Source organism: Falco rusticolus, chromosome 9 (assembly GCF_015220075.1).
Source record: "Falco rusticolus isolate bFalRus1 chromosome 9, bFalRus1.pri, whole genome shotgun sequence".
Lineage (NCBI taxonomy): Eukaryota > Metazoa > Chordata > Aves > Falconiformes > Falconidae > Falco > Falco rusticolus.
The window spans coordinates 46256302-46389277 of NC_051195.1; the positions used below are offsets into that span (position 1 = coordinate 46256302).

A 132976-nucleotide genomic window follows, 5' to 3' on the forward strand; every position below is an offset into this window, starting at 1 on the left:
CCTCATGCAAGGAGCGCAGCAATCCTGCCCTTTGAGAAATTTGGCTTCACCCTATTTCTGTTGCTCCTGTAAGGTCATAACAAGTTTTTCCCTGGCTTACCAAGGCCCAGGGTGGGAATTTGCTTCTTTCCCTCCAGCAGCGAACGCGAAAAGGCTATTGAAACTTGGGTTTTAGCAGGACACAAAAGTAATGTGGTAACTGAAAAGGTGCTTTTGGAGGAGACCTGCTCTGTGAGCAGCCACAGGCTCCTGGAGGTGCTGTGGGGCCAGACAAACACCTGGGCTGCAGCAAGCCCAGGCCAGGCCAGGCAGAGCTGAAGGGAGGGCAGCGAGCAGGCAGGTGACTGGGCTGGGGACAAGATGTCTAATGTGTGTGTGCTGCCTGCAGCTTCCCTGCAGTCAAGGGTCTTGCTTCTTGGAGAGGCCGTAGTGCTTGCCTGTCCTTCTGGGATGCCCGTGAGCTTGCAAATGAGTGATTCTGGGGAAATCCCGCAGTAGGATGGGCTTAGGGACCAGTTGCTGTAACCTAGCAACAGTCTCAATCATGGCATAATGTAATTAATCCAGTGTTGGCTCTGTCTGCTGCTTAAAAATACCAGGGCAAGTAGTTGAGCCTTTTTAACTTGTGGGTTTGCCTCCAAAACAAGTCTTCAGCATCTCAGGCATGTCATGTGAGCATGGGGTGGCTCACGGTGAGCATCCAGTCTTCAACTTTCAACCACTTCACAGGGAAGTTGCTGAGCAAAGGGAAATAATCCCCTGACACCTTCCGAGAGATGTGGTGGCCGAAGCCCGGGGGTCCCGTAGGTTCAGGCAGACCTTGGTCAGGTGAAATGTGGCGTAGCTGGCTGAAGCTGCAGGTTCAGGCACAGAGCAGCCTGTGGAAAGCCAGAGCACCGTTATGAGTTAAAGCAGGAGGTGTTACCTATACACATGTGTGCTCTGCTCGGAGCTGTGTGCAGGATGCTGCCGTGGGGCAGCCAGCCAGCCTGGGAACCCAGAAAGCTCCTGGTTATCTCCAAACTGTTGGCAGGTTCTGCTTTACGGTGGGAACAAGGAGGGGAAGCAGTAGTGTGGCTTTCCATCACCACAGAGGTGAGATGAGAGGATGAGGAGGGGGAAGCTGTGTCTCCTGGTGACAGGGGACACCTGAGAGATGCCAGTCTCCCCTCTTCAGCATGCTTCTCCCTGCTCCAGGATAGCATGTGTCGGCATGGTGGAAGCTCTGCCTGCGCCTGAGGTCTGGCCTGAGTGGCAGCTGCAGACGGAGACTGCTGGCGCCTGCAGACTGTCTGCAGGAAGGAGCCAGCAGGCTGGGAAAAGAGCAGGCTTTTCCCCGGAGCTGGTAGGAGAAACACCCCTTGTGCCATTGGCAGGAAACAGCTCCCTGGAAGGGTGCAGGGCGGTGGGCACTGCCCGGTGGGGGTGGGGGGGGGCTGTCAGCCCAGCACCGAGGAGGTCAGTTTGTGCGTCACCGCAGGGGCTGATGATTTCGGGGGAACATGAGCGACTGGTGCTGGCGTGTGGCATCGCTGGGGCAGGCTGGCGTGATGCCTGGCAGCCCTGCCTGGTGCTGGTGCTGCCTGCCCTGCCCGGGCTGCTGGGCACGGCTCCCACCGCACGCTGCATTCTGCTGGCAGGGCAGCACTGCAGCCACCGGGGGGGTGAGGGCCCCCCAAATGGGGCATCTTCCTGCCTCTGGCACTGCTGTGGGTCAGCAGGTGGGTGCCCTGTGCTTAAGCTCAGGACTCCCTGCCTGCTGGCCTTTGGGGATCGACCTGTCATTCCCCGGGAGGCAGACAGGAGTGTGGGGTTTGCCATCCTCCTTACAGGCAGGGACCCTCAAGGCAGCAGCTGCTTTACAGGCTTCATGCTCATCCCCTTCTGCTACCAAAGCTGTTGGGGGCTGCAGGGCAGGCTCCAGCTCCCTCCCGAGCCCCTGAAGCAGGCAGCAGGGCCTGGCTTCTCCCTTGTTTCAGAGCTGGAGGAAGGGAGGTGATGTGAGGGGAAGAGGAGAAGCTGGAAGGAGGGGAGAGCCCCCCACACCCAGCGTGGGCGTCACGCTGACGCCAGCCAGCTCGGCTGCTCCTTGCTCAGGGAAAATGAGAGCATCTCTCCCAGTCAGGAGCTGCGGGGTACCCAACGGGCAGCAGCCAGGGGCAAGTGAGCAGGCAGGCAGGCAGGGAAGCAGTGAGCATCTCATCCCATCTCATGGCTCTGCCTGCTCCCAGCTGTGGGATCCCCACGTTGCCTTGGAAACGGGGAATTTTGCAGCAGCTTGCAGTGGTGCTGCCTGCGGTGGGGGGGTGGGTAGCGGGAGAGGTCTTCCCCATGCCCATGCCACTGTCCTGCCCCGTTCCCCCAGGCCTGCCTGTGCTGCTCCCCACCTCAATCCCTTGTCCACGGGCAGGGGAGGGGGCATGACAGGTGCCAGCCGCTGGCTCTGGCCACCCCAAAGCTGCTCCGCTGGCCCTGCGGTGGCTGCTCAGTTCCCCAACAGGCTGCAGTGTGCCGCCTGCCTCGGGCGGTGAGGACAGCAACTGGGGAGTGATGAGCCTGGGGCGAAGGGAAGGGATCAAATATTAATGCCTGTGTAAATTCAGCAGCGCGGGAGGGAGCAGGGCAATGTGCCACATCCCCAGCACCTTCCCCGTGCCATCCGTGTTGCACACAGGTCCCCAGAAGGGCTCTCTCCCAGGCTGCTGGGGGCATGGCAGGGCACTGGGCGCCCAGCACCCCTGTTTCCCACAGGATGGCCATAGGTGGGTGCCACAGCCCCTGCTGCCTCCCCCTCCTGCAGTGTGGCGGGCGCAGGTGGCACAGCATGGGTCCCGTGTTGCCTCCCAATGCTCGGTGCAGCAGCCCGACCCGCTCCCACAGCCTGCACGCTGCAGTCGTGCACGTTTCTGCAGCGTTTGGGAAGCCAAGCGAGACCCAGCAGCCACCTCCCCACCTGCCTCACCGGAGCTGCTCACGCTCGACACAAGTTGCACCCCAGCCCCGTTTCTTGCTGAGCCGTCACCCCACGAGTGCAATCGCCCTGACTCCAGGCTCGGTCTCACGGGTGGCCCCGAGGACATGCTGGTGGCTGCTGGCGCTGTGCTGTCACTTCCCATCACGATGCCGGTGCTGAGCTGCCCAGCTCAGCCTCCCTCTCAATGCACTGCTCTGCCATGGGGCTGCCTGGCCCTTCACCAGCAAACCCAGTATGGGAATCTCTGTGCTGAGTGGCAGCAGATCCCGAGCTGCCAGTGGGGATCTGCTGCCCCAGACAGCTGGAGCACCCATCGGGCAGGATTAGTCTGCCCTGTCCCCTGAGCTTGCCAGGGCACCTGCGGGAGGGCAGGTTGGCCCCCATCTCCCCAGGCTGGGTCTTTTCGGGACCTGCTGGCCACTTGGCATCTGCCAGCCTGTCACATCCCACTGAGCAGGTCCCAGCGTGTGACTGATGCCGGCCTGCCTGCCGGTCCGTCGGGATGAGCCAGCAGGTTTGGAGCTTCAGCACAAGGTGCAGCCATCTGGGCGAGGATGCTCCACCTTGCCGTCTCAATAATTAGCCCAGCACACACAGCAGAGGTGGACATCATTTCTTTGTGCTCGATGTCCTTTGAATTATTTTTCCTCGGTTGCTTTCTGAGCTTCTCTGAGGAATTGGCTCCTTTTGCTCTCTTGGAGTGGGCCACACTGGGTTCCGCTGACACCACCACACCAGTGCCCCAGTCCTGCTGCAAGTCTGGGGCTGGGGGAGTCCTGTGAAAACCCCTTTATTGGAGACCTTCCCTCCCTGCCCCCCTTGTCCTGCCTGGACCTGCTTCCCTGGTGAGGGTCTGGCCCTCCTGGCAGAGTGATCAAGCATTTTGCAAATGCCCAGAAATGTCTTTCTGTCTTCCAAACTGCCCCGTGCTGGCACGCTCAGAGCTGTCCTCCTCCACCCGTGCCCATGTGGTGCCCATCAGCAGCGCCTGTCCCTTGTCACATTGCTCTGGCTCGGCAAGTCCCCACTCTCAGCGTGGCACAGGTTTGGAGACTGGCCCCTGTGGCCATGCCCAGCCCCACCGGGGTCAGCATCCCCGGGGCACACGTGGGGGAACCCTGCTTTGGGCACCCCCTTCCTGCTCCGAGCTGCAGCAAAGGGCACCGGGGCTGGTGCCCAGGAGATCTGATACCCTGAGCCAGGTGGGTATTGAATCTCACGAGCAAGCGGGGAGTGAGCAGGGCTTTGGGCCAGGCAGGCGGCTGGTGGAACCAGCCAGCCCTGAAACCTGGAGGGTTTATTTCCATTTTCCTACCGCGCAGCGCTGGGGCTGGCTCTGCCGGGTCACCCTGCAGCCACTCCCTGGCACCCATGGGGACGTGCTGGTCGGAGGGAGGCACTGGTGACATTGTGTGGGAGAGCCAGGGGTGCAGCAGAGCTGGTGACCCTGGCACCAGGACCGGCAGGACAGCAGCAAGGAGGCACCCGGCTCCACCGTAGCCATAGTGGGATGGGTGGCCTTTGAGGACAAGGGTGGTGGGTGGCCCCCAGGCATTGCCTGTCTGCATCGTCCTCCAGCCCTGCGTTCCCAGCTTTCTGCATGGTCCTGGTGGGCTGGTTGTTGGGGAGGACACCCCTCCCAGCCTTGCGGGCTGTGTAGGACAGGTGTGAGCCCCCCACATGTCCCCCAAGCCGAGTTCTGTCCTGTGCTAGGGGGTGGCCAAGTGCCCAGCGTCACCACAGACCCGCAGTGTGACCTGTGGGCATGTTGTTCCTCTGTGCCTCAGTTTCCCCCTTGGCCAGGGCACAGCAGAACTGAGTCTGTCACATGCAGACACAACGACGGGCACACTTCGTGTGGTGACAGGGTGACAAACCAAGCCCTCGGCCCCAGCCGGTGCCGGCCAGGGCAGAGCCAGGACATGCCGCAGCACCGCGTGTGCCAGCAGTCGGTCAGCGGTTACCATGAACGGCTACAGCTGCTATCGTGGAGCAAGGGTCTGTCACCGGAGACCGGGGCAGGAGCATGTGGGGAAACTGAGTCACGGGGACGCGGTCATCGCTTGGCTCCACTCCCCGTTGGGTCTGGGGCAGGACCCAGCACCGAGCAGACAGAAGCCCCAGCAGAAGATGGGGCTTGCCCCCGCACCAGCCCACCCTGGCTGCTCCTGGCCCTGATGGCGAGCCACAGTGGGGCTGCGCACCCCAGGCACAGGGACAGAGGCTGCTCCTCCCTGGGGACAGGTGCTGGGCCAGCCTTTATCTTGCAGGATTGCCGGAATGAACTCCAGCTCGTGTCATCCCTCTGGCCGCTCACATGTGCCCCATCGGCAGCGCAGGGGCCCCCGGCAGCTCGGCCAGGGACAAGCCTGGACCTGCGCAGCCATGGCGGGCACCCAATGCTGTGTGCAGGGGTAGGGGACAGCCCTGTCCCTCCCCGCAGAGCCCTGCTGCCCACATGGGGCTGATGTGGGGGGCTGTGCCAAGGGGGTCCCCTCCATCTGAGGGGCTGCCGCCCCTGCAGACAGCGGGCAGAGGGCCAGGGGCAGCCCCCTACCCCTGCCCAAGGGCCACGCTGGGGTGTCCCGGCACCCGTGGGGCTGGGCTGGTGCTGCCCCCCCTCCCTGAGTGCCCCAGACTGGGTGCCTGGGGCTGTCACAGCCCAAAGCAGCAGCGTGCCATGGTGCTCAGGGGAAGGTGCCAGCTGCTGCCAGAGCCCCTCTGCCCAGCTCCCAGCGAGCCCTAACAGCCAGCATGGCCACAGCCTCCCTGCTCCTGTGGGATCTTCCCTTCTCTCCCTGCCGGCTGCCCCTGGCTGGAGGAGGAGGAGGTGTCCACAGCCCCAGCCACCTCAGCGCATGCCATGCCACTGCCCTCTCCAGTGGAGTGAAGACGTGCCCATGGTTCACTTGGATCCCTCAGCACTTCCCAGCTGCACAGGGGGAGCAGGTGGTCCCACTGCCCCGTGTCACGAGGTGGGGGGACACAGTCCAGCCCACTTGTCCCCTGCCACAGCTGCAGGGACAGAGGTGGTACCGCAGGGGATGCCCTCAGGGCAGGCATTTAAAGGTTGGACTAGATGATCTCAACCTAAATGATTCTGTGATCTGAGTGCCCACCTGGCAGCAGCATCCTCCACGCTGGGTCTCTAGGCATTCCCATAGGATTTGGGCTCCTGCATCATCAGGGTGACTGCACCCACGGGGGATGCTGAGCCCTGGCACCCCTGTGAGCAGCGAGCTGGCCTGACCCACGCTCCCACATGCATCAGCAGCCGTGCCACAAGCCTCGCTGGTGCTCAGCGCAGGCACAGGGCTGGCTGGCGTGGGCCAGCAGTAGGCAGGGAGCAGATGGAGCATCACAATGGGGGCCGTGGGGGCCGCAGAGGCAGGAAGCCGGGGGCAGCAGGAGCTGCTGAGCCGGCAGCCCAAGCGCTGCATCCTGCAGGGAGGAAAATGGAAGCTCTTGGGGGGGACGACAGCAGGGGGACCCCAGGGCCCTGGGGAGCCGCTCGGCCCTGTCTGTGCAGCAGGGAGGGGCTGACCCTGCTTCCCAGCTCCCAACCCCCCCCAGCTGTTGCACCCCACTCACCTGTGCCATGAGCTCCTGGGGCTCAGCCCAGTCCCAGGCAGGGTACGTGCTGCTGGCCCCAGTGAGCTCAGCCGTGCCCACAGCATCCCCGGGAGCACAGGGAGCATTTCGGGACAAAATGCATCAGCCCGGGCTGCGTTCCTGCAGGAGTCATGGCAACACCAGCGTGCTGCAGCCCCTGTGCTCACACTGCTGCTCCTCTGCCCGGTGCAGGCATAGGGGGTGGCGGAAGGATGCTCCCAGTGCCACAGCGGAGGGGTAGGAGGGTCCTGGCTTCGGAGGATTTTGAAATCAAGCGGATCCCAGTACACACCCACCACGCCGCGACGTGGCGAGTGGCAGCCCTTGGCACTGGGCTCAGAGCCACGTGAGCTCCCGGTGGGTCCCCAGTGCCGAGGCCCCTTTGCCAGGGCACCCGCAGGTGCTGAGCCAGCGGTGCGTTCGGGGCGGTGGGCAGCAGATGCTGGCTCAGGGAGGTGGGAGATGGGGAAACTGAGGCAGAGCTCGGGCACTGGAGCTGTCGTATGCCGAAAGCCACCAGACGCCTCCTTGGCCACCTGGGCACGCTGCCCATCGCACGGCTGAGCATCCCCCCGCGGGGCTCCGGCTGCCCTGGTCCCTGCGGGAAAACCAGGCCACTCCGCGGAGGAGCTTAGCGGGGATTTTGCTGCCCAGTTGGCTGCGGCCGGGCAGGGCCGCCGTGATGTGCCAAGGTCAGGCGGGATGCGGTGCTGCCGGGGGTGGGGACAGGGGGGCTGTTGGCTGGCACCGGGGGCTGCCAGCGCGAGGGCAGGTGCCCGTGAGGGCACAGCTTCCCACGGGGGCGGTGGGCTCGTGGTGCGCGACGTGGGGCTGAGCCCCCCCGGCATCTCTCCAGGAGATGCCTGTGCCTTGTCGGGGGGCACTGGGGGTCCTGCGGGTGCCCAAACCCCGGCTGCGGGGGGACCCTCCCGGGGGATGGCACCGGGTGAGGCGCCCGGGGCGCCGGAGCCCCTCCAGACGCTGCCCCGGCGGGGGGCCGCAGTGGGCGGGGGATGCTGCAGGGGGCGGGGATGGGGATGGGGCCGGGGCCGAGCGGAGCCGGACCGGGACCGGGGACCGGTGATGGGGACCGGGGCCGGGGGCGGCGCCGGTGGGTGGCTCCCGGTCCCGGCCCCGGCCGGTAACTCCGCCTGCCGTATTTATGGGAAAACAAGCGGCGGCGGAGCCGGGCGGCCGCGGCGGAGCGTCGGGCCGTGCCGAGCCGTGCCCAGCCGTGCCCTACCGGGCCGTGCCGTGCCGGGTAGGAGGGCGGAGCCGGGCCGGGCCATGGCCACCGGAACGGCGGCAGCCCCAGCCTAGCGCGGCGGCGGGGATGCGACGGGGGGGCCGCCGGTGCGGTGGGCGCGGAGCAGGTAAGGGGGGCCGGGGAGGGGGCTGGGCCCTGTCGTGCTCCCGGGGGACTCCGACCGAGCCAGCCCCCCCGCGACCTCCTCGGACCGTCGCATCACCTCCCATGCCCCCCTCCCCGAGCCCTCATCTCATCCTGCCGCGTTCCACATCCCCATCCCATCCCCCCGAGACCCCCCCGGACTATGCCATCCCATCCCCCCATACTCCCCCCGTTCCCCCCATCCCCCCATTCCCCATATCCTCCGGGCCATCTCCATCCCGCGCCCCCGGGCCGAGTCATCCCAGTCCCCCACACCGCAGCCCCCCGTGTGCCCCATCCCCATCCTCATCCCCCTCCTCATCTTCGTCCCCATCCTCATCCCGTCCCGCCGCAGTGCCCGGGCAGGGCCATCTCGCCCCGGTACCCGGCGATGCCGGCCCGTGCTCAGCGCCCTGCGCGGCCCAGCGGGCCCGGTGCCACCCGGTGCCGGTGCGCAGCAGCGGGGGGTGCCCGGGGCCACCGCCCTGGGGGCTGTGGGGGGCGGCGGCAGCAGCACACGGGACAGACCCGCTGCCCCCACCACCACCCCGGGGACCGCCCCCGGCACCCCCGACCCTGGCTGGGCACTGGGAACCCACCCGGGGTGCCCCAGGGTGCCCCCAGCCCCCCTGCCCCTGGCCTGACCCGTTTGTGGGTGCCCCCTCCAGGGTGGGGTGCCAGGGCCTGACCGGGGGCAGGCTGGGGTTGGGGTGTCCCTTGCTGCCGCTGGGGTGCTGGTCACCCCTCACTTGGGTGCCAGCACTGGGGGTACCCTCCTGGGCTGGGGCTAGGGGTGCTGCTGCCCCTGGCAGGATGAGCCTCTCTGGGAGTGCAGGCAGGGCAGGGGGTGCTGAGGCACCCAGGGGGGCTGTGGCCACTCAGCCGTGCACGCAGGAAGCCAGGGGGGCTCAGAGAATGGGCTGGGGGACATATGGGGGGTGCCAGGGGCACACGGGATAGGGGCATGGGCAGGAGCACAGGGCTGCATGGGTCAGGGCTGGGGGGCATGGGGAGGGGGGTGGAGGGGCAGTGCGGTGTGCATGGGGAAGCAATGCCACAGGGGCACAGGGCGCTGTATGTGTTGGGGGGTGCCCCAGGGGTGGCTCAGAGGAGGGGGTGTCTATTTGCCACATACCCAGGGCAGGGCTGGGGGGGCAGCAGGTTCCCTCGCTGTGGGCAGTGCTGGGTGCCAGCCCCCCGTGTGGGCAGTGCCCAGGCAGCGTGTGCACCGGCAGCATCACAGCAGCGCCCTCCTGGCATGCACACGGAGTGCACAGGCCTGTGGCCAGCGGGGCTGTGTGCTGGCAGTGCCCGTGGCGCAGCGTGCACGGGCACTGCACCCATGGCAGCGTGCCGGCGGTACCCCCAGCATCATCTCCACGAGCATGGCGGTTGCAGAGCACACAAGATGCTGCCTGGGCTGTGTTTCCAGATGTGGGCACCGCTGGTGTGCTCAGGGCAGCGTGGTGCTGCTGGCAGGGCCCATGGGGCTGCACGCAGGCAGTGAGCTCAGTGCAATGCAGCGTGTGCTGCCAGTGCGCTCGGGCTGCCTGCGGAGTGGTGCAGTGGCAGTGTGCTCAGTGCACTGCATGTGTAGGCAGCGTGCTGGCAGCGTATCCACTGCAGTGTGCCCAGGCAGCGTGCAGGCAGCGCTGCCTGCCAGCTCGGTGCTCAGTGGGATGTGGTGCAGGCAGCATGTGGGCAGGGTGTGCAGCAGTGCCCAGGCAGCGTGCATGGGGCAGTGCACTGGCAGCATGCTCGGCGCAGTGTGTGCAGGTAGCACCCTTGCTGTGCGCATGGGGTGGGCAGCAAGGTGGCAGTGCCCTGGTGGTGCTGAGCACAGCAGGGGCAGGCTGTGGGGTGGTGCGTGCAGGCAGCTTGGGGCAATGCACGGGCCATGTGGGCACAGCAGGCTGCCAGCACGTGAGGCAGGGTCCTGGCAGCCTACGCTGTACAGTGCACAGGCAGCATCAGGGCAGCATGCTGGCAGTGGGGACAGTGCCCTGGCAGTGCTCGGTGCAGTGTGTGCAGTGTATGGGCAGCACCCGTGCAGTGCGTTTGGTGCAGCGTGTGCAGGCAGCGTGGGGGCAGGCTGCAGGCAGAGCACTGGCGGAGAGTGCTGAGTGCAGAGCAGGCAGGCAGCGCGCTCACCGCGGGCATGGGGCAGGCAGCGAGGGGCACAGTGCCCGGGCAGGGTGCTGCGGTGCCTGGGTGGCGTGCTGTGCTCCGGCAGGGCACTGCACAGCCCCACTGCACAGCCGGCACGTGCCACATGCAGGCAGTGACCCAGTTCCCGGCAGCCTCCCACGGGCCTCTCCGGCAGCCCGTGGTCACTCCCGGTCCCCAGAACCCTCCGGTGGGCTGGAGCTGCCGGAGGCCGGGTGCTCACGTGTGGCATGGTGCGAGCTGCGTGCTGGGCAGCGTGGGGTGCTGGGCTGGGGGTGAGGGCAGCCCCCAGCTGCGGGCAGCAACCGGTACAGGGTTGGGTGGGTGGCACTGGGCTCTGCAGCAGTGCTGGGTTGAGCTGTGGGGTGGCCCTGTGGACTGGCACGGGGTGGGTCCTACTGGGTGCCACTCGGTGACACCATGGGTGTGCTGGAGAGGAGCTGCTGTGCTGGGGACGGGCTGGGCTGGTGTCCATGTGTCCTGCCCAGCAGCGGGATGATGGGGGGCTCTGCAATAAACCACCTGGGCCCTCCCTGGGGTGGGGATGTGGGCATGGGGGCTGGCTGTGTCCCCAGGGGCCACGTGCCCCGAGGGGTGGCTCCTGCGCAGGGAGCTCGTGGACATCAGCAGCTCTGCAAGCGTTGCCAGCTGGTGTCAGCACCCCCAGGGTGACACAACATGGAGACCCTGGGCAGGGAGCCTGGTGTCCACCGAGAGCCAGCAGGGCTGGGAGTGAAGCAGGGCACCTGGTGCCCTCCAGCCAGGGGGTAGGAGAGCAGAGGGGATGCAAAACCCACTGTCTGTGGACGGGACTCAGCGCAGGGGACAGAGTGTGGGAGCACGGTGGCACGGGGCACTGGCAGTGCTGGTGGGGCTGTCCCAGCTCTGCCCCCACAATGGGTAGAGGATGCTCGTGGCTTTGTGGGTGCCCTGCTCTCCCTGTGGTGCCACAAAGCCCGGCTCCCCCCGGCCCCCTGCAGCGCTGCCGCCCCAGCAGCCTCCCCACACACCCGCAACCCACGCTGCCCTCGCAGAGGAGGAATAATTTGGAGGAATAATTTGGAGAAACCATGGCAACCCCGTGCAGCTCTGCAGGCGGTGAGGTGCTGCTGGGGTGTGGGGTGGGATGTGACAGTGCCCGTGGGATGCCGGTGCCCGTGGGATGTGGTGCCTGTGGGATGCGGTGCCTGTGGGATGTGGTGCCCACGTCCCCCGGGCACAGGGTTGCGCACGGGGGCTTTACTGGGCTACAGTTCAGTCAGGCTCAGCAGGACTGTGGCTGCAGGGGTCTCTCAGAGCGCTTGATGTCCCCCCAAGGCATCCCATGGCCCAGGCAGCCGCCCCTCTGCCATGGCTGGGGGGTCCCCAGCACCTGACATGCCTCTTTTATTTTTCAGTGCTGGGATGGAGCCGCCGCGGGGTCCTCAGCCAGCTCAGCCCTCCCACTCCCTCCCTGCTGCTGCCGGACCAGGTAGGACCCTGGGCTGTGGTTCCCTGCCCACCAGCCACCCCGATACCATGGGGATGGGCGTCCCAATGCTGCTGTCAGCATCATGGCAGCACGGGGTGCTGTCTTCCTGGATCTGGCCCAGCTCCTGAGCATTTTAATGCAGCAGGGCCAATGCTGAGCCACTGCTATGGGGGCAAACCTGCTCCCCCAGCCCCGGAGGCACTGGGATTCCCGTCTCCCTCTGGCATCGAGCTCTCCCCACCACACGGACAGACACCCCCAACCCCACTGGCTTCACCTCACTCTGGCATCTGTTCTCCCTGGCCTTGGGGCAAGACAGGGCTTTATCTGGGTAACAAAGGGGGACCCAAGCCCCCCTCCCTATCTTTGCATAGTCAATACTTCTTCTTGCCAAATAAAATTTGTTCCTTTCCTCCCAGAAATACCTTCCCTGTGGTCCTCTGCTGCTGTTTAAAGCCAAATGCATTTTGCTGGCCTTTTCCACACAACTTTAGTGCATTGTGGAGCAGCTGGTGCCCACCTGCACTCCCCGGTGGCCAGGTGGCCAAAAAAGCAAAGATTCATGGGATGTGATGAGCATTAAAGCCAGCCAGGTATCCCTGCCGTGAGCAAAGCTGGGTGTACGTCTGCTCAGTGCCAATGGCAGCCTGCAGCCGGCTCTCAATGGGCTGTTGGTGAAGGTCAGTGCCACAACCCACCAGGTCCTGCGGGCAAACCACCTTGTCTGCTCTCCTGGTCATGCTGGGGAGCTTGTGCTGACGTCTCCCCTTGCCACACAGCTGTGTCACGCATGTGGCTTGGGTCTCTGCCCATCCCAGCCACCCATGCAGCATCGGCCTGGAGCAGGTGGGATGCATGGTGCTGGTGCATGGTGGGTGCCAGAACCCATGTCCCGTGGGAGCTGCAGCTGCCATCCCACTCACTCTCCAGCCCAGGAGATGTGTCACGGTTACAGACATGGGAGAGGACAAAGGTAGTGGGTGCTCAGCCAGCACAGCCCCTCCAACACAGGGTTGTTGCAGAGGGACCCTGATCTGTCCTGCTCAGAGCTGTGGGAAGCAATGGAGCAGTCGCTGCTGGCACACAGTGTTGGGGTACCCAGCACAGCACCCCTCTGCCAGCACCCAGTGGCAGCTGTGAGCAGCCAGGACTGTTGGCACCCCACAGAGGTGTTTGTGGGCCATGGTGGGTGCAGCTGCCATGGCGGGAGGTTGTTGTTCCTGGCCCCCCTCAGAGCCCCAGAGCTGCGTGGGTTTCCCAGCCCCCACAGTGGGTGCTTATGGTACCCACCCCTGGGTGAAGCTCCTGCCTGCCCTGCCTACAACGCTGGCACTGGACACAGCGTATGCTAGGATGTGGGCATGCGTGGTCCCAGGAGACTCCACAGCCACTTGGATGTTCACAGCAGGGGGCCAGGCATGTTCCCCATCCGCTATGGAAAACCCTGTTGTTGGGTCCCCCCAGCCCCATTTCCATGATGCTGCAAGAGGCTCCCCATGTCCTGCACCCCAGGAACGTAGGCACGGCGGTCGGTGGCCTCCTCTCGCTACGGTGAGCTGGCACCCCTCCCCGGCTGCCCCGTGGCAGCCATCTGCTCTGTTATTTGCACTCCGGATTTGGGGCCTTTTTCCAGCTTCTTCCCCCAGTTGGGATCCAACTATTAACAGCAGCAGTGGAGGCTGGGACGCCCCCGAACCCTCATTTCTGAAGAAGTGGCCAAAAGCCCACCCCGAGCCAGGAGCTGTGGGGATTTACCCAGTGCCATCGTGGCTCCCCGAGGTCCCCGCCAGGATTTAGGCGCCTCGTCTGTTCTCTTGCAGGGCCGGCTGCCTTCCTCTGAGGCCGTCTGAAGGGGAGCTGGCGGGAGAAGAGTCGCTTTTAAGATGACACGAACAGACCCACCTGACATCCTGGTGTCTACGGTGTACCAAGACATAAAGGTGGCCACCACAGCCCCTGGGGATTCGATCGTCTGCCAGCCCCTGGCACAATGTGACGCCTCCATGTCTTCGTCCTTGCCCCGCGAGCCGCAGCCCTTCAACAAGCGCCACTGCAGGAGCTTTGACTTCCTTGAGTCGCTGGACGAGCAGCTGGGCGCTCCTCCTCAGGCTATGGAGCGCCCCTGCCCGCGCCCCGGCACCCCCGAGCCCACGCCAGGACCACCGGGCAGGCGGGCGCCGCCGAAGCCGGACCCTTATGCCTGCAGACCCCCTGCACCAAGGAGCGAGCCCAAGCGACGCGCCCGCTCAAAGAGCGCGCCGCGGGTGAAGTCCACCTTCACCCCCGTGCCCATCGCTGTCTCATCGTCACCGCCGCCAGCCCGGCGCGGGCGGGAGGCGCTGCGGGTGGCGCGGGAGCCCTCCCGCACTGAGCCGTCCCCACGTCGCGAGGGCCAGGTCCCCCTGCGGGCGCTGGCTAACGAGGTGCACCCCATCAAGCTGCAGCCACAGCGCAGCAGCGTCAGCCGCATCTCCCCGCTCTGCCTGGGCAGCAACTGCTTCGAGGAGGGGCCAGGTGCCAAGGTGGGTGCCAGCCCCCACGTCAAGTGCCGGGTGGACATCAAGCCGGACGAGGCGGTGCTGGTGCATGCGGCGCGCAGCCTGCGGGCAGCCCAGAACCGGCAGGAACCGCCACGCTGGCCCCGCGCGCCCGGGGCTGCCCGCAGCCTGGCGGTGCCGGGGAGCAGGCAGGCATCCACGTCCCGCACGCCCACCCCCAGCGACTCCTACAGTGGGGACCCCCCGCTCCTGCCCTATCCCGGTGAGTACTACGAGGCAGACCCTCGGGCACTGGCGTACCAAACAGTGCCGGTGCCAGCCTCGCGGGAGTTCAGGGAGTACCCTGAGAGGGGCTGCATGACCTTCTCGGCTGCCGGCGGCCCCGCCAAGTTCTTCTATGCAGAGGATGCGGTGCGGTGCCCCAGCCCCGCTGTGCCCCTCCGCAGCTCTGGCTACGCCAGCTACCCCTACCCCGGCCGCCACGCCATCCCCCCGCACTTCTACACCGAGGACCCAGCCAAAGCTGCTGTCCACACGGCGCCACCCCGGACGTTGTACGTGGACGAGGCACGGGGCTACCCCGTTCAAGAGGCACCCACCCGTGCCTTCTACGGGGATGAGCCCCGCTTTTACGCCCCCCGCGGCACCCCTGTCAAAACCCTCTACGCCGAGGATGCCCGGACGTACCCGGCTCTCGGCTCCTCTGCCCGGGTCTTCTATGCCGAGGACTACGGGAAGTACCGGGAGCGGGAGATGCTGTCGCGGACGTGTCCCCCGCCCCGCAGCGCCCAGCCCTTGCACTTCAGTGACTGGTACTGCCCCGAGCGGAGCACGATGCCCTACCAGACCTTGCAAGTGTCACGCTTCACCCCACAGCCGGCCGGGCGTGAGGCCATGGTCTCCTCCTGGCACGCCAGCTACGGTGTAACCCCCCCACGGCTGGGCCGGGAGACCCAGCACTACTCCAAATCCTGGGATAACATCCTGGCGCCAGCGGTGCGCAGGGAGGAGGTCCTGCAGCGCGGGCGCAGCTACGAGAACCTGCTCGCCCAGGAGCACCACCGTGCCTTATCCCCCGAGGAGCGCCGGCAGCCGGTGGTGATCAACCTGTCGAGCTCACCCAAGCGCTACGCAGCCTTGTCCCTCTCTGAGAGCTCCATCCTCGAGAGGGTGCACGCGGACGGTGGCCGTGGCCCCCCGAGTCGCTCCTGGTATGTCACACCAGAGATCACCATCACCGACAACGACATCCGAGCAGACGGGCTGGGCAGGAGCGAGAGGCGCTCGGCCAGCTGGGATGTGCTGGATGCGGGGCGGGAGCGCGGTCCCTACGCCGTGCCCTGTGCCCCGCAGCCCGTCCCCAGGGAGAGCAGCTCAGGGCGCCAGCGCAGCCTGGAGCAGCTTGACGAGCTCATCACTGACCTTGTCATCGACTACAAACCGGCACCAGGCCACCGCGCCGGGGACAGGGACAGCCTCGCTGAGCAGCTCAAGCAGCTTCTGAGCACCAGCGCCCCAGGGCCCCCGCGGCGGGGCGAGGGCAGGAGGGTCCCCCCCGCTGTGCCCGAGGGACCCCGACCCACGAAGGAGCAGCCAGGTCCCAGCTCCCGCGCCAGCGCCCCCCGCCCCCCACCTGCCCCGCTGTCCGTTGGCCCCTTCGAGAAGTCCCCGGAGAACTGCTCGCCCGACCTGAGCGCAGAGGAGGACGACATGATGATGTGCTCCAACGCCAAGTGCCGGCGGACGGAGACCATGTTCAACGCCTGCCTCTACTTCAAGTCATGCCACAGCTGCTACACCTACTACTGCTCCCGGCACTGCCGCCGCGAGGACTGGGACACACACAAGGAGAGCTGCGTCTATGGCCGGGTGGGCAGCGTCTGCCGCCACGTCCTGCAGTTCTGCCGGGAGAACGCCGAGGTGCACAAGGCCTTCTCGCGCATCGCCAAGGTGGGCTACCTCTCCCGCGGCCGCGGTGTCCTCTTCCTGGGCTTCCCCAATGCCGGCTCGGCTGAGAACTTCCTCCAGTTCGGGCTGGAGAGCCTGCTGATGTCTCCCACCTACCTGTCCCTGCGGGAGTTGGAGAGCTACTCGGACAACCTGGGGGAGTATGCCCGGGAGCTGCGGGAGACGGGCAACCAGTATGACCCTGACGAATGTTTCCTCCTGAATGTAACCGTGGCCGTCACCCAAAAAGTGCCAGAGAGGCCATCACCGAAGACACAGGTGCCGACGGTCAGGAAATATGCCAAGGTGGCCTTAGCCTCCTCCAGCCCTGAGAAGAAGATCCTGAAGAAGGAGCGGGACATGGAGACGTTGATCCTGACCCCACCGCCTGGCACAGCAGACATCGACAAGGAGGGGGAGGAGGGCCGCAAGGCACGGGAGGTCTGCTTCATCAACATCCAGCGGGAGCTGCGCATCCGTGGAGTCTTCCTACGGCATGAGTTCCCTGCCGTCTACGAGCAGCTCTGCGACTTCGTGGAGAGCAACAAGCGCTTCACCCCCACCACCATCTACCCCATCGACAAGAGGACGGGCAAACAGTTCATGTGCATGATCATGGCAGCCTCTGAGCCCCGCACCCTCGACTGGGTGGCAAGCCCCAACCTCCTGGACGACATCATGTGAACGTGGGGTGGGGACCCCTCTGGCACCCCCACGTCACCCCCCCCACCCCCCCCTTTGTAGATAGGTGTTGCCCTGTCAGTGCGGTGGGACGGGGACCCCCTCTTGGATGTGGCATTGGGGGAAGGAGGCGGTGACAGGCTGCAGGCAGCCGGAGCTGGCTGGGGGTGGGGGGCTGGAGCCAGAGCAGCGGGCAGGGGGCCGACTGGGCTGGGGGGTGCTGTGGGGTGACAGGAGCATGGGCCATGGAGCACAGGTCCCAGCCAGCATCCTGGCAAGACCCCACAGAGCCTTCTCGGGATGAGCGGTGCTTGACCAGAGTGGGGGTACCCCCCAGAGCTCTGCCCACCTGCACACCCCCAGAGCCCCCCACATAGGCCCGGGGCCCTGCCCAGCCCCCACAGGGGCCCCATGGAGCACCCGGCCCACGGGTGCTGCTGGCAGCCCTGCGGTGTCGGTGGCAGCGGCCCCTCCGTGGTGGGAGCACGCTGCTGTACGACCTTTAGGTGCAGCGGGGACCCTATAGGGGGTGGCTGCCAGGCACCCTTGGGTGCCCCCCGTAAGGTCTCTGGTGGGGTACGGCCCCCGCACGTGGGACAGGGCTGGGGGGAACCTGGGTACTGCTGCAGCTCTGGTTGTGCCCAGTGCCGGGGGGGCCGAGCCCGGGGGTGCCGGGAGGCGGCAGCCGGGGGAGGACAGCCGGCGGGGGGCTGTGCGCAGCAGTGGGGCCGGCCGCCGCAGAGGGGCAGCGGGGGGGACTCGCGGGTGAGGGGGGGCGGCATGCCAGGCGGGGACGGCTTCGGGGCTGCCCGAGAGGGTGTCAGGGAAGATGGGGGGGTGGGGTGGGGAGGGGCGTGTTAAGCCGGGGTCAAGGCAAAGCTGGCACCGCGCCGGCTCTCCGCCACCCCCCGCTCACGCAGGGATGCCTCACGGCCCCGCACTCCCGGCCGCCCTACCCGCGGGCAGCCCACTCCCCCTTCCCTGCGGCGGGGGCCGGTGCCCCGGGACGCCCCCCCCCAAGCACGCCCTGGTGCTGCCGCAGCGCGCTCCCCCCGCGCACGGCTCCCCGCCACCGCCGGGGGGCGGGGCCTGAGGGCTGTGGGCGGGGCGCAGGGCGGGGCCTGGCGCTGGTTGGCCGGCGGGGCGGAAGGGGCGGAGTGAGGCGGCGGGGCGGGGCGATGATGGCGGCGGCGGCGGCGGCGGCGGCGGCGGCGGCGGCGGCGGGGCTCGAGGGGGTGGCGGACGTGGAGATCGACGGCGACGGCGTCTTCAAGTACGTGCTGCTGCGCGTGCGCGCGGCCGGCGGGCCCGGGAAGGATGTCGTGCGCGGCCACGGCTGGGCCGAGTACCACGGTGAGGGGCGCGGGGCACCGGTGGCCGCGCTCGGGTGAGGGGATGCGCGGGCCGGGACACCGGGGGGGTCGGCATCCCCGGTGGGGCGGGCGGGCGGGATCCCTGGTGGGGCTCCATCCCGCGGGTCCGGGGGGACTGGGCGGGGCTGCCCCGGGGACCCCCGTGGGCGGTGGATCAGCCGGTGGGTTCCTGCGCCCCACCTCCCCCTCCCCCCGCCGTTCGACCCCCGCCCCACGCGTGCATCGCCCCACGGCTCCCTCCCCCGCAGCCGACCTCTACGAGCGGACGGCGGAGGAGCTGAAGCAGCAGGGCCTGGGCTGCGAGTGCCTGGGGGGCGGCCGCCTCTCCCACCGCCCCCAGGAGAGGAAGATCCACGTCTACGGGTACTCGGTGGTAAGCGGGGTGCGGCAGGGCGGGGGACACCCACCCGGGGACGCAGCTCGTCCTTCCCGACGGCAGCCCAGGTGACTGTGCCAGCCCCCGGGGCACCGCATCCCCTCGGGAGCAGGGAGCCGGCAGTGCCCACATCCCCCCGGGAGGGTATCGTGATACTGGTGCCACGTTTCCCGTTCCAGGGTGGCACTGTCCCCCTGCCTGGGCGCTGTGCAGTGGCGGGACCCGGCTGAGCTGCCCACGAGCTGCTGCCACCCAGGGATCGGAGCCGATGGGGCTGGCACAGGCACAGGCTGCGCTGCCGGGGGTCTGCCGAGCTCTGCCAGGGGTGGTAACTGCGCCAGCTCAACTTCAAGACCCTCTCCTCCACCAGGGCTTTGGGCGAGCGGACCACTCGGTGACTACGGAGAAGCTGAAAGCCAAGTATCCGGACTATGAGGTCACCTGGGCAGATGAAGGCTACTGACCTGCTCTGGCCGGGCAGCGGCACCAGCCTGGAGCTGGTGTGGCCAGACCCGGCGTCGGGGTGGTGGCAGCAGGCTCGCTGCGCTTAGCCGCGCTCAGGGCTCTCCTGGTTTTAATTTGTATTGAACTCGCCCGTTCTCCACCATCACCGGACTTCCCCCACACCGTGGGTGCCCCCCGCTTCCCCAGCGCAGCAAAGCCTTGGTGAAGCCGGTGGGTGCTCTGCCCCAGCCTCCCTGGTGATGAGGGGGTTTGTCCCACACGTGTATGTGAGAATTAAACACGTTAGGGAGCGCAGCTGCTCGCGTGGTCACACGTTCATGTCATGGCTTGGTCTGCTCCTTCCCCCAGGTCAGTGGGAGTGACCCCCTTGGGGTTCCAGCCTCTTGGGGGGCGGGGGGATGCTGAGCCTGGAGCTGGCAGGGTCTGGGGTGGGGACAGCAGAAGGTGTGTCAGGATTAGTGTGGGGAAGGGCTGAAGAGAAAGCGATGGGTTGCATGCCTGGCAGAAGGAAGGGCAGGGTGGTCCCAGGGGAAGGACCACCCTCTTCTCCTGCTGCGAGGGAGCTGAGCTGCCTGGGCGTGTGGTTTGGAAGAACATGCCTGTTCCCAGCCTGGCACGTGGTTATGCCTTGAGGTCAAGCATCCTCCTTGACTTCAGCCCTCCGAACAGCCAAGTCTCGCTCCTGCTCCCTCAGCATTTCCCGGGGGGACCCTGCTTGCACTCCCAGTGAGACTGGGGAAAGGTGCTGGGGCCTTCGGTGGCAGGAGAGCTCGAGGGAGATGTGCAGGTCAGGTTGGCGGGGTGGACCGCTCAGTTGCTGTGCCATACAGGGCTGGGGCTGGAGGAACCACACTGTTCTCACCTCATAGAACAGTGCTACAATTCTGTGTGCTCCCAGCTCCTGTCTGGATGCTTTGCCTGCTGCTACCTTCCTGCCTTCCCCTCTTGCCGTCGGGGATGTGGGCTACCTAGACAGGAGACTGTTCCTCTGTGCCCGGAGCCATGCAGGGTTAGCGTGACCTGCTGAAGCTCAGCCCCTGTGCCTGATGTCCAGCCCTAAACTCAAGAGGTAGATCGTGCTGGGTGAGGATGAGCTCCATGCGCTAGGCTGGGGGTGCAGGACCCGCTGCCCAGCTGATAGCTTGGGGCTAGAGCTGTGTCTCTTGCGGAGGATGGCGCCCACCAGCCTTGTGAGGTGGCGGAGGGGGAAGAAAAGGGGCTAAACCCAGGTGCCCAGGACATGCACAATGTTGCACTGGGCCCACTCTAGAAAAATAACTGCTGTGCCGAGACCTGCAAGGTGAGTGTCACCCAACAGCCGTGTGTGCACTGAGTGCTGGGGGCCGTTCGGTGGGGTCTGGGTGCCTTGGTGTTGGTCACAGGGAGGAGCACAGCTTCCCTTCAAGTCACTGAATCACCAACTGTGGAGGCACCTCTGGATGTGTCCAGTCCATCCCCTGGCCACAGCAGGTTGCTCAGGGCTGTGGCCAGGTAGTGTTTGAGCATCTGCGCAGATGTGGACCCCACTGCAGCCTGGGTAACCTCTGATTTTGATGATCCTCACAGGAAAAAGGTTTTTCTTAAGATTAAGGAGCATTTTTTGTTCTTGCTTCATTGTTTTCTCTTGCCCGTTCGGGGCACTTGCTGCTCAGAAGATGCTTGGCTCCTCTCCGCTCCCACCTGTCAGGTCTTTATACACATGGGGGACATCCCCCTGCACCTTCTCTTCTCCAGACTGAGCCACCCCGGCTCTCTCAACCTCTCTCATGGGAAGACCAGTCTCTTCGCAATCATCACAGCTGCTAGCTAGATCTCCAGCGTGCCCACGTCTCTAGCAGGGGGGGTCAGCATCCCCCTGTGTCTCCCCAGTGCAGAGGGGAGGGATCAGACCTGGAGATGCTCTGCCTACGGCATGCAGGAGCCTGGAGGCTGCTTTGCTGGAGACCATGGCTCTGGGTCAGCTTGGTGCCTGCCAGGTGTCCAGGCAGCAGGGGAAGGGCAGGGCTCCTGCCTGGGGGTGCTGCTGGCCCCAGGGCGCCCAGCCTGGGAGGGCACAGGGTTGCTGGGTTCCACCTGTCCTGGCTTATGCTGGGGGAAGGAGCTGAACCCTGTGTTTTACTGCGCCTGATGCAATCGTGCTGCAGTCTGTGGTCCAAGGCCATCAGCGAGGAGGGGAGAAACCTCCAGGCTCACCCTTCAGCAGCAGGGGCCCGTCTCCAGGCACAGGTCCTGCCGGCTGGCAGCGAAGACAACAGGGCAATGCCAGCCCCACACAAGCCCTGGCAGCAGCACCCCCTGCCCAGGTGGGGAAACTGAGGCAGGGCAGCGGTTGCCATCACCAGGCAATTCCTGTGGTGCTGTGCAGGGATCTGGCTGCCGAGTGATGGCTCCTTCTAGGCTGGACAACCCTTCCTGGGCCTCCTCCGGGTTGTTCTGCCCCAGGAGGGAGTCGGAGCTGTGCCCCTTCACCCTGTGGCAGTCATAAGGTGGGTGGCCCCGATGCTCCTGGAGGACAGGGCAATGCAAGTGGGGGTGAGGGAAGGCTCCTGCTGGTGGCACCTCTGGGTCCCCAGGGCTGGAGGCTGCTGGCTGGGAAGAGGGGAAGGGCTGGAGGGAGGCTGCTGGCAGCCTGCCAGGCTCTGCGCTGACCTGGGCACTCGGGGCTGCCAGGGTGGGCAGGCTGAGACCCTGCTCCTGCCTGCCATCGGTCCCTGAGGCTGGGCTGTGCAAGGCCAGTTCAGCTGGGTGCTGCGATGGGTTGGGACACTCCTCCTGCCTGTCCCTGCCTCCTCTCTCAGCCGGTCCCAAGTCTCCAGACAAAGTTTTGTTCTGAATTCAAAGCCCCAGCATTTTTATGGATAAACCTCCTTAGTCCCTGCCTGCTGCGCCTCACCATGGGTGCACCACGAGCCATTTACACCTTTCCTGCCTTGGGGTCGGTCTTTGCACCCCGTTCCCACTGCCCTCCCTGGCCAGGGTGCACCCTGCTGCCAGCCTGTGACTTGCTCCTTATGCTTGGGGGCTGTTTCGTCCTGTGCTTAGCCATGGTGCAGCCCAGACGGCTGGCAGCATTGCCAGCTCGGCAAGAAGACTTTTCACTTGCAGAGCCGGTGTGTGCCACCAGACTGTGCCATCTGGCCCCGTCCCGGTCAAAGCAGCACCCAGCAGCTTGTCCTGCCTGGAAAAGGGAGGCTGAAGAACAGGGGTTCAGTGGGGGAAAAAGAGCCAAAGGTCTCCCGGGGACACGCAGCTGCCAGCTGGCCACCTGCGATACTGGCAGCAGTGCTGGGAAGGGGGGATGGTGGGTGACTGGGTAACGTCCCAGCCTGGCGAACTGCCTGGCCATAAAGCCCGCTGCCGACGCTGGGGAGCAGATAACGGCGGGGCTAAGTCCAGCACGGAGCAGCTCCTGGGGAGCAGATTCCAGCTCCGCGCTGACGGTGTGGCCTCCCACGCCGGCCCCGTGCCTCCGATTTTACTGCCGCCGTGGCCCTGAAGCTGAGATGGCGGGACAGGCAGTGCTCGCCCTCCTGCTGCTGCTGGGTGAGCTCTGCCAAGGCGGGGGTCCGTCATGCGGTGGGCAGGGAAGGGGCCGTGGGGCCGGCTGCTCTGCTCCATCCCTCCCTGGTGTGGGCTCCCGTGGGGATCGCTGCTTCCCCCAGCTCCGGGGGGGGGGGCTGTGCTGCGCTGCTTTGGGGGGGCTGGAGCAGATAGAGCCCAACAAAACCTGCCCTGCGCTCCGCTGGTGAAGGTCAGCACAGGGTTCCCCAGGCCAGGCGAGCGCCGGAGCAGGCAGCAGTGGGGTGGATATTGCCAACGGCTTTGCTCGGCGTGGGAAGGAAAACGCACGGATTTTCCTGTTTCTCCCAAAATGGGGGGGGCTGAGGCTTGGAGCAGGGGTGTCAGATCCCAGGCTGGAGGGTCAGTGCCCCAGCCCCAGCGGGCTCTGGCACCCCAGGGGTGTGTGGGAGTGGGGAGATGGCAAGTGGGAGGTGTGGGGGGCTGGCACGGTGCCACAGGGTCCTGTCCAAGGAAGGATGCCACTAAGAGTTCAGCACTCCCCCAGCAGGCTCCCAAACTGGGGAGCCCCGACAAATGTCACCTGCAGGTCACGTGTCCTCTGTCACCTGCTCTGGGCACACACCATGCCTGGATCCTTGCGGGGTTTTCAGCCCCATTGTCTCTCTGGTAGCCAGGACCATCCTCCCCAGAGGGTCTGTGGTCACCAGCAGCTGCAGCAGCTCGGCCAGGCAGCTCTGTGACTTCGTCTGCAACTGCAGCAACTGCTCCGACGAGAATCAGTGTGGTGGGTGCCCGGCCGCCTCAGCCCCCAGCCCCACTCCCTGACCCTGCTCCTGCTCCTGGGGTGAGAGCAGGCGATGGAGCTGGGGGCACTGTGGGTGAAGGTCCCTGGGGTGGCTGCTGGTGTCCAGGGTGGGTGCAGATCCCCAGTGTGGGAGCGGGGGTCCCTGAGGCAGGTGCAGGTCTCCAGGGGGGACTCAACCCTGCCCTGATGCCCCCTCCACCTGCCCTCAGGGTACCTGCGGGGCTCAGCAGTGCTGGGCACCCCCTTCACCTGTGATTTCGAGGAAGGCAACTGTGGCTGGCAGGACGTGAGCACCTCGACTTACAGATGGGCGCGGGGCCGGGCCAGCCTGGCCCTGTGGGGCAGGGGACCCCACTCAGACCATACCCTGGGCACTGACTTGGGTAAGCAGAAGGTGCTCGGCTGGTGAGCAGGCTCTAGGCGCCCACAGCATCACACTTCTGGCCCATGGGTGCCCTGAAACTGGGTTGCCAGGGCACCCATCCTTGTAGGGCACAGGGGATGGAGCAGACCCATGGTGGGGCAGGAGCCGTGCCGGCCACGGCTCCAGTGCCATTCCATGGGGCTGCAGCCCCTGCTCTGCCCTCTGCCCTCCCCAGGGTGGTTCATGCTGACTGTGTCCCCCACGGCAAAGACTACAGCCACGGCCTGGCTCAGGTCACCAGTGATGCGGGAAGCAGCTGCCACGTGTGAGATCAGGGCCTGGTACCACCTCTCAGGAAGCGGTGAGGGCACCCATGGTGGGAATGGGTGGGTCTTGAGGTGCCAGGCATGAGCAAGCGACGATGGGGGGCAATGGAGGAGGGACAGGGCCACTGGCACCACGAGATGGGTCCTTGCCATCCTGCTTGGTTTTCCATGCTCCACAAGCAGAGCTGGTAGGACCCAGGGGTCCCGGCCCTGGTCCCCAGAGCTGGCAAGGCTCGGTTCACCCCTGTGGGTACCTCGGGATGCCCAGTGCCAAGGGCCACGTTTTGGGGCTCCCTGCAGGGCTCAGCCAGACAGAGTGGCCAGTGCTGCGTCTGACCATGGCATATGGGGACGAGGTGGTGGGGCTGTGGCAGAGCCCTGAGCGCGGAGGCGAGGGCTGGCACCAGCTGGTCGCCTACCCGGGCCGGATTGTACAGCAGTTCCAGGTGAGACAGGGAAGTGTTGGTACCTGGGCGCTGTCCCTGTGAGCCAGGGCCAGAGGAGCCAGGTGATGTGCTGGGAGCCAAGGATGCCCAGGAAGGTCAGGCAGATGCTCAGCTCATGCCATCCCCATCCTCTCATCGGCAGCTTTTCTTCTCCCTGACACAACCACCCTCACGCGAGGCAGAGCTGGTGCTTGACGACATCGTCTTCAGGAACTGTGGCTTGCAGGGTGAGTCCCACACCCACTGGGATGAGATATGAGCTGGGGTCCTCGGGGAGGGGGGAATCAGTTTGGGCTTTGCACCCCAGGAAAGCTCTTCTGCCACCAGCTGTGTCTGGGGCACCTTGCCCTGGCCAGGGCATGGGGCAGACAGTGAAAGCCTGTCCCCTTGAGCAACCCCATGGAGGGATGGGGGGGGGGAGGGCAGGGCAGGCAGCATGTGCTCGGGTCCTTGTGGGGCCAGCCATTTGCTGATGGGATGTCCCACTACCCCAGAGCCTCGGCAGCAGGTCTGCAGGCCGGAGGAGAGCCGCTGTGACCGGGGGTCCTGCCTGGCCCAGCACCGCTTCTGTGATGGCACCGACGACTGCGGGGACGGCTCAGACGAGAATGCGACACTGTGCAGTGAGCACCCCTGGCCCCAGGGAGGGGGTCCTGCCCACCAGCCCCCTGGCTGCACAAACAAGCTGAGGGTCTGCCCTGGTGGAGCACAGCCAGGCTGTGGGGCTGGCAGGGGTCACCCCAGCTCTGCCCCACAGCTGTGCAGCCAGAGGGGCAGATTCACCCCTAGGGGTTTGCAGAGGGGTGGCATCAGCCCAGCCCATTGCAGGGACCTCTCTGTCGGGAGGTGGGCCAGCACCCCCAGTTCCTGGGTCACTCTGCCCTCCCTCCCACAGAGTCCTTCACTTTCTGCTCCTTTGAGCAAAATCTCTGCAGCTGGGAGGCTGAGGTCGGGCAGCCAGCATGGGAGAGGAACACAAGCCTGAACCTGGGGACCGCGTACGGCATCCCCACCCGGGACCACAGTAATAACAGCAGGGCAGGTACGTGGCTGGGCACCAGCACCCCAGGGGAGCCCCCTCGCAGGTCCCTGGGGCATCACTGGCCCCGGGGCAGATGTGCCTTCCAGCCCCTGGGGTAATACGTGCCTGGGCTCAGCTTAAGGCTGTACTGGGAAAACAGTCTTGCACCCACATGCCCAGCCCAGCACCACTCAGCCCCTTCCCGGTGTCTCCTGCAGGTTTTTTTCTCCACGTGCGCAGCACCTCAGCCGCGGGGGCCAGCGGCACGGCACGGCTCAGCAGCCCCGCTTTCCAGGCCACCAACTCCTGCTCGGTGAGTCACGGCTGGGACCCCATGCCGCGGTGGCAGGGGATGGGGCTGTGGTTGGCCCTTTGCTGGGGATGGGCAGCAGGTTTGGGGAGGTGGTTTGGTGGTACCTCTGGTGCCCATTGGGAGCTCTGAGCTCCTCCAGCCCCACCTTTGTGAGCACCCCATGGGGTGGCAGCCATGCCATGGGGTGTTGGGGGCTGCATGCCCCGCCCTGGGGCTTCAGGGCTTGCTCAGCCCCTTTCTCATCCTCAGCTTGTGCTATACTACCACCTGCACGGCTCAGCCACCAGCAGCCTCAACATCTCCTACGTGACCGGCTCCACCAAGCACTTGGTGAGGGAGAGGATGGGGGACCTGGGCAGCTGCTGGGTCCGGGAGAGAGTGGACTTCAACGTGACAGGGATCTTCAAGGTGGGCTGGCGCCATGCTGGGACAAGCGGGGCTGCCTGTGGGGTGAGGGGCACAGGGCCACCCCCCGTATGCACCCATAGGACTGGGGTTGAACTGGGAACCAGACACCAGAGTTGAGCCTCTGGTGCTGGCGTGTACCGCCCTCATGTCCCTGTGCCCACACCCCTAAATCCCCCTACCAGCCCCCACGACTCTGGGACCACCCCACTTGGAAGGGAGTGGCACTGGGGTGTCTTCATCCATCCCATGTCACCCCATGCCTTTGCACCGTCCCGTCCGCTGTCTCCCATGGCCAACAACACAACCCAGTCCCCTCCCAGCTGGCCCTGGAGGGCACCCTGATGGCACCCCAACACCACCCCTGGGCAGCCGCAGGCTGTGACTGTGTGCAGGGGCAGCACCATCACCCCAAGCCCCCCATGGCCGTGCCAACCCACCCTGGCATCACCTTCCAGCTGCAGCATCGCCCCTGCTCCCAGCAAGTCCCTTCCTGGGGGAAGCACGCGTCAGCCGATCACAGGAGCTGAATTCCCCTGTGCCCAGCACCATTGCCCAGCCCCTCCATACTGTGCAAGACCCCATGCTGACGTGGCTGGCATGGTGCTTCCTTGCAGGTGCTGATCGAGGGGGCGGCCGGCAGTGCAGGGACCGTGGCCATCGATGACTTGATCTTGTCTCCGGGCTGCGTGCGGGCACAGGGTGAGCCAGAGGATGGCTGTCCCCATCCCTGCTTGGGTGCAGGCAGTGGTCCCCAGGTGTCTTATGCCCATGACACCATCCCCAAAGGACACACCGCAGGGTCTGCCTGTCCATCTGCTCATCATGGTGACCATCCTGGGCACAGCATGGCAAGCGCTCACCTGGGGCTCACAGACTGGGTTGCTGGCTATCCTCGTCCTGCAGCTGTGACAGTCCAGCCCTTGTGCTAAAACCTCCTGCCCGAGCCATGTCACACATGCAGCTCTCACTGACACTTTTGGTCCCCTTTGTTTGGTGGCAGCAGGCAGGGCAGGAGCTGGAGGAAATGGCGAGCCAGGGAGATGCTCAGGGACAGGGGACCACAGCTTGAAGGGGTGATGATGATGATGATGCCAGGCCCTCTCACCGTTGCTGTCCATCTCGGGCTGTTTTGTCATCAGAGAAGCTTTCAACCACGCTGCCGAGTCGGGCAGGTGCTGGCCCCTGCACAGCTGGGGAGGTGGCCTGCGACAGCGGGGACTGCATCAGCGCAGAGCTGGTCTGTGACTTCGCTGAGACGTGCGCCGACGGCTCTGATGAGAAGCGCTGTGGTGAGAGCCACGGATGGGCTACAGGCTTCCTGGGGGTGGAGTGGCACAGGCAGCAGAGGGGACCCGGGCACCCCTTGGCTGGCACAGCTGGGGGACACGGGTGCCCGCACAGCCCCTGGGAAGCCTGGTGTCCTGGTGGGGCTGAGCCTGGGCTTTTGCAGGAGCAACCACCTTCGAGATGGGGGCCGGGGGCTGGCACGACGTCAGCGTGGGGCAGCTGCGCTGGGGCTTGCAGCGTGGCACCGAGCCCACCGACAACAGCCTCACAGGTGAGGCTGCTCCTACCGCCAAGATGGTGCTTTCTGGTCCCCAGCACCGCGGAACATCCAGGGTGCAGGGTCCCCCTGCTCACACCTGGACTGGGTGGATGGGTGGGGGCGATGCCTGGGCAGGGTGTTGGGCTGGGGGTGCTGCCAGGGATGCAGGACCCCTGCCCCGACCTCTCAGTGTTTCTGTGCCCAGGAGCTTTCCTGGCCGTCCAGGCAGGAGAAGGACAAATGGTGGCTGCTGCGAAGGCACGCACGCCTGTGCTGGGTCCTTCCAGCCCCGCCTGTGCCATGGAGATGAGCTACCGCATGCGCAGCAGCCCCCAAGGTAAGCCCCCTGCTCATCCTGGGGTGCCCTGCCTGCTCCGTGTCCCCTCTGCTCACCCCGGGGTGCCCTGCCCGCTCCCTACTCCACCATGGCATGGGGCAGAGCCCCCCACACCTGCCTTTGCTGCCCCCCAGCCTCACTCTGCCCCCTCACACCATCCTGGAGCCAGAGTGTCCCCATCCCTGTCCTCTGTGACTGTGGGTGGGTTCTGGGCCCTGGGGCAGCTCCCAGGGGGTGGCCCGGGGGTGCCAGTGCCCACGGACTCTGCACCACCTCTCGTCCCAGGCTTCCTTGCCGTCAGTGTCATGGATCACACCACTGGTACTACCCACCTGGCCTGGCACATGCAGGGGCACGATGGCACAGCCAAGGGACGTGTCCGTGTCCCACTGGGAGAGAGGACCCGACCCTTCCAGGTGCAGCCAGGGGCATGGGGACCAGCTCGGCTGGCTGCTGGCAGGGCAGTGCCAGCGCTGCCTGGGCTCACCGCCACCGCCATGCTGCCCCCAGGTCGAGCTGCTGGCGCTGGTGAATCTGCAGGACTCTGAGAGTGCTGCCATCGACAACGTGACGTTCTTGCAGTGCCACCCCAGTGTGGTGCCACCGGGAGCCATGGGTACGGCTAGGGGCATGAGGGCAGGGAGGGTGGCTGCAGGCAGGAGGGGATATTGGCCCCCTCATCAGCAGAAATGGATGATGCTCCCATGGGAGCTGTCTGATGGCTGTCACCCTGTCCCCAGCCCAGGGACAGGACTGTGGTGCAGAAGCTCTGGGGCTGGGGCCAAGCATGCATCCTGCCCTGGGACCCCGCATGGGGTGAACTTGGGGAGTGCGGTGTGGAACCAGAGGGAAAGGGGAGTTTGGGGGACCTATTTGCTTTTGGGGTGCCTTGTCCCCACTCCCTCGCCACCATCACCTCTCTCCGGCCAGAGCTGTCCTGCAACTTTGAGAGGGGCATGTGTGGCTGGTACCAGGATCGGTCCAGTGACTTCGGATGGGTCCGCAGCACGGGGCAGGGGCAGGGCTCCGACCACACCACTGGCTCAGGTAAGGAGCTGGCTCATCTCCTGGGGAGACAGCCCAGGGCACCCCACAGCCTCCTGTCCCCAGGGCTGGGACGTGCCACACGCACTCCAGGCAGCCCCATGCCCATGGGTCGAGCTTGGCCGGGGCAGCCGGGGGACACCCAGATCCAGGACCAGGGTGCAGGGGAGGCAGGTGCAGCTCAGAGCACCCCTGTCCATGTCTCCTCCACCCTGGCTGTCCCTGACACGCAGGCTACTTCTTGGCTGCGGACCCCTCTGCGCCAGGGAGCCGCGGGCAGCGGGCACAGCTTGTCACCTACCCCCAGGAGCCCGCCACCACCCCACGCTGCCTCTCCTTCTGGTACCGCCTGGCCGGCCCGCAGATTGGTATGTAGCCCTGTGGTATCCTCCAGGGGATGCCTCAGCCAGGCTCTCCTCCCCTGGGGACAGCAGGGTCCCCGAGGCGTGCAGGATGGCTGCCTGATGCTTCCCTTGCCCAGGCACCCTGAACCTGAAACTGCGGCTGGAGGGAGCAGAGGAGATGGTGCTATGGACTCAGCGGGGGACCCACGGCAGCATCTGGCACCGAGGACGGGCGACGCTGCCTGCCACAGGCCAGCAGCGGTACCGGGTGAGAACCGGGTGTCCCCGTGTCCCCCCCATGCGCCCAGGTATGGGGCATGGGGCCGGCTGACACCGCTGCCTCGGTGGCAGGTGGCCTTCGAGGCACTGCGGGATGGGTTCCTGGGGGACATGGCGCTGGATGACCTGGCGCTGACAGTGGGGCCCTGTGGGGCTGAGCTCTCCTGCTCCTTTGAGGCGGATGCCTGCGGGCTGGTGGCCATCGGGCAGCGCACCTGGCTGCGGCAGAGCAATGGCACCGGCACCACTGCCGGCCCCCCGGCTGACCACAGCACTGGCACTGCCACAGGTACCGGGGCCACGGCTTCCTGGGGCTCTGGGGGAGCCCTGCTGCCTGCCCTGCCTGCCCTGAGTGCCCTTCTGGCCCCCACACCAGCCCTCCCTGCCTCCCCTGTGCCCTCTCTGCCCTCCCTGCCTGCCCTGAGTGCCCTTCTGGCCTCCACAGCAGCCCTGCCTACCTGCCCTGCCTGCCCTGCCTACCTGCCCTGCCTGCCCTCCCTGCCTGCCCTGCCCAGGACGTGCAGAGGGCACTGCTCTACAGGGCTGCCTAGACCCAGAGTTTCCAAGACCCAGGGATCCCCAACAGGGGTGGGATCCCCAGCCCCAGTGGTCCCCTGGTGCCCACCCTGGGGCACCGTGGCACAGAAGCTCATGGCACAGGGGCTTCTCTCTCCCAGGCCATTACATGGTGGTGAGCACGGACAGGGGCTCCCTGCCTGCAGGGGACATGGCTGCCCTCATCTCCCAGCCCTACCAGTCCTCCATGCCCGCCCAGTGCCTGGCCTTCTGGTACCAGCTGAGTGCCGGGACCCCAGGTGAGCACCAGGACCTCCCTGAGGCTGGCCCTGGGGGCACCTCCAGATGGGTGGGGGTCCTGCATGGCATGGCTCTGGACCCCCCCCCTCCACGGTGGGTGCCCTGGACAGGCTCCCTCGGGGTCTCCGTGGAGCAGAGTGGGGTGCGGAGGAAGGTGATGAGCGTGAGCGCCGGGGAGGGGTACGCCTGGCACCGCAGCCATGTCACCGTCCTGCCGGATGGGGACTGGCAGGTGAGATGGGGCAGGGTGCTGGGGACCTTGCAGCAGGGGGGTACAGGCTAGGGATGACAAGGGGGATGTGGCAGCTGCCAGCCTCAGCATACCCCCCTGCCCACCCCTCCGGCAGGTGATATTTGAGGTGGTGGGAGCTGGGGGTGACCATGGGTACATTGCACTGGATGACCTGCATGTGTCGGACGGAGCCTGCCCTGAGCCAGGTGAGAGCCCACGTCGCGGGGGCACAGTGGGCTGGACGGGGTGGGCTGGAGCACCCCATGGGGGCACGCAGCTATGGGAATGGGGACAGCCTGTCCCATCCATCATGGCTCTGTCCTGAGCCTGGCCTGGCCCAAAGCTGGGGGCGGTGGGGAAGGGGGCCGGGGTCTCCCAGCGCAGAGCAGTGGGTGCTTGCAGCGCTGGGTGCGTCACAGCCCTCTCTTTACTCCCAGCATCCTGTGACTTCGAGCGGGATATGTGTGGCTGGACCAGCCCCTCGGACCCCCGCCTGCACAGCTTCGCCTGGGGTTGGAAAAGCGGGGGCCCCCTCACCAAGTACCCTGGCCCCGAGCAGGATCACACCCTGGGCACAAGGAATGGTAGGAGGCACCCATCCATCCCAGGTCACCCTGACATGGCTGGAGTGAGCAAGAGGACCTGGGGGTCACCTGTGAATATCCCCCCCAGCACGTCCTGGGGGGCCTGGCTTCACAGCAGCCCCTACCCCTCCTTGCCCGAGCTGGACAGCTCGGTCCCAAAGGCCGTGAGGAGTGTGGCTGGGGGGATGCATTCCTCCAGCCATTGCTCTGGGTGTTTTGGGGAGCAGGGTGGGCTGCAGAACGGGGGAACACCCTGTGCTCTGTCCCTGCCCAGGTCACTACGTGCACTTCGACACCAGTGTGCTGGGCCCCGGGGGCACCAGTGCCTGGCTGGAAAGCCAGCACCTGCCTGCTGCTGCCGACTCCTGCCTGCGGTTCTGGTACCACATGGACATCCCAGAGCACCTCTGTAAGCACTGCCAGGCAGGGAGCAGGTGCTGTCCCCAGGGAGTGTGTCATGAGCCCCAGTAGGTATGGGGGGGCTCAGCCAGGAGCTGCAAACCCCCTCCCCACCCATGGGACCGTAGACACTGGTTCAGCTCCAGCTGGCCGCTGGGGATGTGCCATTCCTGCTGGGTGCTGCCATCCCAGCGGAGGATGGCGCAGCCGGGAGGGCACGGTGGCTCTCAGGGGGGCTCCAGGTGGTCATTGATGCTGTGGCACCTGTGTTCCCCCACACTGCAGCCTGCGGGGAGCTGCGGGTGATGCTGCACAGCGTGGCAGGGCAGCGCACGGTGTGGAGCATGGTGGGGCATCAGAGCCGGGGCTGGCAGGGCGCTGTGGTGCCTGTGCGGAGCCCCAGCGAGTTCCAGGTGAGCACAGGGTGCAGGGTGCCCTCTGGGTGCACAGGGTGTCCTCACCATGCATCAGCCCCCCAGATCCCATCTTCCCCCACAGATCATCTTTGAGATCACTGCACGGAGGTGGCCAATGGAGGGGACAGTGGCACTGGATGACATTGTGTACAGCGCCAGGGAGGGCTGTCATTCCATCCTGGAGGTGCCAATGGAAGGTGCAGGGCTCGTTCTGGCTGTGAAAGGTCAAGCTGGTGCTCAGGGTGCTGGTGCCAAGGTTGGGCTGGAGCCAGCTCTCCTGAGTGGTTGGTCAAGCCTAGCAGCATCCCTTCTCCCTACAGAGAAATCCTCCAGCAGCCTTGTGGTAGAGGTGGCACTCGGTCTTCTCCTGGCCATCATCATCCTGGCGCTGGTGGCTGCTGGAGGCCGGTACTGGCTGAAGCAGCGAGGGCTGGCGAGCAGGACACTGGCAGAGAGCAACACTCCCCAGGGCTTTGACAACATCACTTTTCGAGATGTAAGGGCAGGGGTGAAAGGCTGTCCTGCTTGCCCCCAACTGCGCCAAAACAGCATTTTCCTAGAAGCTCAGCAAATCCCAGAAGGCTCCCTCTGAGCCTGCACTCTGCCAACACATCAGGGAGGTGCAAAGGGCTCTGCCTCTTATCTGGTTGCTGGCAAACGAGTGATCCCCAGCTGTAAGACTGACCTAGAAACGCTGCTGCTGCCATCAGGTAGTTGCTCCAGAAAAAGCTGAGGTTGCGATCCTCCTCCCCTGAGCCCTGCAGGGAGCGAGCCGCACAAACGTTGCTCATCCTCTTCAAGCCCCTAACTCAAAAATGGGAGAGGCAGTTTAAGTTACAGTTTCCTTCAACAAGTTTGGTGCCACATAGTCCGCAGCAGATCCACCAGCCCCAGGACTGACCCCAAAAGAGGCTGTGGAGCCCCCTAAGCATGCTGTGGGGTTTGGTTCCTCTACTGGGGTCACAGTGGGCTGGCACACGGGTTCTCCCATCTGCAGCCTGGAAGAAGTCCTTGCATTCTTCAAATTAGACGCAGCCTATGCTTATTGTAACCGATTCTCATTCACCTTTCTTTACAGGACAAGGTCATTATCTCTTCAGTGCCAAAAGAGGGGGATGAGGATTGAAACCAGCCAGCAGCATTAATTGCCTACTCACGCCCGCAGGGCACACACAAGGCAGGGCACCCCTCCAGCAAGACCTCACACTCTAGCAGCTGCCTCCGGTTCACAGCATCCAACACTGGGGAGCTGCTGCAGGCACTCACCCCCGGGGTGCTGGCCCCACAGAGGGACGTGCCGCTGCCTCCACTACCTCCAAGCACTCGGGAAAAGCTTTTTTTTTTTGTCTTTTGTAACATGAACTTTCTGCACCAAGCCATAGTGACCTGCCTGTGCTTTGACAGGCGCTGTCAGCAGGAGTTGCTTGCAGCGACCATCCTCATCTGAGCAGGGTCCTGGCTGTGGAAGGGGGTGAAGTGCAGAGTCCTGGCCTCCCTCCAGGCTGGGCAGGTCAGTGGGTGCTGCGTGGGGTACGAGCACACCCTTCCCACACTCAGGATTAAGCACAAAAGCTCCCAGTGCACAGAGCCACCGCGGGGAGGAAGCCCAGTGCTTCTGCTGGTTTTGGAGGAGGGGGGCTGGGGAGGGTGGGAGACAGAGCAGGGGGCACCATGCCGCACACCCCAGAGCAGAGAGCAGCCCTGACCCTGCTGCAATTTGCATTTAGTTGTTGTTGGGAAAAAGAAATATGTTCCTAGGCACAGGCTGGGTGGGCTCAGGGCCTGGGCGCCCACAGCTGCACCCAAGCCACCTCCCTTTCCCCACTAGCTTTCAAAACTTAAAATTTAATACTGTGCAACTCCTAAGTAGCCCATGGCCAAACATGCCACCCAAGTGCAACAGCAGACTGACCGGTTCAGCCTGCGTGCAGGTGAGCAGTCCATCAGGGATCCTCCTGTCCTCAACCCCCACAAGCTTGTCCGGAGGGGAGCGGGGTGTCCTGCTTTCCCAGCTTGTGACTGAAACCCGTTTTTCCTCTCACCCTGCTGCAGACAGCTCTCCCTCCAGCTCTGTCCCACTTAAGTTATGCCACAGTCACATCAAACTCCACCACAGCACTGCCCTGGCAGTGCCTGGCTGAGCTCGTGGGAGCTGGGTAAGGGCAGAGGAGAGAGATAAGGAGGGCTCAGGCTTCCTATCAATTGCCCAACTGAGTGTCTCTGCATCTGCCTTGCTCTCTAAAACTCAACAGACTCCACTCACCTCCACACAGGATAAACCCACAATATTGATTTCATCTCTGGGCTACAAGCCAGAGCTGCAGTGCTCACTGACAGGGAAAGGAGCAGAGCAGCCAGGAAGGCTGTGACAGCACGGCCGTTACCCCAGACATTCCGGTTAGTCCCATTAATTATGCTTCCAGAAGGAAGAGGGTGCTGCAGCTCCAGTCATGCCCAACCAAAATTTACTACCAGCTGGTAAACACGCAGCAACTACCCTGTGCAACTGAAGGGTATCAAACTTTATTATAGATCTCTTTAAAACAGGCTGGAAGGAACAAACAAAAATGTCATTGAGATGCAGTGACTGAGTCATCATTTCAAATGCAGACACTGATCAAGCCCCAACTCTCCCAAATTATTTATATATAATATATCCCACCCATCCCCCAAGTTGTTTCAATTAAATGACCACATTTCAGACCACCCCAAGTGTCTTAACATTAGCTGCTTCTAAACACCAAGATGCACATGTTTTCTGGCAAATCAGATGCAGTATTTTTTTGGGTTTAGTTCCTCAATCTCTGGAAAGGAGGAAGGAAAAACAAAATCAGGAAAATCGCTTCTTTAAGGTTGCCTTTTTACAGCAGGTACAGATTCGGCAGATTTCCCCCCCCCAAAGCAAGTCTGAAACCCTCTTGTTCAGCTTGGCAATACGAAGAGAGATTCTGGTGGTTAAGGAGAACCAGCCAGACGAGATCAGTCTGAACAAACTGATTTCGAGGCTTTGTTGTCATTTCCCTTTGGGGCCAGTTTCCAGCGGTTTTCCAATATCCTTCCCACGGAGTTTAAGGCCTGGAATAAGACAAAGGAGATGACCACCATCAGCTGCCACCAGCATTCGATCATTCACCCGATAACTTTATTTCCTCAAATTTTTACTATAAGGAAGAGAACATTAAAAAAAAAAAAAAAGGAAAAAAGAAAAGAAAATAAAAGAGGGCAGGGGAACCAGAGTTAGGCAGGATCCTGCTTTAGTTTCTAGGAGCACCAGCCTTGTTTCAGACAAAGCTGCTCCAATTCTTGCTTGTGCAACAGCTATCTTCCTAGGAAACGGTATCTGAACTGGCCTGGGAGAGGAACATCAATGCTGCTGGCTGCAAGATACTTCCCCAAGTATAATCAGGTCTTCATGGGTCTCGGTATCTCATTGATTCAGGGTGGGAGGGAAGCATGCAGGGGTGGTCCCCAGCGCACGGCCCCATGCATGAAGATGAAGAATGAAAGAGAACAAGAGTTCCGAGTTTTGTTTTCAGTCAGCAGATGTAAGTGTTATCAGAACACAGCTTAATGACACTGCACTCACAATAATCTACAGCCAGCAACTGCTCCCTGACTTACATTTCCCTGAAAATGTAAGTAATTTAAACCAAAATATCCCTCCTAGGCACAAAAATGTTGTCATTATTTTCAAAAGCTCCTTTCTTGACTTACCAATGGCTCTTTCGATCTTGCCCATAACCTGGTTATTGGGGATTGCTCTTCCTGATTCGTAGTCAGCAATAACTTGTGGTTTTTCATTGATTTTCTAAAAAGAGAGGATGCATCTCAAATACTAGCTGCATAGACAGCAAACACTCAGCACCAGCCCCCTAGTACTCACACAGATAAGTAACAGCCTCTAATCATGCCAGGATCAGAAGACAGTGCTACTTCCAGGCCTACTCCCACCACCACTATCGCCTCTCTCCAGTATTTTGAATGTCACAGTGATGGCGATGCCCATCCTGGACAGGCTTCTACTTCCCTCAGCTTCCCAGGAGAAGCAGTAATGGTATGTACTGCTGTTCCTTAAGACAGCAGCGAGCTTCTGAACACTGCATCAGGCCCAGATGGTAGAAAAAACTCACATCAGTGCTGAGTTGATGGGAGGAGAGGGAGGAAAAAAAGGCTCCTACCAGCTTGCCAGCCACAGCAATACCCTGTTTCCAAGCAGGTGTCCAAGGGCTGCATAGATAAGCCCCTGTAACATTTCCTAGATAACCAATGTTGCCTAGAGATCAGACATCAGAGATAGCAATGTTCACCAAACTTCTTGCTCATGATATCATCCCACTGCAGCTGCCCACGAGGAGACAGGAAAAACCTTCACCTTTTCCCTGAGGTGCCTAAACCTGCCTCACGAAGCAGGAGCAGAGGCCAGCAGGCCCCGGGCTGTACTCACTGTAGCCAAGTCCTTCTGCGTCATGCCCTTGCTCTGTCGGCCCTGCTGGATCACTTTGCCCACCTCCAGGGGAACTCTGTCATGGTGCAACTCTTCTGTTTCTCGGTCGAGCTTGGCAGTGTTCTTTGTAATAAAGTGTTGTTTGTTTTGGCCTGCTGCCCCTATCATTCAAAGCAAGAACAAAACAACAAAAAAAAAAATCCAAACAACCCAAGGACAAACAAAACAAGCTCAGAGCTGCGCCAAAAAGTACCAAAATGTTTTTTTCTCATTACTCAGCTGCCCAGGATCCCAGGGAGCTTTCAAGATTTCAACATGTCAACATCAGCACTGACCTCAACCAGATCCTGCCTGTCAGAGAACATGTTATCTTAATCCGGTTAATGCTGAGGTCTAAACACAGCCATGCAGAGTTCTTGCCTTTCTCTGCTTCACATCCAAACTTCACTCCAAGTAGGCAACATCTTGCTGTTGCTTGAGGATACAATATTCCAGCATCATTCCAGACACACATTTGTGCTACAGTGTGTGAGGGTTAATATTTGAACTTGAACCATGTTTGCTTCAGGTATAAGGTAGCATGAATAAGTGGCTTTCAACCAGTTTTCTGATTCTTTTTATAAGTAAACTCTAACCATACTTAGTTTTGCTGGAAGTCTAAGGTTCAAAAGCCATGTTATTTGTTTTGTCGCAGTTACAGCATTTAAGTCACAGTTTGACCCCTTTCTTTCACGTTAGTTTCTGACAGTCTCTTGGTAAAGCTGACTAAATCTCATTCAAGGATCATCTATTTCCAACCATCACAATCTCATCCCTATGGTGAGAGAACCTGAGAATTTCCACTGGGCAGAAACCCAGGAATTTTAAAGAGCAATGCCACAGGAAGAGAAGCAGACGTTGAACTCCTTAAGCCTGTGTTATCAACAGGAGAAACTAGCTGCAAAAATTGGAAGTTTAAGTTTTGCCATCGTGAAAGCTCCTCCGAGATCATTGCAGACACTAGCCAAAGTGCAGCCTCTGGGCAACCAGAAACTCGGAGCTGGCTACTGGGGAGCGCTCCAGGGTGCCTAGTGGTGCTGGGGTTTGTGTGGCCCCAGTTCGGCCGACCTTTGACTTAGCTGGGGGTGCTGCCTTCTGCCCCGCCCCCACCCCGCGCTTGGGGGGACCGGGCCGGGCCCACCTGCCACCCCCCCCCGCCGGCTGCCTGGGGAGCCAGGCCGCGGGATACCCACACTTCTTGGAGGTCTCCACGTCCTCTCCACGCCGCTGGGCCGCTAGGATCGCCTGAGGAGAGTAAACGTGCCTAGGTGAGCGCCGCCCCCCCCCCGCAACCCTCCCTCCACAGCAGCCGGGCCTCGGCCGCAGGCTCGCCCGGGCCTCGGCCCCGCCAGGCCCCGGCCCCCGGCCGCTCCGCCGCCAGCCCCCCGCTGACCTGCTTGGACTTGGCCTGGGCCGCGCTCGGGCCCTTCTTGCGCAGCACCGTGACCGTGTCCCAGTCGCTCTCCGCCATGGCACCGGCTCTGACCCCGCCCGCCGCCGCCCCGGCCGCGCCCGCCGCTCCGGGGCCACAGCCCAACGACCGCGCCCCGGGAGGCGGGGCCAACCGCCGTTGCTCACGCTGATAGGACAGCGCGCACGCCCTTCAGGAAAGGCAGCCTCTCATTAGCGGGGAGAGACGCGACGCAGCGGGCGGGACTTCTGGGTCCTCAAGGGAATTCGGCCTAACAGCAATCCGGGCGCGACGTAGTCGCTCGTAATAGGCACGGAAACCTAGCAGTCAGACTGCTCGCTGTCGGATTGGCTGGTGTGCACGCCAGGCTGGAGGCGGGCGGGTGCCCGCTTGTGCATTCTGAGAGGCTGCTCTCTCTGCCAATAACTCGATGCCCAGAGGGGATTGGCTTATGCCACGACGCTGTCAGTATAGCTGGCCAATAGCCGCGGCCGGCTGAGCAGAGCTGGGCATGCGCAGTGGTGGTCGTTCACGGTGGGCAGGGCCGCAGTGGCCGCCTCCGTCCGCCCGGCCGAGCTCGGCCGCTGCGCCAGCGTCGGTTCAGGGCCGCCCCCGGGAGCTGCGTGCCCGCTCGGGCGGCAGCCGGCGAGGGGAGGGCGGCGCGGGCCCTTCCCGCCTTCCCCCAGCCTCAGCGCAGGGCCCGGGGGTTCCCGCTCCCCTCGTGTGCGTGGCGGCTGTGGCAGGCCCTTCCCGCCGGCTTGCAGCTGCCGCGGCCCGTTGGCCGGCAAAGCCTCCGGTTTGTGTTCAGTTTCGCAGGAAACCTGCGTAAAGCCGTGGGTGGGAGGCAGGCCCTGCCGCCGGAAGGCAGCAGCGTGCCACCGGCAGGGACGTTCGGCAGTAAGGGCAGGAAAGCCCGGACCTCCCGCTCCCTTATTTCTGAAATACGGGGACGGGAGTGAAACCCTGGGCCGTGTTTCCGTAGGGCCTCCCCGCAGCAAAATGCGGGAGGGGCGGCTGCTCTGCGGGCTGCCGGCGGGCTGGGCATCGCTTGGCACCCGGGTGCCGTGAGAGCGTGGGGCTTCCCCTGCGGAGGTGGGCCTGTGACCCTGACACCGCCCGTGCTCCGCCCGCCGCTGTGGGAGGCGGCAGCTTGGGGACTGGAGGTGGAACGTTGAGGAGGTGCGTGACTATGTGTTACTGTCGTGTTACAGGGCGCTCCGGCAGCCGGGGTGCTGCCACGGTGGGTTTGGTGGGAGCAAGGCCCGTGGGTGACACTCGGGTGGGATGGTGCTGGAGCAGGGCCCGTGGGTCCCATCCTACGGGTGGCACGGGGGCAGGACGGTGCTAAAGCAGGGCCCGTGGGCCCATACCATGGGTGGCACTGGGGCGGGACAGTGCTGGAGCAGGGCCTGTGGGTCCTGTCCCACGGGTGGCGCTGGGGTGGAACAGTGCTGGAGCAGGGCCCGTGGCTCCTGTCCCGCGGGTGGGACGGTGCTGCGGGTTTCCTGTGGCTTTGGGAACGGCATGTCCTGCCCCAGTGCTGCTGCTAGGGTCACGGTCCGTTCAGGAAACTGAACGGTTTTTCTTTGCTCGGTTCCCCCAGCCAGCCAGGAACCGGGCGGCGTAGAGGTTTCACTCTCATTCTCCCGGACAAGTGAGGCAGTGCCGGGAAAAGGGACATTGCCGGGGAGCGAGCGAGGCGGTGCTGGCCTGATACACACGTGGGGGATCCCCTCCGGTCCCCGCGGATCCCCGGAGCCACCTGCCCTGGCCTTGCAGGGAGCTCCTTGCCTCGGGGGGGCCCGGTGCCCCCCGAGCTTGCAGCTTTCCCGCTCTGCGCTGCCCTCGCCCCGGGGCTGCCCCGGCTGCCTTACCGGGGTTGTCCCCGGCCTGGTCACCGCCGGTGCTCCCCGGGGAGGGTTTCCCCGGCGCTGGGTGAATTCCCCAGGCGGTGGGAGCGAGACTGCCTGGACCCCGCAGCTCCTGTGGTGTGAGCCCACGTGGGCCGGGGACCCCGAGCAAAACGCCCTGCTGCAGTACCCCCGCACCGGGCCGGTTCCCCTGTGAAAAGCCCCGGGCGGTGACCTCACCGCTGCGTGGCAGGGGGCTGCCCTTTCCCCCGCGGCAGTTGCCTTTTTCTTTGATTAAACTGAAGCCCTGCCCGGTCCCTCCGGGCAGACGGTGACCATGGCACAGGTAAGCGACCTAGAATGGCCCAAAGCGCTTTAAAGAATCCGTCTGGGGCCAGGGGCTGCTCACCCGGGCCGGCCCGGGTCGGTAACGGGGAGCCTTGGCGGGAGGGCGGCTGCCCCCGCGGGGTGGGGGTCGGGGTGCCCTAGGCCGGGCACCGCTGTCCCTCGGGGACCCCCGCCGGGAGGTGTGAGGCTGGGTGAAGGGGTTCCGGGGGCGGCAGCGGCCTGCGGCCGGGACGTGGAGGTGGCCGGGGACGGGGGTGACGCGAGGGAAGTGGGGTGGAGGGGTGCCGGAGGGGGGCGATGTGGGCGTGGCCGGAGCGGGCGGTGACGGCGGGAGGGGCGGGGCGTGCTACACGTGTCCGGTGGGCGGGGCCTGGCCGCGCTTCCGGTGCGGGGCGCGGAGGGAGGCGGCCGGTGAGTGCGGCGCTGTCCCGGGCCGGGCGGATGGGGAGCGGCGGGGCGGGCAGCCGCGGGCCCGTCCCGGGCTTCGCTCCGCCTTGAGCCTGGCCCGGCCGGGCCGCTCCTCCCCAGGGGGCGGCGGGCCCCGTTCCCCGCGGAGCACGGCTCCCCCCAGGGTGGCGGTGCTGTAGGGAGGCTCCGCCACCGCCTGCCAGCCCGGCAGTTACTCCCGGTGAGGGCGGGGGCTGTAACCGGGGCCGGCGGCGGCGGAGTCCCCGCTAGCGGGGCTGGCAGAGCCCTGCGGGAGCCTGTGCGGCTGCAGGCCCGGGCAGTGCCCGGTGTCCCTCGTGGTCCCCGGGACGTGCCGGTGCGTGCAGCAGCAGCTTGGCGAGCGGCAGGCAGTCTTGATGCAACTAAAAAAAGGGCATTTAAAGGCTGGGCGAACCCCCCCTGGGCCCACGCAGGGGCCACCCGCGACCTAAAACACGAGGAGGGGGCGCGGGGGGCGAGGATGCAGCCACAGGACACGCAGGTGGGCGAGGAGGCATCTGCACATCATCCCCTCTGGTCCAAACAAACACATTTTATTCTTTTTCTCCTTTCTGACTCCCTTGTGCCTCTCCAGCCCTTCTTTCCCAGCCCCCCCGGGTGAGACCCTGCTGGGCTTTAGGATGGTTTTTTACCTTGTTTTGGGCCAGAAGCTGTGATTTCTGGGGGTGGGCTGCATTTCGATAAGTTTGGGTGTCTCTTTGTTCTGGATTTAGTTCTAAAATTAGCGGTAAAGTTTCCTTCCCTATTTTTAACAAGGTGAAAGCAAGTTCATGGTTTACATCAGCCCATTTACCTGTGTTGCTGGGTTTTGGGTGCTGGTGTAATATGCTGTGAGTAATGCAGTTTGTGTGGAAAAATTACCCCCATCCAGTTATAATCAAACAGGAAAAATATGTTTATTTTCAGGCTCTGGAGATACAGCCAGTTTTTTTCGTTCACATGGCAGCAGCAAACTCTACTCCACCTGGCTCTTTGGATCTAAACCAGCCTGGGTTTGCAAAGGAGATCCTTGGAACTAAACTGGAGGTCAAATACCTCTGCTCCGATTGCAAGAATATATTGAGGAGGCCGTTTCAAGCTCAGTGTGGACATCGCTACTGTTCCTATTGTCTGAAGAAAATTATAAGGTACCTTTTGTGATTTCAGTCCAAAGACAGAATACTTGAAAAGGTGTTTTCAAGTGAAAAAGGAGAGAAAAGTCTCATTTTCAGGGTCTTCTCAGCAAAGGAGCTGTGTTTTATCGTTGAGATTCAGCATCAGGCCTTCTTTAAGGGCATGTGTAATCTCTGACTTGCTTTTATTGTTCTGAGGGTTGCCTCAGTGTTCCCTTTTCCAGAATCTCCCAGATTGCTTTTGCCGTTCAGGTGGCAATCCGGGTGGATCACCCAACTCCTTCAGTCTTCACCACAGCTACTGAAGGAACTTGCTCCTAAAAGTCATCATATGGACGTCATGCCAAAATATGAGAAATCTAGGCACAAGCTGGCTTCCAGAAAAGTTTCCTTGTGTTTTGTCTCACTCTTGCCTTTAACTGAGGGAAGCTAAATAGAGCTGTTAATCAGGAGAAGAAAAGAAAATTAGCATCAGAAATGGGCATTAAAAATACACATGATCAAAGGCTCAGTGTGGTGTTTTAAAATTAAGAAAATGCTTTCATTTCAGTTACTGAAATGTTAGTTACCAGGAATCACTTTATTGTTAAATCATAGATCGGTCTCTTTGTTTGTTTGATTTATTTTTCTGTCTGATAGTGCTGGACCTCAAAAGTGTGCCAGCTGTATTCAGGAAGGAATATACGAAGAAGGAATTTCTATTCTAGAAACAAGCTCGGTAAGTAAACAATGCATTTTAAAAAATAAAGAAGCTCACAGATGTCATTAGTACCACTTGCAGGTTTTGTTTTAAAACAGATTCTGAGAATCCCTTATTCCTAGGAAATATTTTCATCAGTAGTGAGAATTATGATTAATGTGGTGGACTCCCTGGCTTCTAAAATCCAGGTCATGTTGATATAGTGGTGCCCTACTTAAATGCTGTAATAATGATTTGTTTGCAGTTAGCTCACCTCTGAGGATGTGTGTAGCAACTGGCCTGGGAGAAGTCTTAAGAAAGTCTTAAGGAAGAATTAAGAGACCCAACCAAAACTGCAACCTCTCAGTAATTTTTGTGGTTTGCTTGTTTTTTCCATTTTAGGCTTTCCCGGACAACGCGGCTCGTCGGGAGGTGGAAAGTCTGCCTGCTGTCTGTATTAACAGTGGCTGTACTTGGAAGGGGACTATTAAAGAATACGAGGTAAAGATCAAAGCAAGGCTTTCAAGCTGGAGTCCTTTTTCTTCTCTCTCTGGTGGTTTTCCATGTCCACCGATGGTGGTAGGAGCTGCCAATTCCCTGGACTTTAATGTAAGCTGGAGATTTCCTGGCTGAGCTAGGTTTGTGTGTCCTGCTGAGGGCACAGGCTGAACTGAAACAATTTCAGATTTGCTTTTGATTGCAGGCACTAAGCACATCCCTTGCATGGTGGGAACCACCCACTCTGTGTCTCCAGCTCCTTTCTGCTGTAAAAGACAAGCAAACTGTCAAGAAATTGTGCTGTGCCATAAAATTGTTGTGAAGTTCTCTGCATTACGTGAATCTAAAACCTACTTCAGAGCCCTGAGCTTGGGGAAAGTGGCCTGGCCACCATCTTGTTTCCAGCCAACTGCCCCGACAGCTACCAGGGTGGTAGGACTGGGTGTTGATCCCTGGCTGGCTACCCATGGCTCCGAGCTGTCCTGGGCCATGATACTGCTGGATGGGATGGTTTTTCCACCCCTGCTCTTCTCAAAGAGCCCACCAGCTCTTTAATCCAGGCCTTCATTGTGGCTGTGGGTGTTTGGTCCTTAGCGTGTATACAGCTAACGTGCTTCATAAAAGTGTGTTCTATCCGAGGGTGGCAGTGGACCCCGTGCTTTGCTGTGCTTTCCAACAAGTCAACTCTGTTGTGGCAATTTGCAGTGTTAAAATGCACTGACAGTTAGTAGGGAGTTTATGTTCAACGGTGAAGCTTTGGTGCTCCTGAAGGACAATATTGTCATCCTTCTTGAAATGGAAGAGCCACTGTGTGGGGGGCCTGAGATAAGAGGAATAAGTTTTATTTCCCTCTAACACTTGCCCTAGGTAAAGGTTGTAGCCCTGTGGTTCATGGAGATTTGGTAGTGATTGAGATGTGTGTCAGAAAAGGTTTAACCTGGGTCTGTCTAGGCTAACGTTTGGATTATCTTTGCAATGCCACTGCAAGGTGGCAAGAAGGAACAGCTGTGGATCATGCCTGAGTTTTCTGCCTGGCTTGCTGAGCCTGTTAAGAGAGAGGCTTCCCATGCCATCCTGCTCTCTAGAACCTTTCATTTTTTCATGCTAAAAGTTCAGTCCAAAAGGTGAGGGGATGTAGGCTGTCCTGCTGTGAAACCCTCACTTACAGATCTGTAAGTGGCTTGTGGTGTGGATGTATGATCGAGTAAGTGTCAAGCTGAAAGCTTAACACTGATGCAGCACTAAAAGTTTGGGGGTTACATTTCAGGATATGGTGTGTTTTACTGAGGTTCTAGGTTCAAGCTGTGCTGTTGGTGCCTGCAAATTGTTCGACCTATGCTTTGATTTCTGGTGACCAGTGACTAGAAGTCCGATGCCCACTGCAGTGTTCAAATGGTAATTGTCGTGAGTTCATCTCCATTAGACTAAACCAGATTATAGTCAGTGGCTTCCAATGGTATTGATTGTGCTGTAACTGATGGGATCTGAACTTTTTCCCCTGGATTTAAATAAAAAAATCTTAGAGCTCTGGCAGAGCTAAGCACAAATCATCAGATGCTGAAGGTTCTTCCTGTGTGGTCTTACAAGTGTTTGAACACAGGCTTGAGTCCAGCCAGAACTTGCACTAGAAGTTCAAACGGGCAGTGAGCTGTCCTGGGATAAGTCTGCCTTCTTGCAAGGCTGCAGGTGTGTGTGATGCTCCAGGATGTTACACACAACTGTTTAAGAGCATCTGAGTGGATTAAGGCTGTGCCTCTTTTTTTATCTCCACCCAATCTTCAAAAGGTCCTGTTAGGTGTTTTGCTAAAACAGAGTGTGTTTTGTGGCAGAGCGGCTCTGGAGTGCTTGGCCTGCAGGTCTGCGGCGCTGATCCTGACTGTCATGGGTTTTGTTAGTCTTGGGGCAGCGTGTGCAATCACAGGGGAGCAGTGGGGATTTCGAGCAGTGCTAGCTGGCTCATCTCAGGACTGAGCTCACCTCTCATGCCTACCGTGGGGGGCATTCAGTCTAACTGGGGGTAAGGTTATTTTGTGTCCTCTCGGGAAAGCCGATTCTTTCCAGGGAACTGGTGAGAGAAGGCAAGGTCTGGCTTGTGTTCTCTCTCCTCCCAGCTGCCTGCCAAAGAGCTATGGCATTCAACCAGGCTTGGCTGTAGTCATGCAATCGGAGCTTAGGAGATGTTATGTGTGGCTGAGCGATGAAAGGAGGCATCAACCAGCCATGTTAGCCCCGAGTCTGTCTCGGTACCGTGCACGTTATGCCCTGCTGTACAGGTAGACTTCTTAGTTTAGTGCCACAAAGTAGAGCTTGCCTCATTGGTATGGTTGCATCTGTAGCCAGCAATGTGTGTAACGTCCTGCAGCAGCTCAGCGCTCCCTCTATGGAAAGTCCCTTGCTGCGCTATTTCCGACAGGACATGGAAAGTCCCTAAGAGCGAATTCATTGTTTGCTGATTTAAAAATTATGTTGTTCGTACTGAGAGAGATTTACTCAGCTGCTATCTACTTACAAATCAAGAGATACTGTCACTTCTGGTTTGTTAATTTTACCAGGGCATGATCAAGGCAAAAAAATATTCTGCAGCTGAAAAGCTCTAGCTCTTCAACTTAAAAAATTAATAAAACTGATTTCAGTTTTGCTTTCTATTAGAAACTAAATTTCTAAAATTCAGGTCTCAAAGGGAGATACAAAACTGAAAGTGCAGTCTGCGTGGAGCATGTGAAATATTTAAGTGCTTAGCACATGTCTAGGTTTATAAATGCATTTTTCAGACTTTATAAATATTATAAATATTTAGTGGCATTTGGATAAAGGAATTTGTGGTGGGGCCGGAGGGTTTTTCCTTTTAATCAGTAACCTCTTTTCATGTATAGGTTTCCTGTTGAGTCTGCCTGAATGTGTGCGCAGAAAAGCAGGCTGGGGGCAGGAGTCTTTATATTCAGGTGGAAAGTCTGAGGAGGGTTGCAGAAACTAAAACAAATCCCTTAGAATAAAAGGAAAGACCAGGAAAACTTGCCTTGTGGTATCCAGGTAGAGGGAGTCTGGTCTCTCAGCTCTGGAGCGTTTCCTTACTTGCCTTGCAGTACCTCCAGTTCCCTGTGTCTGTCTTCTGTTTTATCAATGTATCTTCAGTTCTCTTATACTTTTTATTTAATGCTTTTCATACTGCCAGCTCCCTTTCTTTGTCTCCCTGCCCAGGACTGGGATGGGATGAGGGGGCTGCAGAGCGGTGCTCACTTGGTCAGCCTTGGCATTCCATTTGTTAACCCAGACAGACATTTGAATTACGCCCTGTTCATCTTGGGAGATACAGAATTATTGGAGACACAAAAAAGTGGATTTGTCTGTTTTGGAAATAGAACTACATTTTAAACTTAATCCTGACAGTGGTATTTAAACTAAGTTTGATGGGGACGTTTCTAGGAAAACAGATGAGCTCAGCTAATGAGGATGGGTGGCTGTCATCTGTGGTGATAACCTGTCCTAATCCAAACTGTAGGGGCTGCATTTTCCTTGTAGTTCATTGTCACTTTTGACGACTTCATTTTAATTGAAGCCTGGAAGGCTGTGGAAGGTGCAAAACTCAGAACTTATGTGTTGCTACTGCAAAGCCTGTGGTGTCAGAGAGTATGTCTGCAGCCCCTTCTGGGCTACATTGCTTCTTGGGACTAGGAGGACAAGCTAACTGGGCAGTCCCTTCTTGCCCAGTGTTCCTGCTGGGAGATGCTGGAGAAGCCCTGCTACACCTCGTGTAGAGAAAACTGTCCCCTCTTCAAAAAAGTTGCTGAGTGCCCTGGGCCAGGGGGTCCTCCTGCTTCGTGTGGCTTCACTGTTTCATGCCCCCCCTTTCCAGCTGTATCCCAGGAGTGCCCGACAGGTTTTGGTGGTGATTTTCAGCTTAGGCTGAAAACTTAATCTTCAGGCTTTTTGTGCATAGCTTAGAACGGAGCTGCTGGTCTTTGAAGCTACTTCGCCTAGTTGCCTCCAAAGTGTACTTTGGAGTGTTTTATAGCAGCGTTGGCTGCATGGGATGCAGTGTTTTAAGCGCTGTGGCAAGCACACTTGGAGATGCCATGGCAGTGCGACCAGCCTTCCTTTTAAAATCCAGTCCAGCGTTTACTGTCTTTTTCTGGAGGTTTTGGCATCGAGTTATGAATTGGTGTTGAAGTGCAATTTGCAGCTCGCTCCAGCCTGATCCAGCAGTTTGTCCCAGGACCAGATTACTTTCTTATGCAACAATCTCTGCCTTGCATGTGCAGGTGACCAAAAGGACCTCACGCTTTGGAAAAAGTGATCTGATGCGCCTTTACTTTCTGGAGCTGAGGTCCACAAACAAAACCCAGCTTCCCTTGCAGTCCCTGAAGTATAGGTTGTGTAGCTGGCTGCCCAGACACGAGGCAGTTGTTTCCCAGACACGAGGCAGTTTCCCGTCCAAGCCCGTGGTGGGAGGTAAGCCACGGGGAGTGCCAGAGAGCATGTGTGGGAGGGGGTTGGAAAGCCCCAACTACAGAGGGTCTGCTTTTTGCTTCTGAAAACAGCTCAGCCTCCCTGTGGTGGCCCACCTAATTAACAGTCTCGGCATCTGCCCCTTGGAAAATGAAAAGCTGTAAGTCGTGAGCTTTGCAACTGAGGAGAGTGCTGTGTGTCCCTTCCAAGCTGTGATGAAACCCCTCTGTGCGAGCACAGCTTTAGGGGTTGTGGGGCAGCACTTCATGGCCAGGGAGATGTTCCTTGGGCTTCAGGTGTCTGGCAGGAGCCAAAGCCATGGTCACATGCAACTTCTGGAGTACTTCCAACTCTTCGAACAACCTAGAGAAAGCGGGTTTGAAATCAAACCACTCTCCACAGGCTCTCGATTTCTCCAGCATGTGAAAGATACTTATCCTAGTTGTAATATATCTCACTTACCCTTTTCTGGGTGCCAGTGGTGTTGTCAGCCTTGGCCATGCCCACCATCTGCAGCTCACAGAGCCTGGCCGACACCAACACCACCCTTTCTAATGTGAAGGTCAAGTGGACCATTAAGAGGCTTCATCCTAAGGCTGTCCTTTTGGATCTGAAGGATTAAGGTGAAGCTTTGCATGCTGGTGAAAGTACTGCTAGAAGGGAGGGAGCTCTCTCCAGGGGCATTGTCTTGGGACCTGGTCAGCATGGGCAGCGCTTTCAGTGTGCTTAGAGCATCTCCCACGGCTAACGACAGTGGTCTACTGTCAGAAATAACTATGGGAGGCAAATTAGATCATTGCTTCGAATGTGCTGGTGCCTGGCATTGTTAGCATGATGGTATGATTGGAGTCCGCTCCCTGGTGGCAGGTTGTTCTTGAGCAGTGACCTCATTAGATGCAAACAGTACATCTTGGGTATTTTTCACGCAACCATGACTGTAACTGTTAATTGTAGCCTGGAAGACCTGTGGAGTTACCTCTGATCACACATTCCCGGTTCCTTTGAACCTCTGTTATGTGTCAACCAGCTGTTTACAGAGACTTTGTATAATCCAGCACCATAATTTTTAATTTCCTTGGCAAGCAGATTTAGTCTTTTTGGTTTTTCAACACAGCTGGCCACATCTGAGATGGGAAGACAGTTGTGTGCGGGCTCCAGCTGGCAGTGGGGCCAGGTCAGGTTCAAACTCAGGCTTATCTAACGTGCTTTGGGGGTCCAACCCTGCTCCATTTTGGACTGGAGTCTCCCTAGGAAAGTAATTTCTCTGGGATGACGGAGGGATTTGGAAAAAGCATCCTGGAGTGTGCTACTACTTTGTGCTCATGTAGTTCAAAATAAACAGGGAGGGAAAGGCAGAGTCTGTTTTAGGAAATGGTAGAAAACCTGCTGCTTGCCTTCAGGTGCTTCTCGTACCCTCAACCTTCTTCAAAACCTGCTCTTGCTTTCACATCTGTCTTCAATGCATGAAATGCTGCTGTGATGTCTCTCTACCAGTAAACCTCAAATCAAATGTTTGTGTAATCAGCCCTAAAAGGGGATGAACAATACCATCAAATGCTGGTAGTAAAAGTTCCCATACTGGCTCTGAAAAGGCATGAGCGAGGCCCCTGGGAATCCTACCATCTCTTCTGCCAATTTTTGTCCTCAACTCAGATGCCGTGACGTTGGACAGCATTGTAAAGGCTGGTGTGCCATGCCATTGCTGCCATGTGCACGTCCAACTAAAGCCACGAGCAGTTACTTAATCTTTGTTTTTGACACGTTCTTTGGGGTTTAATTATTTGTGATGCCAAGTGAACTTGTTTGGATTTCTGTCATCAGCGTGTCCCAGTGAAGGGAGCAGTTTGTGTCTGGCAGCAGCTGATGTGACAATCTCGGAAAGCTTCCGTTCCTGGTTGGCACTGTGAGTTACAGACTGGCCTCCTGCTTTCCAGCCTCGTCTTGCTGGGCTCCATGCAGTAGTGCAAGGACCATGTGCGTGGTCGCCATGTGCCAGAACCATGCGTGTGGTAGCCCAGCCCACCCATGTTGGGAAAGGTTTGAGCAGGCCTGGCTTAAAACCAGCCTCAGGACTCCCCTGACGAGGAGGAGACACAGCACAGAAGGGCATGTTGACTTCAGAGGAGCAGGACATCCCAAAGTGCCTGCGTTGTGGGCACATTCCCATCTTGGAGGCTCCGGAGCCACTGGGGACCTGGCAGAGGTGCATGAAGCAACTCATGCTTCTTGGCACAAGGGATTCAGGCTCCCTCAAAACCTAGGCAGGCATCTCTTTTGGATGGATGTCTGGACACCCATTTTCAGTGTTTTCTCTACAATTCTGTGGGCCTACCCTTGCAGCTGGGCTAAGATGCCAAAGGAGCCACGTGCCCGACATGGCAGTGCTGGGGCTGGAGATTGCCAAAGCCCTTCCACACTCCGGCGTGCCCTGTGCCGCTTCAGCTGGCTTTCCTCTGCTCTCCTGTTAGCTCGCCTTCCTTTTTGTTGCTCCCTTCCTGCTGCCAAGCCCTTCAGCTTTGTCTGTGCTTACGGCTGCTGTTGCCGCACCTGGAGGGGGCTAACTTTCAATGACGACCCTGCAGGAGGCTGTTTGCAGAAGAGCTGTGGTGTGCAGCTCGCACCGAGCCTGCTGTGCTGCGCCTGGTCTCTCTGCCAGCCCTGCCCTTTGCGATCACCTTCCTGCCGGGCTCTGGCAGAGGCATCTCGCAGCAGCTGGTCCGAAGGTTGCTTTTCTCAGCTGCCTGCCTTCGCTGGAGGAGGGGGCGGTGTGTCACGCTGATGGATTGTCCAGCGCAGTTGCAAGACCTTCATAAAAACAGACTTGATGTTGATAGGGCAGGTTATGAGCAGGGCAGCTGGGCAGCAGGTGCGCCTCCTGCTCTGCCTTCGTGAGATGGGGGTAATAATTTTCAGCAGTGGCCTCTTCTCCCATAGTTCAAGTTTAGCAAAGCCTTGAGAGGCGAAACGGTGATCGGATTAAACTGCAGTTTTCCCTTTTGCCTTACGCTGGCACAGCAGAGCAGGTCATCCTGGCATTCCATAGGGAACAATCATTTTGTCTTCCAGGGATCAGCAGCTGTTATTAAAATCTGATTTTTCCCCTCTCTGTTCCCGTGCTGTTCTGCATGGCTGCACTGAAATGTGCTGCCCTCGCTGTTGCAGGAGCTGCTGTGCCGGGAGCTGCGCGTTCCTGCTGGCTGGGGATGATCCCAGGAGTGCCCCAGGAGAAACCTCCACTGAAAATCCTGCAAATCACTCTTCTACTTTTCCCAGTATCAAGATAGGAGAGTTATGGTGTGCACACAGGCAGCTCTGTTAGCCAGCAGACCCCCAGGCAAGAGGGCTTTACATCTCTGTTGCAGCCCGTTGGTGGTAGATGCTGGAGGGCTGGGTGGCCACAGTGGGTAAGCCGTGAGCGTCTGCACCCCAGGCAAGTGCTCGTGCGCTGCCCTGGTCCTTCCGAAGGCGGTGGAGGTGTCTGGGTTTCTAGTCTGTCAGGTGGCTTCCCAGGGAATTGCCTGTTCTGATGGCGGCATGTGATGTACAGGCTGCCACTGGGTTTTCTCGCTGTTTATTTTTAGGGAGTGGAATTGATGTGCGGATCAATCTGCAGTTTTGGTTTTAATTGAGTGGGAAGAGCAAAGTGTTGCTGTGCAGGCTGTTAGCTCTGCCTGGTTTGATTTTCCTGCTCTTGGATGCTGCTGGCTGGTGTGTGCCTCAGTTTGCAGCTGGTGGGGGAGAAGTCAGCGCTGAGGGTAACTGGAGAGTAGCCCTGAAGATAAGAGCCAGACTGTGGTCTTTCAGCTCTGCTTTAATGTTTTTGTTGCTGTCCACTGTCTCTGACCCCCATCTGACTTATGTCCATGACAGGTTCATTCTGGGAGGGTGACTCTGCTCTCCCCGAGCCCCGTTCACAGTGATGGCTTCCCAAATCCGCCTGAAATGTTCGCAGCAAAGGCCTGGATGTCAGAGGTGCTTGTCCCTGCTGCAGAAGCTCACAGATGTGGGTTTGGGAAAGATGTAAACAGGAGGATTGCCCCATTCCTGGGGGAGTGGAGTGTGGCAGATCAGACCTGAATGCCAGCCTCTTCGGCTCCAGGGTGGGGTGGATTTCTTCCAGCAGCGATACTATCCATCTCTGTTTAAACACCCGTGTAGGGGGGGAAGGAACAGGGGATTCCAGAAGAGCCCAGAACTGTTCATACAGAAACATTGTTCATACAGAAACATTTGTCTAGAGGCTTGGATCTGTGCTGGTTAAAGCTAATGCTTCTGGGTGTCTTTAACATTCACATACCGACTAGTTGCACTTCAGCTTAGCTGTGTAGAGCTGGTTTCCCTTCTCGTGCTGCAAGTTGGGCTCGCTTTGCAGGGCTGCCTGTGTCTTGGATGTTGTATTGCAGTGCAGCATGGAGCCAGGATGAAAGATAAGTGCTGGGAGGCGGGGAGTGCGGAGGGGGTGGTAGTTTCATGCCTAGCACGTTGGCACAAGAGAACATAAGTTTTAAATACTCCTTTTTAAAATAAGTTGTCTCTACAGTGAAGTTTCCTTCCTACAGCCAGACTGTCTGTTCTCATGCCAGCATTTTGTGGGTCGTGAGGAAGATGCTATCTGGTGTTTCTAGAACATGAGAGCAGTAGGTGGGTAGAAGAAAGGGTTCAGCCCCTCTGAGCAAGTGGGATGAAGGCAGGCAGTCTGCCTCCTCCACCTGCTCCACAGGCAGAGGTGTGTTTGTGCAGGCAGCACTGCCCAGCTGAGCTGCACAACCTGGCTGGTCCGGTCACCTTTCCAGGGGCAGTGCAGCGAGGGTGTGAGTCTAGTTACTCATTTAAAGTATAAAAAGGAGAGAGTAACTAAGAAGCCAAAGCTGAGCCGCTAATGGGTTTCACTTTCCAGTTTCTGATGTGGTAACAGTGTTTAAGTTTGTGCATGTTCCCCCATCCCCCCAAGACAGTAACTTCTTTTAATAAAGAATAAATGTGACCAAGTTTTCAAAGCATCTGGTTTCAGATGACTGATTTATAAATGCTTCTGTGTTGTTTTTTTTTGTTGTTTGTTTGTTTTTTCCTGTTACTACCATGGCAGGATACTTCAGTGCACTTATCTTTTAATCTGAATTTTGAGCTGCATATTCATGGCATTTGCAGTGCCTTGTTTCAGCTGGTTGTTGTGTAAAGAGAAAGTTTAAGCAGTGTGGAAATGACACGGAAAGCAGAGGCACTGCTAGCATTCTAGCTTTCCCAATTTAGCTGGTATCACTGGCCCTGGTATCTGCTGAGGAGAGAGTATCATATTGCCCTTACAGTTTGTTCAGCTCCTCTGGCCGCCAAACAAGCTGCGTGTGCTCTTGCTGCAGGGGTAGGGGCTTGTGTGCATATATTAAATAGAACAGTTTTGAAATATTTTTCTTTCTGGTTGAAAAATGGGTTTCTGATTCAAATGTGAAGATACTACTGGACAGCTCAGCCCAGCGTGTGATGAGTAGGCTGTGGGTTCATACTTCAGCTGACTGATAACCATTACTGTGGAAAAATTAAACAAATTATCTTGCTGAGGTAGTGGCTGGCTTCACTCAGCCTGCCTGAATGTGTGTTTTCCTGGCAGAGCTGTAAATGGAGCTTCCTGTTGAGTTACCTTGTCCGTCAATAATTTGGTATTTTTAAAGGTATTATAGCAGCTTTTAAATTGAGGCTGAGACTACACAGGCACCCAAAATTCTGGTAGACTGGAGATTGCACCAGTGAGTCAGCATGCAGAGTTACCAGCACGACCAAGATTTGAGCGTAGCTCTTCTGTGCTAAAGTATAAAACTACCCCTGTTGAATTTACTTACATAACCTCATTGGAGCTTTTGTTTAGAGGACCAAATATTCTCCTGTTGATTCTTTTACAGGCTCATGACGAAGTCTGCCCCGAATTTCCACTAACTTGCGAAGGCTGTGGGAGGAAGATCCCAAGGGAGAAGGTATCCATCCAGCTGTCGGTGACCGTGTGCTGTGGTGGTGTTTGGCATCCTGCTGGGCTGACACAGTGTCGTGGTTTAACCCCAGCTGGCAACTCAGCCCCACGCAGCTGCTCACTCATTCCCCCCACACTGGGATGGGGGAGAGAATCAGAAGGGTTAGAGTGAGAAAACTCATGGTTTGAGAAAAAGACAGTTTAATAGGTAAACAAAAGCTGTGCACACAAGCAAAGGAAAACGAGGAATTAATTTACTACTGTCCATGGGCAGTCTGGTGTTCAGCTGTCCCCAGGACAGCAGGGCTCCATCATGCGTAATGGTGACTTGGGGAAAACAAATGCCGTCACTCTGAACATCCCCCCCCCTTCCTCCTCCTTCCCCCAGCTTTATATTCTGTATGGAATATCCCTTTGGCTGGTTCAGATCAGCTGTCCTGGCTGTGTCCCCTCCCAGTTTCTTGTGCCCCTCCAGCCCTCTCGCTGGCAGGGCCTGGGGAACCGAAAAGTCCTTGACTTAGTATAAGCGTTAATTAACAACAACTGAAAACATCAGTATATTACCAGCTCACACCAAATCCAAAACACAGCACTGCACCCACTGCTAACAAGAAAATTAACTCGGCTGGAAGCAGGGAGGAAAACCAAGACCATTAGAAAGTGGAGCGGGGAAGACAAGTGGCATCCATTAGTAGAGCTGTGACCTTTCCATAAGCCTCAAACTACTGGTCGGGTGTGAGTGAACGTGACTCATCAGCACTTGTAGTTTTGTGTTAGTGCTGCCAACGCCACCTCGCTTTGAGCGCTGTGTTTGCCGTGCTTGTGTGCAGGGCCTCCATGGGAAAAGCATGCTCATGGGTTGAAAGGGTACTGGAAGGGGAGCCCTTCTCCAGTTAAATGAATTTATTTCTAATTAATCATGTAATGGAATCTATGTCTATGGGGTCTCTATGCTGCTGGCTCCTGGATCAAGGCTCAAAAGTCTGAAAATCAAAGTTGTGGGAAACATTTTCAAAAAGCGCATTCATCTGAAACCAGCCTGCCTGCTATGGGCACATACTTTTAGTAGGACTGCACAAGGTCCTTGTAGCAGGGCAGGGGGACAGAAGCATCAAAAAGATGAGCAGAGAGTTCTTCTAAACAAGCAGTGTAATGAAGGACTTTGTGCTGGGGTCTTGGGATACAGATCTGCTTGTCTGCAGGCTGAAGCAGAGGCTGGGTTTGTACAATTGCCATAAGTGATCTACCCTTTGTTTAAATACCAACTCCCTCTTTTATATCTCTCAACTTTTTGTTGATTAGCTGCAGCCCTTGTAGCTCTGAGTAACCTGACTCATTAAGCAAGCCAGATGGATCTAGAAGCTTTTAAAAAAAGTGGTTTAAGAACAGTTTTCATCGACATCTGTTGTAGCAGATGTAGGTGTTCAATGTGGGATATGGTCGTTGTTCAGAACAGACCACTGATATCTGATGATGAGAGGTATATCAAACCCAAGCTGATAACGTGCCAGGGCTTGTTAGCATTAATCATGCACTGTGTGGGAACCCAAACGAAGGCGGCTGGGGGTTTAGTGGCACTTCTCTATAGAAATATCCACTGTAGTGGCCTCAGTTCCTCACGGCAGCCGCCAGACGAGAGGTGGTGGAGGTGTGGCGTCCTTCAGCTCCCAGTGAGGGGCGGCTGGGCCCAGCAGAGCATCTTCCCTTGCACAGGTGGGCCTGCAGTAGTTGCTGTAAAGGCTCAGGCAGGACCACCGGGAAGCTTTTTGTTCCCAAATTTATAATGCTTAGCTGGAAGTAAAAATACCAAGCTGTGGCACGTCCCGACCAGGGGAAGCAGCATCCCTGGAATTAAGTGGCTGGCTGTTTCACAGGGTTGTTCCTTTGCCTCCCCTTCCGCTGCCCTCAGTGTAGCTTCTTGTGCAGCATCCATGATGTGTACCTGTGCTGGCTGCTTTTTCTTTCTTACATACGCAGGTGAGAAGTGAGACCTCGTAGCCATCGAAAGAAAGAGAAATAAAACTTCCTTCCAGGTGTCAGTGCTATATTTATATTGCACCTACCTAATGGTAGGCAGGGTCCAGGTTTAACCGTGCCCTTTGGCAGCTGGGGATCAGCGGTGCCTTGGGTGTTCTTGAGATAGTCTTCAGTTTCATAGACATCAGTGAGATGGAAAGGGAGCTACCCAGGGACGTGTAAGATCTAACGTTGCCTGCCTTCCTTTCCAGTTTCGGGACCATGTGAAGTCTTGTGGGAGATCAAAAGTGCCTTGCAGATTTGAGGTTGTCGGATGTGCTGAGGTGGTAAGGGCTCGTCTGTTGATGTTTCTCGTGGGACTTGTGCTCAGTTCCAGTGTTGGAGTTAACCTGCAAACTGCTGTCACCCAAACTGTTATAGATGTTTGTGTTGGGATATTTGACCAAAGTGGTGCTTCAAACCCTTTGCAAATGGAGCTTTAACATCATCTGCTGTCCAGAGTTTGGGTATCCAGAGAATGAACTTAATGTGGAAGGAAACCTTCTCCGTCTTGAGGAACATGCTGAGTGCTTTGAGGAGCTGGTGGTTATGCTGCCTTCAGCTGTAAGCACAGAACCGGGGCCAGGCCAGATTTCTCCATGTGACTTAAGTTTTCCCAGCTCCTACTGGTGATGTTCGTGTAAATTTCCTCCTTGGGAGGATTGTGAGAGGTTTTGTCCTTTGGTGCTATTAAATACGTCTGACGGAGCCTTTCTGGGAAGTAACGGAGGAAGACAGAGTACAACGCTGTGTGCAGCTGGGGAAGTGTTAAGCATCTTTCATTGTATGTGATTTGCAGCATTTCTAAAACAAAACAAAAACCACCGCCACCACCCCCAAAATGTGTTGTGTTTTGTTTTGTTTTTTTTAACTATCTTTCTTTTGGTTTTTCCCCTTTATAATTTAAAGCCAACATTGTGACCTCAAGAGGAGAAATTTGTTCTGTGGATGGTGACAGCGTAGATTGAGCTTGCTGAATGGGGGATGTATTTCTCTTCCTGCAGGTGGAAAATGCAAAGCTACTAGAACACGAAAGCAAGTGTTTGGCTGAGCATCTCTACATGCTACTGAGTTTTGTGCTGAGCCTCAAGGCTGGATCTGGAGACCTAAAGCCCCTTCCTGCTCTTTCCTCATCACAAAACAGCTCCCCACTACTGGCAGCAAACTCTCTGTGCTCAGAGTCGGAGCTCTCCAGGTCCCTGGAGCTCTTGGGAAGATGTGAGGCCCTTGAGAGGAAAACAGTGACCTTTGAGAACATTGTCTGTGTGCTCAATCGGGAGGTGGAAAGAGTGTCTCTAACAGCCGAAGCCTACAGTCGGCAACATCGCCTAGACCAGGAGAAAATTGAAACACTGAGTAACAAGGTGCGTAGCCACTGACTTGGGCTTTCTAGCGCTCTGAGCAGACTTTTTTTTTTTTTTTTTTTTTTCAGTTTCCTTTCCATGTTATTAGCTTCACCACCTAGCCCTGAAACTCCACAAATCTGAAGGCAGCACTAAAATATTGTTTGTGCCTGTGCCCAACCCTCAAAGCTTCCTGGAAAAGATGGGAATTAAACTGACATGCATTAAGCGTTCGGATCTCTGCTAGTAATCATTACGCAGACACAGAGATGTTGTTCCCTGGTCAAGTTTTCCAACAAGAGACACAGCACCCAGCATTGCACTGGACCCCTCTGAATCTGTGGGGCTGCTCACCTTCCAGACCTTTCAAAAGGAGCATAAGCACTGATGCTGTGCTGCAGCGTTGTGCCAGGCAGGGTCCGGAGGTGTGAAGAAGCTGCCCCCACCAGTATGCTCCAGCGTGGTCTCCGCAGAGTGCTGCCAGTGTGTCGTGGCAGCTGGGAGCTGTGCCGTTTGCAGCGGGTACCTGTGTGCCAAAACTGGCGTGACCCCATGTTAGCTGGCAGCGATTAAGGCTCTGGTTGGTGGGGTGTAGGTTCTGTTTCTCACTTAGTTTTGTCACAATGCTGAGATTGTTTGGGGTTTTTTTTGTCCCCCCATCCTCACTTCTTGTGCTGCTAGTGTAATGGAGCTGCTCACTGGGAGGATTTTTCCATTCACTGTGGGAAAGTTTCCAGCTCAAGCACTGAGTTGTATTGATGTATCTTCTCCAGAATGACAAGGTTCAAAGGGAAGCTTCAATGAATTGGCTTACGATGCTAAATTTCTCCCTGCCATGATCCCCTGTCAATTCTGAAGAAGTCTCTCACTAAAGGGTCGTCCGGGAGGGGATGCTGGTGTCTGCTGGCTTTCTTGGGTCTCACACCAGTACGTGTTTCTAACCAGGCTGCACCGTGTATCCCACTGAGCAGGTCCGGCAGCTGGAAAGGAGCATTGGGCTCAAAGATCTGGCCATGGCTGAGATGGAGGAAAAGATCCGCAACATGGAAGCTTCCACCTACGATGGTGTTTTCATCTGGAAGATAACAGAATTTGCCAGGAAGCGTCAGGAGGCGATAACAGGCCGCTCTCCTGCGATCTTCTCTCCAGGTTATTGCCTGCAAAATTGCAAAAGCCTTTTACATCTCAGTTGGGTGTGGGATTTGTAGCGGTGTCCTTAGGGGAGATGCTGGCCATTCAGATGTACCTCTGTTCTGCCCCCCTTTCTCTGCGGAGCCTGAACCACTTTGGGGTTTTTTTAGCATTGGGCTAAATGAAACTGATGGTGAAAGGGGTGGGTTTATGATTGCAGAAGACCTTTTTTTAATTTCTCATGATGGAGGATGCAGCCCTCTTAGCTTTGGAATACCCCTGCATAACCCTTCAGTTATATACTCAAGAGACCATAAAACCAGCAATGAAGGGGTTAAGGAAGGGAGTAAACGTATATTAGAGCCCCAGAAATACATTTTAGTGCCTAAAGCATGACAGTGCAAGAGACGTCGCCTAAATAAAGCCCGAAACCATGGCTAGGGAAGTGCTTGAATATCTGTTAGAGGAAGGGGCTCTCCTCGCAGAACTGCCCCAGCCCAGCACTGTTCCTCCTGTTCTTAAAAAAGAAAAACTTGGATAGTGAGCAGTAGGTTGTGATCTGGCTTGTTTGCTTACAAATGCGCTTCCCAGGCTTGCAGCTGTAAGGTGAAAACATCTCTTCACGCAATTTCATTGCTCGGTGGGGAGCTTGCCTTGCAACCAAATGGTTGAGGAGGGGAGTCTGTGTTTGCCTGAGCAGGAATCGCTTAGATCTAAGTGTGCTGCAAAGCTTTTTCAAGATGCCCAGAGCTGGATGCAAACATCAAGCATGTACCTTGCACCTGCTTCCTGGTGCTGAGAAAAAGCAGACTGTGGCTGGGCCATGAGATGAAAACAATTGAATTTTTAAAACTACTTTAAATTCCATTTTCTGGATGAAGGCCATTCAGAGTCCTTTTCTCTTGAATATACATAACTGAAAGAAAAAAGGTTCCCCTTCTTGAGAGAAACTAAACTGCTACTGAAACTGCACGTGCAATTAGCATTTCCTTTTAAAAGTCAGCAGGAGCCGTGGAAAACCCCTGCTCTTTATCCGCTTCGGAAAGGGCAGCACTTCCTTCCCTTTCCCAAAGCCAATGAGTCTGCTTCAAATCTACTTTGGTTGAATTAGAGGGCCTTGATTCTTGCATCCTGTCCATCTGCACTGTGCTGGAGGGCTGCTTGGCCTGAACATCTCCAGAGGCTGTGGTTTGGGGGCAGATGCTGGACGGATGCAGCCGTGGGCATCCCGGCTGGCTGTGCCCAGCTCAGGGGTTCCTCGGGTCCCTCCATGAGCTGATGCCACCTGAGGGTCCTCACAGAGGGGCGAGATGTGTGTATCAGAGTCAGCCCAAGGGAGGGAAAGGGATGGAACCTCTCCAAATGCAAGAGGCGTCGTCTGTGCAGATATTTGTTGGCTGTTCTCTGAATGCAGTTCCTCCCAGAACTGCAGCTTGTGGTTGCTGGTGCCTCCTCCTCCTCCTCCTCCATGCTCTGTGCTGGCTGGTCTCCATCCCACACCTGGCAGCAAAGGCAGGGCTCAGGGCTTTTATAAACTGTTTCATCAAAGGAAAAACTCCTTTGTGGGCCACCAGACTGTTCTGTGTTGCTGGTTGGTCTCTGTAATCTGCTAATGAAAATCTCGTATGTGGCTGGATGGATTGGAATATGAGGGTTGCTTCTGCCTAACACCAGGACTGCTTCTGGAAAAGGCAGGACTTTTTTTTTTTGTTGTTTTTTTTCTTCCCTTCCTTCCTTTTTTTCTTTATCTTTCAAGTACAAAGTGCAAGGTCTTGTTTTCTACGGTCGTCGACTGTGTCGTTTAGACAGAGATCCTTATTCCTGGTGCTGCTTTAGCTGAGAAAGTTGGGCTGAGAAACAAATATTTCTCGTGGAGCTGCATGGTTTTTATCTTGGAAAGTGAAGCAAATAGACTGGTGCTGTTCAGTCTGGGAAGGAGACAGCTGAGAGGAGAGGTCTAGGTTGTGAATGGGATGAAAAAGGGAAATGAGTATAATTGTTTTGCATTTAAATATAAAGGCAAGGAAATACCAAATGAAATCACTCTTAAATGAGAAGGAAGTAGAGTTACCACTTGCTTGCGTTGTGAGGACACAAGGATTGCGACAGGATATTGCAAAGGGCAAGATCATAAGAGTTCAAAAAGGCAAATCCGCACAGGGAAGGTTTGTTGGGGCATGAACTGGGACAGTCCGAAGCGAAGCTCCTGCTGGGAAGCCATCTGCTGCTGGGGGGGCAGCTTGCTGGGCTCTTGCTTTGCTTTTGATCTGCTTTGCCTTTGCTTGGGCCAGTGGGAAGCAGGATGCCCGGTTCACTGCTTTGAGCTGGTGGTGCGGTGTGTAAGGTGTTTAGCACTGGCTGCCTGGTTCCTTTTCCTGGGTACTCCTACCACTCTGGGGCCATCCTTCCTCCAGTTCCCTGCCTGGTTTTACATTCACAGGGTTACAGGAGTGCTGAGAATCCTCAGGTGGGCAGGGAGGATATGCTGCTTAGACTAGCAAAGCGTGGCATCTGCCCGGAAAGCCTTTGGGTGAAGCAGGTGGAGGGGAAGGACTAGAGGAAATGAGTTGGGGAGAGCCAGGAGAGAAGCAGTGACCAAGCCCTGATGTCCTCAGCCTGTGGAAGTGCACAGTATCTCTGCTATTGCTGGGTGGCCTGTTCCTAAAAGTGCACTGAGTTCTGCAGTAAAATGCTGTCTCTGATATCCTGCCCTGTGCCCTGAGGCTGCTGAGCCTCACCAGACCTGAGGCACGTAGGGCTGTGCCGCTGTGAGAGGGTGGTTTGCAGCAGGTCCCTTTCCACGATGTATTTCTGTGGCCCCGCGTGGGTCTGGTGTCACAACATGGGCATTCCCGGAATTGCTGGAGGAGAAAGCCTGAGATCCCGGAGCCTGTGCCCACACCGTGGAGTGGCTGGGTTCCTAACAGGAGGCTGAAGCTCACTTGCTTAAACCTCTGCCCCCATCAGAGGCAGCCACTTTACAAAGGGGGTGCAGCGAGTACTAAGGGTGGTCTACCCCCAGTCAGGGTTTTTCTGGGGTGGTTTTGTTCTTGCTCGTCAGCATCATTGCCATGAACTGCCGCTCCTTTAGCAGTCCTGTGCGGTCTGCAGGAGGACGCAGTGGGAATCGCAGAGCTCCGGCTTTGGGCTCCGCCTGCGGTGGCGGCTGGGGAGAGCCCGAGGGGCTGGAGGTGCCCTGCCCCGTGCCACAGCGCTCTGCGGCTCGGCTAGACCAGGGGCTTGTGACTGCCTGACCTTGGGCTGTCTCCAGGCCAGTCCAAGATGGCATCTGACTGTACCTGGTAGCTTTCCAGACCACCTCCACGGTGCAGGTATTTTAAGACCCAGACCTGGCTTCTTCCAGAATCCAAACTTTCTAAGAGTCTTCAGAGTTCAAAGGAACCTGCTGGTGCCAGGCTTTGCTGGGTTTGATACTCACTGTGTCTGTTTTACAACTCTGTGACAGCTTTCTACACAAGCAAGTACGGCTACAAGATGTGTCTGCGCGTTTACCTGAACGGGGATGGCACCGGGCGTGGGACCCATCTGTCCTTGTTCTTTGTGGTGATGAAAGGGCCCAACGATGCGCTTCTGCGGTGGCCCTTCAACCAGAAGGTAGGTTTGGGACAAAGCCCGCTCTGCCCAGCAACCTGCCTCTCTAGTTTTGCACCCACTTGAGCTTCTAGACACCGTTGGTCTGGGCTACTTAGCAAGCAGAAGGAAGGACTTGGATATGTCGTCAGCGCTGGGGATTCCCCAGTCGTGTTGAAAGCACCGAGTGTGCTGCAGGGCAGGGGCGTGAAATGGCAGAGGGTGCAAGCGGGGAGCAGCAGCGTGTTGGGAAGGCGAGCAAAGCCTCTGCATGAATGGTGAGGGAAGGGGGTTGTGGCCTCGGTACCTGGGGTGCAGCTGATGCTCGCTCGGCATCAGAAGCTCAGATTGCCGTTCCTAGACATTGCAGGTTTGCAGGATGCTTCGAGGCTGAGCGGGCGAAGCACTGATGCAGAGGGGCTGCCTTCTTGTGCAGGAGGACCTTGCTACTCTGTGCCGTAGTGAAATACCTGCATGGGGTATTGGCGTTGGAGCAAATGCCACACCGGCCACTTGCAGGTTTTCAGTGTCAGCCTGACAGCCCTGCGCTGCCACACAGAAGTTTCCAGTGACAGGGCAGGATGTGGGAAGGTTTCTGCAGAATGTCACCAAGGTGATGTTGTCTGCTGACCCTGCTTACAGGCATTTCTCAGATTTGTAGGCGTGTGGCATGGCTACGGCTGCATTGGCACTTGCGTGTTTCGTGGGCTTCAGATGAGCAGGGCACCAGGCTGGGTTTCCATGTGCTTCTTATTCAGCCGCTCTCCTGTATTTTCACACTTCCCCACAGGTAACCCTGATGCTCCTGGATCAGAACAACCGGGAGCACATTATCGATGCCTTCCGACCTGACGTGACATCCTCCTCCTTCCAGCGACCCATCACGGAAATGAACATTGCCAGCGGCTGCCCGCTGTTCTGCCCCGTCTCTGTGATGGAAGCCAAGAACTCCTACGTGCGTGATGACGCCATCTTTATTAAAGCCATCGTTGATCTCACGGGCCTCTAACCCTCCTCACCTCCAGGAGCAGTGAACGCAGAGCCAGCCCCGAGTGGGGCACCCCCCTCTTGTGCTGCACTTCAGGCAGGTCTCGGAGCGAGGAGGGGGCAGAAAGGGGAAAGGGAAAAGCCCTTCCCAAAAAGGGACCTTCACTCCGAGTGGAAACGAGGTGTCTGACGGGAACCCTCTTCCCTGGTGTCAGAGAGACCTTCCCTGAGCAGAGGTTTGGGTGGATGATCCCAGTCTGCAGGGTACAAGAAGATCTCCTGCAGGAACTTGGGTGTCTGAACTGCTGCTGTCTGGGCTCCCAGTGGAAACCAGTGCAGCTCTTGCTCTACTTGGCTTAGTGCACATCCACAGTGCTTTGTAGTAAAACAAGGGTTTGGCCTGCTGGAGCACCACCTTGTGTGGATGTTTGGCTCAGTCATCTAGGATTTTCTTCAGAGATCTCCATATTCCTGGAAGTTTTGTGTGCTGCTGGCTGGTCTGTGCCTTGGTGGACAGGAAGGGTGTGTGGCGGACTTGGTGCAAGCCAGGCGAGAATGGTGCTAACTGGTTTGCTGCTGTTTTGATTCTGTCAGTGTCTTCAGTGAGGGGCGCTGAGCTGAGCTGCGTGGCAGGTGGGGGAGCAGTACCTCAAGTCTGGCTCTCGCTGTGTGTTTGATGGGTGCTGGGAGTGCAGGATGGGGCAGGCAGTGCCTGTAAGGGAGTGTGGGACAGCACCGGGGATGCCCGTAGCGAAAGAGAAGCAAATCTCCCCTGGAGACTGCCCGTCCTGTCCCAGGAGAGGAGGGTGACACGGGGCTCCGTGCAGCACAGCAGCCTCCCACACCCTGCGAACCCCAGGTGGATTTTTAGCCAGGCCCTCCCATGCTTGCAGCTGAGCAGCTGTGGGCAGGGTGGTGGCAGCTGGAAGCTGACTTTACTCACACACAGGTGCTCTGAGCTGGCTTTTGTCCCTGTCACAGGGCAGCTGGCACACCAACCTTCCTGGGGTCCTGTACAGCTGCAGCTCCACTGCTGCCATCCCTCCCCACAGGCACTCACGGCTGCGGCACTGATGGATGTGGCACATCTTGTCTGCCCAGGTAGTGGGCAGCTGCTGGCCAGCTCCTGCTGTCACCTACCCGCAGCAGCTTTCTGCTGTCCGCCCCTCAGCTCTGGGGCATGCTCTCTGCTCCTCACTGAGCCTGCAGCCACCGGGGTAGGACCTGAAGTGGGTGGAGAAGTCCCCAAGTGAAGCTTGCCGTCTCCTTTCTGTCCCGGGGTTCCTGGCACCTTTCCCTTCAGACAGCAAGTGTTTGGCACCCAGGAGAAGGTCGTTGTGGAAGAGAAGCCATGGCCACGTCCCTGAGCTGGGGCTGGCTGGTCCCTCTGGGGCTGTTTTGTTGGGGCTGTGAGTAGCTCCGGCTGGGCAGTTAGCCAGGCTGGGCTCTGCAGGCTGTGCTGCCTTCTCTGCCTGTGCTTCCCACCCCTGTGTCAGCATCTGAACGTGCCCCAGGCCGCTGTGTTGGTCACCAGAGCCAGCTGCTGACCTCGCCTTCAATGATAGTGCAGGACCCCTCCCATGCTCCTCCTCTGGGCAGGAGGGCTGGCCACCACTTGCTCGTGGGCACAGGAGACGTGAGGCTGTGGTAGGGGAAAGCCCAAAGCCTGATGGATGCAGAGCCCGTCCTCGTGGTCCGCTTCCACCTCTGCTCTGGCATGGCTGCACGGTGGGGCTGTCGGGGAGATGGCCTGGGCCACCCTGCCAGGTCTGGCTGTCCCCTGCTCCTGGGGTGGTTTGGAGCATCCCTGGTGCCTTGCCTGGCATCCTTCTCCATCCTGGTGCGCGGCTGAGCGGGACCCTGACCCAGGCTACACCTGCACCCCAGGGCTGTGTGTGGGCTGGGGGCGCTCCCTGTGGATGGGTCCCCGTTGGAAGTCTCCCTGTGGATCTTGCCATACCGGTTGTGTGGGAAGGGCAGGGCAGGCTGTGGCATGGGTCAGCGCAGCAGCACAGTGGGCTGTGAAACCTCCTGGCACGGCTGCTGTGACTGAAAAGGTGAGGGCTGTGGTACAGGCAGGGCTGGGCAGCTGCCTGCACCCTGCCCTGCTGCCACTGTCCCCTCAGCTCTTCCCAGAGGTGGGAGAGGGGTGCCAGGACCCTTCCTTTGTGCAAACCCCCTTCCAGCCTGGCCCGAGGGATGGATCAAGCCCCGTCTTGCCCCTCTCACCCCACTCTCACCCTGTTGCCTTAGGAAGGAAAAAGCCCAGCAAAGCCTGAGAGCTGTGCTCCCACCCACAGCAGCTCAGCATGGAAAGGCCTAGAAGGGGGAGGAAAATCAGCTCTGCTCATTTGGGGGCTGGGATTAATGTATTATTTGGGGGGGGGCAGGGAAGCTTGGTCTGAGCTGTGTGAATGTCTTTGCTCTTGGGGTGCTGGACACCAGTGCCTGCAGCAGGTGACTGGCCATGTAGTGCCGGGGATACCTGTGGGGATGTTGGCTCAGCTTGACGGGGGTGGGGGGGGAAGGGTCTGGCCTGCTGTCAGGGGGTGGGTGCTGGTCCTCCTGCCCCCGCAGGTGCCTGCAAGCTCAGTGGGAGGGTCTGTGCTGTGAGCAGAGAGCAGGCTGACCACTTCCAGCTTGTGGATGGACACAGGGGCGTTGGAGAGGGGTACAGCACGGCAGGTTGAGCCCCCCCTGACAGAAGCTTACTTACCGCAGCGTTGCCCTTCCCTCACCATGTGGGTGAAGAGATGCAGGGCTGGTGCTGACAACAATCCTTTTTTCATTTGTTTAGCAGCTCTGGAGCTTGCAGTGGTAACTGTAGTATTTGTCCCTTGCTGCAGGCAGGGGTATGGTACCTTCCTGGGCACAGCTCTGCCAGCCTGGCTGGCACAGGGACAGACACGGCACAAGCCACTGCTGGATTGCTGTGTTTTTTCCTTTCTTTCCACAGCTATCAGAGAACACCCATCTCAGCCTGGCACTGTGAAGTAAGTTTTCCTTGAGGATGTAGTACAGTCAAAACCACTAATAAAAACCTGTTTGAAGAGCATTGTTGTATAATCCTTGGGACACCAGGGCTGCAGCACTGCACGGGGCAGAAGAGGAGCAGTTGCAGGATCACCTTGGGGCAGGGGGTTATTTCTGTACTGGGAGCTTTCCGCAGCTGCTGCCCTCCACCTGCCCACCCCACACCCCCCCACAGTAATGCTGCACGGTCTGACCAGCACTGTGGAAAAACTAGAAATCAAGGAGAGACAGAGAAGCCAGGATGGCCCAGCTCTGGACCATCCTGAAGCCCACAGTGCTCAGCCTTGGCAGCAAAGAGCTTTCCCACAGCCGCTATGAACTGCTGCTCCCCTTCTTCACGGTTGTCCCATCCTCCTCCACAAGGACAAAGGAAATTCAGGCAATTCTTCTGCCTCTTTTCTCTCTCCTCCTGTTGTTTCACAGTGTTCCGCCTGCACTCCATGGCCCAGGGCAGGTAACTACACGTTGGTCAGCTCCTGCCGCAGCGCCCCAGCAGCTGTAGGCACAGTGGTGTGACACTTCGGGCCTCAGCTCTGCCTCAGTAGAACAGCACTGAGAAAAACAAACTCGCACTGCAGAGATGCTTTAGCAGAATATCTATTCAATGCCATAGTGAAGAGCAAAACTCGGTACAAACATAAACCCTCAGTGCCTTGCTCACTACTACACCGAGCCAAGGGAGAAAAGATTTCACAATCTTGGGGGAGGAAGGTGGAAGGTAGAGGCCGTTTGCTGTGTGACAGGACAGAGCGCTGATGTGGATCCTGCATGCACACACACAAAGGACTCCCTTGTTTCTGGAAGTCCTGTGAAGACAGAAAACCTGAGTACAGGGGTTTTGGATAAAGCCATGGGCACCTGCTGGGGCCCAGCAGAACACAGGTACAAACCCTCCCACCAAGGGCCACAGGAGCTGTTAAAGCTGTCAGTGCCTATCGGGACAGTATCTGCTGCCGGCTGTTAAGTCTATTTGCAACCCAAGGCCATGAGTGACACAGACAACTGCCCCCGGTGCTCCCAGGGGAGTCCTGAAGCACCTCCCCCAGGACCCGGCTCCTTTCCAGACACAGCCCAGCTCCCAGGAGTGACTGCGGCTCCTGGGGGACCCACCAAGGCCAAGTCAAGATTAGGAGCTTAAAGAATAGGCTCTTATATTTGGGTACCAGCTGCATGGAGAAGAGCTTCAGGGACAGGTTAAACCCACTGAGTTCACAATTGCTACAAGTGAGGCAGCTCCACCATCAGAGGGGTCCCCAGCAGGACCTGGTCACCAAACCCATGGCAAGACAGCCCACGTGAATGGAAGCTTATTCAGCTGTCACTTCAGGCAGAGGAGGGCTGCGTTCCCCTGTCACCTGTGGTTAAATATCTGCAGCCACCCCTGGGTGCCTACACCTATCACAGAGAACATACCAAGAGAACCTAAAGTGCCACGACTTGAGTAGCATGGGAGGGAGGTGACCACAAGACCCACCAGCCATCCTCACAGCTGCCTCCCTGGGAAGGGGCAGCAGATCCCCTAGAATAAATACATTACCAATGCCATAGCTTATTTAAGTGCTCCTTAGCCGAGGAAGACAGAGGGCAAAGCCAGCACCGTGTTACCACCAGCCCTCCCCCCTCTCAGGTTTGGAAACTGGTGATGCCAACACATAGTTGCTAACAAGGCATTGAGGGGGCACTGGCTGCATCCCTGGGGGGCCACACAAGAGGCCAGCCAGGCCCCTCCAGCCCTGCCTCCCCTGCTGCAGTCTCCCTGCCCTCCAGACAGACACCGTGCGGCAGGAGGCACTCGGCATTACCCAGCAGCCAGGGGAGTTGCCTGTGGAGGTTTGGGACAAATAAATGTTAATAAAACTACTATTAATAGAGTCCTGCAGTAAGGCAGCACAGCACTGTACTGTGGCTTCTGCCAAGTGCTCTGCAGCTAGTAGCTCTCGACGAGGTCAGCCGTGTCCCAGCTCACACAGTACAAACACTGGAGACGTGCCTCAGTCTGTTCTCAGAGACCAAAGCTCACCCAGAGAGAGCTGTGACCAAGTAGCAGCGTTCGTGCAAAGCCGTGGGGAGCCCACCCTGCAGTGACCAGCTCAGGCTGCCGTCTGCTGGGCCCACGAACGAGCCCTCAGCTCTCACGTTCTGTCTTTGAAGCAGACGCTCCAAGGAGGAAGAAATTCCCCCTACCCGTCCCCTCCTTGACTTGGCGGATGGGATTCGCGTGCCCAGAGCTCGTCTCTGTTGTGCAGGGCTCAAAACTCTGCAAGCTCCAGAGGTGGCTGCAGTGAGGAAGCTGCAGGAGCAGTGTACCTGGGTTCAGCTTTTCTGGTTCATGAGCCAGGAGAAGAGCAGTTTCCTGGGCCTGGGCTTCCTGGCCTGCTGGATGCGCACTGTGCGAGGGGAGCGCCACACCTTGATGGTGGTGTCATCGCTGGCCGTCAGGAGCAGCTCCTGCTCCACCGGGCTGAATGCCACGGAGTTGACCACATTGTCGTGCTGCAGTTTGGCCAGGCAGATGTTATAGTGCCGATCCCAGATGTAGCCATGGCGATCCTCTGCCCCGCTGCAGCAGACAAGACACAGGGAAGGAGGTCACCCCAGCAGCCCCGACAGCGTGCCGCTCCCAACCCCCTTCCTCCCGCGCCAATGGGAGGCAGAGGGTGCCCCAGCCTCCCCCTCAGCCCCACCACCCCTGAGCAAGTCGGCTCCCTCCAGGATCTAGAGGCTGTTTGACAAGCCCCTTCCTCTCACCCCGCAGCACCTGCTGCCTGTAGCCCCCAAGAAGGGCATTTGTCACCTGCTGCCAAACACGCCACAGCTCAAAATTTCCCCTTTCCTCACCGATTTCACAACAGGACCAGGGCAAACAGCCTTTAGCAGCACCCTCTGCTCTTTACAAACCTCCCGTTTCCTGCTCCGCTCCCAACACACAGCAGTTGCCAGCACCCAGCCCAGCTCTGCTTGCACAAGCTGCCCACAGCGATGGCCCTGAGGCCGTCCCAGATGAAGGGCAGGATCCTGCCCAGCCCTGTCGCCACACACCTTGCCACAAAGTCCCGGCTGACATCCAGGAAGATGAAGAAGCACTCCTCGTTGGGCGTGTAGGCCCGATGCGCACGGAGGGCTCTTTTCACCTCCTTCATTGTCTTCAGGTCAAACACGTGCAGATCGATCTCCTCAGCGATGGGGGGTGGCTGCATCGGGTCAGAGATGACGCAGTCCCGAGGCCAGGCACGGCTGTTCACGTACAGGTACCTGGGGGAGGGGAGCAGAGGGGTTACCCTGCACCTTGCCACATGCAACAAAGCTCAAGAAACCCCAGCAGCAAATGCGCAGCACTCTGGCAGCGCAGGGCCTGAGCTGTTTCTCTGGTCCTTAGCAAGCCTGCAGCTCAGCTCCCTAAAATCCAGGCTGAAATACGGGAACATGTTGCTGAAACACTTCTCACTGTGTTTGGAAATGGCCAGCACAACGGGGAAGGTGGCCCTGGGAGCTAGGTCAAGCCTCTTTAATACCATTAAAACCAAATGCAAGGATGGTGGTGTACTGGGTCCAGCATGTTGAGGAAGGCAATTCTCCCCCGCTACTCCGCTCTTGTGAGACTCCCACCTGTAGTACTGCATCCAGCTCTGGCACCCCCCCAACATAAGGAGGACATGGACCTGTTGGAGCAAGTCCAGAGGAGGCCATGAAGATGATCACAGGAGAGGTGCTCCAGCCCTAAGAGGACAGGCTGAGAGAGCTGGGGTTGTTCAGCCTGGAGAAGAGAAAGCTCCAGGAGACCGTGGCAGGGGGGTGGAACAAGATTGTCTTTAACGTCCCTTTCAACCCAGACCATTCTGTGATTGATCTGCCTCAGGAACAAGACACATTGCTGTTGGCAGCTCCTTTACTCTTACAAGGCTCCTTGCCTAACCCTATCCTGAACCAGGCTCAGCAGCGCAGAAGGAGAAAAGTATTCCTGCCAAAATTCCTGCTGCTCAGGCAGCAACACAGGCCATCAGCACTGGGACATAAATGGGATGTGAATGACCAGAGCAGCCGATGCAGACACCCTGCTCCATCCACTACAGTCATTTCTTCTCCTGTTCACTCCACAAAACCCCTAAGCAGCTGCCACCCACCCCCTGCAGCATCTGTAGCCAGCAGCTCTGCCGTGCCATGCTCACCTGTGGTGCCATGCTCACCTGTGGTGCCATGCTCACCTGTGGTGCCATGCTCACCTGTGGTGCCATGCTCACCTGTGGTGCCATGCTCACCTGTGGTGCCATGCTCACCTGTGGTGCCATGCTCACCTGTGGTCAGGGGAGAGGCCCATGCCGATGATGTGGCCATGAATGTCAATGACGTGATCCAGTGAGTCAAAGAACTCATCTGAGCGCCTCTCCTCCCCAAGCACTGGCCCAGCAGTCGTCATCTGATGGGGCAGGATCCTTTTAATCCCTTGGGGATAGAAAGCAGAATCAGGCTTCTGCCAGCAGACAGAGGCGCTGGTGGAAGTCCCCAGGCTTCAAGAAGGGGCTTCGCTTAGTGCTGCTAAGAAAGGAGCACTGGCTCACTGGCCAAGGACCAGGACAGGGCTGCCGTCCCTGCCAGGGTCCTTCAAGCTCTTGCAAGTGGTGCCTTTGGCCAGGACACTGCCCATCAGTGATGCGCTGGCACATTCAACCCCAGACAGGGAGATGCCCAGCACCCAGCTGGTACAGCCACACCTTGCTCCAAGCCCAGCGTGCAGCGTGCTCTGAAGCACCAGGAAGCTGCGCTGGCCTGGGAGATGCTCTGGTTGCAGAAAGTTTTTTCTCCTAAATGAATGCTTGCAGGGCTGGGCCCGTTTCCTGCAATATTCAGCCTGGAGAAGGCCCAGCAGATGCACTGGCTGCGTCAGGGTTTTCCCCTGACACTGTCAAGTGCGAGTGGGGGTCATCCTCAGAAAGCTCCAAGAACAGGGGTTTAAACCCAAAGTGGGCTCAAGCGTTCGTAGCTTTTGAGCTTTCTGACTAATGGAGACACATGCTCAGTCCCCTTCCAGCTCTGGAGAGAGGTCCCAAACACAAAACCATCCACAGTCACTTCCTGGAAGACTCCTTTGAGTCTCAGCAGCTCTTGGGCACACATGAGCTTAATCCTCAGCAGGTCCAAGAAGAGCTGGAAGATGGCCCATCCCACCCCACTGCCCTCCCGAGGGAACTGCTGCCAAACACCCCTGATTTTAGCCCGCTCCCACAGACCAACAAGGTAGGGGTGATACCACACTGCACCTCAAATACATCACTGCATCTGAACTTGGGTAGCCCAGGACCTTCAGGACAGGACCTTCGCTCTTCCACCCAAGTGGCACTGCTCACCAGCATCTTCATCCTCGTTTCCACAGCACTACACTCCCACTTCCAAACTCAGCTACACCGTCCACGAACGCACAAGCCAGTGGAACAGACAGCTTTGCCCATGACTCAAGCCTGCCACCAGCACCAGGGAGACAGGAGCTCAAAGGCAACTCTTGCAGAAGTGCTTGCGTGCCACAGATCAGGCAAGATAGCGTCGATGCCCAGCAGCCAGGAGCACGGCTCCCAGCAGCAGCCTGGCGAGAGATGAGCACAACAGCGAGCTCTTTCAAGTACCAGCTCCTTGGGGGCAGACAGCAGATGCACAAAGGCTGGTTTGACACACACACGCCAATGGGCAAACATAACATTTTTCAGTGACTCATGGCTGGGAGAGGAGCCAAGCAGGGTTTGTCCCTCTGAACAGCCAGGCTGCGCCACAGGCACTGGCCACTGGCCAGGGAGTCACTGGAGTTCAAAGGCACCAAAACCCAGGGCCCTGGGAGGCTGCGCTGTAAGTCGGTGGAGTGCAAAGGCGGGCGCCGCCTCTATGCCACGCTTCGCCTTTGCACGCGGCAGGTCCCAGCCTGCGAGGCAGCATTTGCTCAACGCAGCAGATCAAGATGCAGCGCTGCTTGCAGGGCCGAGTCAGGCAGACCACCTGCCACGCATCCAGAGGCAGGCCAAGGTCCACCGCGTCCGTCTGCAGAGCCAGCCACGGACAGGAGCATGGAGCAGTGCTACAGTCAGTGCAGGTCACATGCCTAACTTGGGTGGGCAAAGATCAAGTGACTCTTCTTCAAGTTGCCTATGGTTTTGGAATCTGCCTTTCCCAGCCTTACTGGGCTGTACTGGTGCAGGACCAAGTAACAGGGAGGTTAGAAGAGCCCGCAGCAGGAAAGCACGGCTGTAACCATGCCCACAGCAAAAGGAACTGAAACTATCTGGCTTTACAGTAAAGCCTTCATGCCTAGAAGCAGCTCCTTCCCTCCTCACATTTCTACTGATCTGTGTGGTCTTTCCCACTGAACTTCTCTACCAGCTTTAGGGGCTTTTGGAGATGCAGCCAGACTATCTGCTTCTGCTCGGACTCTGATAGTCCCAGTGCCTCAACAAGAGAGCCCTGGAAGTCCTAACCCAGAAAAGGTCACCAGCAGCACCATTGCCTGGCTTGTGCTGCAGCTACAGTCCCTTGTACCCCACCAAGCAAGGAAGCCGAGTGCCACCAAGCTGGCATCAGTTTGCCATGGAAACATCTGCTGGGGCAGCTAATAACCCACCGTGAAACCTCTTCAGTACCAAAACAGAGGCCGAAAGGCCCTGTGATGCAGGGTGATCACACACCGGGCAGTGGGGCAGGCAGGCAAGGCACAGAGGCAGGCAGGGCTCTGTCACCCAGAGCTGCGAGACACTGTGCAAGCAACACACATCTCAACTCCAAGCTGCTCAAGCCAGTCTTGCCCTGATGCCCTCTCCACCCACACAAGAGAACAGCACCGAGGCCCTTCCACACACCCCTATGAGAGCAACCGCTGCCCTTCACATCCACCCGCTGGTGTGCAACTCATGGCTGATGTCCTTAAGTCAGAAGTTCCTTCTTGATCTTCTGCTCAGCCCTCACCATGACTTTCTTTTCAGGCCACATGTCAAGCGTAGTAGCAACAAAACAACCCTCAGGCAAGCGCGTGCAGGGTGGAACCCCCTTCAGTGACTGGGGGCATATCAAAAGCTTCCTGTATCAAGAGTCCAGCAGCCTGAGCAAAACTGCAACTCACTCACCACAAACAGGCAGCAAATTAACCAGGTCTTTTGCAGATTCAAATTCACAGTGTAGCTGCAGCCCACACCCCCAGGGAGGCTGCTGTGCCCTGGGCTCAGACCACAGCCTTACCTATCTGGTGCGGGGAGTAGGTGAGGCATCCTGTGGTGAAGATTAAGTATTTTGTCTTGCTGTTGCTGTCCGTGGAGAGCAGGTTCAGCTCAGGCGGTTTAGTTCTGTTGCGTACAAACAGCTCAGCCACCTTTGTCTCCAACTCTGTCTCAGTCATGGCAGGCCTCACACGGCCCTCCATGATATCATCAAAGAACTGCTGCAGCCCATCCTCTGCTGTCACACCCCCGTCATCCGGCAATTCCTGTACTGCTGGCTCCAGAGTCTGCTTGGGCTTGGCCTCCTCTTCCTCACTGTCACTGCCAAGATCAAAGACTGGGCAGGTGGAGGTGGAGGAAGCAGCTAGCTGCTCCTCATAGTCCAGGAGCAGGTCTGGGGAATCGTACCGGCTGCAGTCAGCCACCATCACAGTCCGGATAGTGCTGGCATTCAGGTTCTGGATTTTGAACAGTCTCTTCACTACATTCACATTCTCAGACTCTATGCCCTGCAAGCAGAAGGCAGAAGTAAGCAGGAACCACCTCACGTCACTCCTACAGTTCAAACCTGCCCAGACCTTGAGCCGTCACAGCGGACACCAGCCACGCACCAACCTCCCTTCACACTGCTATATGCAGCGCTGACCACCAGAAATGGCCCTAGAGGCTGGCCAGCTTTGTTTCACTCCTTCCCGTCTTGGAGGTGGGCACACAGAGGTAGAAAGTTTCTGCAGGCAGACAGTGCAACAGTGGAGCTAGGAAACACAGAGGCTGGGCAGCCTTGCTGCCACTCCCCCACCTGAGGTTATGTGCTGGTGCTGCTCAGCACTTCAAATGAATTTCAGGAACGGGCCTCTGCAATAAACACAGGTGCAGCGTGAAGCACCATCCCTCTGGCCCACAAGCAGCAGAGGCAGGAGACCTCTGTGCTCCTGTAGTTCACCTGTACCCCTCAGCAGGACCAGCCTGGTGATCTGCTCTGGCAGTCTGTGGCCATGCTTCCAACGCCCCCTGTCAAAGCGCGCAAGGTCTTTCCTTGCCTCTTGGGGATGGAAGAGTTGACACCATAGTGTCACTGCAGCAAACAGATGTGGGCATGGGAAGGGTCCCTGCTACCAGAGAATTTCACTTGGGGCCAGCATCAATTATCCATGTTAAAAACCACAAAACGCCAGGATGTGCAGCTGTCACGTTGAGACAGAGGCAAGACATGGCAGAGGAACACATCTGAGCAGCACAAGTGCTACAGAATGAACAAGCAGCAAAGAAACAAGCAGTCCGAGGCCAGCACACAGGTCTCATCACAGCATCAGACAGCACCAATCCACAGAAATGTCATCAGGGACAGGCAGGGCTGAGCTCAGCCTCTCAGCTGCCTCTGTCTCCTGGGAACAGCACACCGAGCTGCCAAAAGCGGGAGAACGGCCGTTGCTCAAATACATGCCGGACTACAGGCACCCAAGGCCCAGCTTCATATTACCCAGGACCTCAGCAACCTGCTGCGGCTCAACCACTCTCCTGTTGAGCAACACCATGCTCTGGGGCACTGCAGTCAGGTCCTCATCCCAATTAATGGGGCAAGAGTTACTGCAGTCTGAGGGTAGAATTAGAATATTGCAATGGGTACCACAACATCAAGCGTGGAGAAAACTCACACAAGGGTTGCCTCAAGCTCAAGATCCTGAGGGCAAGTCAGAGGAGACAAACAGGGAGGACAGGAGGATTGGGCCATGCTTCCCTGCTCACACCACCTCCGCAGCTTTTCCTCCCCCAGCAGCCAGCAGGAATACACACTGCCTGTGGAGCTGGAACAAAGGCACCTCACCTGGAAAGCATTGTTCAGCCACAGCACAGAACAGGAGGTTATACGCCCAATCCGATGCAGATTGCCAGATATCAAGTTGGTTTCATTCAGCCAGCAGCCAAACACATCATAGGGTTTATTCCTCACTCTGGAAAGCAGCGTGAAGTTCTCTGAAAGGGAGGGGAAAACACAAGTGTCAGGTGTTGGCTGCTGGCAAGGGCCCTGGAGAAACCATGGCAAAAGACATGGCAAGTGGATTCAAGTCTCCACAGGAGAGGCACTGGTGCAGCACCCCCACCACAAGCTGAGCAGACACCGTCTGACCACCCTCCAGCTTCCAGTCACTACTATGAAGACAGGTAATTCCTCTCTTCTGCAGAGATGTGTGAGGAGAGCATGCACAAGGGAAACCAAAATAAAAGGGCAGCCAGACGGAGCCAGACCAGAGAGCAACCTATCCTCACAGCCTTCCTCCAGTGTGGCCCAAAGCAGACACCCTCAAGGACAAGAACAAGTCAAACACGTACAGAACTTCCTCACTCCTGCCCCTGGGGCTCAGGACCTTTCTGAGCAAGACAGTTGTGCATTTAGCAGCACTCCTCGATTTTTGGCACAGTGGGACTGCAGCACAGACAGTGAGAGATAACACGGTGGGGATTAGCGAGTTTTACAGAACTGCAGCCCAAGAGGTGAAGCAGGCCCCGATGAACAGACTCAGAACACCATGTGAGACCTCATTGAGTCAGAAATGGTGGCCTCAAGACAACAGGTAACTTTGATAACTCTTCCCTTGCCCAGGCTGTCACTTAGAATAGAAGTTAATAAATATATGTCACACTGCCTTTAACCAATGACATGGTGACCTGAGCAGAGTTAAAGTTATCTGGAAGGTTTACCCTATGAAACCGATTGGGGCCAATGCAAGATGGTGGAAGGCAGAACAAGCAGAGGTCAAGGCCACCACACAACCTGAAGAGAAAGGGAACCCCAGCACCCACCGTTTCACACCTCCCAGAAAGCCCCAGTGAAGGTGAGGGAGGCATTTACCCATGCTGATTACGGCAATCTCTCCTGATGAGGAGTTGTGAGGCCCCACAAAGACACCTGACACCAGAAGGAGGGAGTCATCAGAGTTGAACTGGGAGAACTGTGTGTAGCTCCAGTTGTACGGCCTCATGTTGGAGCTGTGCTGCAGGGTGATGTCCAACTCATTGCTCCAGATCTACAGACAGACAAACAGTCAGGAAGCTGTTGAGAAGCCTGGGAGAAGTTCCACTTTATCTGTTCTGCCAGCACTCACCAGGACAAGAAAAAAAAAATATCATTGAAGACCCTGTTTAACTGCCTCTCAGTCCCGATTTTCCTGTCAACTACCCTGACAGAAAATGGCCAACAGCTTTGGAGAGCAGCTAAATGCAGGATTGCTTCTCTGCCAGCCAGTGGAGAAGTTGTTCAGGCAGTGAATGGTACTGTCACAGCTGGATTTTTCAGCAGGTTCAGAGAGATTTCTTCCAAGACAACCACTCACGCAAGACATCTTCTGCAGTGGATCATTATCTCCACACCCTCTCTTAGACCCAACAGCATAACAGGGGACTGATCTGCACCTAGAAAGCAGCCAGAGCCAGGCAGGCACCTCGGCCACCTTCACATGGGCTGGAGCTGGAATCCACAACCCTCAAGGCTACATTTGCAAGAGTCATTAGCTCTGTGGCTTTGAGAACAACTCAGCATCTGCAGGAACCAGCCTAAGACCAGGGACACCTCCTCTCCTCAAAGTAGACTTCCTAAAGGCTGCTCTCACAGCTAAACCCCACTAAATCAAAGCTGGAAGGGTCGTGCAGGAGAGACTGATGCTTTACCTTGACGGTACAGTCTTTGGAGCACGATGCAAACAAACAGCCAGAGTGGGAAAAGCTGAGGTGCAAAACCTGGTCATTGTGCTCCTTTAGGGCCTGCACTTCCACACAAGGGATGGTGTCGTAGAGCCTCTGGAACTCATCATACCAGGAGACGGCAGCTGTAACACATCAGCAGGGACACAGGACAGGAATGTAAGCGGAGTGAAGTGACGGACCCGAGCTAAACATGGCAGCTGCAGAACCAAGTCTTTGGGAGCTCTGCTGGGGCCACCATCCCTATGGCTTCAGCTGAGTTAGCAGGGTTTAACATTTTTCTCAGCAGCTTCCCCAATCCCACCCACAGAAAATCTTTGCTTCCACTACACGCCCAATTCCACACCATACCCCTGCTTTCTAAACCAGTACAGCCACTGCAAGAAACATCCAGGGCAGAGCTGTTAGTGTTCTAACAAAAACCTTGCTCAGGACAAAACAGCTGTCAGAACTGCAGGCGTGCTCCAGCACAGCACAAACAAATCATGTGATGAGAGGGAAGCTGCTCCTCAGGGTACCGGCCTCCACTCTGTTTATCTTTATCTCATCTAACACAGAATTAAGAAGATTCCAGAAAGTGTATGAGACCAGGAAAAAAAAACGTCTCCATGTGATAAGAGACGAGGGGTGTGGGGGTGTGTGCATGGAAGAGAGAGAGAGAAAGAAGAATGGGAGCTGGACACAGCATGCCAGGACAGAAGAGGAGCCCTGCAGTGGAGAAGCCCTGCAGCAGAGGAGCCTGGAGCACACTCAGAGGAGTCACACCGACAGCCAATAAAAAGAAAAATAAAGAGGATTTTTAACAAAGTGCCTGGTAAGGCAGCCTACAGACTTCTTGCAGCAGCAAATCCCGAGGAAGCAAAGAGGATTAGACATGTATATGGATAAGGGCCAACTTTCCCAGTTACACTGAACAGGACTGAAGGTTTTATTGAACTTGCTGCAGCCCAGGAGGCACCTGCTCCAGCAGGCAGGGAGCAGCTTGCTGCCAAGACACCCCACCATTGCTCACTAGGCTGGGTGCTTCATCCCCCCCTCTGAAGTTCTCGGTCCTGGCCTGTCTGGCTGGGAAGCAGCCTGGACAAATCCCATCTAGCCAAGCAACCCCAACAGTTCCTCTTACAAGACCCACTGGATACCATTCCTCAAACCACACAGCTGCCCAGGGCAGGCAGGAGATTTCCCTAAACTCCTGTTTCAGCCCCTTCCTGAACCTGCCAGCCACCCTCTGCCCCCACTGCCTCATGAAAGATTTTCACAGCTCCAGAAGCACAGCCTGGGAGGTGCCTGAATATGTTACTGAGTTACACTGACTTCTTAGCCCAAATTAATGCTAAGAAACAGAGCTAGCAGCTTACTAACTAATTTCAGGAGGCTTGAAGAGACTGAGCCTGGTCAAAGAGCCTCAGATAAAAGCCAAAGATAATATCCTCAACTCCACAGAGCTCCCTGGGTCCATGCAAGTGAAGTCACGCAGCCTGAGTCATCCCATCCACATCTCAGAGTCCTTTTGCACTGGTATTCTCTGGTGCAGGGAGATGAGCTCCTGCTGCATGATCCTTGGTAATTCTTCCCATCCTTCTACAGCAACTGCAACTCTAGTCCAAGAAGCCAGTTCCCTCTGCTGTAGCCACTGCTGGGAGCCCCATGCGCACCCTCAGGGTGGAGGACCGAGCACAGCACTCCTGGACCTGTGCAGCATGCCGGGAATGAGCTTTTTGGACTCCACGAGAGACCCACCTTGGCAGGAAGGGCTCCTGTTGGCAGGTCCCCAAGGCCTGCCCAGTGCTCAGCTGCTGCAACAGCACTGGGCTACCCTTTCAGACCACACCAAACTGCTTCCAGCACTTGACACTCAGCTGGGAACAGACCTGTGTCCATATATGACTGCCACCACCAAGACTGCCAACAGCTTTACCCCAGGAAGGCTCCGCCAGGCTCAGTTGATCCCGACTGTTAATAGGTCATTTTCCTACTGTGAGATGAAGCCAAGATCAAGTCCAACCTGCCCCTGCAAAGTGGGTCAGCTACTGCCTTAGCATTTGCCCACTGTACAATTAAATGGCTGCACACCCACCCCCCTCTTTATAGACAGCACTCTCCCTCCACAGCCAGGCTGCAGGTGCTGCCTACGCCTTATGGAAATAGCCTGATCAGCTAATGTGTACTTGCAGCTCTTCCTAGTCCAGATGAGAAAGGGACAGAGCCTGAAGCAGAGGCTTGCTGTGAGGTCCTGATCAGGAAAAGCCAGCAGTGATTATCATAGAATCCAACTGGGCTGTGATGTAGTAGCACGCACTGACTCACTGCGTCTCCTCGGGATCTCCCTCAGCAGCAGTGCCCAGACAAGCTGTGCAGCAGCTACCCAAGAGCACATGCCTAGAAAGAACTCAGAACCCGCTCTTCTGTGAAAGAAAAGGAAACTCAAAACATTTTCAGCCATTTGATGCCTGTCTCTGAAGGGTTTGGGCAGTTCCAGATGCCATCACCACCCAAGCCTGTAGTCTGCTAAGGTGACAGTTTAGTGGCTCAGCCACCCTTGACACCAGAGGACAGAGGGCTGAGCAGCCGAGGGGGGAGAGGATTTTCCTTTCTGGGTTCACGGCAGGGAGGTCTGGGGTGCCACCACCAGGAAACAGCCTCCCGGGGCGGCTGGAGGCCTGGCGCTGAGCAGCCCCCCAGCCCTTGCGGGACTGCCCTGCCTGCTCAGCAGGTTCAGGCCAGCCAGCCCTGCGGGCAGCCATGCCAGCCCCTTCCCCCCGCGCCAGCGCACCTGGGTGCCGGGGCACCTCCCGGGAGATGCGGTAGTAGCGGTAGAAGAGCTCCTTCCACAGGAACTCGTCGCGGGCCACGGCGTGCCACTGCTGGCACACCAGCCCCACCGACAGCACGTCTACGTGGTCCAGGTAGAGGAAGATCTCGTAGAGGACGCTGTCGGGGAGGAGGGGGCCGCCGCCCGCGTCCATCGTGTCATTCTGCCGCCGCGCCTGGAAACAAACGGGGGTGAGGCCTGGCACGGCCCGGCCGCCCGCAGCCCCGCGCCGAGACCCCGCGCCCGCCTCGGGGGGCCCCACAGGCGCCGGCCCGCTCCGGGGACCCGCGGCACCACCAGCCCCGCGCCCGCCCGCCGCCCCGGGCCGCCGCCTCCCCCTCACGGCACCTCGGTGGCTCCGGCGGCTCCGCTGCCCCCACCTTCCCGCTCAGCGCTTCCGGCCTCCCCGCCCCGCGCTTCCGCTACGGCTACCAGGGGCCGCTCTAGCCGCCCCTCTCGGTGGTTCCCCCCGCCGAATCCGCCGCGCCGCTTTCTGCCGCAGGCCGGAGAGCTCGAGCCCAGAGCTCCGCTCAGCGCGCTAGGCGCAGCTAGCCGAGCGCGGCACGATCGCCCCTAAAGCGACAGCTCTGCCCCGCCTCGCCTGATCAGGCCACGCCCCCATCCCATCAGGCCCCGCCCACCAGCCGTGGGGTCGCCCCCCCCCCTCCCCTCCGGATCGGGCCCCCCTGCTCCCCGGTGGCCCTGTCCGGCCCCAGCTATGGGGACCCCCAGTCCCCGGCCTTGACCCCAGCGTGCAGCTCCCCCAGCCCCAGCCTGCCCTGACCTTGACCCCTGCCTACCGCGGCCCTCCCGGCCTGCCCCGGCCTGCAGGCCCCACCGGCCCCGGCCTGGCCCGGCTCCAGCCCGGCCACGGTGCCGCCTGCCCCCGCCGCCCTCCTGCCCCCACCGCTTCCCGGCAGCGGGCCCAGCATGGCGGGCCTGGGCAGCCTCCTGCTGCTCGGCCTGCTTCTCGCTGCCCCGCCGGGGCCGGCGCTGGGGCTGGGGCCCGGGCGGCGGCAGCGGCCACCCCCTCCCCAGAGCCCACTGGAGAAGGTGGCGGCTCAGGAGAATCTCAGCCTCCCCCAGGTGAGGGGCTGGGGCTGGGTGGGGCCCCACATGGGGCCTGGGGGCACAGCACTGCATGTGGGGCTGCAGCATGGCAGCGGGGGCAGCGCTCTGTCCCCCTGTGTGTCCCCAGCCAGGTGTGACCCTGCAGCACTCCCCCGGCCTGCAGGGACCCCCTCCAGACCTGGCCTTGCAGCCTGGCCCCCAGCCCAAGCCCCCCTGTCCGCCCCCACCGCCACAGTCAGGGGTGACAGGAGCATGAGCCCAGCGCTGCCCTGTGAGGCAGGTGCAGGGGCTGAAGCCTCGCCAGGGACCCCCACCCCGGGCGGCTGCCATCCAGCCAGACCCCCTGCTCCCACAGCCACCTCCAGCCTCAGCCCCAGGGCTGGTGCAATGGTTCTCGACCTTGGGTTTGGCACTCGCTTCCCCCTGCGGCGCTGGGCACGGCCTCCAGCTGGGGCTCGGGGGGCCTGGGGGGTCTGAGCTGGGGCCACAGCATCTGGGCACGGCAGCACAGTGCTTGTCCACCACGCACCCAGAGCTGCACTGTGGTGCTCACAGCCTCGCTGGCAGTGAGGCATGGGTGGGTGCCTTGGACAGCCCCTCCGCGCAGCCCCCCCTTCAGCCTGTCCCCATGCCGGGCTCCTATCTGTCCTGCTCTGTGCCACCCACCAGCTCCCAAACAAGGGCAGTCATGCCCCATGGGCACACCAAGGGGACAGCAGAGGTGCCAAGCAAGGGGAGACATCATGGAAGAAGGGTGCTCAGGGTGGTGGGTGCTCAGGGCAGCACGGTAGCGGGACCCTGAGATAGTAGCCTGGCAGACGGGTCACCTCTGTGCCATGCAGCTTGCAGGGAGGTGGTTCCTGGTTGGCATGGCCTCCCGCTGCAGCTACCTGGCAGAGCACAGCCACAGGCTCGAGGCCACGGCAGTGACGGTGACCATCCTGGATGGGCAGAGCCTGGCCATCAGCACCTTCAGGAAGCTGTGAGTGATGCTGGCCAGTGGGGCCGTAGGCAGGGACGGGGATGCTGCAGTCAGGCCAGAACAGAGCTCGTGCCCTGGCTTGGGGACAGGGGATGCTGGATGGGATGGGATGCTGCAGGCAAGTCAGAGCAAGACCTGGGATGGGGACAGGGTATGCTGGATGGGATGGAGAAGCTTCAGGCAAGTCAGAGTGGGATCAGTGCCCTGTGATGGGGACAGGGGATGCTGGGTGGGATGGGGACGCTGGGCAGGATGGAGACGCTGCAGGCAGGTCAGAGCAGGACCAGTGCCCTGGCCACAGGCTTCAAGGAGGAGAGAGCAAAGTGCAGAGGGATGGTCTGTTGCAGAAGTCCTGGCCACAGCAGGCTGGTACCCTGCCACCCACGTAGCCACCCACCCAGCGTGGGCTTGGGCTGCCCAGGCTGGGCAGGCTGGGGGGCAGCCAGGCCTGGGAAACCAAGGCACCGATCAGGCACGTGGTTGCTCCATGACTGCCCAGCCAGAGACTGGATCCTGGGGCCACCACTGCAGCAGCACAGCTGAGGAGGGGGATCTTCAGTGCATCCATGGGCACTTCCCCCTGCCCTGGGGGTGCTGAGGGTCCAAGCCAGGCTGAGAGATGGAGGGGGAAAGACCCCTTTGGGCTCAGCAGGTTTTTGGGCTCTGCATCTCTGCAGCATCTCCCCAGGGAGAAAACAGAGTCCCGGGAAAACAGATACCATGTGTGCCCTGGCAAGTGGGGCAGGCAGGGACCTGGGCTGGATCCTCCCCAGCCTGCTGACTCTCTCTTCTCCTCGTACAGAGACGGGATGTGCTGGGAAATCAGGCAGCGCTATCTCCCTGCCCAGGCCCATGGACGCTTCCTCCTGAAAGGTGAGGGAGGCTGGGCTGGGGTGGCATGAGTGCTGCAGGGACCGTGGGGCTGGAGCCCCCACTTCCTGCTCTCAGCAGGGCTCTGGTACCTGTGTCCACCCTGCTAGTGCCCTCCCAGTATCTCACCTCTGAGGTCTCAACGTGCCCCAGTGCCAGATGCCATCAGGGGCAGTGCTGCAGACTGGTGCCTGCTGGTTGGGAGCAGCACCCTGTGGGGCTGCACCCACTCTGGCCCTGATTTTCACCCCTTGTACACCCTGCTTGTGGTGAAATGAGGCCCCTGGATGGTGCCGGGGCTAACCAGTGTTTACTGGGACTAACCAGGGCTGTTCTCTGTCTTTCCCAGGTCGTGGGTATGGCAGCAAAGTGGACGTAGTGGTGGGTGAGACAGACCACAGCAGCTACGCTATCCTCTATTACCAGAAGGGCCGAAGCATCTCTGTCAAACTCTATGGTGGGTTGGTGTGCTGGGACTTGTGGCAGATGAAGGATGGGAGTGGCAGAGGGGTGGGAAACCCGTGCTGGGCTCAGGGAATGCCTACCAGTGCCCCAGAGGACCCAGACAGGAATGGGGTCTCCCCGAGGGTCTCAGGCCGCAGATGGAGAATTGTCCCCAAATGCTGCAGAAGGGAGCCAGTGAGCGGGGAACGGGGAACTGGTAACCAGTGTCTCTGAGCCGAAAGACCCCTTGGCCCTAAGCATTGCTGCATTGGGCATGGGGGGCTTTGTGGCAGAGACAGGCAGGGCTCAAAGCTGCTGATTCCCTCCCGGCGCAGGACGGACCAGCCTGGTCAGTGACACTGTTGCGGACAAGTTTGAGCAGCATGTCAGAGCTGTGGGCCTGAGCGAAGATGTGACCTACTACTTCCCCACATACGGTGGGTGCCACGTGATATCCCGGGAGCAGGGGGCACCCATGGTGAGGCCTGCACCCCGAAGCAGGGCTCAGCATCAGGGGTTGGCTCAGCATCAGGGGTTGGGGTCTGGCCCCTCTAGCATGGGGAAGGAGAGGCACAAACACACATGGTTTGAGCAGCTTGGGGCCCCAGGTCACCCACAGCAGGGCCACGTGTGGAGTCTGTTCCCATGCTGCAGCCACCCCAGGGACAAAGATGCAAGGACTGGGTGTGCCCCACAGTGTCCCTGGGGCGCAGGGCTGGAGGATCCTGGGTGCTCAAGGAGGGTGACCGTCCCGGGCTCTGTCTCTTGCAGGGTTTTGCGACTCTGCAGACGAGTTTCACACCCTTGATGGTGAGTTGTGAATACCATGCAATATCCTGGGTCCCCTCCGTGTCCCCAGCCTGGCCCCACATTGGGCACCGTGTGGCTTCTCCCTGCCCTGGCTGTGGGCTGGGCACACTGTGCTAGACCCACACTGCAACACAGCTCTGTGGTCCTGCCCTAGGGGACTGATTGGGCACGGGGAGGGGGGTCCATGCCAGACCATCCCACAGGACAGGGTCCCTCTGTGGCCTTATGTGGGATAAGGAGGTGGCAGACCATCACCCAGGATGGGCATCAGATGCACGCTGGCAAAACAAAGCCCCATTCACCCCCAACATGGGTCAGGCTGGGCTTAGTGGGGTCTATATTGGTGTTTCCTGTAGTGAGGGCTGGTTTGGGATGTGGTGTCCAGTGACAGAAGCACCCTGGGTTGAGGGCTGGGGTCCCCAAGGACAGCCCCATAACTTGTTGTTGGTGCTTGAGGGGGCAGAAGGTGGGTCTCCAGCCCTAATGCTGGGCTCAGACATTTCCCCAGCCCCACAGCACTTCTCTTTCCCTTCCAGAAACGAAGCCATAGGTGTAGACGCTGTTGCTAGGAGGTCCCCAGAGCTCAGCCTTCACCTCATCCAGCCATCCATGGTCATGCAGGACTGATCCAGGGTTTGGTCAGACCCTGCAGCTGCTCTACAGCTCTGGAGCCAGCCCTGGGGCTCTCTGGCTCCTCCAGCTGCACTGGCAGCCATGCCTGTCCTTGTCCTGTCCCCCCACAGCTTTGTGCCACCCCTCTGCCCTGCACCCCAGTGCCCTGCAGCAGCCAGCAACACCCCAATAAATGCCTCAGAGAAAAAGATGTGTCCAGGCAAGTCACCCCTTGATCTGCCCCAACAAGGCCAGTGCTGCCCTGGGATTGCCAGTGCCCTGGCACTGTGCTCCTGGCCCACGGGGTGCCGGGAGGGTGCTGGGGGGCTGTGCGTCCCCCTTCATGCAGCCCCGTCATCCTCTCCCTGAGCCTCACCCCAACCATGGGACAATGAGGCAGGAGTCGTGGCAGTTCCTGATTTACTCTTGGGCGCTGCGGTGCACATGAGCCTGGCTGGTTGGTGAGCGAGGGAAAGCGCTGAGCGCCCAGCACAGCGTGGGGAAAAGCACCCCGTGCCTGGTGCTGTGGGGCTGCGTGGGGTTGGGGGGTGCTAGGGACTGGCACAGGATCAGCCTTCCCCCTGCAACAAGCCAGGAAAACTCTCCGGGAGCCCAGAGGAGGAAATCTTGGCCCCACAGTGGTCCTGCTTCCTATCCCCAGGGCCTCCAGGGCACCGAAACACCCCGTTCCCCTGCCCCAGCCCCCCTGCCCCAGCCCTACACACCGCGTTCCCTGCAGGGAACTGCTGCCTGGGCCGGACCCCTGCCTGCGAGGGCTTCCCAAAGCCCACCGGCACAGCCAGCACCCCGCCCGAGAGCCAGGCAGGGGACGTTCTTTGGGTGCTCTGAGCAGGCTGTGGGGGCTACGGGGGCTGCGGGGGCTTGGACCAGGGGTGTAACCAGGGGGGAGGGGCTGCAGCGTTACCCCTTGGGCTGCAGCCCCCTGCAGGACCCCTCTCCCCTGTGTGTGGAGCCTGGCTGAGGCTGTCCTGGCACACGCTTGGGCCAGTGCGTTTTGAGCGAGCTGTGACAATTCCCTGGGACAGGCTGGGTGGTGGGAGGGGGTGGGAGGGGGTGGGGGTAGCCCCCCACCCCCGCAGCTGCAGTGCCCCAGCCACCCCAGAGCTACCCCACAGCCCCGGGCGGGGGAGGGCAGCCCTCTGCCCCCAGCGCTGGTGTTTTGCAATCTTAGCGGAAACTGGTAACACATGTTGTTTATCAGCAACTTATGTAAGGGACCGCTGGCCGCGTGACTCGCCCAAAGCCAGCCCCTGTCCTCGCTGCCCACGTGCGGGGCAGTCAGTCCGGCTGCGCTTGCAGATCCCCCAAGCTGCCTAGTTCAGCCTGGCAGAGTCGGGGTGTTACGGATCTGGCTCGCTTTCTGCCCTGCACCTACCTGCACCCCAGAAGTGGCTGCACTATGGTGGGGCCGTGGCAGGGCGATGAGGGCCGAGGGGGGGGACCCTGCTTTCCTGCTCTGAGGGGAGCTGAGCTGGTCCCCAAGGACCCCCCTGCACCCCAGCTCAGCCCAGCCCGTGTTTATCAGGCATGAACCCATTTCTGCGGTGCAGATGCCCATGTTGTGCGTGATGGTCCGTGTCCCGGCACCCTGGTGATCTACAGCCCAGGTACCTCCATCCTGCCTGTGCCCCCCAGCCCCAGCAGCAGGCTCAGCCTGCCCCACACCATTGCCCCCATGTACCCCAACACTCCTGTGCTTGCACCCAGCTTTGCCACCCAGGTCCTTGGGCTGGCCCCCAGCTGTGCCACCCCCAAAGAGAGCAGACGCCACATGGGCACCCCCTCCTGCTGCCCTGGGCTGGGAGCTAGGGATAAAAGGGCAGCAGGGTGGGGGCTTTGTGCCCCTACCCCAGCGCAGTGCTACAGTGACACCCGTGGGTGCCCGTGCCTCTGACACCTGATGGAGAGAGCTCCTCCCAGCACCCTGAGCCCCAAGGATGGGCTCAGACAGAGGCTGAGCCCCCAGCCCAGCATGTGGGGGGCCCCAGCTGGGTTCTCGTGATGCTCCATCCTGCCCAGCTCAGCTTTTGTTTTGTTTTAATAAATCCGCGTCGCTGGGGCTGGCCTGGCTGCTGGCGCGTGGTGTGCAGGGGCAAGTCGGGCTCACAGCTGGGTGAGGGAAGGGAATGTGCTGGGGCAGGCAGGCAGGGTGGGCTGCCAGAGGAAAAAACCCAGCTGTTGTGAAAACACGCTCCTTACATAAAGAGCCTTGGCCAGGGCTGTGCCGTGGGGAAAGCCACTGAGCTGATGTTCTGCCCAGCACGGCCAGCCCTGCCCAAACCGTGCCAGACCCGTGGGTGCTGCTGCTGACACCCAGTGTTCATCCCCAGCCCTCACCCTGTGGGAGCTCAGGGTGTCCCCAGATTAGGAGGGGGAGCATCTCAGCACCTGCTGGTGACCCCTAACCAAGGGGGAGGACGTCTCCCAGCCCCTCTTGGCAAAGGGTGCAGGGTGGCATGGGGAGGATGAAGCACTGGGGATCCCTCTGTCTGCATGCTGGTCCCCAGAGAGCTGGGCATTGGGGCTGCCCAAGGTGGGGTCTGGCTCCCTGCCCAACACCCCCAGCCCCCCAGCTCGCCGTTGGGGTGCACTGGGGCTGTGCCTTGGTGGGACGCACCCTGACTGGTGGTGGGGCCAGCTGTGAGATGCTTCCTCAGGTGATGCAGAGGCTTGGGCAAGGGCAAGGCAGGGGTGCTGCAGAAACACCTGAAGGTGTCCATGAGTCCCATGGATTGGATTGGACCTGGCAAGCACTTGACACGCCATCCACCTCGCTTGGGCCCCTCTCTGAGCCTGAGTGAGGCCATCCTGGAAGGACAGGGCAGCCAGCAAGCCCTGGACCCCCATTCTGGCCCCTGCCTGTGCCACTGGACCCCGGCTGTGCAGCGCTGGGGGCAGGGACAGCCACCGTGCTGGCTGCAAGCTGTATTTTCGCTGTGGAGCAGTTTGGCACCCCAAAGCAAACATGTCGTATCAACAGGAGGGAAACATTTGCAGGTTCCCCTGCCTGCCCTTTGGCTTCAGCGCTCACCGCTGCTCTTGCTTGCATAACGGCATGGGGGGGAGGCAGGGCTGGTCCCCCTGGGGCCACTGCACAGCCTGCCCATAAATAGGGGCTTGCCTGACTCTCCAGCACTGCAGCGTTCTGCCTGCTCCTCTCGCTCGGCTCAGCTCGGCTCGGCTCAGCAGAAGACATGCACGCCACGCTGCTCAGTGTCCTGGGACTGGCCCTGCTCGGGGTGCTGCATGCGCAGGACAGCGTTCCTGTGCAAACCGACTTCCAGCAGGACAAGGTGACCCAGCCTGGCCGGCATCACCTGCATGGAGGTTTGGGGCATTTGGGGGGATCCTCACCCTGGAAATGTTTAGAAAGGGTGTTGCAGGTAGATTTGGGGCCAGCTGAGCCCCAGCACTGGGAGGGGCAGGGTAGCTGGTGCACCCGCAGCCCCTGTCCCTGGGGAGCCCCTGGTGCCCCGGTTTGGTGGCTCTGGAGGGGATGCAGGATCCAGGCTCCAGCCTGTGGGGCAGGACCGAGTAAGTGTGGGGCTGGGTCATCTGCTGTGCCATGGGGTGGGTGTAGACACACAGGGATTTCATAGCGGGGACTGAGAAAAGCAGTGCCAGTTTGACAGGCAGCACGGAGATGGACCATGGGCCCCCCTCCCCAACAGAGACCCCACTCCCCAGCCCAGGGTCCCAAAACCGGGCTGCTGTGCTGGGGTGTCCACACACCCCTCTGCCCTCCCAGCCCCGAGGTGCTAGTATGCTTGGGGTGCTTGCGCTCCCTTTCTTCCCCCCATGATGGGCAGGACCCAGGGCAGGACAGCCCCAGCCTGGCTGCATGCAGCGGGGGCTGGCACCACAGCCCTGGGGTCCCACCAAGCTGGGGCAGTGGCCATGCTGCCTGCTCCTCCAGGGAGCTCCTGGAGGGGTCCTGGGGGTGAAGGCACCCCAGGGGGGTGATGGGGATGGAGTCATGTCCTGCAAGGATGGGTGTCTAGCATGTCCTGCAAGGATGGGTGTCTAGCATGTCCTGCAAGGGTGCTCCCAGCACAACCCATCTCCCCTTTGGGTGCACCAAGCTGGTAGCCCCAGAGACTGGGCTGGGATAAGCCATGCCGGCCCTGGGGTCTTGACCCCTCCTCACACCCCCAAGCAGATGGAAATAGCATCTTGGAGCTTGGCAGCCCTGTCACCTGCCCCTGAGCAGGGGGCAAAGAGGAAAGAAACACCCCCAGTGTCGGGCAGTGAAAGGCATGTTATAAACCAGGGATTTCCTGGCTGCTGCATTTTGTGGACGCCGAGAGCTGTAGCAGCTCCCTGGGGGACAGGGAGCCCAGGACACCGTCCTGCTGCGGGGTGCAGGCTGGCAGGGGAGGGGCAGGTGGCCTGGGCTGGGGCTGGTGGATGGCCAAGGGGCAAGGCAGGGTCTGCGCCTGGCTGGCAACTGAGCGGAGGTTGTGTGCAGCTCACGGGGAGATGGTACAGCATCGGCCTGGCCTCCAACTCCAATTGGTTCAAGGAGAAGAAGAACCTGATGAAGATGTGCACCACAGTCATCTCCATCACTGCAGATGGGAACCTGGAAGTCACCTCCACCTACCCCAAGTATGGGCATGGGGAGGTGTGGGGGGGCAGGGGGTGCTCCCCCATCCCGGGCTGGGGTGGTGGGCACTGGTGACATGCATGGGGCTCTGTGTGGGCTGGAGCATCACCCTGGCCCCTCTGACATCCTTGTGCTGTGCTCCCCAGGGGTGACCAGTGTGAGAAGAGGAACAGCCTTTACACTAAAACAGAGCAGCCAGGGCGGTACAGCTACACCAGCCCACGTGAGTTGCCAGCTCCCAGCCCATCCCCATCCTGCGGGGCAGCCCCTGATGTGCTCCCAGCCCTGGGGGACAGCCCTGCTGTCACCTGTACCTGCTCCTGCCCTCCTGGAGCACCGCAGGGCTGGCTCGGTGCTGGGGCTGAGCCCTGCCCTCCCTGTCCTCTGCAGGCTGGGGCAGCAAGCACGACATCCGTGTAGTGGAGACCAACTATGAGGAGTACGCCTTGGTGGCCACCCAGATCTCCAAGAGCACCGGCTCCTCCACCATGGTGCTGCTCTACAGTACGTCTGCCCCAGGACCACCATGCCACCCACCCCCCAGGACCCCCTGGGATGTCCTCCGTGGGGCATCTCGCCCATGGGAGAAGGGCAGCAGCATCTCCCAAGCTGGGGTGACCCATGGGATGGTGGGGTCAGGACCCCCTTCCCTGGGAACTTATCCCTTGCTGGGCTGCCCGTGCCCTGGGACAGCATGACCTCGTGCTGGGGGGTCCGGGGGCTGCCTCTCACACTGTTTTTGGCTGCAGGCAGGACAAAGGAGCTCAGTCCTGAGCGCCTGGAAAGGTTCACCCAGTTCTCCAAGGAGCAGGGCCTGACGGACGAAGAGATCCTCATCCTGCCCCAGACGGGTGAGAGCAGCCAGTGGGAGAGCTTGGGGGGACAGGGGAGCAGCAGGGAGTGGGGGTGAGGTATGGGGTACCCTGGTGGGTTGAGAAGGAGGAGACCCTCCTGGCTTGTCTCTACCTCCCTGTGGGGCCAGCATGGGGCCAGCCATGGGGTGCCCCGATATGGAATTCCTCGACGGGCAGTGGTCCCCCAGCCCCCAGAGGAGCTCATAGCTGCTTTTCTTCCTCCTGCAGACAAATGCATGGCAGATGCTGCCTAGGTGAGTTCACTGGGGCTCAGACCAGCCCTGCGGGAGGGTACGGGGGGGTGCTCTGAGCCACTCCACCCTGCAGAGCCCCCAGCCCCTTCCCACCCCCACCAGGATGTTCCTTTTGCTTACCCCTGCTGGGGACCCCCCACCCCATCCCCATGGAGTGGCTCTTTTGTTGTCCCAGGCCCTGGGTGGTGGGTGCCCACCCACTCAACATGGAGCTGGCAGGGCTGATGTCCCCCCCGGTGTGTGTCCCCTTGTTTCCCCCAGCTCAGCTGTGCTTGCCCCCCCATCTCTTCCAGGCAGACCCAGCTGCTGCTGCTGGCCGGAGCCCCGAGAGCAGCACAAGCCAGTGGCTGCCCCGTCCCACCCTGTCCTCAGTGCACCCCCAGCACCTTGGCAGCCCTCGTTCCATGGCTTTGCACCCCACATCTGTACCCCCATCCTTATTAAAGCCCACGTAAAACCAGACACACCCCCTCCTTGTCTGCTGGGTTATCACAGGGGGAGCCCCAGTGGGGCAATGCGGGGGGAGAAGCATGGCTGGTGGCGGTGGGCTGGGCTGGTGCTGGGGGTCAGGGCTGATCCCAGCTCATGGTGGTGGGGCTGCTGGGGTGGGATGCCACGTGCACTCGCAGCACCACGCCACGGTGCTGCCTGGCCACCAAACCTGCCCCATCCAGGGAGAATGGGTCCCCGGGGCTGGCACCCACTGCGGGGTCTGCTGCTGCCTGCCCCTCGGGCACCCTGGGCTACCCCAGTCTCCCTGCCTCAGTTTTGCTGCTGGAGAGCAGGCTGGCAGCATGGGAATGGGGATGGGCAATCACGGGAGGTCTCCAAAGATTTGGGGAAGGATGGACATGAACCAGAGCAACAGCGCTGGATGTGGCTCAGCCCCGGCCACCCGCCTGGTCTCCGTGCCATGACCCTCTCCAGGATCAGGATCTGTGCCTGCTGCCAGCAGCCTAGGAAGCCACAATCCGTTCTGGGGGGCACCGGGCTGTGGCTCAACCCTGGGCTAAAACAGTGGCCCAGCCGTCCTCCTCCTTGAGGCAGGATCCATCCCAGCACTGCCAGTCCCCAGGGCCAGCAGGCAACAGCCAGGTGGGGGGCACTGGGGGCACCCTCATTTCCCTCTCCAGACACAGTGCTGGGCACGGGGCATCACCCAGTCCCCAACGTGCTCTGGGCTGGGTCTCACACAAGGCTTCATTCATCCAGGACTGGGCAGTTAGAGGGTGAAGGGGCCAACACTGTCACCTAACAGGGGTACAAGTTATCCCTGCTCTTGTGTAACCTGTTGCATAAAGTGGGGGCGGGCAGGGGGTGCTGCCAGCAGCGGGGGCTATAAAGCCGGGTGCAGGAAGAAGCAGATCCATGCAGCCTCTCCTGCCCGCATCCAGCCCCCCAAGCCAGGATGATGGTGACGCTGCCCAGCCTGGCGCTGGCCCTGCTCTCCCTGCTGCGGGCAGGGGCCGAGGTCCCTGTGCAGTCGAGCTTCAGCGCTGAGAAGGTAACAGCACAAGGTGCCCACCTGGCTGGTCCTGCCTGGACTGGGGGGCCTGGCGGGGGGAGGGTGCCCATGCTGCATCCCCAGGCATGACTGGGCACCCCCAGCGCACCCTTGTCCCGGCACCAAGCTGGTACCAGGGCAGTGCCCAGGAGGACATGGGCAAAATTGGGGTAGTCCTGGCCAGCTCCTGCGTGCTGTGGCCAGAGCTGGTGGTGGCCACACTGCAGGGGCACAAACACCAGGGGCTGTGATGCCCCCAAGCACGCAGCACTTCCCCAGGTAACATGGGCCAGCTGCTGAGCCCACCCTCCTGGCACAGGGCAGCTCAGGGTGTTCTGCGCACAGGGGGGTGGCAGGTCCCTGTGTTAGGCTGGCGAGTCCCCACAGAGGCTGGCAAGTCTCCACAGAGGGTGACAAGTCCTCAACAGATAGTGGCAGCTCACCCACCACAGGCTGGCAGGTCCCCGCAGAGGGTGGCAGGTCCCCACAGAGGGTGGCAGGTCCCCTACCACAGGCTGACAGGTCCCCATGGCTTTCCCCAACCCCACTGGTGATGTCCTGCGGCAGTTTGCAGGGACGTGGCATATCGCAGCTGCCGCTTCCAACTGCTCCGTGTTCCTGAAGATTAAGGACGGGATGAAGTCAGCCACCATCACCATCAGCCTCACACCAGAGGATGACCTGGATATGAAGCTTGTCTGGCCTATGTGAGTGCCCACCCTGCTCACTGCGTCCCGCTTGGGCCAGGGGACTCCCCTCCCCACCAAGACAGCTGGGTGAGGAGCATCCTCCCACAGACCCACTGCCCCACGGCACCTGGTCCTGCCTGGATCCTGGCATGTCGCACAGGCAGGCTGGGCGGCCTCCTGCCCCCACCACCCCTCTGCCTTCCCCTGTGGCATCCAGCCACCTTTGCCATTTCCATTTTCCCTTTCCAGGCTGGACAAAGGCCAAAAGTTTGAGCTGCTCTTCCAGCGAAGTGGACAGACAGGGCACTACGTGGGTATGTGTGGGCAGGGGGGACTGGAGCCATGGACACCCTGAAACAGAGGGTGGGCATCACTGGTCCCCCATGCCTGGGAGCAGCAGGAGGTGGGTTTGGCCCCTCTGCCTCCATTGCTTGGCAAGGGGTCGTGCTGCGGGTGGGCACCTGCTCTGCTGGATCGTGCAGCATTCCCCTTCTCATACCCCCTCAGGCAAACTTGGGGCTCGGGTCCGGAGCCATGAGCCCCAGCTGGGGCCGTGGGGGTGCTCTGGCTGTGCGGCATTGCCCAACCAGGCACCGTCTGGGGTCCTTTAGCAGCACAAGAGAAGAAGGACATGCATGTGATGGAGACGGACTACAGCCACTACGCCATTGTGCACCAGCTCCAGCAGAATGGGCAGGAACGGCCCAGAACTGCTCTGCAGCTCTTGAGTGGGTGTCGGGAGCGGGGACGGACACCCTCGGCTCCCTGGGGAGGGATACAGGCACCAGCGGGAGGCAGGGGCTGGGGTCCCCTCTGCTACCTGGGGCCGCCAACATCAGCCCCCAGTGTGCTGGCACCCAGGGAATTCATTCTGGGTTGAATGAAACCTTGCACCAAAAATATCCCTGGTTGACTGTGGTTGGAACCGAAGCCCCCGTGCAGTGTGCCAGTCCAGCTGCAGACCCCCAGACCCACTGGCTGCCCCATACCATCCCTGGGGGGGTGGGTCGCTCATCCAAGGGGCTTGTGCCCCTTTCCTGCCAGCTGTGGGTTGCTGGTTGTCCACCCTGCACCTCCATAGCTTCACCTTTGCCCTTCCCTGGGGTCCCATCGCTGCCCTGTGGGAGCCAGACCCCCAGCATGGGGCTCGCTGCCAGGTCCCCCTGCACTCACCAGCCCCCACTCTGGGTGTCTGGCTGCAGCAAGGGAGCAGGATGTGACTCCCCAGCTCCTACAGAGGTTCAAAGAGCTCATCCCCACCGTGGGCCTGACCAAGGACATGCTGGCTGTCCTGCCCAAGTCGGGTGAGTGCCAGGAGGGCACGGGGCGGCACACACAGCCCCCCTGCACAGGGACGCTGTGCAGGGGCTCACGGCACTGCCCATGGCATTCTCATCCCTCTCTTTGCTTTTCAACAGATCACTGCACCGAGGTCATCAGGTGAGTGTGGCTCAGGGAAGCTGGGTCTCCCTCCCAGCATGGCCTGGGCTGAGCAAGGACTTGCAGCCCCCCAGGAAGCCCCTTGCCTGCCTTGCGGCTCTGCGTCACATCGGCTTTCCTCTGCTATAACTACTCGTCCGTCTGTCCTGCCTCCCTGCAGCTAAAGGGGCCAACACCAGGGCCACGTGTCCTCCAGACCTGGTGGAAATTGCGCTCTGCTCCCTCATTCCATGGTGCCCCTTCCCATCCTCCCTGGCCAGGCTCTGCCAGCCCTGCTGCCCCACACCAGGATCACGCCTCGCCCTCCTAAATAAACAGGTGCAGAAGCTGCCCCAGGTCTCAGTGCTTTTGTTGGTGGGAGCAGGTGTGCTGCAGGGTCCTCGGGCACCCTGAGCCCAGCAGTCCTGGATCCAGCCCTTGCTCTCAGCACCCCGGGGGCACTGGAGGGCTCCTTCGCTGCATTGTTTGCTGCACACAGTGTGGGGAGGATGGGGAAGGTGCAGTGGGGCAGCCGCCAGGGCTGCGGGCAGGGGAGAATCGAGCTGGGATGGAGAGGGGTTTGCACAGCCAGCTGGGTGGGGAGGGTTAAGCAATCGGGCTGCCCAGCCCTGCCTGCACAGGATCTGGCTCCTGGAGCTTGTCCCCAGGACAGCCCGTTCCCAGCTCAGTCTCCCGTGGGGCCACCAGGCAGCAGTGGCACTGCACCGTGGCTGCCCAGGGTAAATGCACGGCAGGACTAGGACCTCCGTGCCTGTCTCCCACCCCCTTTGGTCCCCACGTCTGCCCAAAGCAGGACTATGCTGCCATGAGCTCCAAAGGCGGCATCCATCCCCCGCCACCTCCTGCAGAGTGGAGGCAGCCCCTGCTCCCCCCCAACTACCTCCCTGCCCTGGAGTGGGGCTCCCTCAATGTCCAGCCAGGTGCAGGGCTGTGAGGAGGGAACGTGGACCCTGACATCCTGGGAGCCTGCCAGACCCAGGGCACAGTGGAAGGGGACACATGCCCGCAGTGACACAGACCCCTTCTGCCTGCCCTGCTTCGGGTGCACCCCGCTTTGCAGACCCCGAGTGCCCCAGAGGAGGTGGGTGACCCTGCAGGGCACCGTGCTGTCAGCTCCTGCCAGCAGTGTGTGGGTGTCTGGGTGTAGGCACATTCCCGGCAGCAGCCCTGGGGCAGATCCCAGCCTGGCCGGAGGGGTGGGTGACCAAGCCCCTTCATGCCAGGTCGCTGGGTGACAGTGCTGCCCTGGGGCCCATGCCGGGAAGGACCTCCCTGCTCCTCCCGGCAGCTCTCCTGTCAGCCAGCTGGGAAACAAAAGCTCTCTTTGTTCTTTCACAAGCAACTGAAGAAACAGGGAAAATCCTAAATTTCAGCACTGGTGCAACAGCTCCTGCAAGCCTGATTCTCAGCCCTTTCACGGGGCTTGCAGGCACTTCCCTTCTGCCGCAAGACAGGAGGCTGTTTGCCGGGGGTTGACTTCACCCTTCAAAACCACCACCTTGCCCAAGCCAACACCAGCAGCGTGTTGTGCCGCTCGTGTCCGTGCAGCTCGGCACGCAGCGGCCCCGGGGTGGGCAGAGGGGGCGGGAAGCGTGGCACTATAAAGCCACCAGCCCCGGCACCACTCTCCATCCCGCCGGTGAAGCTGGAGGAGGCTGCTGTGAGATGAGGACCGTGGGGCTGAGCCTGGGGCTGGCGCTGCTCTGCCTGCTGTGTGCCAGGGCTGAGAACCTCGGGGTTGCAGGGCTGGACAAGAGCAAGGTGATCCACAGCATCCCAGGGAAGGGAAGGTGGGAGCGTGGCCTCTGGTGACTAGGGTGGAGACTGGAGAGGTGTTTTGGTCCTGGGGACAGCTGGGGACACCACAGCCACCGCTGGCTCCACTGTCACACCCAGGTGAGGGCAGTCACCCAGGTCCAGCGTAGGTGCCCCAGCAGGGATTTTGGTGCCCAGAGGGGCTGTGGGTGTTCCATGGCTTGAGGGTGTCCTGGCTTGGTCCCCAAGGAGGCGAAAGTCCCTGCCTGCTCCTCCGGACTCACAGCCTGCCCTTGCTGCCAGATTGCAGGGAAATGGCACATCATTGCTCTGGCCTCCGACTCTGAGGGCTACCTCCAAAAGAAGGACAAGCTGAAGATGGCAATGGCCAGCGTCACGGTCCTGGGGGACAGTGACCTGAAGGTCTCCTTTGCAATTCCCACGTAAGTGCCAAACGCTTTTCTCTGTGGGCTTCACTGACCTCCCTGGACCTTCACCAGCAGGTCTCCACCTGGGTGCCTCCACCCAGCACCCACCAAAAATCTGGGCAAGGGCTAAGGCAGGACCACCAGCCCCGTGGTTTAAAACAGGGGCTCGGGAAGGCTGCATCGTGGGGACCCCTTCTTCAGGGCAGTCCAGGCAGGCTCAGGGCAGCACCAGCCAGGAACAGTCCCACCACAGAGGGTGACACACTCTACTGCTCCCAGCAGGGATGCAGCAGCGTGATAAAACACCCTACGATTAAAGCTTCCCCAGCAGGACCAGCCCCATCCCAGAAGCTCAGATCATGAGCAAGGGAATAGCTGTGTGACCCCGTGGGACAATCCTCAGATGCTAGCGCTGTCCCCTGCCAAACCAGGTACCCATTGCTCCAAGGGTGGCATCTCTCCCCACCCTGCCCTGGCTGCACCATCCCATCCCTGAAGAGCAGGTCCCACATTTGGGGTAGCGACCCCAGAGCCAGCATCCCCAGGGGAGGGGAAGGGAGGGGTCGCTTTGCCCCAGCTGGAGCATCCTTCACTGTTTTGCAGCCCGGAGGGATGTAAGAAATCAGAGGCGATCTACAAGCCGACAGGCATCCCGGGTGAATACTACAGCTCTGGTGAGTGGGGGGAGCCTGGTCCCCGGGGTGGGGTGGAGGCACTTCCCGTCATCCCTGTCTGAAGCATCTGCTTGTCCCTGGGATGTGGCCCTCAGGGTGCCTGCCTGCCTCTCCTGAGGTCCTGGGTGGGACATCCCTCTGCAGCCAGCTGCCAGCTGCACCCCAGGGCTGGTCCATGCCAGGGCTGGTGTCCTACCGGAGTGGCAGGCACCCCTGCTCCCTCCTTCTGGGATAAGCCCAAGCTTAAACCCTGGGGAAAAGCAGGTTCATCCTGCAAAGGGGTTGTGGATAGATGTTCCCAAGGGATGAAGCAAGAGTGGTTTCCCACCATCTGACACTGGCTGGGTTACTCTGCTGTCTGCAGTGACCACCCCCAGATCCTCCCATGCTCACCCTCCCATCCCTCTGCTCTGCTGTGAGCTGTGGGCTCCCCCAGGCTTACAGAGGAGCCTTAGCAAGAGGGAAAAACAGGAGGGGGAGACACAGGAGAAAGGCTGGTTGGGTGGCCCTGGCCCCTACCATCCTGATTCACTCTTACAGCCCTTTTGCGGTGTGGTTGTTCTCAGAAGGAGGTAATTAATCTTTTGCTTTCCTCCATGTCCTTTTGCAGAGAGAGGCAATAAAACAGTGCAGGTGCTGCATACCGACGGCAAGACATATGCCGTTATCCTTGCCTTCAGAGTGAAGGATGGGAAGACCTACCGCATGCTGAGGCTCTACAGTGCGTAGCCAGTGGTGTTCTGACGGGGGGTGAACAGCTCGGAGGTGCTGGGGTGCTTCGTAGTGTCCTGAGAGCCAGGAGTCAAAAGGGTTGTGGGAGAGACCCCCTCCTCACTATGCCCCCCTGCCCTGGATGGGGTGCAGGAGCGGGGCTGGGGGTGCTGTGTGTCCCCCATGTGGCAGAGGAGGCTGGGGGTCAGGCTCCTGCACTGTGTTGGGAGTCCATGGCCTTGGGTAAATTGCTTGGTGGAACAGGGTAAAGAGCAGGGATCCTACTGCAAGGGGGGCAGAAATGGTGGGGATGGGAACCGAGAGAGGAGGAGACACTGTGCCAGTGCCGGCACCTCCACTTTGTCTTGTCCCCTGGGAGGCATGTGCCTGGCCACTACCACTCTCCAGGACCTCCGCCACTGCCTTCAGCCTTCTCCCAGGGACTATCATCTACCCTGTCCTCGCCTGGGTGCACTCGCCTGGTGCCCAGGAGATGCAGGGACAGGCCAAAGCCTGGAGCTAACTTGTGTCTTTGCCTTTAGGCAGAACCCGGGAGGTGAGACCCAAAATCACAGCGCTGTTCAAGAAGTTTGCAAGGGAGAAGGGCTTCACCGACAAGATGATCACGATGCTGCCCAGCCAGGGTGAGCACTGCCCAGCACCATGTCGGGCTGGCTCAGTCAATACAGGGAGGCAGGACACGCTGGCAGGGACCAGCTCAGCCCATCACTGCCACCACTTTGTGGTCTGAGCTGGCAGGAGAAAGCTCTGGGAGCAAGAGGTGCTCTGGCTCGGCATGTTGTGGCTTTTGCCTTGTTCAAGTTCATTCCTGAGTTGTCTATTTTGGGTGCTAAATAGAACTAGCCAGACCACAGCCCTGAACTCAACCTTTCTCTTTATTTTCACAGAGGAATGCAGCCTCGACGGAGCGTAGGTGAGTTGCTGCAGCACAGCACAGCGTTTGCAATGTCCCCAGCTGGAAATTGTCCCCCTTGGTGCCCCAGCAAGGGCCACCATGAACTCTTCAAATTACTCTGGGGGCTGAGTTGTTTGAACCTGTGCTGGAGCTCCCACCCAGGTTGGACCATTCTCTTTGGAACTGCTCTGCAGGAAGGACCCTCGGGGTGAACTTGAACTGAAACCGCTGGCTCAGTGGCCAAACGGCTACAGAGCTCATCCAGCCATGGGGGCTGGGACACTGGTTGGGTTGGTGGCTCACCATGCAAAACATTTTTTTGTTTGGTTGATTGTTGTTGGCCCACCCTGCCACATGCTTTCCCACCAGATCAATACACATCCAGTCGTAAGGGTTAGCTAGAAACCCAGTGCTGGAGATCACTCACCCTACAAAGCTGCAGGGAACTGGAAGGGGATGCACTGATCCTGATGGAGAGCCCTGCTTGTCCCTCTCCATCGGTCCCTCACTTCAAATACTCAGCCCACCTCTTCTGGCTGTTTTCCAGGAGGTGTGGACTGGCTGATGGATGCTCCTGCCAAGTGATGCAAGACCTACGCTCTGAAGCTCTATGCTGCTGCTCCACCACCCTTCCGAGCTCAGTGGCCAAGGCTCTGACACATCCCCTGCTCCTCCAGTGCACAATCCCTCCTTTTTGCCAATAAACCAACTCATCCCAGAGCTTGGTGTAGCTGTCTGGGGAGAACCTGGGGTGCTCGGGCATGTAGTCCCTTCTGTTGTCCTCATGGGGTCTGTGGATGGTGAGCAGCCAGGGGTGATCCTGGGCTGAGCTTACCCAAGTGAGGACAGTTTTGGAGCCCACCAGGATTTTTGCTCCTGGTGCCTCCCATGGGGCAGGACCATGGCCAGGCAGAGGTGAGGCAAAGGGAGCAGTGAGGCTGGAAATCATGTGGGCATGAGGGGCTGGGTGAAGAAAGGTTGTGGGACTTGGCCACAGAGATTGAGGCTGTGGTTTGAAGGGCTGCAGCCACCACCACCATCCAACTCACCTTCCCTCCACTCGTCCTGCAGCAGCTGTAGCCCTCTGCTCCCCTGGGGCCCCGCTCGTCCACCAGCTCAGGCTTGGGCCAAGACCCCACTTTGGGACCTCCCAGGCCCGCAGTGCTGCAGGGCTGGTACAAGGTAGAATGTGAGGGTCTCAATCCCCCCTACCCAAACCTGGAGGGCTGGTGTGGGGCTGCCTGTGGTCACTGCACAGAGAAAACCCCCACTGGAGTCAGACTATCTGGTGGTGGTGGGTGTCTGCCTCCAGAGACTGCCTTCCTTTAAACTTGTATTTCTGAAATCCCACTCTATCCTTCCCTTCTTGCACTATTCAGCTTCTCAAATCCACCCAGGAGAGACCACAACCCACCCAGGGTAACCTGTTGCCACCTCATCCGTGCTCATCTCCAGGGCTCGGGCAGTGCTCACAGACACTGAGGGCTGGCAGGGTACGAAGAATTTTGTGCCTCTCCTGGAAAAGGAATTTCCTCCAAAATTCTTTGTGCTGGCCTTTCCACCTTGCCCATCCCTGGCCAGTCACCTGGGTTTTCGTATCATCCCAGGATCTGCCTTGCTGCTGCGTGATGGTAACAGGTACCCCTGGAAGGTGTCATCCCAGCAGCTGAGCGCCTCGAGATGTTCCCAGGTTCTCTTTCCTCCTTCCACAGACCAGGAAAATACTTTTGGGAAACTGCCTCTCCTGATCTTGAGGATCACAAGAGCTGGACACATCCCAGTAGCAGCAGGGCAAGGGACCTCACTGGGACTTCCCAGCCTAGCATCATCTCCACCCTCTTTGGAAAGAGCCCAGCATTTCCAGCAGGAATTCTCCCTGGCATTGTGGACTGGAACAGTTCAGCATGTGCTGCGCTCCCAAGAGCCCTGGGCCCACATATGGCTTTGCCTTGAGGCTTGTTTTGGGTACGTGTATTGATGGAGATGAAAACATCCTGCTGCCAGCAATGCTCTTCGCCAAGGGCTTTGTGTGGCGGGGAGTCCCAGTGTCTCCACATCGTGTTCCAGCCACATATTTCCTTCCTGCCGTGTGCAGGCATCACCCTGCCAGACAGTAGTGAGATCATTTCTCTCTGCTGCCCGCATTTTCCACTCCTTTTTCCCGTCTGTTTTCTCCCCATGGCCCAGAGCAGGATGTATATATAAAGGCTACAATTTCAGATCTTTCCTGGCTATGAGCCCCTCCCATGCATGGCAGGCAGGGGGTCCCCACCACAGCCCCCCCATGATCCCTGGGTGATCTTCCTCCCTTTTTCTCTCTCAGTCACTCATTTATCCAAGTGAGGATCTTCCTCCCTAGCCTATGGCAGCTTGTGTCCTTTGGTAAAGAGCCTTCCCAGCTGACCAAGGGGTGTCCAACACCCATATCTTGTTGACTCCTCCAGAAACTGTATTTCTGAGGGGTGATCTTCCTGTGCAAAAGTTGGATTCAGTCTCCCCTGTGACATAATTTGTCCATACGTCAACCAGGTCTGCCACTTACTACTGCTTTTTTGAGTATTTGCCCACCCTGCATAGTAAATCCACTTATCTGAAGTTTCTTTACCTCACACAACCTCTTTAAAAGTCAGCATATTTGCTTCTCCTAGTCTTCTGGTGAAAACTAGAGGTAGCAAAGATGAGTCTAAGCAGAGATGACATGCTGCAGCGAAAAGTTTGAGTTTCATACCTGATCCATTTGGACTGGAAATGTCATCTCCTCTGTCTTACTACTCACTTGCACTTCCGTATTGGTAGGATGGACCTTCTCAAGTGCTTGCAAAGGAGATGGTCCAGCCTGGGGACCCACCAAAGCTCCTCCTCAGGCAAGGTGGATGCATAGTTTCTTCGCTTTATCAGCTTATTTTCTTTGAATACTCACCTTGAATTTGACTGGCTCCTGGTCAAACACTTTCTAATGTTAAATTCCTGCTCCTGGGGCCTTTGAAGAAAGGAATACATGGAAGTGCAGCTGTCGTTCCCCAGAGCAGAGGAGCAAGGGGCCAGATTCTGGTGCCTTTGTTGTTTGTCTTACATCATTGCCAGTCAATTTACCAGGAGTCGTTTCACTTATCTTCATGTGGATGCAGCTTCAGCAAGTTTAAGAACATTTCTCTTATTTCTGATCAGCTTCTTTAAATTGATTTAATCACACTGGCTTCCATGTAGGCTTTCCCTTGGTAATGTTGTTTAGTGTTTGCATTTGCTAATATCAGCTTAAGTGCTCAGAGTGAAGCTAAGCTGGTCTTTCCAGACAATCTCTGTGCCATATGTGATACTTAATCCTCTTGACTTTCCATTTTTTCCCCTTTTAAAAATAAAATGCAACTGTATCAGATCGTCTCTGGTTCTAAAGGTTGCACTGGCTGTCACAGGAATGGCGTTTTGATTTCAGCCCAGGTCCAACCTGCTGCTCAGGAACTGTGGGTGGGCTTTTGGCCATCCCAGAAACCTGAGCCCCCAGGTACCCGTCCAACATGTTAGAGCCTCCTGGATGTCCCTTTGCATGTGACAGGTGCCAGCACCACTGTCCCCAGCAGCGGTACGGTCACCACAGCTGGAGTCACTCCAACGACATGTGGTCATCAGGTCTTGTCCGTCTGTCTTGGATGGTGTGGAGTGAGATCATGGGGTTCTCCAAGCATCACTGGATGTGGGACCTAGCAGATGCCAGCCCAGCTGAGCCTTTCCCCACCCTCCAGCCTCAGGGACAGCCCCTCAACGGGATTTGGGTGACAGACATCAGCTCTCGGCAGCACAGGCATAAACAAGTTGAAGTCCCATGGGTCAGGAGTAAGTCACCTCTAAATTGCCAATTACCGCTTGTAGACCCCTCTGCACTGGTCTGAGCCCCACAGAGGAATACATACTGGTTTTGCTCCCTGGGTTGGGAAGGGGCAAATATAGCTCCTGTCCCCAGGCATTGCGGTGGCACAACAAGCCCTCTGGAGCCTTTTCAGAAGTTAAACATGCAGAAGTTCAGAAACTTTTAAGGATACAACTGAGACCCATTAAAAGTGAGCAAAAAACAGCTTCACAAGGCACTGGTACCTGAAACGCAACCAGTTCCAGATGTTCCTGCTTCCTCCAGGTGTTGAAAGCTGTTGAAAGCACGTGGCTATTTTCACCCTGGATCATCTCGGGACGTGGTTTTATACCCTAGCTCCACAACTGGCTGACCCCAGGCAGCTGATGGGAAGTGTCTGGTGGCCTTAAGGTGGGAAGCTATGTGGCTGGGGACTTCCCAAGCTGCCAGGTCAGCATGTCCTGAAATGTGTGAAGATGCATCAGTCCCAGCAATGCCCAGTATCAATGATGATGGGCAGGCTTTGGAGACAACAAAGCTTTGGGGACAGGTTGTTATGTTGGAGCTGCCATTCAGAAAGGCCACAGCAGCCCCTGGAATGGGGTGGCACAAACCTCCTGACATTCAGCCAAGGCAAATGCAAAGTCCTATCACTGGGCTGGGCTAATCCCATGCAACTGGGCAGACTGGGTCTGCAGGGAGTTGGCAGCATTGCAAGAAAAGCCCTGCACATCCAATGGGCACCAAGCTGAACATCAGTCAGCAGAGCGCCTTTGCAGCAAAGGCGGGCAGATGCATCCTGGTCTGGGTTAGTGAAGGGCAGCCATCAGCCTGAGGGAGCGCTTGGGAGACCACTTTGGGAGACCTGGGTCCAGTTCAGGGCTCCCCAGTACAAGACAAACTCCTGACAAACACAGAAAGTCCAGTGGAGGACTGGAGCACAGCATGTATGGAAAGAGACTGAGAGGTGGGCTGGCGCAGCCTTCAGAAGAGAAGAAGGAGACATCTGGCTGCTGTCTCCTGCTGCCTCAGGGGAGAATCTGGAGAAGATGTGGCCAGACTCTTCCTGGAGTGCTCAGTCACAGGAGGAAGAGAAATGGGCATGGGCTGCAACATGGCAAATTCCAGCAGGACAAAAGGAGAAAGTTCTTCATCATAAGTGGTCCTGTGCCAGAGCACATCTAGAAACATGACCAAGTACCTCCTCATCCTTGGAGGTACCCACACTGAGGCCAACAAGTCCCTGACCAACCTGATCTACCTTTAAAACTAGCCCTGCTCTGAGCAGGGGCAGGATCAGAGGAGACTTCTGAGGTGCCTTCCAGCCCAGGCTTCCCAGGCCACAGGGCTATGTAAACAGGACTGATAACAAGGAACCCAGCTGAGCACCAAACGCTCATAGAAATTATTTATTCTTTATTAACCACCAGTAAACATAATTGTGGCCAATACCAAGGAAGATGCCCCCTCCTAACATGTGGTCTCAGCATGCTTTCAGCCCTCCCTCCCCTGCTCTGGCTGTTCCCTGCGCTGCTGGCTGCTGCCAGACACCCACGGGCAGAGCAGGCAAAGGCTGAGGTGGCTGTGGTAAAACAGAAGGAGGGAAGCTTTAGGCTCCAAAATGCATTTCTGTGTGCTGGAAGTGGGAAGAAGTGCTGAGTTGGAGGGGTGGGGAGAAATGCCGCTTCAGGAAGAGGGGCTCCTGTTTCTGGCCAGCATCTCCATCATTCTCCCCTCCCCAAAGATGTGGATGCTCTCAGGCCCCACCCTGAGCTTTGCAGTTTGGTACATCTAGGGGGAAAACCCGCTTCCAGATTCTCAAATTTCTGAAGGGTAGAAGGTCTCTGAGCAGTGGTTCAGAGAAGCAACACACCTTATGCTTGCTAGAGTCCCTTAACTCACTCTTAAATCTGGATGAGCTCGTCTAGAAGAAACCAGGTTTATCCAGCAAAGCCAGGAGGTGCACTCTTGGGTGCAAAAGTGGGGAAAACAAGCTGGAAAAGGAAAGCACAGCTTCCTGTGCTGAAGAGCCAAACTGATATATTCCTGGACTCGGGATCTTGCTTACAGGTGACTCTGAGCCACTTTGGCTACTCCAGCTCCACCGTAGGACCACCCCTACCAGTGTCTCTGGCTGCTATCGGTGTCTCTAGCTGCTAAGAAGTTTAAAGACAACTTCAGACCTGCCCTCCAGTCCTGGTCCCTGGAGGTTTTGGGCCCTCTTCATTGGGATGCTGCTGGAGCACCCCTCGGGGGTATGTCCACAGCTGGGCACTGAGCACAGGACTCGCCGCACCATATTCCCTGGCAGTGCACTTCCCTGCTCCCACAGCATCGCAAAGCGCCATGCCTGAGGGACTCTGCAGAGCAATTATGGGCTGTGCTGTACAGAGGATCTTTTCCCAGGTGCTTCTCAGGACTGTATTGAAATCATCCTGATGTCCCAAACTGCTGGTGGTGCCAGACACAGGTGGTGTGAAGAGAGAAAGCCTGTTCTCAAGGTAAGTTGTGCAGGTGCTGGACCACTGGTGTCCCCGACACCTGTGTGGGGTGAGTGCTTGAGGGCAGGACAGCTGTGGGATGGAGGAGGGAAGGAGTCAGCCCCATGTCCAGCTCTGCTCTGTGCCCCTCTCCCACAACCAACAGACGTGGGTGTCCTCGCTGCCCCCCTCATGGCCCGGCAGCCAGATGAGTACCTGGTACACATTTCAAAGTTCACAGCACTGCAGCTCACCTGCCGGTGGCACGGCAGGAGCCCTGCCCCTACTGCAAACACTGCCTGGCTGCAATGTGTCCCTCACTCATCTGTGCCACAGCCTGTTTCCCATCAGTGTTCCCGGTCTGCAGCTCTACAAACACAGGGAGACCGTGGTGCTGGCCTCTGCTCTGCGTGGGACAGTGCCCATCACCTGCTCCTGAGCCTACCTTGAGATCACCTGTCTCATGTTAGATTTGATTGCAAATCAAATGCAATTTAATCAGCAGAAAGGCAAACAGATGCTTCCAATGACTGGCTGATCACCCAGCTGATGACTGTCAGATCAGCAGATGTAATTGCAAACCCCTACAGTTACTGGGAAGTGAAATGAAGATGCTGCTTGCATCCCAGTTGCACAACACCTTTGATATCCCCTCCTTCCCTGGCTCGTGGGCTGAGGGCATTGCTGGGAGGGGGACAGTCTGCTATGCCTCATCCCTCCTGTGCCCACCTCCTCCCAATGAGGCCACTGGTGCCGGGGAAGCCAAGCTGGTTTTCTGGTAGCCCAGACTGTGGCAGTGCCCTGGGTACGCTAGGTCCTTGGTATGCCCCCAGTTCTGGGAAAGCCACAGGGCATGGCAGGAGAGCTGGGGGGGTGGTGGGGGTGGTCCTCCCCAGGGGTCTTGCATTGTGTTTGTGTGTCACCTTCCAAGTGAACCAGGCATGTGGTTCTCCACCTCTGCTTCATTAAATCAATGCATGGTTTAATGGACACTTGGACACCTACTTATACTTCAAACAGGTTTATTTTAGGTAAAGAGGAAAGTTTTCAGTGGTGACAGATCTAGGAACCAAAACCACTCCTGCTTTTGCCCCATGGTGTGAGTACTTTGGACCCCAAACCTTCTGAGAAGGCACCAATGTGAGACCTTGGTTCCTTGTCAAAACCCTGGTGCATTAGATCTAAGGAGAAGATCTCTGGGTCAAAGTAATTTTTGAAATCAGGTTTAACCTGCTAGATCTTGCAGGCTTTCCCATGCCAAAGTTGCCTACAGCAGCATGCTCAAGCAAAGGACTCTGCTCCCCAATGCTGCAGCCATCTCCCTGCTTAGCTTTGCTTCTCCAGACTGACCACATCGTGCCGTGTCCTCTCCGATGGACTCTCCTCTCTCCAGGCATCCTGGCAGCCCAGCTCAGCATCCTTCTCCTTGAGTGGGCTCCCCGCTGCCCATGCACCACCCAGCAAGGTCTCACTAAGGTACCACAGCATCAGCATTTTCCCACATGGACTGGAAACCTTTCTGCTATCCCCATGGCCAGTTTGGCGTCCTGGGCCATACTTACAGCTCATGACTACCCTGGGCTGACCGCACCACTGGATGTCCAGCCAAGGACCCTGTAGGCAGGCAGACTGATCCATACTCCAGAGCTTCTGTGCCCACCTAGTTTTCTTTCTTTTTCTTTCCCCTAAAGCCTTGCAAACACCTGGTGCTGGATTTCTCTTCTCCCACCAGACATAGCCCCCGTCACAAAGATGCTTTGTATCCTCATAGCAGGAGAAGCAGCATTCATTCTTCCTGAATTCAGGTACAACCATGCTCCCCTCCCACAGCCCCGCTGACACTCAGCAAACCTCTGAAGACTCTCCTGCCTCCTTCATGCTTCTGTCCCCGTGCACTCATGTTGTCACCAACCACCCTACCTTTGCCACAACTTGTCATTGTCCTCCTGGAAAACTGGGAGTGGGCGATGTCTGACTTCCAGGGCACTGAACCGAGAAGTGCTGCGGGACTGCCTGCCTTCCAAATACGTGGCTGAAGGGCGTATATTAATCTCATAACACTACAAGCAATTTTCACAGTCTACCCACGTTCCTTCATCTTTCAGCGGTAGACCTTGCTTACAGCTTTTCAGGCTCTTTTCTTTCCTTGCAGACTTTCCACTCTTTCCAAATATCCTCCTTGGTGTATATACCTTGCTTGTTTGCTAGGGGAGAAGCCCTGCTTCACCAGCCTCTCCTTTGTGCTTGAAAGAGTTTTTAGCTGGGTTTTGCACTGTGTCTTTCACGAAATCCCAGCTCTCCTCTATGTTTGCATGCTCGACTTTCCAAATCTGCCCAGCTGCAGTAACCAGCTCTCCTCACTTGTCCTGATTTTTGCTTGTTCACAGCCACAGCCACCAATCTGCTCCTATTGATCTTCCCATTTACGCAAAATGGCATTGAGTCATGCCTACTCTAGCTGAAGTTATTTTCTCAGATAGCTCTTCTAAAAACAGCCTGTTTTACAGGAACAGGTACAAAAAAACCTCATCAGCTCATTTCATACTGTGACCTGGTGAAGAGGCATGTGAGATGTCATATCCAAGGATATCTGGAATGACCGTTACAGACAAGCCTGTGAGTTATACCACCACTGCCCCTCCAAAGAGTAACTCTTCTTGGAAGAATTTCTCTCCTGGGGCTTTGTCCTCACCCCAGTCTGGCTGAGGGATCTGTGACAGGCTCCCGGCCCTGTCTGGGCAGATCTTCCTTTCCCTAGTTCCCAAGGCAATTTAGACCCAGGAAGATATTCTGATGGTGCCTTTCAATGTCTTGTGCTGTGCTACCCTTTGTCCTCACCTCCCATTCTTACCCTCTCCTCCTGCGTCCTCTGCTGCCTCTGCTCTCGTCACACCAGCTGTTTCTCTGACCTCTGGGAACACCTGCTGCCATGGACGGCTCCATGTAGGAATTCGAGTTCCTCCATACTAGCTTTGCATGAGGCCACAACCACTTGTGTTTATTTCATATGGACCATCTGCTCTTCCTGAGCCAGAGGAGACACCAGTATTTTGCTACCCATACTGCTCCCCCCCCCCCGCCGCCCCCTGCCCCAGCTGCTTCCATCCCTTCCCTTCCCTCTGCGGTTATGCCCTTCTTTACCAGCTCCTACTCTTCCAGCACAACCCAAACCAGCATGGAGAGTACATGCCCCTCCTTCAACCTCCGATCCCTTCATGATTCAAGCCTGGCATCAGATCCCTGAATGCTTCTCCCACCCCACTGGCATGCCTCCTTGCATTGAGGAGGGTGCTCGTGGAGGCTCCCAGTTGCCCAAGCACCCCAGCCCTGGCCACGGCACCCAGCCTGGGGCTGGCTGCTCCTCCCTCCCTGCTCAAACGCCCACCCCCACTGTTGAGCACCTGGACAAACCCACAGCCCATCCCTGAATCTCTGCATTGTGGAGCACATCCCCAGCATGGTGGGGTTGTCCTTGTTCCCTTTTGGAGGGAGCTTGCAATGTTGAGGGTGGTCAAGCCTTCTCAGCCTGGCACTCACCTCCTCTCTGCTCCTGGCAGATGCTCCCACACTTCTTTCTGGAAGGACATGGTGACAGCTCTGTCTGTACCAACAGCTTCTCACAGGCTTGTGCACATCTCAGATCATTTCCTTACTGTTCTTTCTGTGGATTCAGTAGTCTTAGGTTACATTGAAAACTTCTGTATCTCATCTTTTATCCCTGAGCTCCAGTTTCTTGTTAGATTTGGAGTTTTTCCCTTTTCTTGCAGGCTGGTGTCTCTGCTTTTCCACCCTTGAGCCTGTTTGAACTACAGAGTCACCTTCAGATGCCTTTCTGGTCCTCCTGTGATCTCTCAGACTCTCACAGGTCCCTCCCTTGCATTGTTTTCTAGGTGTGAATGTGAGGCTAACATCTACAGTGCAGTATTTGCAAGCAGGCACCTTCTTTGTCGGTAATATTAGTTTTCTTTTTTTTTTTTTTTTTTTTTTTGAGTTGCCCCGCAATCTGTGATGGGGAGGGGCAGCAGGAGATCTTTCTGTAGCTTCACTAATGGTGTAAACACAATTTGCTCCCATGAAGGGCAGCAACTCTTCAGGCAGTGTCCAACCTGTCATGTTTTGTGGGATCTTTAGACCAGCCTCCAGCTGCAGCCCAGGAAACCTGGAGGGGGTCGAGGAGCTGCTCTCATCCACTCTCATTTATCCTGGGATAAATGTCCCTGGGATCCTTATTGACTGCAGTGGTGAGGTCCCAGCTCTCTCTGGTGTTCTTCAGGTGACACAGAGTTGGGGGTTGCCTTGAGGCTCAAAACCTCCTGGGCTGAGACCCACGACCTGCCCCCATGGATGCATCCCCCACTGAGCCCCTGGAGCGAGGCGAGGAGCATGGGGGCAGTGGCACAGCTTCAGCCCACTGTGCAGCAGTGATGCCCCATGGCAGGGGTGAGCATTCACTCACCTTCTACTTGTCCTTCTCTCCTCCTGCTCTCCTTGTAGATGAGCCCCAAACCCCTGCAGCAGGGAAATCTCAGCAAGCCCACCATGTTCCTTCTCTTGGGATTTTCCAGTGCCTACAGAGCACAGATGAGCCTCTGCCTGTGCTTCTCACTCATTTACCTGGTGACAGTGCTGGGGAACTTGCTCATCGTGACTGTCATCTGGCTGGATGCCCACCTGCGCTCCCCCATGTATTTCTTCCTGGGCCACCTCTCCTTCCTGGACATCTGTTACTCCTCTGTCACCCTCCCTAAGATCCTCAGAGACTCCTTCTCAGCGCAGAAGACGATCTCCTTTGTGGGCTGCATCACACAGATCTACTTCTTCCTTTGCTTTGGGGGGTCTGAGTGCGTGCTCCTGGCTGCCATGGCCTATGATCGGTACCTGGCCATCTGCCAACCCCTCCACTACCCAGCACTCATGAGCAAGAAGATGTGCCATTGCTTAGTGGCCCTTTCGTGGCTGAGCGGCTCCTTCTCGTCTCTGATCCAGGCCTTCCTCACAGCCCGCTTGCCCTTCTGCAGGTCCAACATAATCGACCATTTGTTCTGCGAGATGCCCTTCTTGCTGAAGGCATCCTGCAGCCCCAGCGCTCCCCTCAACAAGGCCGCCTTGTATGCCTTTGCTGGGACTATTGCGATGGGCTCTTTCCTCCTTACTCTCATGTCGTACGCTCACATCATGAGGGCTGTCCTCCAGAAGGGAGCAGGGACATGGAGGGGCCTCACCACCTGCACCTCCCACCTGACCGTGGTGTCCCTGTTCTTCGGTGCTGGTGCCATTGCATACCTGGTGCCTCACTCCAGCAGCTCCAAGGAGATGGACAAAGTCCTCGCCCTGCTGTACGCTGTGCTGACCCCCATGCTCAACCCCATCATCTACAGCTTGAGAAACAGCGAGGTCAAAGGAGCCATCAGGAAAGCCCTGCACAGCGGGCTGTTACAGATGTCCACCAAGGGTTCAGGCGTTGCCACCGAGCAACCTCCACCCTCCCTATGGCAGGGATGAAGGTCTCAGTGACCCAGCACCCAGGTCTGGGGCTCCTGCAGTGCTGGTGGGGGCACAGCCGGCAGTTCCTCGCTCTCCCTCACCGATGCATCAAATGCTCAGACCCATTATTGCCCACTGGGGACCCAGGGGCCGGGTACTTAATTCACAGCACTGTCTCCCTTTGTGTCCCAAAGCCCCTAGCACAGCTGGCTTGAACTTGCAGCACCAGCTTCAGAAAGCCCAGCGCACAGGTACGAGCCCAGGCAGGCGAACTGTGCCTCATCCCATCCCAGGAGCCAGGTACCACCCTTCCAGTGTGGAGCACTGCAGAGGTCTTCACCTCGGACTGGGGCAGAAGGATGGCACACAACATCCCCTGGAGACCTGAATAGACTAGGAGGGGATTTTGTAAAATTCCTAATTGCTTGACCATGGGAGTTCTCCCAGTAAGTAATTCTAGGAACATTTTTCCTAAGAAATAGGTATTGCCTGGGTAGAGAAGCTGTACTGGCTGTCCACACTCTGTCTTTGATGTGATGGTGCCCTTGGTAAGTCTTATTTTTTTTAATCGTTTATCTACACCTGGGCTTTGTCAGGCTTTCTGGAAAGAGCTTTTATTCCTAAGCAGAGACCTTTCTGAGATGAAACACTGCGCAAAACACAGCAGCAATGCTCAGCCGTTTGCATCTCCTGTTAAGTGGTGGATAATCTTGTCTGGGCTGGACTTGCAGACACTGCAGAGCCGGATGTCTTTCCCTTAATGCAATAAAATATGTATAAGTAGGAAAACCATTGTCAGGGGATTGAACTTTGTAGTTTCAGGAGTTAATTCTGGGAACAGAGACCTGCTTCCACATGCAAAATGGTGGCGATAAGGCAGGAGCATGGGTGGGAGAGCAGATTAATCTGGCTCATGACGTGCCTTCAGGAAGGGTCCAGGGGCTCTCAGCAGAGCACAAAGCCGGGACGGTGTTACCTGGTCATCATAAATAATGAGGTGTGAAAGGATGCTGTGACTACAGCTCAGTGTGTGCAAGAAGATACACCTACAGGCACAGCAAAACATATCCTCCTCGGACCTTGGCTGAATGCTGGGTTGAGGTTTCTTTACATGTAAAACTAAGACTCCTACTGAGCAGAAATTATGGGAACTGGTTTTCTGTGATTGGAAACACCCCCATCCCTGATGGAGCCAAGGATTTCCCATGGGAACCCAATGTGCGTTATCCCACTCAGGTGAGACTGCAACAGGTCCTCCCAGAACACACAAACAGGGCAGGGTCAGCTGGGGAACCCAATTTTTAGGACATTTACAAAAACAGCAGCTCCATTGGAAATAAAACAGCAATTACACATCCCTTTCCACTACGGGTCCCCAGGGCAGGGTGAGCCAGAGATATCCATCACCTGCCTGCTTTCCCTACGGACAGGGAAACCATGGCTGCTCCTGCCAGTTGTAGCTACTTCAGTATTTGGCTGGGTGTGCACTTCTGGAGGTAACAGGCAGGGAAAGAGGATGGAGAATCCCTGTGGAAGGGAGCGGTCCGGTACCACAAGTCCTGAGTGTGCTGCGTGCTCAGCCTTCACCAACTTGTGACATCGATGAGCGATGACCACACCACAATATGGACCAGCGGAGCTTGCTGTCACCATCACTAGGGATAAATGAAACATACATCCCTTTCACCAGGCTTGGCTGTCGGGGGAGATCCCTGCTTTCTCTAAAGCAATGGTCTCCAAAGCAGGGTGCATGTGCCCTAGGGGGGTACGCAAGACAAGCCACTGGGGTGCAGGAAGAAAGTATTTTTGGTACCATTAATAAATACAGTAAAATAAAATAAGATGTTAATATTAGTGTTTATTTAATCTTCATCTTGTCCTTTTCAAATGTCTGTTACTGTGTATGTTTTATAATGTACCTGTATATAATTTATGGATAAATATGCATGTATTGGGGGTGCACGCTCAAAAGTTTTTCACTGATAAGTCTCTGCAATCAAGAAAGTTTGGAAAGCACTACTCTACACCACCACATCTGAGCAAAAAAAGTCTGTGAGAGTGAAGCTTTACCCACAGAGAAGGAAGATTTAGCAATGAAATGGGCATCATTTATCTGAAAAGGACATATTCAGCCCCAGGGACCAGGTGGGATGCACCCCAGGGTGCTGAGGAGCTCATTTGGGTCTCTCCATCACTCTGGAGCCTCTTGCTTTGACCCCACAGAAGGCGTTGGTGGGGCTGAAGCTGGCAGGGGAGTTCTTGCCCCCTTCTCTCTGGCCTCCTGCGGAGGACCTGGGGGGAACTGCTCTGCCTCAGACCTCAGAACATACCCTTTGGCTGCAGGCAGGGAGAAACGCAGCTAACGATGTTATCTGTGTGCCAGCACTGGCCATTGCACAGACAGCAATGAGGGAGGGTTTGCTCTGATACCCCTGGGGATCTGTACGCAGTGATAAAAGCTTGGAGGTGCCTACAAAGCTCATCTTTCTGGCAGGTGTGCTGGACATGGGCATTTTCTTGCTCTTGGAGCTGACCCTTCCATTGTTGCTTCAGACCTGGATGAAAATCCCACTGAAACAATGTTTTGATGGAGAGAAGATAATGCCACTGGAGGGAGTTTTTGCGTGGTGGACGGGGAAGGTGATTTGCTTGGACACATTCTCCATGAGGGAGCAGAGGGCAGACAAAGCCCACCTGCCTGTTTTTACAAAGACCCCAGCTCCTGCTTGTAAGTCAAAGTTCCTCCGGGTCCCAGGCTTTTGAGAGCAAAATGTTTGGGTGCTTGAACACTTTAGTGAGGGGGTCGGTGGGCTAGTGAGTGTCACAGAGTACCTGGGTTTGCCCAAGTGGATCTTGCATCTGGTTAGCTCTTTATGGCAGACTGCTGCTCTGCCTGGCAGGAGAGATGCTTGTCCACCCATCAGCCTGGGTAGAGGGAAGAGTGGGGGGTCCTGCGCTATCCCTGACTCTCTCATTGCTCTCCACATTAATCAGTGCAGAGCCACTCTCTCCAGCTAGCTGGGAAGTGGTGTAGCATTGCCATAGCTTCCCACTCCAGCTGAATCAAAGACCTCGAGAAAAATGGGCAGATGTCTGTGAGCACCATATTGCACCATGATGGTGAAATAATCATCAAAACTATTACTGGGTAAGTGTCAGTGCAAATCTTCTCGCTCCCTATGGCTTTCACCCAGGGCTCCTCTCCTTGCTCTTCACCTTGATCAGCTCTTGAGTTCTTTGTAAAACAGAAAGAATTACACGGACCTTCAGGGGGTTGTTGCTTCCCATCCTGGTAGCACACCCGTGCTAATTGTGCACATGGAGCAGAGCTGTTAGGAGCCGGTCTCTTGACTCCAACCTGGAATGATGATCAACCAGCTATAGAACAGTGAACATGGGAGCAGCTGCCATGTGGCTGAAGCCTTCAGGAGGTGAGACAAGAGGGGCTGCAGTGCCCGAGCTCTGCGCTCAGGCAGGTGTCCGGCAGCTGCTCCTGCTGCCAGTCCGGACCTGAGGCACAGCATACTGCAGAGGCAGCGTGACAGCTGTGGGGCACTAGCAAAAGATGTGGGCTCAGCTTGTGTTTTGGGGGGTTGGGAACTGGCAGCTGTTCTACAACAGGCCAGACCCTTGGAGCTGAGGATGGGCTTGTGGCGAGCAGCCAGCTCTGCTCCAGAGAGAGGGAATGGGATCAGGGCATCCCAGGATAACTCAGGCTGGAAGGGACCTTTGGAGCCCTGTAGTCCAGCCCTTCACCACAGCAAGGCCCAGGTTACTCAGGCTTCATCCAGTGGGGTCTTGCAAGCCCTGAGGGTGGGGTTGGCGTGGCTTCAGGGGGTCCATCCCTTCCTCCCCCAGTTAGAGCAGGTTCCCAGCTTGGGGCTGGCCCCTCTCGCCCCCGATGGGTCAGTGCTGGAGGATCCAGCTCAGCTCCCCACTCCACAGCCCTCAGCCCCACTGCACTCAGGGCTGGCTCCCGTTGTCCCTTCCACCTCCCCCACCTACCCTCTTGCTCCCAAATGAAGAGATGGTGACCCTGCCCCGTGGCTGGGTGTGATGCTGGGGAGGGCTGAGATCCTCACAGAGGTTCTTTGGCCTCTCAGACATCCCCTGCCCAGGTAGGCAGCATGGGGCAGGGCTGTCCTCCCTATCTTGCAGGACTCACAGACTCCCCTGGACACAAAGTCAGTGCCCCCGCAGTTTACCTCCCATTTGCTCCCATTGCTCTTATCCGGCTGCATGGCCACAGGCTGGACAGGCACACGGTGGTCACACCACCATCCCCACCTGCCTCTCCCACAGACCCCCCTCACCCACGTACCCCTGCTCAGGGCTGTCCCAGCCCCAGCACCCCTGTACTGGCCCAGTGCTTGCTTGCTTTGCCTCTACACAGACCCATTGCTGGTTCCCAGCCATTTTTCACAGGTGGCTTGTGGTTGCTCCTGGCCACAGCCACACTGTGGACCTGTGGTCCAGGTCAGCTTTGTAAATCCTCACCACTGCAGATCTGGTTGCCATGGTCCTTGTTCCCACCAGGAGCCAGGCCCTGACACTGGGAGGGGGAACCCTCAGCAACTACAGGGCTCTGGAGAGCTTGTGGTGGGGCAGGAGCATTGGCCATCCCATTGAGGGTGCACAGCCCCAGCAGCACCAGGTCAGCTGTGGTGCCCACGGATCTGCCCCAGCCCTGTGGGTGAGGGGTCCTGGCCAGATCCTGCCCTGGAGGTGCCAAGTCCTGGCCATGCAATGGCACCCACACGCTGCCCAAGGGCACCTGCGGCCGGGGGCACCATTCCCCTGGGTACAGCCAGAGGTGCGGGGTCTGGTGACACACAGGGACAGGACCTTGCAGGGACTTTGCCCACTGACTGAGTTTGGCCTCTCTGTCGCTTGGTACAGGGGCAAAGCTGGGCAAAAAAGCTCAGCTCTTTCAGGGTGTATAAAAATCTCTGAGTTTATTAGGGATTTGTATCAGCATAAACAGGACCAGTTTGTCCCAGTAACCCTTTGGTTTGGCCCAGTATCCATCCCAGTAACCCTCTAAACCCATCTTCCTGCAAGGCAAAAAGCAGCAGCTTAAAGAAGTGGTTAGTGGCCCCGGCACAGGCACTTGCCCCGGTTATCCCAACATCATTGCCTGGTGCACTTTCTGGTCCCAGAGGTGCACTTTAAAATTGAGAAGCAATTTATGAGTACAGAGCTCCAGCAAATTAGAGAGCTAAGGAAATTCAGGGTCTTTCCTTTGGAAGTAAAATCGTGGACAGCTGGCAGGAGTGAAAGGCCAAGGAAATTAAGGAAGAAAGACAATTCTGAGAGATATCTATTCTGCTGGAGGCAGATAACAGGGCTGCAAAGAGCATTGTCCCCATGGCTGGCCCCATGCCACGCTGTCACCCACCTCTGCCTGCACCTTCCTGCCAGTCTTGGTGGCAGTGAGACCTGCAGGCAGGTGGCAGCTCTGCCAAAGCCCAGCCCGGTGTCCCCGACACGCTGCACCCCCGGCTGCTTGCTCTTGGCAAACCTTGGAAAGCCACGGAGCAGGCTGACAGCCTGCCAGGGCACTGCCGACGCTCTAACGGGGCTCCCACTGCGAGCAGCATCGGCTGGGGCAGAGCCCAGCCTGGTGGCAGGGCACCGGCCGCGGGAATTCCGCTGCTGAGGATTGGGGACTGAAAAGGCAGCACATGTCGGCCAGTGGGATCCCGGACAGCGGGTACCATCGCGCACCATGTCACCGTGCTTGTGCCAAGGTCACAGGTCTGTGTCCGAAGCTTGGGGCTGGTGATCGGATGGCTGGATTTTGCAATGCTGTCTGCCTTCAGCACCCCCCTCGTGCAGCCCCCAGCATCCCTGCGGCGCACAGGGATGCCAGGGATGATGACCGGGGATCCCTGCCAGACGTGGCTGTCGGCACCACTGGGGTGTCCACGGGGCATCCCTGGTTTTGGGATTTGATGTCACTTGTCCCACCTGGCACCTAGAGGGGACTCCACACATAGGGATGCTGCCAAGCTCATGGCCGCTCAGAGCGGCTGTCCCCTTTAGGAAACACTCGTGATTGGGGGGGGGGGGGGGGGGCGGGGGGCAGGATGAGCCTGATGTAGTTGGCCTCGCTTGATGGCCTTACTGCTTACAAAGGGACTCCACATCCCAGCGCTACCCGCCCCCGCCGCCCCGCAATGTGGCCATCAGCAGGGACGTGGCCATCACATCAGGGACGTGGCCATCAGACGTGGCCCTCAGAGGGGTCCCCCCCCGCCCCAAGCCCAGGGGGGTGCGCACGGGTGGGGGTGCTGAGGCGCCGGGGGACCGCGGCGGCGGGGATGAAAGCTCCGGCGTCCCAGCCGCGGTGCTGCAGGAGGGGCGGGGCTTGGCGGGGGCGGGGCCCGGGGCGGGGCCCGGGGCGGGGCGGGGCCGGGCCGGTGGGCCCCGCCCCGCGCTCCCGCCGCCGCCGCCCGCAGCCGCCGCGGCCCCCAGGCCCGCCCGCGCCGGGGGAGGATGGTGGCGGCCCGGGGAGCTGCCGCCCGCCGCGGAGCGCTGCTGCTGCTGCTCGCCGCCCTCGGGGCCAGCCGCCTGCGCCTCGCCCGTGCCGGTGAGTCCCTGTGTGCCCCCCCGCCGTGCCCCCTCGTGTCGGTGGTTCCCCCTCCCCCGCGGAGCACCGCGGATGCTCGTGGTCCCTTCCCGGGGGACCCGTGTGGCCCCTCCCACGGCGAACCCGGTGCGGTTGCACCCACCCCCGCGAGGGCTCAGCATCCGGGGGTGCCCAGGCTGCCAGCGCCCGGGAGGGGGCGGCGGGTCCCTTCACCACACCTCGCCTGGCGTGTGTGTCGTCCCCCCCCACCTCCCCCAGCCTCCGCGGGGCTCCGGGGAGCTGCCGTGGGTAGCGGCCGCGCAGCATCCTTCTCCCGGGCGGCGTGGACCACGCATCCCCACAGCCTGACAGCCAGGTGGGAAATGGCCCGTGGGCCTCCCCCATCCCCGCAGCCGCACGGGGTGTCTCCCACCCCAGGCAGGCCCCGCAGCGCTCCCGGGGGCGGGCAGCGCCGCACCATCGCCCTCCCGCCTGCGGCTGCGGGCAGCGCCCCGGCAGCGATGTGGGGTGCCACAGGGCACCCCCAGAGACGGGGCCCGATCCTGGAGCGGGGGGAGAGCACAGCTGGCCTAGTGGGAGCGGCCCTCCGGTGTGGCCCTCATCAAGCACCTTTACAGGGGGGGAATTAAAAACAAAAGCACCAAAACAAACGAAATAAAAAAAATAAAAGCTGCTGTGGTGGCTGATCCATCGTTGGGAGCTGCCGGGTGGCTGTGCCAGTGCCAGGCCAGCAGCGCCCTGTTTGCTCACCTGCCCGGCACTGCTCCCCTGGGGAGCAGCAGCATCGCGCGGTGGGGCTGGGTCACGGTGGGGCTGGGTCCGTGACGTGGGGCTGAGTCCGTGATGGAGGCATTTCTCCTCTCTCCTGGGGCAGAAAAAATGCGTGGCTTTCATTTGCCACCCAGCAGCACCGCCTTCGGCCTTCTTTCTCTTTTCTTAAGGGTTGTTTTCAGGGTTTAGGGTTTGGTTTTGATGCGTTTCTTTTTTTTTTTTTTTTTTTTTTTTTTCCTAAGTTTTGGGGGGATAGGTTAGTGCATTTCGCCTCCTGGTGGGTTTGGCACTGGATGTGCGCTGAGCCCCCTCGCTCTGTGCCTGCTGCCGGAGTGCACAGTATGCTACAACAGGCATAACCACCCCCCCTCCGAAACCCCCAGCCACCCCCCAGCTTTGCTGCCTGCAGGGAAATGAGGCAGGGGGGTGGACTGCCCGGTTCTGCCCGCACCAGTGGGACAGTGCGGTGGCCCTGCCAGAGGGACGGTGTGTCTCTGGGCAGGTGCTTTCCAGCTCGCTGGCCGCAGCATTGTTTGCGGATCTGATATTGTTCTCCCTGCTCTGGCTCACCAGCGAGGTGGATGCCGGGCAGGCAGCCTGCCATCAGCCGGCTACGGTGCGGCCTTGCCGTGCTCCTGCCTGCTCTAAGGCAGGGCGAGAAGGTGCAATATTTATTTTTTTTTAAATCTCCCAGCGGTTCAAAACATCTGGGTCTTTCCATGCTGGGGGGGCTGGAAGTGGCGGTGGGGATACTCCTGCACTCTCCATGCATGTTGAGGCCAGGGTGGCCCAGCCAGGGGTGCTGGTGACGCAGGCTGCGATGGGAGGAAGGAGATCTGGGCGGCTCCGATGTGGCCACCAGCGATCCGGCATAATCTCTGCTGCCTCTGAATTTCAGGGGTTGGGGCGGGATAAACTGGCCTGGCAGTGCTGCTGGGGAGGGACCCCTCGAGGAGCTGCTCAAGGTGGCTGTACCTGGTGGGCTGTTGCAGGGGGGTTGTAGCAGTTTCCTCTTCCATTCCCCTCTCTTCCCAGCTCTGGGGGGCTGCCGGAGCTGAGGCAAACATGAGGGGTCTCACTCGCTGGCAGCAGCCTGCTGCAGCAGCTGGGTCATCGCACGCTCTTGGCATAAGCCGGGTTGGGATTTTCAGCTCAAACTTTTTCGCCCAGGCAAAAGCTGGGATGGTTTCTTTGCACTGCACAATGATGCCATGGTCGTACCACCTGGAAATGTCGACCGCAACATCGCGTCGCTGGGAGGTCGGGTTTGTGCAGCCTGTGGCAGTAGGGAGCTCTGGGCTGGTTTCTCCTGGGGATGGCTGGCATGGCCAGGGTACTTGGAGGAGCATCCCTGGGATGCTGCGCAGGGAAATGAGTCACCGTCCCATCCCCACAACCTTCCTCCCTAAGTATGGCAGGGCAGAGGAAACATTGGCTGTTTCTTCCTATTTTATAATTTCCCTTCCTGTATGGATGGGGTAGAGCTGGGCTTTCTCTGGGGACAGCTTCAAGGTGGAGGTGGCAGGGCCAGGGCAGCTCCTGCTCTGTGGCGTACCAGTACAGCTGGCTCTTGGCAAGGAGACAGCTGGGGGAGAAGGTCCTGGACCATCTTCCTCATGTCCTCCTGCCTCTGCGGCTTCAGCAAAGCTTCTGCAAGCGGGGGCTGACGTCTGCTCCTCACCTTCATCAGCTGGTGCCACAAGCCATGAATTAGATACCATCTCCCAGGGCGCAGTGGCACGTGGCATCCTTGTCTTGCCAGGGGCCTGATCCGAGCTGGAGGAAGGACAGCCGCTGGCTTTGGCAGTATTACAGCTGTGGTTTAGTTTTGGTTGGGGCTCCTTAGTTGTGTTTTTTACCCACGTGCCTCTATCCAGCACACCGCCTTTGGGCAGAAACACTGCCTTGCCTCGTTTTCTGGCTGCATTTCCTGGAGCGTTAGCGAGAGTCGGACTTCTCACCCCTTCTTGAGTAATTTGGTTGCCAGATTTCATCTATTATTATTATTATTATGAATTAAAAAAAAGATTTTCCAAATGGGATGACAGGCAAGAACGTTTTTTTTAATAAACCTGAAAACCCCGGCTTCTCTGCTGCAGCCAGCACTTTACATCAGAAACATCCAGAGAAGCTGTTCAGCAAAAACCGAGTGGTCCTTTCTAGTCCAAGTGACCTATTTGGCCACATGTGAACTCCCAGCATCTCTCTGCCTTTCTTCCTCGTGCTGCTTCTCAGGGATGCAGGTTGGGGGCACAGATGCCGGTGCTGATACCGGCTGCCCCAGCTCTGTGGTTGCACAGGGACTTCTCAAGGTCCAAAGCTGGGCATGGCAAGGCAGGAGCCACCTCCTAGAAAGTCCTCAGCTCATCCTGCAGTGGGATTGTCCATCTCTTGGCTTTTAATTTGCCCGCTTTGTAATCACTGCACTGAGGAGGGAGCCACGGCGGGGTCAGGGCACGCAGCAGGCTGTCCCCGGGGACCATCATCCTAAATGCTGAGGCCGGAGCAGCTCCAAGCCCCTCTTGCGAGCATTGCAGTGGTGCCTGGTGCTGTGCCCATGGCACTTGCAAGGGACTGGCTGCCCTGCCAAGCTTCCCAGGGGTCTGCCCAGCAGGTGAGCAGAGGGTGGTCCCCAAGCCCCCCAGCACTGCGCAGGTTGGTTTGCAGAAAGCAGCTATTCCTAGCTCCAGCTTTTTCTTGAGACACAGCGAAGGTTGTCTGAGTGCCCCTGGTAGCAGTGGCAGCAGTAGGCAATGGTCCTGCTCAGCAGTGTGCAGCCACCCCATCCCTTCAATCCCCCCTGCAGCTGTACGTCGGGGTGTCCTGTGCCACACCGATGCCCACCAAGTGTTTGCCGAATGGCAACTGGGGTGCTGCTCCCCTGGGAGCTGCATGTTGTTCCCGAGTTTAATTTTCTGCACGATTTTATACTTGGAGATAGCATTCCCCCCATGTTCTCTGGAAGTACGCTTACTCGGCTGGCTCCCACCACAAGAAATGAGCCCTGGTGGGTAGGCGAGGTGTGTGGGAGGTGGGGATGTGGTGCATGGGCATCCCACGGGGCTCCATGGGTCGGTACCTGCACCAGGGACCCGAGCAGGGCTCCAGCTGCAGGTCTGGGAAGGGGGAACAGATGGGAAGAGGCTCCTGATGTCCATGATCCCGGTTCCCAACACCATCATCATCAAGGAAGAGTTTATGAAGAGATGTGGTGAAGTCCCTCCTCTCCTTTCACTGCAGCTTGCTGGGGACCCACAGACGTGTGCGCCCCAGCTGTGCCCTGTGGGTGCCGGTGTGGGGAGAGCTGGAGCTCGAGGTGGGGAGACCATGGTCCCAGAGCCTGGGAGGTGCTGTGGTTACGCTGTGCGAGGTCAGGCCTTTTGGATCTGCAATTTCCCTGGCAGCTCCAGGCGCAGGTTTGGAATCCGCAGGCAGTCCCAAGGGTCTGGAGCAGGACCCTGTCCCACAGAGCCACCCCGCACCCCAGGGACCCCCCAATTCCCAGGGCATCTGGGTCCTTCCCACAACGCGAAAGGGAATATGAGTCTGGGACGTTTGCCTGAAATGGCTCTTCTGGGCCACGGGGGTATTAAGGGAGGTAATCGGCTTAGCTCTGCTGCACGCTTACAGAGGGGCGCTGGGGACAGGAGGGGTGACGGTGTGATGGGGCACTGGGGATGGGGAGGTTGATGGTGCTGGGGGATAGAGGGGTGATGGGGATGTTGGGATAGGAGGGGTGCCAGGGATAGCAGAGGTGCCAGGTGTAGGAGGGGTGACAGTGTGGCAGGGACAATGGGGACAGGAGGGGTCATGGGGTGGACACTGTGCTGGGGACAGGAGGGGAGATAGCATGGTGGGGACACTGGGAACAGAAAGGTTGATGGGGAGTGCTGAGGACAGGAGGTGTGATGGGGGTGCCAGGACTGTAGGGGTGACAGGGTGGCATCTTCCCAGGTGGGAGGTGCTGGGTCCCCAGGCGCTGGGGACAGGAGCTGCCGTCAGTCCCATCCCTGCATGGATTCCATAAACATGGTGCCCAAATGCTTCGTCCCCATGGGGGGCTCTGGGTCTGATCCCCGATGAGGGCAGTGGCTCCCCTGGGACTGCTGCCCCCCAGACCCCAGGGCATGGCCCCAACACTGCTGCCAGTGCGGGGGCAGCTCCCTCCCATGTCTGGGCTTTACCGACTGCTGCTGCCACCGGGGTGACCAGAGCACCAAATGGTGGCAGCAGGCCTATAATTAGCTGCTTCATGAGCTAACGATAATTGCAACGGGAAGAAAGTGGCCGCTAAGTGCCTGGAGTGTGCTTTGAATTGGAGGAAGGAAACGCAGCTGGAGCAGGTTCTGGTCCTGCCTTTTCCCGTCCTGGAGCACCAGAGCCCCATGGGCTGACAACTGCCCATCCTAACCAGTGCACTGTGGCGTATTGCTGGGGTCTCTGCTGCATGGATTGTGGGGGGCAAAGCCTTTGCGGAAGGGAGGCTTGCTCATTGGTGGGCAAACCCATCACTTCTGGTGGGTGACACGAGAGGTGACATGTCAGCTGGCGTGCTGGCAGGGGCCCTGGCTCGTCGCAGCACGAGGGTCCCCCCGGGTTCCTGGCCCTGTTCCCTTCCTATAGAAAGGAGATGGTGATAGAGGCGGAGGACAAAAAGTGGGGAGGGCACCGCTCTCTCTCTCTGCACTTGTAGCACCCATGGGTGCTGCCCGGGCTGGCTGGGGGTCTGCAGAGGAGCGCTCCTGGGGAGTGGGCACCTCTCACGTGTGAGAGAAGCAGCTCTGCCCTGGGGAGCTCATTGTCTCACATCTGTCATGGATTATTTCCCAGCCACCCACTAAGCCAGGAGAGAGGGCAGCCCCAGTAAGCTGCCAGTAATGTGACCCATCCTGTGGGTGTAATTCTTGGCTTCCTGGCTGGAAAGGAGAGGATTTCCCTGAGCCGGACCCCTCCTATGGGGGATACAACCCAAAAGAAATCTTCAGGTCCAGCTGTTTCGGCACTGTCCGTAGCCCTTTTCCAGGAGCCCCAGGATGTAGCTGTGCATCCCATGGGTTCCCCGTTTTCTGGGCTCAGTTTATGGGCTCTCTGCCCCAGTGGGACGCGATGTCCCACAGATTTTTATTGCAAGTGGTGGCTGAGTCAGCATGGGTACAGCCATGGGTGCCACCCAAGTGGGGTGGGGTGATGCAGCCCCTGCTTTTCTGCCTACCTCTCACCTTGAGCGTCGCTGGGACACGAGCTGCCCACCCAGGGGTGCCCACTCACGAGCTGTTGGAAAGCCATAAAGGTTGGCCCCTATAGCCCCCGGCACCTGCTGATAAGTGGCTGTGTCCCCAAGCCCCGTTTCAGGGCGATGGGCTGGTGGGAGCGCTGAGGCTGGTACCAGGCACAGGGTGGGTGGTGGGGGCAGGATGAACAGACTGCCCACCCTGAGCGAATCTGTGTGTGCTGCTGCTGCCGCCTCCAAGCTGCCCGAGGGTGTTTAATCAGCAAAATCATGCTGGTGCATCTCCACCAAAGGCTGCAAAATGTCTCCAGTGGCGTAGGACGCAGCAAGATGTGGGAGGGCTTTGGCTTTGCCGGAGAGCATCTGGCCCTGGTGGGCGCAGTGATGCTTTGCTGGGGAGCTGCCGCTTCGGGATTTTCTTTCCAGCCCAGCACTGGGAGCATGCAGCTGCTCACAGATGGCTGAGCTTGCTGGCACAGCCGTGCCAGTCCTTGGCCTGGCAGCTCCTTGGGTGTGTGGCTGGGAGGCTGTCCTCTCCCACCTCCCCTCCAGCAGCAGTGTCTCTGCGGGAGAGCTCGCCGACAGCCATGGCTCTGCTCTGCTGTGGCTCACCGGGCAGTGGGTGCCTGGGCAGACAGAGGTGGGTGCTGCTCTGCTGACCAGTCGGTACCTGGTCAGTGCCAGGACAGAGCTGGACCTGAGCACTTCCCTTGAAGCTGCTCAGGGCTTTGGGTGGGTCCATGCTCAGAGCAGAGCTGTAAAACCCCCTGCGCTGCCGGGCACAGCCCACCCTTGGTGTGGGAACAACAGCGACAGCAGTGCTAGGGCTGTCCATCCTCTGTGATGCCGGCACAGCAGGGGTCTGGCACCGTGCGGCACTGCCCACTGGGATGGCCCAGAGCACCGCAGGGATGCAGGGAGGGTCCCCCTCGCTGGTAGAGCCACTGTGCTGTATACACCCAGCGTTAGCCCACGGTGCCCATGTGGGGCCAGCCTCGCTAACATACTTGCAGCCACGCTCTGCACCGTGGCCCCGACCACCAACTGTTTTGCCTGTCTGGTGGTGCCAAACCTTGGAGCCCAGCCAGTTAAAAGGAATTAAAAAAATCCCAGTCTCTGCCTCTGCCCCAGCCCCAGCGGGCTCTGGGCAGATATGAAGCCCATTGGTATTTGCTTGAGCAAAACCTGATAAACAAGACCAAAAGTGGGTGGTTCGAGCTGAGAAAAACAGGCAGGTGCTTTTTGGCATGGGGTGGCATTGGGGACAGCCTAGGTTCCCTGGTGTGGGTGGGTGCACACCCAGCTGAGCCGGGGCCAGCGATGCAGAGCCAGCAGCAGGATTGGGTGGGCAGCCCCAGGGAGATGGCACATGGCAACTGGTTTTCCTGGGTTTTGTGTTTTTGGTGGTTTGGGTTTTTTTTTCCTTTTAATTATTTCTTCTCTTCCTGAATATCTGAAGCAAAGCACTCGTGGCTGGAGACGTCCCTGGCACTGTGGGGTCACGCCGGCATGGCCGGGGATGCAGTGTGTCATCCCCCTGCATGGGGCACAGCCCTGAGTAGTTGGAAGGGGACAGTGAGCCGGGGCTGGGGGCAGCAGCACCCAGGGGTGGCTGGCTGGGGGACCAGGGGGGCTCTCACTCAGCTCACTGCATCCTCTGCTGCTTCCTGGCTTTGCCCAGTCCCTGCTAGGGTCTGGAGCTGTGGTTTGCCAGAGCTGTTTCTATCCATCCAGGTGCCATCTCCCCTTCCCACTGCTCCCATCAGTCCAGCTCCTCTTCCCCTGGTGTGCCACACAGGTTGCCATAGCAGGGAGCAGGGATTTTTCTGGCCAGTTAAGGAGTTTGAGTAGCAATGACACAAAATCCCACTCCCTCAGCCTGGCTGGAGGAGGCTGCCTGGTGCTCCCCCTTTCCCCAGCCCAGGATCGCAGGAGCAACTTGAGATGTTGCAGTGCTTGTAGATGGGATCTATCTGCTCCAGAGCAGGGATGGGCTCTGGGGTAATGCTGGCAGTTGAGGAGGTGAGGTATTTGAGGTTGCCAAGGGTTTGGCATCCCCCCACCTCTGGGGAAGCCTGACTCAGCCCCTCCTGGCCCTCTGTTTTCCCCCTTGGCATTGAACCTGGAGGGGGACAAGGCTCTGGGAACCCATCATGATGGTCTCAGGGCTGCGGCAGGCGGCTGCCCTCAGCCTGGACGTCGTCTCCTCTGCCATGCAGCCTTGCTGCTTCCATGAGCCCCTGCCTGCCCTGCACTCGCTTTGTCTCTTTGTGGCACTGGCTGCACATCGCGCTGCCTGTGCTGCCTGTACACCCGGGCTCCTGCGTGGGCAGCCCTGCCCACAGCACCTGCCAGGGCTGGTGGCTCGAAAGCAGCCGGCAGTGGTATTTCACCTGGGTGCCCACCCATGGTGGCATCTTCTGTCATTCCTGGTTGGGGATGTTGCCAGCAGGATGGTCCCCTCGGTGGGAGCGTGGTGCAGCTGGGGTGTTTGTTGTGCGGGCAGGGGGGACACTGCCAAGGGGTCCCTGTGGGGGTACGTCTGTCCCCCAGCCTGCAGTGCAGGCTGCTGGCACTGTCCCCTGGCCATGATATAACCCACGCTGGGGACCATCTCTGCTGGCGTGCATTATCAGCTGGGTCAGACCTTGGCGCCTGCCTGGCTGCACCAGAAAAGCTGGAAGCCAGAATGTGAGCCCCAGTGGCCGGAGGGACGGGAAGCCTGGTGGCACGTGGCCTTTGCCTGAACAAAGCTGCTGAAGCAAAAAAGCAAACAAGCACTTTCAGCTGCAAAGTGCTCTCCAGTGGGCCAGCACGCGCCGGTGCTGCCGCAGGAGGGGGTGGCAGGGGTGGCCGGGCTGTGTGGCTGTGTCGCATCCTCCGTCCCCAGGAGCAGCGTGTCGTGGCCAGTGTCCTCCTGCGCCCAGTCTGCCAGGGTGGGTGTTTGCGGAGAGCCCTGCTCTGCCACCTCTGCGTGCGGGAGGGGTCTCCGTCTGCTGCTGCTGCATTTTTGGGGGCAGGAGCACGGCGGTGACGTTAGCGGCTGCAGGCAGCGGCAGGGCTCCCACGGGGGCTGCCGGCGTGGTGGCAGAGCCACGCTGGCCAAGGCCGTGGTGCCAGCAGCTGTGCCCGGTGAGGGGGCATTGCTTCTAGGCGTGTGGCTGTGCCTGAAGCCCAGCTCCCTTCCACCTGCCTTCAGGTGCAAGAAGCAGCCGGGCAGGGGGATGCAGCTGGGTCGCGGAGCCTGGCAGGGCTGGGGGCTGCTGCCATGGCTCTGTCCCACAGACAGTGTGTGTCTCCCGCGGTCAGTATATGCCAGGGAGCAGTGCCAGCAACTGGGGCACCTGCCCGGGTGACCCCAAGCATCCATCCCAGCTTTTGCTGTGTTACTGTGGCCACTGGCAGTCGAGGCAGTGGCCTCCCAGCTCACCCCCAGGGCTGTGTCCCTGGGCATAGGGGGAGTGGAGCTGGGGTGTTCGGGGGTCTTAGCCCCCCCTGCTACTGCTGGACAGGACCACTGCCCCAGGGAAGCTGTGGGGCTGAGAGAAGTGAGACCTCAGAGGCTGGGCTGTGGTGTGGGGCAGCTCGGCTGGCTGCCAGCCTGCCCACCTGGGGCCAGCTCCAGCCCTCCGGAGCCAGGAGCAATTTGCAGAGTCGGGAGGAGAGCCCCGGAGGGTACCAGCTCACAGAAGTGCTGGGAGGGCAGGCAGGCTGCAGGCGGGTCCCACAGCAGGTCCCACATCACCTGGCTGGAGGAGGAGGAGCAGTGACCTTGGAGCGTAGCTGGCAGGCACAGCACCGCTGTGGGGCCCAGGCTGCCGCCGCTGCCGGCAATCTGCCATGCCCTTGGCCCTAGTCATCCCTCAGCTGCGGACGTGTGCCAGCGTGGGAAGGCTCAACGTGGCAGCAGAGACCTGCACCCCTGTTCCCCAGCACCCCGATATTCCCCTGTGCCTGGTGTGGTCCCATGCCCTGGCTCAGTGGCCGGCCCCCACCAAGGGCTGTGTCTCGCTCCTGCAGACCCCCATGGCCCCAGGCAGGCTGCTCCTGTGGGGTCTGTGCCTGTTCGCTGCGGTGATGCCCGATGGGCTTTGCCAGGTCACGCCGCTGGCACTGGGGCCCCGTCAGCCAGGAGGCTGGGTGTTGGCACTGCCGGTGCACAGAGCGTAAGCGCTCGGACCAGCGCTCAGTGCTAATTAATTATCCTCTTACGTTAACTTTTATCTCTCTATCTGTGGCAGTGACACAGCCGGGCAGTTCCTGCCCTCCCAGGCACCCGGACATCCTCCCTGATTGTATTTTTGTTTCCTTTTCACCTGTAAGTTTTGGCACGAGTGTTGAAAAACTGCTTCACCCAGGGCTGTGACTACCAGCAGCTCTGTGCCCTGCCTGGCCATGGCAAGACACTGCTGGACCCTACGGCATTGAGGGGGCACAGCGGGCACCCCCCATTGCAGGCATTGGGCTGCCTCAAGACCCATCGCTGGTGCCCAGCACGGCTGTCCCCAGGGTGGGTCCTTGGGGCTGGGGGTGTTGTGACAGCTGAGCTTCCCCACCAGCATAACCCACCTGGGGGGCATGCACACACCTTCGAGCTCACACACCAGCATTTCCTCCTGTGCCCAGGGCTGTTCCCGCTCACACGCATCCCCAGCTTGTGCTCACCTGCTCTTTGTCCTCATGTGCCAGCTGCACTGTCCTGCTCGCCCACTGGCCTTGGGCTCAGCTCCTGCCTGGGGGGAGCCACCCTGCCTCCTCCAGCGCCAGCAGCTTGCCCCAGCCCAAAGCCCACTTCAGTGGGCTACCTGAGGTTGTGCTGGGCTGGCCTCGCTGCCCACCTGTGCACGAGGTTTGCACCGTGGCAGCTGTGGTGACAGCAGTTGGATGAAACATTCCCCTCCTCCAGAGCCCCCCCAGCACATCTGGGCAGCAGCATCCCATATGTTATTGCATATTTTTCTGGCTTTGCCTTACAGCTGGTTTTCACTGCCCTGCTGTGTCTCTGTCCCCTAGGACCAGCCCAGGTCCCTCTTCTCTCTCCCACCCATGGCCAGGCCATCCCTCCCACCCCAGCAGAGCAAGCCATGCTGGGCTACACCAGTGCCAAGCAGGGGGCATGGTTGGGGGGCAATCCCAAATTCTCCCAGGCTCTACAGCAGCCCCACAGGAGCAGGGGCAAGATGCAGGGGCTGCAGCCTGCAAGCTGGCACTGGTACAGGTGGGCAGCATGGCTGTGCCACAGCCACTGCCAGGGTGGAAAGAGGACCTCCATGCTGTGCCAACACCAGCACCCACCTTGGGGTGGGTGCATGGGAGGGGGGAACCCACAGCCAGGGCTGGGGAGGGGTCAGGTATAGCCTGAAACAGGAGCTAGACCCTGCCACCTGCCTGCTGGAGCACTGGGCCAGGGTGGCACTGGCCACCCTGGGCACATGTGGGTGTGCAGGGCTGGGAGGGGTGGCAGATAGCCCCCCAGCATGGCAGCAGTTGGGGTCTGCTTCCGTTGTTAGGAGAGATGCTCCTGGGTCCTGGCACACATGGTGCGCAGTACCTGGTGTAGCACAGAGGTGCCCACTCCCACCAGCACAGCCAGGGAGCAGCTGCTGGGCTGGGAGAGTAGCAAAGCCCCTGCAGGGTGCCTACACGGTGATATCTGCTCGCTAACCACCAATTGATTACACACGGGGAGCTTAATGAGATCAGTGCCAGCCTGTCTCATTCCTAATCCTAGCCCGTGACAGCTGGGCTAGCACAGCTCGTTCCTCAAACAGAGATAAGAACCTTTTATGTATTCCAGGCTGGGGCTTATTTAACCAGTTGCTGGGCTCTGGCTCAGGGCTGTCCCCATCACCCCTCCTACTGCCCCGAGGGGGCTCTGAGGGTCCTGCCAGGTTCTGCTGGTGCTGGGTGGCCCAAATGCCAGGTGACCCACACTGGGGTGGCTTCCTCCCACCAGTGAGCAGCTTTTGGCAGCACCCGTTTTGAGGGGGATGTGTTCCCAGGGGTCTGTGGCACAGGTGAGGAGCCCTGTGGGGATGTGGCATGTCCCCACCCCTGGGGCTTCGGAGTGCCAAAGCCTCCTGCCCCGGAGCAGCCATGTGTTTTGGTTGTTTTGTGATTATTTTTTTTTTAGACAAAGTAGCCTTGAGAGCGAGCCCAGGGCAGGCAAAGCAGGCAACTGAGTCCAATTTCTGTGTTTAAATGCCTGATTATTTTCCCATTAAGCATTAGTTCTCCCCCAGCCGCCTGGCTGAGCCCCGGATCATCTCCAGGGAGCAAACCCAGCTCCTGCAGGCGTGGTGGTCTCTGCTCCCCATCCCGAGCAAATCCCATCCAGGCTGCTGTACCGGGCATGGGGTTCAGCCAACACTAATTGCTGCCGTAATTGGAGCTGCCAGAAAACCCTGCCTGCAAGAGAAACCACTGCAGCAAGGCAGCTCTGCCCTTCTTTGGCACTGTCTGCCACAGGGTGATGCACGCAGTGCCCCATGGGGTGCAGTGCCAAAGGGTCTAGGGGCTATTGGTAGGTTGCACCTGCTGGTGAGCGGTTTAATGGAGAAATAGGGCCGTGCAGAGGGGGATTTGTTGGGGGTGGCATCCCGCTCAGCATCCTGCATGTGTTGCTTTGGGGTGGCATCCCACTTGGCATCCCACGCTTGTTGCTTTGGGGCAGCATCCCCCTCAGCACATGCACCCTCGCTGGGGAGCAGAGCTGCTGCGGTCATCCTGGAGCTTTCTGTCCTGGTGGCTCCATCCTGTGCCTGGACTCTCCGCCGTGCCATGCCTGGGCCCTGCAGTGGCTGCCCACTTCGCCCCCAGCGTGCTGCAGGGATGGGGATGCTCGGGAAAGCCACTGAAGTTGGGGTGCCCTTTCTCGTGGGGTGTTTGGTGTTGTGCCAGAGCTGCCCCCGGTGTTGCCATTCCCCAGGGCACAGAGACAGGCAGACAGCGGGCGCTTTGCCAGTGGTGGTGTCGTGGGCAGGCAAGGGCTGACGGGGACGGCTCCGGGAGCGTGGGATGGTGCTGGGAGCCGGCTCCTGCCATGACTCATCGCCAGGTAGGGGTGGCCAGGCCTGGCCCTGTTCCCGGTGACAGCCCCGTGGAGGTGCTTCCCTGCCTGCTGCTGCCTGCAGAAAAAAATACCGGCATGGCTGTGCTGGTGAAGAGCAGGGCTAGGACAGCTGTGTGCTGCACCCCCATCCAGCTGTGCCCCCCCCATCCAGCTGTGCCCAGCCCAGGACACAGGCGCACTGAGCAAGTGGTACCCGGCTCTGCACTGCCACCGGCTCGCCAGCGAGGGATGTCCGTGCTTGTGCCACAGCGGTGCCAGCAGTGTCACCATCCCTGGCAGTGGTTTCTGCTGCTGTCGCTGAGAGCTGGGACCCTGGAGTGTCCCTGCAGCCCCGTGCCACAGGTGAGACCTGTGTGCTGGCCTTACATGTTGCTGCCCCAGCTGGTCACGGTTCCTCTCATCTCTGCATGTGGTTTGCCACCATCACCTGCTCCCAGGACTCAGCTTTGCTTAGGACCTGAAGACTTTATGTAGGACCTGGAGACTTTGTGTTCTCCCAGGAGGTCCCACTGGCTTGAGCCAGGCTGGGGTAAAGAACTGGAGCTGTTCCTGGCCATGGCAGCACTGCCATGGTGTCTTGGGTCCAGATGGGGTGAGAGCATGGGGGGGCTTCTGCCTGTCCCCAGGTAGTGGAGAAATCCCCAGGTCTGACATGGAAACAAGATGCCCCATAAGGCTGCAAGAGAGTTTTGGACCATGGTGCGTTGCTGGGGGCGGGCTGGGTCCCACCAGTTTTCCCTGTTGCAATGTCAAAGGGATGGAAACTGAAGCTGCTGCTGCCTGTGATGACTTGTTACAGCTGTACTGAAGCTTTGAGGGGGGCTTGGTTTGGGTTTTTTTGTTTGTTTGATAGCTACCACGCGAGCATTGTTGGTTGGATTTCAGCTGGCAGCCTGCTCAGCCACTGCCTGTGTGGTACCAGCAGGGGCTGGAGACTCTTGTCGCTGCCAGCTCTGTGGGACTCAGGGTGTCCTGGAGCACCCCAGGGCTTGGGGTGTCCAAGGGGACAGTGGTACCCTGGGGCTCGGAGTCCCATGCGGGAGGATGGGCACTGCCTGCTCTTCTCTGCAGGCAGCAAACTGCCTTGCGCAGGTCACAAAATCATAGAATATCTTGGGTTGGAAGGGATCCATAAAGATCATTAAGTCTAGCTCCCGGGTCATTAGAGCCCGTACTTGATTGCGGTCAGTAATGGTTTTGCAAAGGCAAAGGGGAGCCAAGGGGCAGCTCTGGTGAAACACATCCGTACCTGTTAATTGCGGCAGGAGCTGCCTGGGGCAGCTGGGTCCCACACCAGTTGGCCACAGACAAACCCGGGGGCACATTTGACCCCTCTCTTCCTTCTGACCTGTTTTCTCCCATCCCCACAGCAGCCTCGTGTCCCCGGAGCCTGGACTGTGTCCTACAGCGCCGGGAGTTCTGCTCACCGGGGTCGGGTGCCTGCGGCCCCTGCCTGCCCACCTTCCAGGAGGACGACCACGGGCGATGCGTCCAGAAGCAGCGTAGGTGCACCCACCCTGCAGTGCTCCCTTCTGCAACCCCTTGCCCTGCCCTGCCTGCAAACCTGCCCTGTGCACCTGTACAACTCCAGGAGGTTCCCATGCCTCGGGGCAGCCCCTCACCCCAGCAGCGCCCCTGCTCCCCATCCTGTGGCTTCTCCTCTCCGTGGCAGCTGTATCCCTGCGGGGACAGCAGCAGTGCTCCCTCTCACCCCAAGCCCTGGCTGGCTGCAGTTGTGGGGTGTTTTGGGGGCTGGTGGAGAGCACATGGGTCCAACACCACTCCCTGTGCATCCTCCTGCAGCTGTGTCAGCGACTACATGTGCCACCGGGCCCTGCCAGCACCCAAGGGTGCCCAGGAGCCCAGGGATGGGGGGGGATCTGGGTGGCTGCCAGGGCACTCTGGGGTCTGCCTGGCTGCTCTGGGGCAGGGGCTTTTCGGAGCAGGGGATGTGGCAGAGCCTCAGGCTTTGCAGGAGCAGGGTAACAGCTTTCAGTGCATGGAGCTGCAACTTGTGTGGACCCCAGGGCCAAGGCAAAAATGTGCCTGGGGCTGAGCTATGCGGCTTTGGGATTTCAATACCTGGTTCCCATTGGTTTGAGATGGTGGGCTGCAGTTGGGGGCTGTCATCTCACCCTCTGGTGATGCCCAGCATTAATACTGGAAGGGTTGGAGTCAGTAGCACCAGGTAGGACCCCCGCCTGGCTGTGCATGAGGGCACCGAGGGCTGTGCCGGGTGTTACTCCCCTGCTCCTTTCCCAGGGGACCTGTGGGGCTGTGGCAGTCTGGGTGGCTGCACTCTGGCAGTGGGCAGAGAGACAGGCAGAGCATCCCTGGGGAGCAGCAGCCCATGGTCACCTGTGTCACCCTGCACAAGGCTCTCCCCCCTGCTGCTGCGGTGCATGGAGGAGTCCTCTGGGTTTTTGGGAGGGTTGCTTTCTGTTCTGGTTCCTGTGTCTTGGGCATGTTTGGGGTCCCGCTGGGGTGCAGCCAGAGCTGCCCTTTGCCTGTGGCTCAGCCCATGGTTTGCAGCAGGCGGGCACATGGGGGAACAGCAGAGCCCATCATGTCCTTTGTGCCACTAGCCTGCCGGCAGGAGGATCACCCCTTAAATCAGAGGGGGAGATCCCCAAAGCAGGGCCCTGACTCTGCTCAGGCCTTTGGCACTCGGGCAGAGGGGCCAGGCTGTGCTGGAATGGGAGCAATGGCTGTGGGGGAAAAGAGAAGGGATGGCACAGGGATGGGGTCAAGGCTTGGCGTCTGGCAGCGAGCAGGGGTCCAAGGGGCAGATGCGCCCTCCCACAGGCTCCGCATCCATGGGTACTAAATGGCTTTAACAGTTATTTGTGGTTTATTTTTTAATGTGCAGTCTTAGGAGCAAATTCCCCTCTTGGAAGGGCTGCACATGCGCTGGCATCTCCATAGCAACCTCACTCTGTGCTGGCTTCAGCAGGGAGATGTGGCCACAGTAGCATCCTTGCCCAGCTTCAGCAGAGAGATGTGGGGCTGTGGCAGCATCCTCTGCTGGCTTCTCTGGGACTGTAGTAGTGTCCTCTCCCAGCTTTCTCAGAGAAATACAGGACCACAGTAGCATCCTCCAAGAGGATGCTGGTAGGATGGAGACCATCCCAGGGTCTCTCCCAGCCCTGTCCTGTTGTCTCAAGCAATGCCACCAGCTTTTGGCAGCAAAAATGTGGGTACAGGGGGAAAAAAGGGAGATCCCCTCCCAAATCCTCTGTTTTAGCATGCAGGGGAACGGTCACATCCTGAGGATGCCCATCTCCTTTTGGCAGGAAGGCACCAACTTTTTCCATGGGTGCTTTTACACCCTGCCTGTACCTTGGTCTGGCAACAGCACCCAGCCGCCCAGTGCCACCAGGCAAGCCTGTGAGGATGCAGAGAGGCTGCAATAGCTGCATTTTGGGGTGATGCAATGCAAACAGGAGGGGCTGCCATGGCTCGAGGATGCCTAACCCTTTAAAGGGGCTGCCCACGCAGCGCGTGGGCAGCCCCTTTAAAGGGTTAGGCATCCTCGAGCCGCTTGCGACTGCTGGTGACGCCGATTGATCCTGGGATCCCAGCTGCTGCTGCCACGCCATCCCAGTGATTGGTTGCAGCTCCTGGCAGGAGCTTGGGCAAGAGCCGGGGCTCCTCTCCTTCAGCATACCTGTGCGT

General features: G+C 58.9%; 12 protein-coding genes across 17 annotated transcripts in view; 10 read left to right on the forward strand and 2 right to left on the reverse strand.

Annotated features, from left to right (window-relative positions):
• Positions 1-7635: 7635 nt before the first annotated feature.
• Positions 7636-17425, forward strand: AJM1 (apical junction component 1 homolog). Its single transcript, XM_037401417.1, has 3 exons — positions 7636-7959; positions 11540-11613; positions 13434-17425. Exon 3 carries the CDS (start codon positions 13497-13499, stop codon positions 16740-16742), a length of 3246 nt encoding a protein of 1081 aa, XP_037257314.1. The 5' UTR covers positions 7636-7959; positions 11540-11613; positions 13434-13496; the 3' UTR covers positions 16743-17425.
• Positions 17426-17906: 481 nt separating this feature from the next.
• Positions 17907-19265, forward strand: PHPT1 (phosphohistidine phosphatase 1). Its single transcript, XM_037401356.1, has 3 exons — positions 17907-18092; positions 18361-18485; positions 18859-19265. The coding sequence occupies exons 1-3, from the start codon at positions 17918-17920 to the stop codon at positions 18949-18951; spliced, it is 393 nt and encodes a 130-aa protein (XP_037257253.1). The 5' UTR covers positions 17907-17917; the 3' UTR covers positions 18952-19265.
• A 3030-nt stretch (positions 19266-22295) lies between these two features.
• On the forward strand, positions 22296-33775 carry MAMDC4 (MAM domain containing 4). Of its 2 annotated transcripts, XM_037400974.1 has the most exons (29): positions 22296-22496; positions 23146-23259; positions 23490-23663; positions 23880-24005; positions 24271-24416; positions 24559-24643; positions 24911-25039; positions 25312-25458; positions 25656-25750; positions 26000-26158; positions 26773-26857; positions 27298-27447; positions 27609-27716; positions 27910-28041; positions 28327-28457; positions 28552-28657; positions 28972-29088; positions 29319-29453; positions 29567-29697; positions 29781-29997; positions 30386-30523; positions 30635-30756; positions 30872-30962; positions 31194-31340; positions 31615-31749; positions 32025-32152; positions 32238-32352; positions 32476-32651; positions 33234-33775. In XM_037400974.1, the coding sequence occupies exons 1-29, from the start codon at positions 22457-22459 to the stop codon at positions 33279-33281; spliced, it is 3627 nt and encodes a 1208-aa protein (XP_037256871.1). In that variant the 5' UTR covers positions 22296-22456; the 3' UTR covers positions 33282-33775. The 2 variants fall into 2 exon arrangements, with proteins under 2 accessions (XP_037256871.1, XP_037256870.1); XM_037400973.1 differs by lacking the exon at positions 22296-22496 and having other exon boundaries at positions 22849-23259.
• Positions 33776-34656: 881 nt separating this feature from the next.
• On the reverse strand, positions 34657-38169 carry EDF1 (endothelial differentiation related factor 1). Its single transcript, XM_037401435.1, has 5 exons — positions 38032-38169; positions 37832-37883; positions 36600-36760; positions 35870-35963; positions 34657-35230 (listed from the first exon to the last, which is right to left on the reverse strand). Exons 1-5 carry the CDS (start codon positions 38107-38109, stop codon positions 35169-35171), a joined length of 447 nt encoding a protein of 148 aa, XP_037257332.1. The 5' UTR covers positions 38110-38169; the 3' UTR covers positions 34657-35168.
• Positions 38170-38606: 437 nt separating this feature from the next.
• Positions 38607-65511, forward strand: TRAF2 (TNF receptor associated factor 2). 3 transcript variants are annotated; one of them, XM_037401432.1, is made up of 10 exons: positions 38607-39228; positions 41601-41821; positions 42446-42524; positions 42888-42986; positions 53324-53395; positions 55617-55691; positions 56409-56768; positions 57719-57896; positions 61345-61493; positions 62260-65511. In XM_037401432.1, the coding sequence occupies exons 2-10, from the start codon at positions 41634-41636 to the stop codon at positions 62476-62478; spliced, it is 1419 nt and encodes a 472-aa protein (XP_037257329.1). In that variant the 5' UTR covers positions 38607-39228; positions 41601-41633; the 3' UTR covers positions 62479-65511. The 3 variants fall into 3 exon arrangements, with proteins under 3 accessions (XP_037257329.1, XP_037257331.1, XP_037257330.1); XM_037401434.1 differs by having other exon boundaries at positions 38607-39225; XM_037401433.1 differs by lacking the exon at positions 38607-39228 and adding an exon at positions 40623-40658.
• A 559-nt stretch (positions 65512-66070) lies between these two features.
• On the reverse strand, positions 66071-79690 carry FBXW5 (F-box and WD repeat domain containing 5). The gene is made up of 9 exons (XM_037401431.1): positions 79536-79690; positions 79149-79362; positions 76343-76500; positions 75528-75702; positions 74502-74650; positions 72699-73185; positions 69782-69929; positions 68529-68741; positions 66071-68049 (listed from the first exon to the last, which is right to left on the reverse strand). Exons 2-9 carry the CDS (start codon positions 79339-79341, stop codon positions 67803-67805), a joined length of 1770 nt encoding a protein of 589 aa, XP_037257328.1. The 5' UTR covers positions 79342-79362; positions 79536-79690; the 3' UTR covers positions 66071-67802.
• Positions 79691-79997: 307 nt separating this feature from the next.
• On the forward strand, positions 79998-84185 carry C8G (complement C8 gamma chain; the record flags this gene model as incomplete). The annotated part of the gene is made up of 7 exons (XM_037400139.1): positions 79998-80273; positions 81101-81240; positions 82043-82113; positions 82460-82567; positions 82890-82991; positions 83326-83364; positions 83901-84185. Coding segments are annotated over 7 exons (750 nt in total), but the record flags the coding sequence as incomplete, so codon positions are not given.
• Positions 84186-85268: 1083 nt separating this feature from the next.
• Positions 85269-90173, forward strand: LOC119153953 (lipocalin-like). Its single transcript, XM_037400986.1, has 8 exons — positions 85269-85604; positions 87131-87290; positions 88466-88605; positions 88750-88826; positions 88994-89107; positions 89353-89454; positions 89686-89711; positions 90005-90173. The coding sequence occupies exons 2-7, from the start codon at positions 87192-87194 to the stop codon at positions 89709-89711; spliced, it is 558 nt and encodes a 185-aa protein (XP_037256883.1). The 5' UTR covers positions 85269-85604; positions 87131-87191; the 3' UTR covers positions 90005-90173.
• A 107-nt stretch (positions 90174-90280) lies between these two features.
• Positions 90281-93675, forward strand: LOC119153954 (lipocalin-15-like). 2 transcript variants are annotated; one of them, XM_037400987.1, is made up of 7 exons: positions 90281-91215; positions 91783-91922; positions 92154-92218; positions 92516-92632; positions 93107-93208; positions 93323-93344; positions 93505-93675. In XM_037400987.1, the coding sequence occupies exons 1-7, from the start codon at positions 91120-91122 to the stop codon at positions 93506-93508; spliced, it is 546 nt and encodes a 181-aa protein (XP_037256884.1). In that variant the 5' UTR covers positions 90281-91119; the 3' UTR covers positions 93509-93675. The 2 variants fall into 2 exon arrangements, with proteins under 2 accessions (XP_037256884.1, XP_037256885.1); XM_037400988.1 differs by having other exon boundaries at positions 92519-92632.
• Positions 93676-94894: 1219 nt separating this feature from the next.
• On the forward strand, positions 94895-98548 carry LCNL1 (lipocalin like 1). Its single transcript, XM_037401015.1, has 7 exons — positions 94895-95105; positions 95403-95542; positions 96131-96201; positions 96812-96922; positions 97455-97556; positions 97821-97846; positions 98376-98548. Exons 1-6 carry the CDS (start codon positions 95010-95012, stop codon positions 97844-97846), a joined length of 546 nt encoding a protein of 181 aa, XP_037256912.1. The 5' UTR covers positions 94895-95009; the 3' UTR covers positions 98376-98548.
• Positions 98549-108646: 10098 nt separating this feature from the next.
• On the forward strand, positions 108647-109654 carry LOC119153545 (olfactory receptor 1E1-like). The gene has a single exon (XM_037400140.1). The coding sequence runs from the start codon at positions 108647-108649 to the stop codon at positions 109652-109654; it is 1008 nt and encodes a 335-aa protein (XP_037256037.1).
• A 6405-nt stretch (positions 109655-116059) lies between these two features.
• Positions 116060-132976, forward strand: part of NPDC1 (neural proliferation, differentiation and control 1) — a 24962-nt gene continuing 8045 nt past the window's right edge. The window contains exons 1-2 of one of the 2 annotated variants that reach the window (XM_037400921.1): positions 116060-116228; positions 130672-130803. In XM_037400921.1, coding sequence (XP_037256818.1) covers positions 116135-116228; positions 130672-130803 — 226 coding nt within the window. In that variant the 5' untranslated portion in view covers positions 116060-116134. The remainder of the gene's footprint in view (positions 116229-130671; positions 130804-132976) is intronic. The other variant, XM_037400920.1, reaches the window with a different exon arrangement.

What these genes read in the sequence shown, in the direction of transcription:
- AJM1 (XM_037401417.1), top strand. Translation starts at nt 13,497, where the DNA reads ATGACACGAACAGACCCACCTGACATCCTGGTGTCTACGGTGTACCAA.
- PHPT1 (XM_037401356.1), top strand. Translation starts at nt 17,918, where the DNA reads ATGATGGCGGCGGCGGCGGCGGCGGCGGCGGCGGCGGCGGCGGCGGGG. An exon ending in CGGCTGGGCCGAGTACCACG is followed by an intron (nt 18,093 to 18,360) that starts GTGAGGGGCGCG and finishes CCTCCCCCGCAG; the next exon opens with CCGACCTCTACGAGCGGACG. An exon ending in ACGTCTACGGGTACTCGGTG is followed by an intron (nt 18,486 to 18,858) that starts GTAAGCGGGGTG and finishes CTCCTCCACCAG; the next exon opens with GGCTTTGGGCGAGCGGACCA.
- MAMDC4 (XM_037400973.1), top strand. Translation starts at nt 23,049, where the DNA reads ATGTCACCTGCAGGTCACGTGTCCTCTGTCACCTGCTCTGGGCACACA. An exon ending in GTACCACCTCTCAGGAAGCG is followed by an intron (nt 24,006 to 24,270) that starts GTGAGGGCACCC and finishes GGCTCCCTGCAG; the next exon opens with GGCTCAGCCAGACAGAGTGG. An exon ending in CACCGACAACAGCCTCACAG is followed by an intron (nt 27,717 to 27,909) that starts GTGAGGCTGCTC and finishes TTCTGTGCCCAG; the next exon opens with GAGCTTTCCTGGCCGTCCAG.
- EDF1 (XM_037401435.1), bottom strand. Translation starts at nt 38,109, where the DNA reads ATGGCGGAGAGCGACTGGGACACGGTCACGGTGCTGCGCAAGAAGGGC. An exon ending in CGTGGAGACCTCCAAGAAGT is followed by an intron (nt 36,761 to 37,831) that starts GTGGGTATCCCG and finishes TTTGAATGATAG; the next exon opens with GGGCAGCAGGCCAAAACAAA. An exon ending in CAAGATCGAAAGAGCCATTG is followed by an intron (nt 35,231 to 35,869) that starts GTAAGTCAAGAA and finishes GTCTTATTCCAG; the next exon opens with GCCTTAAACTCCGTGGGAAG.
- TRAF2 (XM_037401432.1), top strand. Translation starts at nt 41,634, where the DNA reads ATGGCAGCAGCAAACTCTACTCCACCTGGCTCTTTGGATCTAAACCAG. An exon ending in GGAAGATCCCAAGGGAGAAG is followed by an intron (nt 53,396 to 55,616) that starts GTATCCATCCAG and finishes CTTCCTTTCCAG; the next exon opens with TTTCGGGACCATGTGAAGTC. An exon ending in TTGTCGGATGTGCTGAGGTG is followed by an intron (nt 55,692 to 56,408) that starts GTAAGGGCTCGT and finishes CTCTTCCTGCAG; the next exon opens with GTGGAAAATGCAAAGCTACT.
- FBXW5 (XM_037401431.1), bottom strand. Translation starts at nt 79,341, where the DNA reads ATGGACGCGGGCGGCGGCCCCCTCCTCCCCGACAGCGTCCTCTACGAG. An exon ending in GATTGCCGTAATCAGCATGG is followed by an intron (nt 74,651 to 75,527) that starts GTAAATGCCTCC and finishes CCTCCCTTTCAG; the next exon opens with AGAACTTCACGCTGCTTTCC. An exon ending in CTACTCCCCGCACCAGATAG is followed by an intron (nt 69,930 to 72,698) that starts GTAAGGCTGTGG and finishes TCTATCCCCAAG; the next exon opens with GGATTAAAAGGATCCTGCCC.
- LOC119153953 (XM_037400986.1), top strand. Translation starts at nt 87,192, where the DNA reads ATGCACGCCACGCTGCTCAGTGTCCTGGGACTGGCCCTGCTCGGGGTG. An exon ending in GTCACCTCCACCTACCCCAA is followed by an intron (nt 88,606 to 88,749) that starts GTATGGGCATGG and finishes TGTGCTCCCCAG; the next exon opens with GGGTGACCAGTGTGAGAAGA. An exon ending in GTACAGCTACACCAGCCCAC is followed by an intron (nt 88,827 to 88,993) that starts GTGAGTTGCCAG and finishes TGTCCTCTGCAG; the next exon opens with GCTGGGGCAGCAAGCACGAC.
- LOC119153954 (XM_037400987.1), top strand. Translation starts at nt 91,120, where the DNA reads ATGATGGTGACGCTGCCCAGCCTGGCGCTGGCCCTGCTCTCCCTGCTG. An exon ending in ATGAAGCTTGTCTGGCCTAT is followed by an intron (nt 91,923 to 92,153) that starts GTGAGTGCCCAC and finishes TTCCCTTTCCAG; the next exon opens with GCTGGACAAAGGCCAAAAGT. An exon ending in ACAGACAGGGCACTACGTGG is followed by an intron (nt 92,219 to 92,515) that starts GTATGTGTGGGC and finishes GGGGTCCTTTAG; the next exon opens with CAGCACAAGAGAAGAAGGAC.
- LCNL1 (XM_037401015.1), top strand. Translation starts at nt 95,010, where the DNA reads ATGAGGACCGTGGGGCTGAGCCTGGGGCTGGCGCTGCTCTGCCTGCTG. An exon ending in GGGTGAATACTACAGCTCTG is followed by an intron (nt 96,202 to 96,811) that starts GTGAGTGGGGGG and finishes GTCCTTTTGCAG; the next exon opens with AGAGAGGCAATAAAACAGTG. An exon ending in CACGATGCTGCCCAGCCAGG is followed by an intron (nt 97,557 to 97,820) that starts GTGAGCACTGCC and finishes TTATTTTCACAG; the next exon opens with AGGAATGCAGCCTCGACGGA.
- LOC119153545 (XM_037400140.1), top strand. Translation starts at nt 108,647, where the DNA reads ATGAGCCCCAAACCCCTGCAGCAGGGAAATCTCAGCAAGCCCACCATG.